General features: G+C 43.1%; 1 protein-coding gene across 1 annotated transcript; it reads left to right on the forward strand.

The window, feature by feature from the left end:
* The first annotated feature begins 17,479 nt into the window (after positions 1-17,479).
* On the forward strand, positions 17,480-78,125 carry LOC123057863 (60S ribosomal protein L35a-1-like). The gene is made up of 4 exons (XM_044480739.1): positions 17,480-17,530; positions 77,641-77,657; positions 77,760-77,988; positions 78,084-78,125. Exons 1-4 carry the CDS (start codon positions 17,480-17,482, stop codon positions 78,123-78,125), a joined length of 339 nt encoding a protein of 112 aa, XP_044336674.1.
* Positions 78,126-144,179: the final 66,054 nt, after the last annotated feature.

The raw sequence follows: 144,179 nt of genomic DNA on the forward strand, positions 1-144,179 counted from the left end.
TTATTGTCACTTCGGGGTTAACGGATCATAACACATAATAGGTGACTATAGACTTGCAAGATAGGATCTAGAACTCTCATATATTGATGAAAACATAATAGGTTCAGATCTAAAATCATGGCACTCGGGCCCTAGTGACAAGCATTAAGCATAGCAAAGTCATAGCAACATCAATATCAGAACATAGTGGATACTAGGGATCAAACCCTAACAAAACTAACTCGATTACATGATAAATCTCATCAATCCATCACCGTCCAGCAAGCCTACGATGGAATTACTCATGCACGGCGGTGAGAATCATGAAATTGGTGTTGGAGGAAGGTTGATGATGACGATGACGACGGATTCCCCTCTCCGGAGCCCCGAACGGAGTCCAGATCAGCCGAGAGAGTTTAGGGCTTGGCGGCGGCTCCATATCGTAAAACGCGATGAATCCTTCTCTCTGATTTTTTTTCTCCCTGAAAGTGAATATATGGAGTCAAGGTTGAGGTCGGTGGAGCGTCAGGGGACCCACGAGGCAGGGGGGTGCACCCAGGGGTAGGGCGCGCCCCCACCCTCATGGACAGGTGGTGGGCCCCCTGACGTGGATCTTTCTTCCAGTATTTTTTATATATTCCAAAATAATTCTCAGTTGATTTTCAGTTCATTCCGAGAACTTTTATTTCTGCACAAAAATAACACCATGGCAATTCTGCTGAAAACAACGTCAGTCCGGGTTAGTTCCATTCAAATCATGCAAGTTAGAGTCCAAAACAAGGGCAAAAGTGTTTGGAAAATTAGATACGGCGGAGACGTATCAACTCCCCCAAGCTTAAACCTTTGCTTGTCCTCAAGCAATTCAGTTGATAAACTGAAAGTGATAAAGAAAAACTTTTACAAACTCTGTTTGCTCTTGTTTTTGTAAATATGTAAAGCCAGCATTCAAGTCTTCAGCAAAGATTATGAACTAACCATATTCAAAATAACACTTAGGTCTCATGTGTACTCATATCAATGGCATAATCAGCTAGCGAGCAATAATAATAAATCTCGGATGACAACACTTTCTCAAAAAAATCATGATATGATATGACAAGATGGTATCTCGCTAGCCCTTTCTAAGACCGCAAAACATAAATGTAGAGCACCTTTAAAGATCAAGGACTGACTAGACGTTGTAATTCATGGTAAAAGAGATCTAGTCAAGTCATACTCAATTTAAACTAATAGTAATGGATGCAAATGACAGCGGTGCTCTCCAACTGGTGCTTTTTAATGAGAGGATGATGACTCAACATAAAAGTAAATGGATAGGCCCTTCGCAGAGGGAAGCAGGGATTTGTAGAGGTGCCAGAGCTCGGTTTTGAAATAGATATGAATAATATTTTGAGCGGTATACTTTCATTATCAACATAACAACCGAGAGATCTCGATATCTTCCATGCTACACACATTATAGGCGGTTCCCAAACAGAATGGTAAAGTTTATACTCCCCCTCCACCAACAAGCATCAATCCATGGCTTGCTCGAAACAACGAGTGCCTCCAACTAACAAGAGTCCCAGGGGAGTTTCGTTTGCAGTTTTTTGATTTGATTTGCATAAAGCATGGGACTGAGCATCCCGGTGACCAGCCATTTTCTCGTGAGTGAGGAGCGGAGTCCACTCCTCTTGAGAATAACCCGCCTAGCATGGAAGATACAGACAACCCTAGTTGATACATGAGCTATTCGAGCATACAAAACAGTATGTTTATTTGATTGTTTAGAGTTTGGCACATACAAATTTACTTGGAACGGCAGGTAGATACCATATATAGATAGGTATGGTGGACTCATATGGAACAACTTTGGGGTTTATGGAATTGGATGCACAAGCAGTATTCCCGCTTAGTACAAGTGAAGGCTAGAAAAAGACTGGGAAGCGACCAACTAGAGAGCAACAACAGTCATGAACATACATTAAAATTAATCAACACTGAATGCAAGCATGAGTAGGATATAATGCACCATGAACATAAATATCGTAGATGCTATGTTGATTTTGTTTCAACTACATGCGTGAACATGTGCCAAGTCAAGCCACTCGAATTGTTCAAAAGAGGATACCACCCTATCATACCACATCACAGCCATTTTAATAGCATGTTGGCACGCAAGGTAAACCATTATAAGCTCCTAGTTAATTAAGCATGACATAAGCAACTACAATCTCTAATTGTCATATCAAACATGTTTCTTTCATATAGGCTGAATCAGGAACGATGAACTAATCATATTTACAAAAACAAGAGAGGTCGAGTTCATACCAGCTTTTCTCATCTCAATAAGTTCGTCATATAATCATCATTATTGCCTTTCACTTGCATGACCGAATAGTGTGGATAATAATAATAGTGCATGTGCATTGGACTAAGCTAGAATCTGCAAGCATTCAATTCAAGAGAGAAGACAAGGTAATATGGGCTCTTTGTTAGATCAACAACAATGCATATAAGAGCCACTCAACATTTTAATCATGGTCTTCTCCTCTCGACCCCGAAAGAACAAGAAAAGAAATAAAACTATTTACACGGGAAAGCTCCCAACAAGCAAAAGAAGAACGAGAAATATTTTTGGGTTTTCTTTTTTATTATTACTACTACAGGCATGGAAAGTAAACTAGCTAAAAGCTTACAACTAATTTTTTTGGTTTTCTAAGGTTTATCAAACACATAAGAAGAAAGCATAAAAAGGAAAATAAACTAGCATGGATATTACAATGAAAGAGTATGAGCACCGACAGCTAGCATGAGTGTGTGAACATGAATGTAATGTCAGTGAGAAATACGTACTCCCCAATCTTAGGCTTTTGGCCTAAGTTGGTCTATGGCCACGCCTGGCCTGGTGGATATCCAAAGTTGTAGTTGGGGTCGTACTGAGACGCAACGGCAATTGCCTGATGAGCTGCAGCTTGGAGGCGAGCTATCTCCGCCCTCCTCTCGTACTCGGTCGCCTCCTCCCTGGTTATAACATATCTCCCTTTGCCTGGAAGTCAAAGAAAGTAGGAGCAGGGAGAGCGACGTGCTAGGTGCGCCGTCTGTCAAAGATTAGTCAGTACTGGAGGAACTGACCGTTCCTCTCAACAAACTGATGACGAACCATAACATCATAATCTAGATAAGAAGGAGGCAACTCAATATCATCTCCATGTATGGGTATCTCAAGAAAGTTAGCTATACGAGTTGCATAAATTCCACCAAAGAAATCTCCACGAATACGATTATTACGCAACCTACATGCAACAATAGCCCTCAAGTTGTATTGTTTATCTCCTAAAACAGCGCTTCTGAGAACGCTAAGATCAGGTACACACATGTGACATGCTTCATCTTTACCGTTTATGCACCTTCCTATGAAGAGAGAAAAATAATGTATAGCAGGAAAATGAATGCTCCCTATGGTGGCTTGTGTTACATCACTACAATAAATATGTCAACTAATGACCTTCTGTCAGTGACCCTGGAGGAATTGGTCATAGATCTATGACCATTTGAGACCAATTGGTCAAAAGCTGTTCGGGGGGCTCCAAACCCTAAACCATTGCGACCATTTTGGTCAGAAAGGTCGTAATTTCCTTACACGAAATGGTCATAAAGCAAACAACGCTGGTCCGCTGCCTTATCTCTAGTTGTTAACGACCAATATAGATGGTCATAGCCTTGTAAAATGTGGTGGGTTGTGATGACTAGGCGTCATCTCATCAGTTTTGCCTATGTGTCATGTCCATGTGTCAATTTTTGCCCTAGGTTGTGAAGCAACCTATATTTCTGTCATTCCCAAAATTCCCCAAAAAATCTCATAAATTCTTTGGGTCATATCTTCGTCAAATATGTAAAAATTCTTCCTTGCCTAGTTCAAAAATAATTCAACAATATTCATTTTCCTATTATGTTCACAACAATACTTTGTGAAGGAAGTGCTATTTATATATTCTTGATTGCCCTCAAAATTTTTGGGCACTCTTTCCTATCCAAATCATTGCCTCAAGAAAAAATTCAGCTCCATTTGCCCAGTAAATCTTCCTCGGCAAATTTCCAAAGTTGTTTTCCACCTAGAAGCATTGTGAAGGAAGTACCATTTTTATATATCCAAATGACATGAAATTTATACAGTTCCTTCATATGCCAAAATTATCACCCTCCTCCAAATTGCAGCTCAGTCAAATCATCTATGTGAACCCAGGTTCAATTTATATTTTATGGCCAGATTGGCACATTGCAAAGCAAGTGTTTTCCAGATCCCTCCTATTACCCTCAAACTTTTTGGGCACTCTTCCATACCCAAGTCATTGCCAAATGATAATATTCAACTCCATTTTCCTGGTAAATATTTCTCAGGAAATTTCCAAAGTTTCTATCTCGAGAGAAGTTTTGTGAAGTAAGTACTAGCTAGGCTTACCCAAATGGTCTGAAAATTTACCAGGGCATGACCATACCTATGTAACTTAGCTACACCAAATTTGAGCTCATTTTATTTATCCAATTTCTCTCACTAATTTTCCCAAGTTTCTGTCCAGGGAATAGCATTGTGAAGGAAGTACCACTTTGGCATGTCCAAATGGTATCAATTTTCTACAGTGCTTTCCTATGCCCAAATAACCACCCCCACCAAATTTCAGCTCAATCCATTCATTATTTTGAGCTCAGCTTCAACATTCATATTTCTGTCCAGTGTGGTACTTTGCAAAGCAAGTACCACCTAGGCTCCTCCTTTTGAGATAAAAAATTGTGAAGACAGTCTTCTTAGTAGATGATCATCCTCAACCAAAACTCACTCCCATTGGCCACGTGCATTTCCCGTATCGCTAATCAAACACTTGGATGCTAATTCATGTTTGAGCATAGTTCGGTCTCCTCGTGAGAATCTTATCTTGTAATTTTATTCCTAGCACCTGCCTGGGGAGTACCCAACCCCCAAGACATGCCTAGGCCGCCTAGAACACATGGCAACGCTGTTGGGGAACATAGTAATTTCAAAAAAATTCCTACGCACATGCAAGATCATGGTGATGCATAGCAACGAGAGGGGAGAGTGTTGTCTACGTACCCTCGTAGACCGGAAGCGGAAGCGTTAGCACAATGCGGTTGATGTAGTCGTACGTCTTCACGGCCCGACTAATCAAGCACTGAAACTACGACACCTCCGAGTTCTAGCACACGTTCAGCTCGATGACGATCCCCGGACTCCGATCCAGCAAAGTGTCAGGGAAGAGTTCCGTCAGCACGACAGCGTGGTGACGATCTTGATGTTCTACCGTCGTAGGGCTTCGCCTAAGCACCGCTATAATATTATCGAGGATTGTGGTGGAGGGGGGCACCGCACACGGCTAAGAGAACGATCACGAAGATCAACTTGTGTGTCTAGAGGTGCCCCCCTGCCCCTGTATATAAAGGAGCAAGGGGGGAGGCCGGCCGGCCCTTGAGGCGCGCCAAGGAGGGGGGGGGAGTGAAGGAAATATGCCCTAGAGGCAATAATAAAGTTATTATTTATTTCCTTATATCATGATAAATGTTTATTATTCATGCTAGAATTGTATTAACCGGAAACATAATATATGTGTGAATACATAGACAAACAGGGTGTCACTAGTATGCCTCTACTTGACTAGCTCGTTAATCAAAGATGGTTATGTTTCCTAACCATGGACAAAAGAGTTGTTATTTGATTAACGAGATCACATCATTAGTTGAATGATCTGATTGACATGACCCATTAGATTAGCACCCGATCGTTTAGTTTGTTGCTATTGCTTTCTTCATGACTTATACATGTTCCTATGACTATGAGATTATGCAACTCCCGTTTGCCGGAGGAACACTTTGTGTGCTACCAAACGTCACAACGTAAATGGGTGATTATAAAGGAGCTCTACAGGTGTCTCCAAAGGTAGATGTTGGGTTGGCGTATTTCGAGATTAGGATTTGTCACTCCGATTATCGGAGAGGTATCTCTGGGCCCTCTCAGTAATGCACGTCACATAAAGCCTTGCAAGCATTGCAACTAATGAGTTAGTTGTGAGATGATGTATTACAGAATGAGTAAAGAGACTTGCCGGTTACGAGATTGAACTAGGTATTGGATACCGATGATCGAATCTCGGGCAAGTAACATACCGACGACAAAGGGAATAACGTATGTTGTTATGCGGTCTGACCGATAAAGATCTTCGTAGAATATGTAGGAGCCAATATGGGCATCCAGGTCCCGCTATTGGTTATTGACCAGAGATTTGTCTCAGTCATGTCTGTATTGTTCTTGAACCCGTAGGGTCCGCACACTTAAGGTTACGATGATAGTTATATTATGAGTTTACATGTTTTGATGTACCGAAGGAGTTCGGAGTCCCGGATGAGATCGGGGACATGACGAGGAGTCTCGAAATGGTCGAGACGTAAAGATTCATATATTGGATGATATGGTTAGGCCAAGGGGTCAAGCCCATGAGACTTTAGGTCGGTGCAAAAAGGAGTTTTGCGGAGGCCAGGGGGCCAAACGCCGGAGACCCTGGCGTCTGGCCCTGGGCCAGACGCCGAGGCCCATGGCGTCTGGGCCAGACACCAAGGATTGTGGCGTTTGGTCCTGGAGTCCGAGTGGGACTCTTGCCTTTCGGGCAAAACCGACTTTGAGGAGGCTTTTGCTCCAAGTTTCGACCCTGGGGCTCAACATATAAATAGAGGGGCAGGGCTAGCACCAAAGAGATAACAAGTTGATCCATGTGATCTATTCCTTAGCCGTGTGCGGTGCCCCCAGCCACCATAATCCTCGATAATACTATAGCGGAGTTTAGGCGAAGCCCTGCTGCTGTAGTACATCAAGATCGTCACCACGCCGTCGTGCTGACGAAACTCTTCCCCGACACTTTGCTGGATCGGAGTCCGGGGATCGTCACCGAGCTGAACGTGTGCTCGAACTCGGAGGTGCCGTAGTTTCGGTGCTTGATCGGTCGGATCGGGAAGACGTACGACTACTTCCTCTATGTTGCGTCAACGCTTCCGCAGTCGGTCTACGTGGGTACGTAGACAACACTCTCCCCTCTTGTTGCTATGCATCACATGATCTTGCGTGTGCGTAGGAATTTTTTTGAAATTACTACGAAACCCAACAGTGGCATCCGAGCCTAGGTTATTTATGTTGATGTTATATGCACGAGTAGAACACAAGTGAGTTGTGGGCGATATAAGTCATACTGCCTACCAGCATGTCATACTTTGGTTCGGTGGCATTGTTAGACGAGATGACCCGGACCAACATTACGCGTACGCTTACGCGAGACCGGTTCCCCCGATGTGCTTTGCACATAGGTGGCTTGCGGGCGACAGTCTCTCCAACTTTAGTTGAACCAAGTATGGCTACGCCCGGTCCTTGCGAAGGTTAAAATGGAGTCTATTTGACACACTATCGTTGTGGTTTTGATGCGTAGGTGAGATTGGTTCTTGCTTAAGCCCGTAGCAGCCACGTAAAACTTGCAACAACAAAGTAGAGGACGTCTAACTTGTTTTTGCAGGGCATGGTGTGATGTGATATGGTCAAGACATGATGCTAAATATTATTGTATGAGATGATCATGTTTTGTAACCGAGTTATCGGCAACTGGCAGGAGCCATATGGTTGTCGCTTTATTGTATGCAATGCAATCGCGATGTAATGCTTTACTTTATCACTAAGCGGTAGCGATAGTCGTGGAAGCATAAGATTGGCGAGACGACAACGATGCTACGATGGAGATCAAGGTGTCGTGCCGGTGACGATGGTGATCACGACGGTGCTTCGGAGATGGAGATCACAAGCACAAGATGATGATGGCCATATCATATCACTTATATTGATTGCATGTGATGTTTATCTTTTATGCATCTTATCTTGCTTTGATTGACGGTAGCATTATAAGATGATCTCACACTAATTATCAAGAAGTGTTCTCCCTGAGTATGCACCGTTGCGAAAGTTCTTCATGCTGAGACACCACGTGATGATCGGGTGTGATAGGCTCTACGTTCAAATACAACGGGTGCAAAACAGTTGCACACGCGGAATACTCAGGTTATACTTGACGAGCCAAGCATATACAGATATGGCCTCGGAACACGGAGACCGAAAGGTCGAGCGTGAATCATATAGTAGATATGATCAACATAACAATGTTCACCATTGAAAACTACTCCATCTCACGTGATGATCGGTTATGGTTTAGTTGATTTGGATCACATAATCACTTAGAGGATTAGAGGGATGTCTATCTAAGTGGGAGTTCTTTAATTAATTTGATTAACTGAACTTAAATTTATCATGAACTTAGTCCTGGTAGTATTAGCATATCTATGTTGTAGATCAATAGCTCGCGTTTGTTGCTTTCATATGTTTATTTTTGATATGTTCCTAGAGAAAATTGTGTTGAAAGATGTTAGTAGCAAAGATGCGGATTGGATCCGTGATCTGAGGTTTATCCTCATTGCTGCACAGAAGAATTATGTCCTTGATGCACCGCTAGGTGACGGGCCTATTGCAAGAGCAGATGCAGACGTTATGAACGTTTGGCTAGCTCAATATGATGACTACTTAATAGTTTAGTGCACCATGCTTAACGGCTTAGAATCGGGACTTCAAAGACGTTTTGAACGTCATGGACCATATGAGATGTTCCAGGAATTGAAGTTAATATTTCAAGCAAATACCCGAGTTGAGAGATATGAAGTCTCCAACAAGTTCTATAGCTAAAAGATGGAGGAGAATCGCTCAACTAGTGAGCATGTGCTCAGATTGTCTGGGTACTACAATCGCTTGAATCAAGTGGGAGTTAATCTTCCAGATAAAATAGTGATTGACAGAATTCTCTAGTCACCATCACCAAGTTAGTAGAACTTCGTGATGAACTATAATATGCAAGGGATGACATAAGTAATTCCCAAGCTCTTCGTGATGCAGAAATCGACGAAGGTAGAAATCAAGAAAAACATCAAGTGTTGATGGTTAACAAGACCACTGGTTTTAGAAAAGGGCAAAGGGAAGAAGGGGAACTTCAAGAAGAACGGCAAGCAAGTTGCTGCTCAAGTGAAGAAGCCCAATTTTGGTCCTAAGCCTGAGACTAAGTGCTTCTACTGCAAAGGGACTGGTCACTAGAAGCGGAACTACCCCAAGTGATTGGTGGATAAGAAGGATGGCAAAGTGAACATAAGTATATTTGATATACATCTTATTGATGTGTACTTTACTAGTGTTTATAGCAACCCCTCAGTATTTGATACTAGTTCAGTTGCTAGGATTAGTAACTAGAAACGGGAGTTGCAAAATAAACAGAGACTAGTTAAGGGTGAAGTGACGATGTGTGTTGGAAGTGGTTCCAAGATTGATATGATCATCATCGCACACTCCCTATACTTTTGGGATTAGTGTTGAACCTAAATAAGTGTTATTTGGTGTTTGCGTTGAGCATGAATATGATTTGATCATGTTTATTGTAATACGGTTATTCATTTAAGTAAGAGAATAAATTGTTGTTCTGTTTATATGAATAAAACCTTATATGGTTACACACCCAATGAAAATAGTTCATTGGATCTCGATCTTAATGATACACATATTCATAATATTGAAACCAAAAGATGCGAAGTTAATAATGATAGTGCAACTTATTTATGGCACTGCCGTTTAGGTCATATTGGTATAAAGCGCATGAAGAAACTCCATGCTGATGGGATTTTGGAATCACTTGATTATGAATCACTTGATGCTTGCGAACCATGCCTCATGGGCAAGATGGGCAAGATGACTAAGACTCTGTTCTTCGGGACAATGGAGCGAGCAACAGATTTGTTGGAAATCGTACATACTGATGTATGTGGTCCGATGAGTATTGAGGCTCGCGACAAGTATCATTATTTTCTGATCTTCACAGATGATTTGAGCAGATATGAGTATATCTACTTGATGAAACATAAGTCTGAAACATTTGAAAAGTTCAAAGAATTTCAGAGTGAAGTGAAAAATCATCGTAACAAGAAAATAAAGTTTCTACGATCTGATCGTAGAGAAGAGTATTTGAGTTACGAGTTTGGCCTTCAGTTAAAAACAATGTGAAATAGTTTCACTACTCATGCCACCTGGAACACCACATTGTAATGGTGTGTCCGAACGTCATAACCGTACTTTATTGGATATAGTGCAATCCATGATGTATCTTACCGATCTACCACTATCGTTTTGGGGTTATGCATTAGAGACAGCTGCATTCATGTTAAATAGGGCACCATCAAAATCCGTTGAGACGACGCCTTATGAACTGTGGTTTGGCAAGAAACCAAAGTTGTCGTTTCTTAAAGGTTGAGGTTGCAATGCTTATGTGAAAAAGTTTCAACCTGATAAGCTCAAACCCAAATCGGAGAAGTGCGTCTTCATAGGATACCCAAAAGAAAAATGTTGGGTACACCTTCTATCACAGATCCGAAGGCAAATTCGTTGCTGAGAATGGATCCTTTCCAGAGAAGGAGTTCCTCTCGAAAGAAGTGAGTGGGAGGAAAGTAGAAAACTTGATAAGGTAATTGTACCTTCTCCCTTATTGGAAAGTAGTTCATCACAGAAATCTGTTCTTGTGACTACTACACCAATTAGTGAGGAAGCTAATGATGATGATCATGTAACTTCAGATCAAGTTACTACTGAATCTCGTAGGTAAACCAGAGTGAGATCCGCACCAGTGTGGTACGGTAATCCTGTTCTGGAAGTCATGTTACTAGACCATGACGAACTTGCGAACTATGAGGAAGCGATGATGAGCCCAGATTCCGCAAAATGGTTTGAGGCCATGAAATCTAAGATATGATCCATATATGAGAACAAAGTTTGGACTTTGGTTGACTTGCCCGTTGGTCGGCAAGCAATTGAAAATAAATGGATCTTCAAGAGGAAGATGGACGCTGATAGTAGTGTTACAATCTATAAAGCTAGAATTGTCGCAAAAAGGTTTTCGACAAGTTCAAGGTGTTGACTACAATGAGAGTTTCTCACTCGTATCTATGCTTGAGTCTGTCCGAATCATGTTAGTAATTGCCACATTTTATGAAATCTGGCAAATGGATAAACAAAACTGCATTCCTTAATGGATTTATTAAAGAAGAGTTGTATATGATGCAACCAGAAGGTTTTGTCAATCCTAAAGGTGCTAACAAAATATGCAAGCTCCAGCGATCCATCTATGGACTGGTGCAAGCATCTCGGAGATGGAATATACACTTTGATAAGTTGATCAAAGCATATAGTTTTATACAGACTTGCGATGAAGACTGTATTTACAAGAAAGTGAGTGGGAGAACTACAGCATTTCTGATAAGTATATGTGAATGACATATTGTTGATCGGAAATAATGTAGAATTATTCTGTAAAGCATAAAGGAGTGTTTGAAAGGAGTTTTTCAAAAGAAAGACTTCGGTGAAGCTGCTTACATATTGAGCTTCAAGATCTATAGAGATAGATCAAGACGCTTGATAAGTTTTTTCAATGAGTACATACCTTGACAAGATTTTGAAGTAGTTCAAGAATGGAGCAGTCAAAGAAAGAGTTCTTGCCTGTATTACAAGGTGTGAAGTTGAGTAAGACTCAAAGCCCGACCACGGCAGAAGATAGAAAGAGAATGAAAGTCATTCCCTATGCCTCAGTCATAGGTTCTATAAAGTATGCCATGCAGTGTACCAGATCTATTGTATACCCTACACTGATTGACATGGGAGTACAATAGTGATCTAGGAGTAGATTACTGGACAGCGGTCAAAATTATCCTTAGTGGAATAAGGATATGTTTCTCGATTATGGAGGTGACAAAAAGGTTCGTCATAAAAAGTTACGTCGATGCAAGTTTTGACACGGATTTGGATGACTCTAAGTCTCGATCTAGATACATATTGAAAGTGGGAGCAATTAGCTAGAGTAGCTCCGTGCAGAGCATTGTAGACATAGAAAATTGCAAAATACATAACGGATCTGAATGTGAAAGACCGTTGACTAAGATTCTCTCACAAGCAAAACATGATCACACCTTAGTACTCTTTGGGTGTTAATCACATAGCGATGTGAACTAGATTACCGAATCTAGTAAACCCTTTGGGTGTTGGTCACATGGCGATGTGAACTATGGGTGTTAATCACATGATGATGTGAACTATCGATGTTAATCACATGATGATGTGATCTAGATTATTGACTCTAGTGCAAGTGGGAGACTGAAGGAAATATGCCCTAGAGGCAATAATAAAGTTATTATTTATTTCCTTATATCATGATAAATGTTTATTATTCATGCTAGAATTGTATTAACTGGAAACATAATACATGTGTGAATACATAGACAAACAGGGTGTCACTAGTATGCCTCTACTTGACTAGCTCGTTAATCAAAGATGGTTATGTTTCCTAACCATGGACAAAAGAGTTGTTATTTGATTAACGAGATCACATCATTAGTTGAATGATCTGATTGACATGACCCATTAGCTTAGCACCCGATCGTTTAGTTTGTTGCTATTGCTTTCTTCATGACTTATACATGTTCCTATGACTATGAGATTATGCAACTCCCATTTGCCGGAGGAACACTTTGTGTGCTACCAAATGTCACAACGTAAATGGGTGATTATAAAGGAGCTCTACAGGTGTCTCCAAAGGTAGATGTTGGGTTGGCGTATTTCGAGATTAGGATTTGTCACTCCAATTATCAGAGAGGTATCTCTGGGCCCTCTCGGTAATGCACGTCACATAAAGCCTTGCAAGCATTGCAACTAATGAGTTAGTTGTGAGATGATGTATTACAGAACAAGTAAAGAGACTTGCCGGTTACAAGATTGAACTAGGTATTGGTACCGACGATCGAATCTCGGGCAAGTAACATACCGACGACAAAGGGAATAACGTATGTTGTTATGCGGTCTGATCGATAAAGATCTTCGTAGAATATGTAGGAGCCAATATGGGCATCCAGGTCCCGCTATTGGTTATTGACCAGAGATTTGTCTCAGTCATGTCTGCATTGTTCTCGAACCCGTAGGGTCCGCACGCTTAAGGTTACGATGACAGTTATATTACGAGTTTACATGTTTTGATGTACCGAAGGAGTTCGGAGTCCTGGATGAGATCAGGGACATGACGAGGAGTCTCGAAATGGTCGAGACGTAAAGATTGATATATTGGATGATATGGTTAGGCGAAGGGGTCAAGCCCATGAGGCTTTAGGTCGGTGCAAAAAGGAGTTTTGCGGAGGCCAGGGGGCCAAACACCGGAGACCCTGGCGTCTGGCCCTGGGCCAGACGCCGAGGCCCATGGCGTCTGAGCCAGACGCCAAGGATTGTGGCGTTTGGTCCTGGAGTCCGAGTGGGACTCTTGCCTTTCGGGCAAAACCGACTTTGAGGAGGCTTTTGCTCCAAGTTTCGACCCCGGGGCTCAACATATAAATAGAGGGGCAGGGCTAGCACCAAAGAGACAACAAGTTGATCCACGTGATCTATTCCTTAGCCGTGTGCGGTGCCCCCAGCCACCATAATCCTCGATAATACTGTAGCGGAGTTTAGGTGAAGCCCTGCTGCTGTAGTACATCAAGATCGTCACCACGCCGTCGTGCTGACGGAACTCTTCCCCGACACTTTGCTGGATCGGAGTCCGGGGATCGTCATCGAGCTAAACGTGTGCTCGAACTCGGAGGTGCCGTAGTTTCGGTGCTTGATCGGTCGGATCGGGAAGACGTACGACTACTTCCTCTATGTTGCGTCAACACTTCCGCAGTCGGTCTGCGTGGGTACGTAGACAACACTCTCCCCTCTCGTTGCTATGCATCACATGATCTTGCGTGTGCGTAGGAAATTTTTTGAAATTACTACGAAACCCAACAGGGAGTCCTCCTCCTAGTAGGAGTAGGACTCCCCTTTCCTAGTCCAACTAGGAAGAGGGAAGGGGGAAGGAAAGAGAGGGAGAGGGAGAGGGAAAGAGGGGCCGCGCCCCCCTCCCCTAGTCCAATTCGGACTCCCCATGGGAGGGGGTGCGCCACCTCCTGGGCTGCTTCCCTCTCTCTCCCCTCAGGCCCACTAAGGCCCAATACTTCCCCTGGGGGTTCCAGTAACCCTTCCGGCACTCCGGTTTTCTCCGAAATCACCCGAAACACTTTCGGTGTCCGAATATAGCTGTCCATTATATCGATCTTTATGTATCGACCATTTCTAGACTCCTCGTCATGTCCGTGATCATATCCGGGACTCCGAACAACCTTCGGTACATCAAAATATATAAACTCATAATGAAACTGTCATCGTAACGTTAAGCGTGCGGACCCTACGGGTTCGAGAACAATGTAGACATGACCGAGACACATCTCCGGTCAATAACCAATAGTGGAACCTGGATGCTCATATTGGCTCCCACATATTCTACGAAGATCTTTTATCGGTCAGACCGCATAACAACATACGTTGTTCCCTTTGTCATCGGTATGTTACATGCCCGAGATTTGATCTTCGGTATCTCAATACCTAGTTCAATCTTGTTACCGGCAAGTCTCTTTACTCGTTCCGTAATACATCATCCCGCAACTAACTTATTAGTTGCAATGCTTGCAAGGCTTATGTGATGTGCATTACCGAGAGGGCCCAGAGATACCTCTCCGACGATCGGAGTGACAAATCCTAATCTCGAAATACGCCAACCCAACAAGTACCTTCGGAGACACCTGTAGAGCACCTTTATAATCACCCAATTACGTTGTGACGTTTGGTAGCACACAAAGTGTTCCTCCGGTAAACGGGAGTTGCATAATCTCATAGTCATAGGAACATGTATAAGTCATGAAGAAAGCAATAGCAACAAACTAAACGATCAAGGGCTAAGCTAACGAAAAGGGTCAAGTCAATCACATCATTCTCCTAATGATGTGATCCTGTTAATCAAATGACAACTCATGTCTATGGTTAGGAAACATAACCATCTTTGATCAACGAGCTAGTCAAGTAGAGGCATACTAGTGACACTCTGTTTGTCTATGTATTCACACATGTATTATGTTTCCGGTTAATACAATTCTAGCATGAATAATAAACATTTATCATGATATAAGGAAATAAATAATAACTTTATTATTGCCTCTAGGGCATATTTCCTTCAAATGCCACAGCCACGCGGTGACCACGCGGCGGGCATGCGAGTTTACGCGCTCTGGAGTTCGGGCCTTCGTCCACCATCCAAACCTCGATGTATCGCCACAAAACCATGTATTTATGATTGAATAGATACTTATTTACCTAGAAATGATTTTTGTAAAAAATAAAGAGCAAACTATAAGGTAGATGCAGTTCAAAATTGATCCACTTCCTACTGAATCGGCAGAAATTTGTCTTTTTCACAAGTGGTGGATCAAAACTTTTGACACCCAAATATTTTTTCAATTATGAATTAAATATGGCCTAATATTTTAGAAAAATGATCTGGTCCAATTTTGCAACAAATATATGGTAGCTCCTTCACACAAAAAACTCATTTTGGGCATTCAAAAAATGGAAAATGAATTTTCCGTGCAATGAAACGAAAATTCCCTTAGGCAACATTGTTTGTAATTCCAAGATGCACCCTTGTGCACAATATGAGATCATTTGAACAAACTATGCCATGAATGTGGCCATAAGATTGATCATTTGGCTTGAAAACCCTGAATCTTCACGCATGATAGCTCATTTCTGAGAATAGTTTTTTAAAATAATTGCCGTATTACAAGTTTATTATTTTTCCTGGAAACTTGGTCACATATAATGACACAATGCGAAGGTTTTGCAATTGTTTGAATTTTTTGAATTTTTTATGCCCGTTTCGAAATGCGATCAAAACGGCGGGTTCGACCGTTCCTAGCTAGTGGTTGAATCTTGGAAAACTTTTGATGTTTCTATGATTAAATATATACTTATGTACCTAGAAATGATTTTTTTTGAAAAAATAAAGAGAAAACTATGAAGCAGCTGCAGTTCAAAATTGACCCGCTTCCTACTGAATCGGCAGAAATTTGTCTTTTTCACAAGTGGTGGATCAATACTTTTGACACCCAAACATTTTGTCAATTATGCATTAAATATGGCCTAATATTTTTGAAAATTGATTTGGTCCAATTTTGCAACAAATATATGGTATCTGCTTCACAAAAAAATATCAATTCGGGCACTCAGAAAATGGAAAATGAATTTTCTGTGCAATGAAAATGAAAAATCCCTTAGGCAACATTGTTTGTAATTCCAAGATGCACCCTTGTGCACAATATGAGATCATTTGAACAAACTATGCCATGAATGTGGCCATAAGATTGATCATTTGGCTTGAAAACCCTGAATCTTCACGCATGATAACTCATTTCTGAGAACACTTTGTTTAATAAATTGACGTATTACAAGTTTATTATTTTTCCTGGAAACTTGGTCACATATAATGACACAATACAAAGATTTTCCAATTTTTTTAAAAAAATTTATGCCCGTTTCGAAATGCAATCAAAACGGCGGGTTTGACCGTTCCTAGCTAGTGGTTGAATCTTGGAAAACTTTTGATGTTTCTCTGATTAAGTAGATACTTATGTACCTAGAAATGATTTTTGGAAAAAATAAAGAGCAAACTATGAGGCAGCTGCAGTTCAAATTTGACCCGCTTCCTACTAAATCGATGGGAATTTGTCTTTTTCACCAGAGGTGGATCAAGGCTTTTGACACCCAACCATTTGATCAATTGTGAATAAAATATGGCCTAGTATTTTAGAAAATTGATTTGGTCCAATTTTGCAACAAATATATGGTAGCTCCTTCACAAAAAACCCGATTATTGCCACTCCGAAAATTGAAAAATGATTTTTTGTGCGAAGAAATAAAACCCCCATGCCAATATACACACATGTACACAATATTGGACCATTTTCACAAAATATGATCCAATTTTCCATCAAAGATTTCACATGTTCTTAAAAAACCATTTTTACACTCAGAAAATAAAATTAAATTCTCATTGGTGGAAAGGTGTGTGCCATGGATCGATGACATGGCACACATCCATCCATCCATCCCACACCACGGTGACCTCCCCCCTCCGCTCCTTCCTCCCAAACCCTAACTCTCACTCCCCCGATTCAGATCGAATCAATGGTGACGCCACACTCCCTTCCACAGCCGCCTCCCCTCTCTGCCACACCTCTCCCCTCACCCCCGCCTCCCTCTCCGCCACCACCTCTCCCCTCGCCGCCGGTCTGCCACATCCGGCAACGTCGAGGCCATTGGGTGCTAGATCCGGCACCGGCGTGGCCCTCCACCAGCAACTGGCAAACCGCCACCCACCTCCTTCTCCCCTCGCCGCCTCGCCTCCGCACCGCCCATCGCCTCCCGCACCCCCACCCCCGACCTTCACCCCCTCCCCTCCCCTCCCGTGTCCCCACTGCGTCGAAACCCTAAGCGACGGCAGCCCCCATGGTGAAGGGACGCACGGGGCAACGCGTCAGGCTCTACATCCGGGGCACCATCACTACAAAAAAAGACACATCCGTGACATTTTGGGCCGAACGAATTTTTTTCCTATCATACATATGACACTTCTATGACGATAATTGTGACAAAACCCGGTATCATCATAGATGTGGTGGGCTCCTACTTCTATGACAAAAAATCATGACAGAAAATGGGCTTTTCGTCCTGGGCGGGCCGGAGACGCAGCTGCATGACATTCTTTGGACCGTCCATGATGGAAAAAACCGTAGTAGAAGCGAGGGCGAGGAAAATTTCGGGGAGTTCCTGGTTACGGTGGGAGGTCGGGGGCCGAGCGATGCGCGTTTCTCTCGTACATGTACACGCGTGTGTGCGAGGCGTTGGCTCTAACTGAACCCGAGGGAGGCATTGGGCTCTAACTAAACCCGAGCGATTGCACCGCAGGCTACGCGTTACTGAACCCGAGCGATCGATCGATGGCTGTTAACTGAACCTGATCGAGCGATTCCTTTGCTACTGCTGCTAACTGAAGCCGATCGATTGGATAAATAGTGAGTGTTGCGGGAGGGGGGGTGGATGAACAGTGAGCAGTGGCGTTGCCTCTGGATGAACAGGACCCCGTGGTGTGGTGGAGGGCTGGATGAACAGTAGACGGTGGAGGGGTGCCTGTGGAGGGGTGGTTGAACATGACCCCGTGGTGTGGAGGGCTGGATGAACAGTAGAGGGTGGAGGGGTGCTCGTGGAGGGGTGGTTGAACAGTAGCCGGTGGAGTAGCGCACGGTGGAGGCTGGATGAATAGGAGCCCGTGGAGGCTGGAGGAGGTCGACGGTAGCCCGTGGAGGCTGGAGGAGGTCGACGGTGGAGATGAACAGTATCCCGTGGAGTCCCATTTTGCGGTACGCCACACCCCTCCCGATGAACAGGACCCCCGTTTCGACCGTAGGAGGTCCGTTTCGTTTGTTTTGCGGTACGCCACACCCCTCCCGATCAACAGGACCCCCGTTTCGACCGTAGGAGGTTCATTTCATCCGTTTTGCGGTACGCCACACCCCTCCCGATCAACAGGACCCCCGTTTCGACCATAGGAGGTCCGTTTCGTCCGCTTTGCGATACGCCAGACCCCTCCCGATGAACAAGATCCCGTTTCGAACGTGGCCGGTCGAACACAAGGCCGTTTCCTCCGTTCTGCGGTACGCCAGGCCTCGTTTCCATCACCTGTTCCGTCCAAGCCCTCCCGATGAACATGACCACGCATTCTGTTCCGACCCAGCCAGTTGGCTCCCACACGTTCCGTTGCCTCCCGATGAACACGGCGCATTCCGTTGCCTCCCCATGAACACGACACATTCCGTTGCCTCCCCATGAACACGACGACGACGTTGTTTCTCCGTTCCGACCCAACCATGTCAACGAGCCCTCGCCGTACGTATGCGCGAGTAGGCGTTCGAGACCCCGCCCGTACGTACACATACGTGGCCATATTTTATTTCTTGCACCCTGGCCGCTGTACTTACGTGTACATGCTACGTGCGTGCCTCTACTACGACACGTGTGCGCCTCTACATCCACCAGTATATATGTACGTACACGTTCGCGACTAGAATGACAACGCTACGTACGCTTCGACCAGGTGGGTCCCGACTGTCAGGCACTTCCTTGCGTGCGGAGATGTAGCTGGTGGGTCCCAGCAGTCAGGGGGGGCGAATCGTTTTGTTTTTTGCCCGGACGCACTTCCTTGCGTGCGAAGGTGTAGTGGTGGGTCCCAGCAGTCAGGGGGAACTTTTTTTCGTGAAATACGGTGGCCCGTCCAGTGGGTCCCCGCTGTCAGGTGGAGGAATAATTATTTTACATGTAATAAGGAGGCACTTCCTTGCTGCGGCCGTGGACCCAGCTGTCAGCGTCTCCACGTACAGTACTCTTCCGATGTAAGTCAGTCGTTGACCACATTGACCACGCCGCGCCGAGAGCACCACGGCGGTGGACGATGGCGAGGCCTAGGAAGGGGACGACACGAAGGTAGGGAAGACTCAACAGTTGTTTCCCACGCGGAGGGGAGTACGACTGTATGAGGGTTTACTGGTTGTCTGCCGTCGCTGGAGAATAACAGTAGGTGTGGGTGAGTAGAGGGATGGCTAGGCCAGCGATGGGAGTACGGTGGGGCGGTGAGGCCGGCGCGGCAGCACGCCAGCCGCGGGGAGGAGGGAGCAGGCAGTCCCGCCAGCGCTTGTTTGAGCGGCTGGAGCAGGAAGAGCAGAGATTGAAGAAGCATGACGGCCGTTGGAAGAACATCCAACAGTCAGTGCTTGTGCGTCAACCTTTTTTTAGGAAAGCCTCAAATATGTGGAAAATAGCATACAACCCATCTGCCATTATTTCTAATAATTTACAGCCCATTTGCTAATTCTTAAGGTTTTTTTGAGCCCATATTCTTTTTGTTAGCATTACAGCCCATATTGTGGCCACAGATAAAAAATTATACGAAATTTTGCATATTTCGGTGCGGTCCGAACTGTTTTTAATCCCGAAATTTCGACTCACATTCAAACTGATTTTAAAAATAAATGTATATCAATATAAAATCCAACAAATTCTCCACGCATAAAAATTAATGTAATTTAAAATCTTGAAATGAAAAAAAGATATTTGAAACTAATTGCCGGTTTGATGTGTTTTAAAAATGTACAACCCATTTCTCATTACTGCTGGGCCATTTTCTCGGCCAGCCGAATGAAAGCTCTCCTCGTCTTGAAAGATTTGTAGCCCAACAGGCCTGACAAAGCGACTTACTTGGCAAATCACAAAAAAACTGGGCTGTGGCCGTGGACCCAGCTGTCAGCCTCTCCACGTACAGTACTCTTCCGATGGAAGTCGTTCCTTGACCATGTTGACCACGCCGCGCGGAGAGCACCACGGCGGTGGACGATGGCGAGGCCTAGGAAGGGGACGACGCAGAGCCGGGGAAGACGCGGCAGTGGAAGCTCGCACGGAGAGGAGTACGAGGGTTCACTGATTCGGCTGCGGTGTGAGGCTGCCGTTGCCGCAAGACCTGGCCAGCGGTGGGAATAGTAGGGGGGTGAGGCCTCTGCGGTAGCACAGCCGGCCACGGGAGGCAGGAGCATGCGACACGACCGGCGCTGCTTTGGGCGGCTGGAGCAAGAAGACCAGAGGTTGAAGAAGCACTATGGCCGTTGGATGGACAGAGTACGGTCACTGGAGCTAGAATCGTTCATATTGACTAAGTTGACAAAGCCCTTCATCCCCGTCAACTTAGTAGGCCCACAAGTCAGCCTCCCACCAAGGTGGGTCCCAGCTAACCGGGGGAGTATTCATTTTTTTGTGCGTAATAAGGAGGCACTTCCGGTGGGTCCGAGCTGGCAGCGGGGAGAATGTTTTTTTCGCGAAATACGGTGGCCCGTTCGGTGGGTCCCAATAGTCAGGGGGAAACGATTTTTTTCGGAAAATACTGGTGGCCCGTCCAGTGGGTCCCCGCTGTCAGGTGGAGGAATAATTATTTTCTGCGTAATAAGGAGGCACTTCCTTGCGGCTGCCGTGGACCCAGCTGTCAGCCTCTCCACGTACAGTACTCTTCCGATGGAAGTCGGTCATTGACCACATTGACCACGCCGTGCCGAGAGCACCAAGGCGGTGGACGACGGCGAGGCCTAGGAAGGGGACGACGCGGAGCCGGGCAAGACGCGGCAGTGGGTGCCCACGCGGAGAGGAGTACGAACGTTCACTGGTTCGGCTGCGGTGTGAGGCTGCCGTCGCCGCAGAATAACAGGGGGTGTGGGTGAGTGGAGGGATGGCCTGGCCAGTGGTGGGAGTAGTATGGGGGCGGTGAGGCCTCCGCGGTAGCACAGCCGGCCACGGGAGGCAGGAGCAGGCGGCACGACCGGCGCTGCTTTGGGCGGCTGGAGCAAGAAGACCAGAGGTTGAAGAAGCACTATGGCCGTTGGATGGACATCATACGGTCACTGGAGTATTGACTAAGTTGACAAAGCCCTCCGTCCCCGTCAACTTAGTAGGCCCACAAGTCAGCCCAACAATATGGTGGGTCCCAGCTAGCAGGGGGTATTCATTTTTTGGGCGTAATAAGGAGGCACTTCCTTGCGTGCGAAGATATAGCTGGTGGGTCCGACCTGTCAGCGGGGGGAACGTTTTTTTCGCGAAATACAGAGGCCCTTCCTGTGGGTCCTAGCTGTCAGGTGGAGGAATCATTATTTTGCGCGTAATAAGGAGGCATTTCCTTGCGTGCGGCCGTGGACCCAGCTGTCAGCCTCTCCACGTACAGTCCACTTCCGATGGATGTCGTTCATTGACCACGTTGACCAGGCCGCGCCGAGAGCACCAGGGCGGTGGACGACGGCGAGGCCTAGGAAGGGAACGACACGGAGCCAGGGAATACTCGGCAGTTGTTTCCCACGCGGAGGAGTACGAGGGTTTACTGGTTCGTCTGCCGTCGCCGGAGAATAACAGCATGTGTGGGTGAGTAGAGGGATGGCTAGGCCAGCGATGGGAGTACGGTGGGGCCGTGAGGCCTGCGCGGCAGCATAGCCGGCCGCGGGAGGAGGGAGCAGGCAGTCCCGCCGGCGCTTGTTTGAGCGGCTGGAGCATGAAGAGCAGAGATTGAAGAAGCACGACAGCCGTTGGATGGACATCCAACAGTCACTGCTCTCGTGTGTTGACTAAGTTGACAGGGCGTTGCGTGTGCGTCAACCTTTTTTTATGAAAGCATACGCGTCAACCTGTAGTAGGCGCACAAGTCAGCCTCAAATCTGTGGAAAACAGCATACAACCCATCTGCCATTATTTCTAATAATGTACAACCCATTTGCTAATTCTTAAGAATTTTTTGGAGCCCATCTTCTTTTTGTTAGCATTACACCCCATATTGTGGCCACGGTTAAAAAGTATACGAAATTTTGCATATTTCGGTGCGGTCAACTGTTTTTAATCCAGAAATATCGATTCACATTCAAACTATTTTGAAAAATAATTTATATAAATATAAAATCCAAATAATTGTCCACGCATAAAAATCAATGGAATTTAAGATCTTGTAATGAAAAAAATTGAAACTAATTCCCGGTTTGATGTGTTTTAAAAATGTACAGCCCATTTCTGGGCAAACCGAATGAAACTCTCCTCGTCTTGAAAGATTTGCAGCCCAGCAGGGCCGATAAAGCAAGTAGGCCTTGTTTGGGTATTTCTTTAAAAAAATAGAACTGGGCTAGCCATTTTCAGCAAGAAAAAAACACAACTGGGCTCATGATGTGGTAAACATAAATAAAACCCTGGCTAGACGGGCCACAGCCCCCGCACAACCCCGTTGTTACCCTGATCCGTCGCTAAAACTAGTATAAATAACAACTGCTTGTTCCTAAAAAAACTGCGTGACTTGCTGGGTCCCTGGTGTCAGCCGCTCGTAGTGTAATTCTCTCGTTTATTGACTACGTTGACAATGGCGTGAGCCCCAGATGTCCAACCATTAGGAGGAACCATATTTTTGGGCTTGTACTATAGAGGCACTTGCTTGCGTACTGCCATGATGCTGGTGGATCCCTACTGTCATCCTCTCCATGTACAGTCATCTCCTTGTTCCTCCCGATTGTTGGCGGCCTTGACAACACAAGAGGGCGGCGCACCGTGCACGGCGAGCGAACCAAGGCCGCAAGGCGGAGGACGACGGCGAGGCCTCGGACGGAACGAACAGGAGCTGTTGAAGATGCGCCGGTCCAGTCGCAGGTGGAGGGGAGTACGAGGGTTGATTGGTTCGGGCACGGGTGCGTGTTGGGGCTGACATCACTAGAGAATAATAGGACGTGTGGGGGAATAGAGGGAGGGACTGGCCAACGTTGGAGGGTACGTACAGTAGGGCGGCGGAGGCGCAACCAGCCATGGGAGGCAGGAGCAGGCGGAGCCGACGAAGTGGTTTGGTTTGGGCGGCTGGAGGAAGAAGAAGACAAGAGATAGAAGATACACGACAGATGTTGGATGTCAATCCAACGGATGGTAGGCAAAATCGTTTGTTGACTGGCTAGTAAGTCGACACCACCTTGGATAGGCTATTTCCTCACGGGTCCCAAATGTCAGAATCCAAATCTGTCATGGTCATGCAGCCTTTCCTATGAAAATTTACAGCCCATTTGATGTGCTAGTTCGAAATAAGTTTGTGGGTGCTAGTGGGGGCTAATCACTTGGCTTCTGTAATGCACAGTGAGCTCAAGCAGCCGGCGAGAGTGATGTTATTTCCCTTGGTTGGGATTTGTTACAATATTTCACTCTAAGTTAAATGAATGGCAAGCCATTTGCCTCGTTTCAAAGAAAATATGACAGTCACAGCCGAGTTGAAAAGGGCAGGAACATCTAACTCCAGCTTACAAACTATCCAAAAGCACGAGGGTTAATTGTTCATCAGGTTTACAAAAAAACCAGATTGAAAAGGGCAACAACATCTAACTCCAGCACTGTTTTCGGCAGTCACAGTCAAATGGATCGGTCCGGTCCATAGAATGAACATCCTGGGTCGTAAAATTTACTGGATTATGACCATAATATGTTGTAAATAGAAGCCCAGCACGTTCAGAAGCTCTTTTGCCCACCTGAAACTCCTTTTTTTTGCTCTTCGACATACCCATCCGTCAATTCAGTAAATATATGGGCTTTTGAATTGATTTTACTATTTACTAGTGTGGATGGGCTGTTTTGTCTTGGGCCCAGAGAAACAATTACTACTAGTACAGTGGAGACACTCTACAGCTACCCAGAAAAACAATTACTACTAGTACAGTGGAGACACTCTACCGCTTCTGGCTCCTCCTAGGTCATTGAAACGTCTCCCTCTACTGAATGCCGTTATACTTTTGTTCACCGACATGTGGGCCCAAATGCCATCCACCAAATTAGAAGGCAGTATGCAGGCGAAGAGTCACCCCGGTCGTAGCGCGGCAGTAACGAGCCGTCGTATCACAAAACCCCACCTCCCCGCAGTCTAAGTTTGACGGACGAAGCAACCATCATTTCACTCTTCGCTGAATCCCCTTCTCCCTCACCGTCTTCAAGAAAGGCAACACTCGCATCTGCCACTGTTCTTCTCTCCGAACGATGGGAAGGTAAGAGGATCCGTGATGTTGGTATATTTTCGTTCAGAGAAAAAAAAGAACTTTTGCAAAGCAGTAACCGATCCTCACTCTCTTTTTGTTTCATTGTCATTGCGATTGTGTTTTCCTTTCAGTGGTCTCCTAGTATTCGTCAGTTTCATGATGGACCAAGGAGAACCAGGCAAAGATCTGCCGATATTGGAGCAGACGCGGGAGGCTGATCCCCACGAGACAGAGAGCTCCAAGAAGATGGAGGCAACCACCGAGCCGACCCCAGATACGCTCACGGCCACTACTGAGATGGTCAATGCCCCGTTTGAGGTTACAGCCCCCGTGGCACTGCAGGAGCAGTTTTCCCCCTTCGAGGATGTGCCCCCCCCGCTGAGCTGCCCAAGGTGATTTCCTTCTTTGCCGATCTCGATTGTGGTTTTTCATCTAAGTATGTGGTGATTTTTTTAGAAAAGGAAGTATGTGGTGATTAATAATGCAAAATTTTATTAGCTTCGATGCCATGCTATACATAGTGGTTTAAATAACTTGTGTTTCTTATACTGAAAAGTAATTCAGAATTTGTTTCTGTTTCAATTAGAGCCCTGATGCAGACAAGGATTGTGTGGTTGTACATGTCACTCGCTATGAGGCGGACGACCTGAATATACGCACTGGGAAAACAGAGTTCTTAGGCTGTTGGATCCTGGAAGCCATTTGCGGTTATACCAATGAAGAGTTGTATTCCAGCCTCACTGTTGTCAGGCGTGTTGTCCAGGGTGTACTGAAGCACAAGAAGTTCAAAGCTACTCCTTCGTTTGTGAGGCATACTGTTCTTGTCAAGCTTACGCAGGAAGATGACGTGGCATGCCTCCACAAACAAGTTTATCAGTGGCAAGGCCACAAGGTGGTCTTCGTGAAGGTTCACAGGATTGAACTGCTGCAGGACGTCCTCGATGATGTTCATGGCAAGGTCCATCTTGTGTCCAGCCCAAATTAGATCGAGGCATGAAATAGTTGTCCCAGCTAGTGTTTAATAGTAGTTTGGATTGTGTCTAATTATCCGAACCTTGCCTGTTATTGACCCCTCTGGGCTAGTACTTTGTTTGAATTCGTCTATGGGAACTGCTGCTACTTTTGTGTGCCCGTGAATCATGTGAGAACCATCGTAATTGTTGCCGAAACAGATGCGTCCTCACTAGTTTTTTCATGAATATGGCATGGTAAGACATAAGTTGTCACTGTTTATCATATGAGCAGTGTGTGTTTTGATGAAATAGAGCACTCGTTCGAGAACCGTGCGCCGACATATACATAAGTACTTGTAAACACTGTTGGTGCTACCCACTTGTAAGCAGTTGTGCAAAACACGGCACATTGGCTCAGCTCGCTTCAACACTAGGCTATCGACCAGCTAACAATCAACAATCTGCTGTCTGACACATAAGCAACTATGTATCTTGTTATAGTGGTTCATGCAGTTAATTGAGGCCACAATGTAATAAATTCCAAACATTCACACACTAGTCCAGCGCTCATGTGGAACACTCACATTAAACTCGTCTTCATAAAAAACTTGAAAAGCATAAGTTAAGCAATTTTATACATCTCAATGATTCATAGAACATAACAAACATATACTAGTTCACAGCAAAAGACAAAGTTGTGAGAAGGTTTACAAATCAGGAAAAAACAAGCAAGGCTTCTCTGAGCAAAGGGCCTCCCGGCAGGCTTAAATTTCCTGGAGTTCACTCTGGTTTTTTCTTGTTGCCACCATCCAGGGTTAGGTTCTCTCATTCCAGAATAACCAATTATAATTGTGGTCTCAGCTGGAATGCTGAACTGAACCATGCAGTGTACTGACCAGCTGAAATGCTTGTGCATTCCACTAAATTTAAGCACCGCTATTTGCAGAAATAAGCAGACCACAATGCCTCTTGTCCGCGCACCTGTCCAAAAAACCGCCGTGCAGCCGTGCCAGCTAGTCCTCGGTCCATGGATGAACTGGTAGAAAGTGCATTCCGGACTAGGATGCAGTTGTTTTCGCTCGTCCCTGCACTGCAATCAGGAAGTAAAACATATGAATCAGCTTCTTTTAGATTGCATTGGTCATTCTACCTTAGTTACTACCAATGTAGGGATACCTTGAAGACGGGAGGTTAGACGACGACAATGAGGGATAGCCATCTCATTTTGCGTAGTTGTACTAAAACTGAGGTGTGTGCTTTTGATTGCACGGATAGAAGCGATACGGAGACAGACATCCCAAAATGATATGGAGAGAGACATCCCTGTTTGCACAAATACGAAATACGGTTATTTAAGCAGTGGCAGATATTACTACTTTCCCCCGTTTCCTCTTAGAACCAAGTCCTAGATTCATGCTACAGCTTTCCCACTTTCTTCCCTGTTTGAACCAACGCTTTGAGTCGACTATATGAACTAGCTTTACTTCTAATAATAGTAGAAGTCTAGGTGGCTTTGGAACAGCGGATGGAAGTAGAAAAGGATCCACACGAAGGGAGTTGGGGTAGTAGAGCAAGGCAGGTTTCGAAGGAATATATACCTGAGGGTCGTCGGCATGTGGCAAAGATGGCGTCGGGAGGCTGCATCTTGGCCACAATACCGTGGGGAGGAAGAAGGGGTCGGAGGCCCTCCCGAGCTGGTGCTCTCTCGGAGAGAACGGCACGGCCGCCGATCGGGACACACGGTCAGCCGTTGGTCTCCTCCCTAACCGCCGACGGCAGCATGAACGATGCACCTACACCCCTGCCCTAGTTGAGGTTGTCCGGCCGGATTTTTGACCAGCCGTGAGCTGAGAGAGAGAGAGAGTGGCCACCTATGTGTTGCTTAGATCTGGAGAGCATGAGAGAGTGAACGAGAGGAACCCTAGTAAAGCAAGCGCTAAGGCTCCTGCTTTTATATATAGTGGAGTGATTTTGTTGTACCAGCTTCAAAAAAATGCGCTCCTATGTGTACCCACGAGTGGGTGTGAGAGAACTAGTGCGTGCATGCGCCGCTTCTCTTCGTGAGAGTACAATATACTATGCCCAAAGAATGTTCGCTGCAAGAGTAATAGTATAAGTGTGTGACGTGTGAGCTAAAATAAAATGTGCGCGCCGTCTTTTGTTTTTTAGAAGTTCTGAGGGTAGGGTGTGTGGGTGCGACATGCGAGTCTGCGAGAGGACTTGGGAGAGTCGGGACTCGTGAGGGTGCGTGTGCGTGAGAGAGAGGGGGGCACGTATCAATGCAATGCATGTGTCCGTAAATCATTATTCGACAAACGTTCGCCACAAGCCTTTTCCTGACGGACGCCGTAAGAACTGTTAGATCGACATCTGACAGTGTCAGTTTTGCCATGTCATTTAACAGAACAGCCACTCCTCCTACACACAAATCTTCCACGTGAGTGTTAGCAACTGCCGTAATGCTCCCTCCGTTCCGAAATGCAGTGCATATAGCTTTATTGAAAATTCGAACCTCGCAAACTTTTACCGAGTTTTCATGTACCAAATTGCACATGTAGAATACCATGTATATATCATTTCATTCATCTTCGAGAGGTAACTATAAAGATGGGTGAGGAGTCTACAAAGAAAGACCATCGTATCACCTGCAACAATTTCAAGCATCCTTTAGTGTCGAGGAATATCATAGGAACTCTATATGATATGGTTTTTATAGGATTTTTTTCTTTAGAGCCAATTGGTTCATAGGAATAGATTCATATACTCCACATTTCAAAGGAAATAAACATGATATCATTTCTATAGCTTTAGAGCCACTTGGTTCATATAATGGATTCCTATACTCCGTTAATTTCAAAGGAAAATAAACATTAGCGTATATTCAATAGAAAAGTTCCTATGATATGAACCAAATTACATCTCTTTTCTAATCCCTCCTCATAGGAATTGAGATACATGTCATCTCTAGATTCAATAGAAAAGTTTGTATGATGTGAACCAAATGACATCTCTTTTCCAATCCCTACTCATAGGAATTGAGATGTTCCATGTCATCTCTTTCCCTACAACTTCCATGTATACATCTTCTATTCCTAAATAGATAGTACAACCCACTAGTAGCTTTTTTCCAAAACATGCAACTATGGCACAAGAACTATATAGTGTGCCAATAACTTTGAAAGATGGTCGCTGGATGAAGCTAACCCGATAGTGCAGAGATAGGCAAATCCGAGCACTACTGGCCGTTGGATATCATCAACATTCCACCAAATCTGCCACATGTACAATTTAGAAGACTCCATGGTTGAACTAAGCATAATGCACAAACCTCAAAACACAAGCACTTCTCCTGGTTCTAGAATCTTCTGTATCATAATTGATTATTTTTTCTAAATGAATTGCCATTATTTGTTTTTTACTTTATGATTTACAATGCACAACCCCATGAATCTTAACATTTTTATAAAACTAATTGATTTTGAATGAGATGAACTATAAGAACTAAACGAACATCTACATCATGCATATATGACTCAAAGCTTTACATGCTATAGTGTGTATTTATTCATAATTTGGTTTCAAAATCTCATGCGTTCAATACATGTGTACCTTACTAGTTTTGAGTAGAGTAGCAAATTTCACGCGGCCCGGGTATATCAAAATGCAGGGCCCATGCATCATTGCCTTTCGGTCGAACCTACGTCCATAATTTTTTGTACGTACTATATCTCCACTGGTCCCCGAACCCAAAATGCTGCCTCGTTCCCGTAAAACCAAGCGGCCCACACATATTTAAGGCGTCGACTCAAACCCGTTTACTATGACGTGGCCCCGAATGCCATAGTACTCCTACAAACCCTACTGCCGCACTCATCATCAGTTTTCTTCAAGAGGTAGAGGGAGGAGCCGATTTGTAGTGGACGCGCTTTTAAAAAAGGATCTGTAGTGGAGACCCCTACCCTAGGGTGCCCTAGGTAGCTACCGCACGCATCATGGTTTTCTCTTTTCTTTATGCTCTTGCGCCTTAGAGTGAAATGATGGTTGCTTCGTCCGTCCAGCTTAATGCGGGAAATGTGGGGCTTTGTGATTTGACCCCTCATCGCTCATTTTCTACTACTGCGGCGCTACGACCGGGGTGCCTCCAATTCCAACTGCTGCTCCGAACTGTAATTTGGTGCATCACACGTGGAACAAGACGGTGGATGAGCCACATGTTGGCCAAAGGGGTCCTGTTAATTGTGTCACCATTTCGAGTGCGAACTGACCCTACTTGAGTTGCTACGCCAACACTTGGTTTTGCTCCTTGGTGAATCCCGACTATATTGATCTAAAAAGATACGTGCTGAACTACCCTCTCTGTCTTGGTTTTTTTATTTTCAGGCGTCTCGGTTTATAGGGCCTGCACGTAGTTCTAGGTCATCCATTTGACTAACTAAATATGAGTTACTATGTCACAAAAAGTATATCATTGGATTCTTAAGCGGATGTAGTTGTATTTAAAAGTCGAGGGCGGGGCTTTTCCTACGCGGTAGGCGGGGCAGTTCCGCCTAGTCGGTTCGACAAAGACGCGAGAATACGAGGGAGTAGGCTGCTGCAAACGTAGGGTTGTGTGATTTGACAGCGAGTTACTGCTGGACAGGTGAGGCCCCGTGATTTGACTTGCTATTATCATTTTAACTACGGCGCTATGACCGGCGTGAGTCTCCCGATTCCTGACCACCTCCATACAGGTGCCTCTCCCAATGCTCCACCATGTAGTAGAGGATGGCTCTTGCATGAGAGCCCACTTCTCCACTTTTTCCTTGCCTCTCTTTCCTCCACATATGCAAAAATGCCATGTAAAGCGCACTATTGTACTTACTTTTACTTGCTCCTACAGGTGCTTAAGCTTGCCACATAGGCATAAAGTCTGATGTGGCAAGTTAATCAAGAAGAGAGAGACTAGTTTGGTGACCCAAGGAAGAAATGGTGCGAAGCGCGTGTACCTAGGTGAAAAGACAATTTTGAGTCTATAGCTAATTAAATGAAGCAAACTTCGCAACACCATTTCATTGGAAGAGGTCACTCCTTGGCAAATGCAATAAATACTAGTACTCCCTGTGTCCCATAATATAAGAACGTTTTTGGCACTACACTAGTGTCAAAAACGTTCTTATATTATGGGACCAAGGGAGTACGAAGAAAGAGATAGAGAGGAGTAAAAAAATACACTTATAGCCAACCTTATAGCCAACCTTGTTGTAGTATGAGTGACTAAGTGATGACTATATATGACATGCCAACATCAGATAGCCTAACGCACCATGTTAAATCTCCAAGGGCGCGACCGCGCGAGCGACGCGATGGTCGTGGTAGGCGCGACCATGATATGGGCTGCTGGCAGCCCTTGGATCTGAGATCAAAAGGTCGCATGCTAAGTTGCTGAAAATTTGTAGAATAACCCTCCAGGATAGGATATTCACCCATAGGTCTAGAATCACGCCATGCAACCGTTCGTACTCAGATCCAAGGGCTCTCGGAAGCCCGTATCATGGGAGAATGGAAAGCCACTACCCTGCCGTTCGCATGCTGGCAGTTCGCTCCTACTCGTCCCCGCACGTCCTTCAATACTATGGCGGTTCGTGATATGTCTCCAACGTATCTATAATTTTTGATTGCTCCATGCTATATTATTTACTGTTTTGGACATTATTGGGCTTTATTATCCACTTTTATATTATTTTTGGGACTAACCTATTAACCGGAGGCCCAACCCAGAATTGCTGCTTTTTTGCCTGTTTTAGGGTTTCGAAAAAAAGGAATATCAAACGGAGTCCAAACGGACTGAAACCTTCGGGAAGGTGATTTTCTCACCGAATACAACTCAGGAGACTTGGACCCTACGTCAAGCCAATTAACAGGAGGCCACGAGGTAGGGGACGTGCCTGCCCCCCCAGGCGCGCCCTCCACCCTCATGGGCCCCCTGTTGCTCCACTGACGTACTTCTTCCTCCTATATATATCCACGTACCCCCAAACGATCAGAGACGGAGCCAAAAACCTAATTCCACAGCTGCAACTTTCTGTATCCACGAGATCCCATCTTGGGGCCTGTTCCGGAGCTCCGCCGGAGGGGGCATCGATCACGGAGGGCTTCTACATCATCATCCAAGCCCCTCCAATGAAGTATGAGTAGTTTACTTCAGACCTACGGGTCCATAGTTAGTAGCTAGATGGCTTATTCTCTCTTTTTGGATCTCAATACAATGTTCTCCCCCCTCTCTCATGGAGATCTATTCGATGTAATCTTCTTTTTGCGGTGTGTTTGTTGAGACCGATGAATTGTGGGTTTATGATCATGTCTATCGATGAATAATATTTGAATCTTCTTTGAATTCTTTTATGTATGATTGGTTATCTTTGCAAGTCTCTTCGAATTATCAGTTTGGTTTGGCCTACTAGATTGGTTTTTCTTGCCATGGGAGAAGTGCTTAGCTTTGGGTTCGATCTTGCGGTGTCCTTTCCCAGTGACAGAAGGGGCAACAAGGCACGTATTGTATCATTGCCATCGAGGATAACAAGATGGATTTTTTTTATCATATTGCATGAAACTATCCCTCTACATCATGTCATCTTGTTTAAGGCGTTTTTCTGTTTTTAACTTAATACTCTAGATCCATGCTGGATAGCGGTCGATGAGTGGAGTAATAGTAGTAGATGCAGGCAGGAGTCGGTCTACTTGTCTCGGACGTGATGCCTATATACATGATCATACCTAGATATTATCATAACTATGCTCAATTCTGTCAATTGCTCAACAGTAATTTGTTCACCCACCGTAGAATACTTATGCTCTTGAGAGAAGCCACTAGTGAAACCTATGGCCCCCGGGTCTCTTTCTCATCATATCAATCTCCATCACTTTATTATTGCTTTGCTTTTTTACTCTGCCTTTTACTTTTCACTTTGCATCTCTATATCAAAAATACCAAAAATATTATTTATCATCTCTATCAGATCTCACTTTCGTAAGTGACCGTGAAGGGATTGACAACCCCTAAGCGCGTTGGTTGCATTGAGCTATTGTTTTTGTGTAGGTACGAGGGACTCTCGCGTAGCCTCCTACTGGATTGATACCTTGGTTCTCAAAAACCGAGGGAAATACTTACGCTACTTTGCTGCATCATCCTCTCCTCTTCGGGGAAATCCAACACAGTGCTCAAGAGGTAGCAAGAAGGATTTCTGGCGCCGTTGCCGGGAGTCTGCGCAAAAGTCAACATACCAAGTACCCATCACAATCCCTATCTCCCGCATTACATTATTTGCCATTTGCCTCTCATTTTCCTCTCCCCCACTTCACCCTTGCCGTTTTATTCGCCCTCTCTCTCTCTCTATCCCCCCTCTCTTTCTCTATTTGCCTCTTTTGCCCGTTTGCTTTTTGTTTGCTCGTGTGTTAGTTTGCTAGCTTGTCGTTATGTCAAGTACTTTACCTTCTGCCTCTATGTCTAAAATTGGGGAAAATTATTGTCGATATGGAAAATAATAATATCATGAAAAATTCTGATGCTCCTGCTAAAGAACCTACCATCTTTCATACAAAAAAAATTCTGTGTTGGTAGTGGTAATATTATTGGAAAAGGAGTTATTCAAGATTTCTTTACTTGTGCCGGTGCTTTACCTTCTATGGGTAGTTCTATCCTTCACAGAACTAGTAGTCTCGCGGACGCTATTTCCATGCTTGTAGTTGAACTTGAAAGACAATTCATGCACATGCATCCTTCCATACAAAGGATTTTCTAATATTGAGCATTCTTCTGTTAAGCGTGCCGCTACTATCTTTTTGGCTCATGAGTTTAGATTCATAATAAAAGAAGCCAAAGAAATCTTTGCGCATTGTAGGGTGGACGCTTGCCGTCCTCCCATAGAGGCTATCCTCTTTGATCAAGAAGAAATAATGCGTTTTCAATCTCTAGACTATGTTGCTTTCAATGAAAATCTTAGAAAAAGGGTTCCTACCAATGTTTTAGTTGATAGAGTTTCTGAACTTATTGATGATTTGGCTATTCGAAATAATGAACTAGGATATTCTCTTGAATATAGGCTCACAAAGTTCTGTCAAAAGAATGCTTATAATGATGAATTGGTTGTGCATTATGAAGAACCAAAGGAGGAACCTATACCCCCCAAGGTTGATCTTGGGGACTTTTGTCCTGTTAAATTTAGCCCTTTTGATTACTTTTGCTTGCCTCAAAGAAAACTTGCTGCCGAACATAGAGAATATGAAATGAATTTTAATAATCTATCGTACTATTATGGCAATACCTAGATCTATTCTTGCTTGTTATGCCTAGCTAGGGGCGTTAATCGATAGCGCTTGTTGGGAGGAAACCCAATTTTATTTTTATTCCTTGCTTTTTGCTCCTGTTTAGTAATAAATAAATTATTTAGCCTCTGTTTTGTTTGTGTTTTTTGTGTGTTTGTGCCAAGTAGAACCGTTGGGAAGACTTGGGGAAAGTCTTGTTGAACTTGTTGTAAAAAACAGAAACTTTAGCGCTCACGAGAACTGCTGTCATTTTTATTTGGAGAGTGCTATTTAGTTAATTCTTTCTGCAGATGATTAATATATAAATTACTCAAGTCCATCAATTTATTTTAGAATTTTTGGGGTTTCAGATCTTGCGCTAGCTACAGATTACTAGAGACTGTTCTGTTTTTGACAGATTCTGTTTTTCGTGTGTTTTTGCTTATTTTGATGAATCTATGGCTAGTAAAATAGTTTATGAACCATAGAGAAGTTGGAATACAGTAGGTTTAACACCAATATAAATAAATAATGAGTTCATTACAGTACCTTGAAGTGGTCTTTTGTTTTCTTTCGCTAACGGAGCTCACGAGATTTTCTACTTTGAGTTTTGTGTTGTGAAGTTTTCAAGTTTTGGGTAAAGATTTGATGGATTATGGAACAAGGAGTGGCAAGATCCTAAGCTTGGGGATGCCCATGGCACCCCAAAAATAATCTAAGGACACCTAAAAGCCAAAGCTTGGGGATGCCCCGGAAGGCATCCCCTCTTTCATCTACTTCTATCGGTAACTTTACTTGGAGCTATATTTTTATTCACCACATGATATGTGTTTTGCTTGGAGTGTCTTTTATGAATTGAGTCTTTGCTTGTTAGTCTACCACAATCATCCTTGCTGTACACACCTTTTGAGAGAGCCATACATAATTTGGAATTTGATAGGATACTCTATGTGCTTCACTTATATCTTTTGAGTTATATAATTTTGCTCTAGTGCTTCGCTTATATCTTTTAAGAGCACGGTGGTGGATTTGTTTTATAGAAACTATTGATCTCTCATGCTTCACTTAGATTATTTTGAGAGTCTTAATATCATGGTAATTTGCTTAATAATAATATGCTTGGTATTCAAGATTTGTAAAACTTTCTTTTGAGTGTGTTGAATACTAAAAAAATTGATGCTTGATAATTGTTTTGAGATATGAGGATGGTGATATAAGAGTCATGCTAGTTGAGTAGTTGTGAATTTGAGAAATGCTTGTGTTAAAGTTTGTGATTCCCGTAGCATGCACGTATGGTGAACCGTTATGTGATGAAGTCGGAGCATGATTTATTTATTGATTGTCTTCCTTATGAGTGGCGGTCGGGGACGAGCGATGGTCTTTTCCTACCAATCTATCCCCCTAGGAGCATGCGCGTAATACTTTGCTTTGATAACTTCTAGATTTTTTGCAATAAGTATATGAGTTCTTTATGACTAATGTTGAGTCCATGGATTATACGAACTTTCATTCCTTCCACCATAATGTTGAGCTATTGTTTTTGTGTAGGTACGAGGGACTCTCGCGTAGCCTCCTAATGGATTGATACCTTGGTTCTCAAAAACCGAGGAAATACTTACGCTACTTTGCTGCATCATCCTCTCCTCTTCGGGGAAATCCAACGCAGTGCTCAAGAGGTAGTAGTTCGCTCCTAGTCGTCCCGTCCATTCACATTACAGTAGTTCCACTAATCCTAACCCTCCTCCCGAATCTATGGTGTCCCAAATCTCCACGATCGGCAGTGAGTACAAGGTTAGAACCATCACCGGCGATGAGTTCTACGTCATCTACACCCGTTCTTCCGCTACGGTGAAAGGATGCCTTTCTCGCTTTAGACGTATGTTCGAAAACTCAGATGATGAGTGGGTCGCTGGGCTAGATGTTGAGTTCTCCACAGTCCTGGGACCAGAGAAGGATCTAAAGGACGAAGAGAGGAAGAAGCCAGCCATGATCCAGGTTTGCATACATAACATTTGCTTGGTCTACCACATATGCCATGCCAACATTGAGTGCTAGGATTTTAAGAGCTTCCTCAAGGACAAAATAGTGAAATTCATTACTGTAGACTTTAAGAACGACAAAGAAGTCCTGGGTTGGATAGGCCTCGTTGTAGGCAACCCCTTTGACCTCCAGAAGAATCGGCTGGTGCCCTGTCGTCAACCTTCAATGCTGACCCTGGCAGGAGCCATGGTTCATCCTTCGTACCGTAAACTGGAGAAACCTCATTACACGTTTCATCGTCATGCATGGCAGCGGAATGTACTAGATATAGACCACATCCACTATGCTGCAATGGATGGCTACCTTTGTTTCAATATCTACAAGGGTTGGATGAAGAGCAACAACCAAGTTTGCGGTTCAAGCAAAGAAGTATCGGCCAAGAGGGAGAGGGACAAGGACGAAGTCGAGGACGTGGACGAGGACTCCGAGTAAGGTGGCAGTGTCATTGCTCATGGTGGTTCTAAACTTCTAATGCAGTGTCTACCGGATTAGTTGCATAGTTTAATTTCAGGTGTGCTTAGTTTAATTTGAGGGGTGTATTGTGCTGAGCCCCCAGCAGAACTATGTTATGTTTCTTCTCGTTACTTTAACTCTTCAGTATGTACATACTACTAGTGTTTCTTTAATAGAATTTAGCACCCCAATTAAGCACGTACTAGCTTTTTTGATAGTACTATATGCATAATTTGGCGACGAGCGCTCTCTATATGTACCACCTTTTTTTTAATTTTAATTTTTGCTCCATGGCGCAATCCATCGATAGTACTACTGTACAAAAGTATACATTTTTTAAAAGGCTAAAGTACTATTCATCACATATATAGCTAGTTAAATTCTCAACCTAGAACGACGTGCATGCCATGTAGTAAACCAATACGGAGGAAGTGTAGTAAAAATGAGGTGATTTTATCGAGCGATCGGCGGGGGAGCATGGCCTGTCATGCGGTCCCACGTGTCATGATGTACCAAGGCGATGCGCGTGTCCCTCTTGAGGCAGAAGCAATACTACGTGGTTTGAGATGATGGCGAACCGAAGTGTGAAATAATGGTTGCTTCGTCCGTCTGGGAAGGTGCGGCATTGTGATTTGACGTCTCATTGCTCATTACTACTACTGGGCCGGTACGAGTGGGGTGCGTCCCCTCTGCTGTTCTGGACTGTTATTTGGTGCTTGACACGTTGACCCGGTTGCTATATGTCCCACATGTCGGCGACAGGAAGTATAGAATTCATGAAAGGGAGCGTCGACGGAGGAGTATACTACAGAATTCATGAAAGGGAGTGACTTAGTTTTGGAAATCTGTTTTTACGGAGTACGTACCCACTAGGGTTTATAAAAAAAAAAAAAAAAACATTCGTTTTCCATTTGATAAGTCTCAATTCTACTATACTAGTAGTAGTACCATTACATGTTGGATTTCGAGGTGCATTAGATCACCCGACGCAAGCAGTGTCAAGAGGAAACTAACCAATGCATGTACTAGTTCATGGAAATTTAGTGGTCATTCATGCATTCGTTCTAATAAATGCCTCGGTAAACATAACTTCTTGAGAAAAATGAGCGTACTAATTACTTGTGCAAACTACGAAATTAATTCGACCACTCACCGTCTACCTTGGTTGGAGAGATTTTGAAATTGAGCCATAAACTGGAAAGGAGGGAGTAGTAACTTTTGTCTCGATTACTATTTGTGGCCTTGTATAGATGCAAAATGTATTTTTTATAGTGGCCTTGTATAAGTAAATGGAGGGAGTACTAACCAAAGTATGTAGTAGGGACGAGGAGTAAACGGAGGGAGTAGTAAAATTTTCTCCTCGTGCTGCGAGCCACCGCGTGCGTGGGCGAGGGAGCGGGCGTAAAGGCGTACAGTAGTAGTAGTAGTAGTAGTAGTACTACTCGTAAGAAAGCTTCACCTCATCCTGCGAGCCACTGCGCCCGTGAGCGAGGGAGACGACGTACTAAGAAAGTTTCTCCTCGTTCTGCGAGTTGATGGGACACATCAAAAGTATTCCAGTGTATAGAGCCTTGCCTCTAAGGTAGGACCCACATGGTTTGCCTCTTTTTTTAATTTAACATAACGCGTCAAGTCGCAATTTGTTTGTTCACCCACGGTAGACGATCCTCCCTCCACCAAGTGGACAACCAGTACACGTGCCAAATTACCACGTGGGCTGCCTTTTTCATACAGAAATGAGCTCCACCGTGTACCCGCGTGGGTGTGGTTGGGAAAGAGACGGGAGTACGTGCGCCGTGCGTGCACCTCTTCTCCTCGTGCACGTCCCCCACCTACGTGGGTGTGTGTGAGAGAGATACAAACCTAGACATAATGGGCCGCCCATCCCCATGCCTCCACCCAGTCTGACCACCAGTCACCACCACGCCCCACTCCTCCTCACCTTATCTCTCATCTTTGTCCCTCCATTTTTATATACAAGGGGCCACTATCAAAATTACAATTTGCAGATATACAAGGCCACTAGCACTAATCGATGCAATATTAATAGTGTTTGCCTCGTGGTACTAGCAAAGGAGGACATTAATTATCCCTTGCATGCATGCGGGAGTTTGTAAAAAAATGCATCTTGATGTTCCGTGCAATGCACGGGCATCTTGCTAGTACATGAAAACAACACATGGCAAAATTCCACGGCGAACAAGGGATTTGAATCTGTTGGGAGGGGCTGTTTGGATCTTGCCCGGGGTAGCCAAAATATTGATGACCCTTTTGTCCACCGGTGCCTTTGCCACCGATGAACGAGGAATGACTCGGGTGCTCATGCTGTCATGCATCCTCCAGCGCGCACGTTGGAGACGAGCTCGCACGAGCTGTGTTTATTTGTCCCACAATGCCGCCCGAGCCACCTGCAGACCGACCGGCGACCCGCAAATTACGCCATCCAACCGTAGCCGCACACATTATGACAGCAACTCAACCAACCGGACGAAATTCACGAAAACACGTAGACAAACTGATATTCATATAAACAACGACAGAAATCATATAAAATACCGGATTTTCATACAAACATGACGGATTTCATTACATTCAAATGAACTATGCGGTGCTAGTTCTGGACAGCACAGGTATATAATACCTGGCCTAAATGGTCGCCTGCCGATTGATTTGTGTTCCTCATGTCCGGCAGCACGATCACCGGACTGTCGGGAGCCCCAGAGGTATATGCTTCAGCGCAAAGGACGGCTCTCTTCCCCACTGCCCAATTGATATCATTGGCTGGTGCCAAAGATGATGGTGGCCGGCACCGGTTCGAGTTCATCACCGGCCACTACTTCGCCATGGCCGGCACCGGCTCGAGTTCATCCTAACATTCCCCTCTTCCGTGGAGCCCATGCGGGGTCGACGAAGGTCCTCGCAACAAAAGGATCCGGCAAGACACCTGCTGTGTACGCTGGCGTCGCCTCCGCGGTGACCAGAAGGAAATATGCCCTAGAGGCAATAATAAAGTTATTATTTATTTCCTTATATCATGATAAATGTTTATTATTCATTCTAGAATTGTATTAACCGGAAACATAATACATGTGTGAATACATAGACAAACAGTATGTCACTAGTGTGCCTCTACTTGACTAGCTCATTGAATCAAAGATGGTTAAGTTTCCTAGCCATAGACATGAGTTGTCATTTGATTAACGGGATCACATCATTAGAGAATGATGTGATTGACTTGACCCATTCTGTTAGCATAGCACTTAATCATTTAGTTTGTTGCTATTGCTTTCTTCATGACTTATACATGTTCCTATGACTATGAGATTATGCAACTCCCGTTTACCGGAGGAACACTTTGTGTGCTACCAAACGTCACAACGTAACTGGGTGATTATAAAGGTGCTCTACAGGTGTCTCCGAAGGTACTTGTTGGGTTGGCGTATTTCGAGATTAGGATTTGTCACTCCGATTGTCGGAGAGGTATCTCTGGGCCCACTCGGTGATGCACATCACTATAAGCCTTGCAAGCATTGCAACAAATGAGTTAGTTGCGGGATGATGTGTTACGGAACGAGTAAAGAGACTTGCCGGTAACGAGATTGAACTAGGTATTGAGATACCGACGATCGAATCTCGGGCAAGTAACATACCGATGACAAAGGGAACAACATATGTTGTTGTGCGGTCTGACCGATAAAGATCTTCGTAGAATATGTAGGAGCCAATATGAGCATCCAGGTTCCGCTATTGGTTATTGACCGGAGACGTGTCTCGGTCATGTCTACATTGTTCTCGAACCCGTAGGGTCCGCACGCTTAACGTTACGATGACAGTTTCATTATGAGTTTATATGTTTTGATGTACCGAAGGTTGTTTGGAGTCCCGGATATGATCACGGACATGACGATGAGTCTTGAAATGGTCTAGACATAAAGATCAATATATTGGACGGCTATATTCGGACACCGAAAGTGTTTCGGGTGATTTTGGAGAAAACCGGAGTGCCGGAAGGGTTACCGGAACCCCCCGGGGAAGTATTGGGCCTTAGTGGGCCTTAGGGGAGAGAGAGGGAAGCAGCCCAGGAGGTGGCGTGCCCCCTCCCATGGGGAGTCCGAATTGGACTAGGGGAGGGGGGCGCAGCCCCTCTTTCCCTCTCCCTCTCCCTCTCTTTCCTTCCTCCTTCTCTCTTCCTAGTTGGACTAGGAAAGGGGAATCCTACTCCTACTAGGAGGAGGACTCCCTCCTCCTTGGCGTACCCCAAGGGCCGGCCGGCCTCCCCCCTTGCTCCTTTATATACGGGGGCAGGGGGGCACCTCTAGACACACAAGTTGATCTTCGTGATCGTTCTCTTAGCCGTGTGCGGTGCCCCCCTCCACCAGAATCCTCGATAATATTGTAGCGGTGCTTAGGCGAAGCCCTGTGACGGTAGAACATCAAGATCGTCACCACGCCGTCGTGCTGATGGAACTCTTCCCCGACACTTTGCTGGATCGGAGTCCAGGGATCGTCATTGAGCTGAACGTGTGCTAGAACTCAGAGGTGCCGTAGTTTCGGTGCTTGATCGGTCGGGCCGTGAAGACGTACGACTACATCAACCGCGTTGTGCTAACGCTTCTGCTTCCGGTCTACGAGGGTACGCAGACAACACCTCCCCTCTCGTTGCTATGCATCACCATGATCTTGCGTGTGCGTAGGAATTTTTTTGAAATTACTACGTTACCCAACAGTGGTATCAGAGCCTAGGTTTTATGTGTTGATGTTATATGCACGAGTAGAACACAAGTGAATTGTGGGTGATATAAGTCATACTGCTTACCAGCATGTCATAATTTGGTTCGGCGGTATTGTTGGATGAAGCGGCCCAGACCAACATTACGCGTACGGTTATGCGAGACTGGTTTTACCGCCGTGCTATGCACATAGGTGACTAGCGGGTGTCAGTTTCTCCAACTTTAGTTGAACCGAGTGTGGCTACGCCCGGTCCTTGAGAAGGTTAAAACAACACCAACTTGACAAACTATCGTTGTGGTTTTGATGCGTAGGTAAGAATGGTTCTTGCTAAGCCCGTAGCAGCCACGTAAAACTTGCAACAACAAAGTAGAGGACGTCTAACTTGTTTTTGCAGGGCATGTTGTGATGTGATATGGTCAAGACGTGATGAGATATAAATTGTTGTATAAGATGATCATGTTTTGTTGAAGTTATCGACAACTGGCAGAAGCCTTATGGCTGTCTCTTTATTGCATAAGATGCAAGCACCAAGTAATTGCTTTACTTTATCGCTATGCAATAGCAATAGTTGCAAGAGCAATAGTTGGCGAGACGACCATGTGACGAGACATTGATATAGATCAAGATGATGGAGATCATGATGTCATGCCGGTGACGATGGAGATCATGAAAGTACTTTGGAGATGGAGATCAAAGGCACAAGATGATCATGGCCATATCATGTCACATATTATGATTGCATATGATGTTTATCTTTTATGCATCTTATTTTGCTTAGTTCGACGGTAGCTTTATAAGATGATCCCTTACTAAAATTTCAAGGTATAAGTGTTCTCCCTGAGTATGCACCATTGCCAAAGTTCGTCGTGCCCAGACACCACGTGATGATCGGGTGTGATAAGCTCTACGTCCATCTACAACGGGTGCAAGCCAGTTTTGCACATGCAGAATACTCAGGTTAAATTGATGAGCCTAGCATATGCAGATATGGCCTCGGAACACTGAGACCGAAAGGTCGAGCATGAATCATATAGTAGATATGATCAACATAGTGATGTTCACCATTGAAAACTACTCCATTTCACGTGATGATCGGTTATGGTTTAGTTGATTTGGATCACGTGATCACTTAGAAGATTAGAGGGATGTCTTTCTAAGTGGGAGTTCTTAAGTAATATGATTAATTGAACTTAAATTTATCATGAACTTAGTCCTGGTAGTATTAGCATATCTATGTTGTAGATCAATAGCTCGCGTTTAGCTCCCCTGTTTTATTTTTGATATGTTCCTAGAGAAAACTAAGTTGAAAAATGTTAGTAGAAATGATACGGATTGGATCCGTGATCTGGGGATTTTCCTCATTTCTGCACAGAAGAATTATGTCCTTAATGCACCGCTAGGTGACAGACCTATTGCAGGAGCAGATGCAGACGTTATGAACGTTTGGCTAGCTCAATATGATGACTACTTGATAGTTTAGTGCACCATGCTTAACGGCTTAGAATCGGGGCTTAAAAGACGTTTTTGAACGCCATGGAGCATATAAGATGTTCCAAGAGTTGAAATTGGTATTTCATACTCATGCCCGTGTCGAGAGGTATGAGACCTCTGATAGTACTTTGCCTACAAGATGGAGGAGAATAGCTCAACCAATGAGCATGTGCTCAGATTGTCTAAGTACTACAATTGCTTGAATCAAGTGGGAGTTAATCTTCCAGATAAGAGAGTAATTGACAAAGTTCTCTAGTCACTATCATCGAGTTACTAGAACTTAGTGATGAACTATAATACGCAAGGGATGACAAAAGTAATTCCCAAGCTCTTCGTGATGCTGAAATCAACGAAGGTAGAAATCAAGAAAAATATCAAGTGTTGATGGTAGACAAGACCACTAGTTTCAAGAAAAGGGCAAAGGGAAGAAGGGGAACTTCAAGAAGAACATCAAGCAAGTTGTTGCTCAAGTTAAGAAGCCCAAGTCTGGTCCTAAGCCTGAGACTAAGTGCTTCTACTGCAAAGGGACTGGTCACTGGAAGCGGAACTGCCCCAAGTATTTGGCGGATAAGAAGGATGGCAAAGTGAACAAAGGTATATTTGATATACAGATTATTGATGTGTATTTTACTAGTGTTCGTAGCAACCCCTTGGTATTTGATACTGGTTCAGTTGCTAAGAGTAGTAACTCAAACGGGAGTTGCAGAATGAACAGAGACTAGTTAAGGGTGAAGTGACGATGTGTGTTGGAAGTGGTTCCAAGATTGATATGATCATCATCGCACACTCCCTATACTTTCGGGATTAGTGTTGAACCTAAATAAGTGTTATTTGGTATTTGCGTTGAGCATGAATATGATTTGATCATGCTTATTGCAATACAGTTATTCATTTAAGTAAGAGAATAAATTGTTGTTCTATTTACATGAATAAAACCTTATATGGTTACACACCCAATGAAAATGGTTCGTTGGATCTCGATCGTAGTGATACACATATTCATAATATTGAAACCAAAAGATGCAAAGTTAATAATGATAGTGCAACTTATTTGTGGCACTACCATTTAGGTCATATTGGTTTAAAGCGCATGAAGAAACTCCATGCTGATGGACTTTTGGAATCACTTGATGCTTGCGAACCATGCCTCATGGGCAAGATGACTAAGACTCCATTCTCCGGAACAATGGAGCGAGCAACAGATTTGTTGGAAATCATACATACTGATGTATGTGGTCCGATGAATATTGAGGCTCGCGGCTAGTATCATTATTTTCTGATCTTCACAGATGATTTGAGCAGATATGAGTATATCTACTTGATGAAACACAAGTCTGAAACATTTGAAACGTTCAAAGAATTTCAGAGTGAAGTGGAGAATCATCATAACAAAAATAAAATTTTCTACGATATGATTGCAGAAGTAAAATATTTGAGCTACGAGTTTGGCCTTTAGTTAAAAACAATGTGAAATAGTTTCACTACTCACGCCACCTGGAACAGCATAGTGTAATGGTGTGTCCGAACATCATAACCGTACTTTATTAGATATGGTGCGATCTATGATGTCTCTTACCGATCTACCACTATCGTTTTGGGGTTATGCATTAGAGACAACTGCATTCACGTTAAATAGGGCACCATCTAAATCCGTTGAGATGACACCGTATGAACTATGGTTTGGCAAGAAACCTAAGCTGTCGTTTCCTAAAGTTTGAGGTTGCAATGCTTATGTGAAAAAGTTTCAACCTGATAAGCTCAAACCCAAATCAGAGAAGTGCGTCTTCATAGGATACCCAAAAGAAAATGTTGGGTACACCTTCTATCACAGATCCGAAGGCAAGATATTCGTTGCTTTGAATGGATCCTTTCTAGAGAAGGAGTTTCTCTCGAAAGAAGTGAGTGGGAGGAAAGTAGAACTTGATGAGGTAACTGTACCTGCTCCCTTATTGGAAAGTAGTTCATCACAAAAATCTGTTCCTTTGACTACTATACCAATTAGTGAGGTAGTTAATGATGATGATCATGAAACTTCAGATCAAGTTATTACTGAACCTCGTAGATCAACCAGAGTAAGATCCACGCCAGAGTGGTACGTTAATCCTATTCTAGAAGTGATGCTACTGGATCATGATGAACCTATGAACTATGAAGAAGTGATGGTGAGCCCAGATTCCGTGAAATGGCTTGAGGCCATGAAATCTGAGATGAGATCCATGTATGAGAACAAAGTATGGACTTTGATTGACTTGCCCAATGATCGGCGAGCCATTGAGATTAAATGGATCTTCAAGAGGAAGACGGACGCTGCTAGTAGTGTTACTATCTACAAAGCTAGAATTGTCACAAAAAGGTTTTCGACAAGTTCAAGGTGTTGACTACGATGAGAGTTTGTCACTCGTACCTATGCTTAAGTCTGTCCGAATCATGTTAGCAATTGCCACATTTTATGAAATCTGGCAAATGGATAAACAAAACTGCATTCCTTAATGGATTTATTAAATAAGAGTTGTATATGATGCATCCAGAAAGGTTTTGTCAATCCTAAAGGTGCTAACAAAATATGCAAGCTCCAGCGATCCATCTATGGACTGGTGCAAGCATCTCGGAGTTGGAATATACGCTTTGATAAGTTGATCAAAGCATATAGTTTTATACAGACTTGCGGTGAAGCCTGTATTTACAAGAAAGTGAGTGGGAGCACTACAACATTTCTGATAAGTATATGTGAATGACATATTTTTGATCGGAGATAATGTAGAATTATTCTACAAAGCATAAAGGAATGTTTGAAAGGAGTTTTTCAAAGAAAGACCTCGGTGAAGCTGCTTACATACTGAGCATCAAGATCTATAGAGATAGATCAAGACGCTTGATAAGTTTTTCAATGAGTACATACCTTGACAAGATTTTGAAGTAGTTCAAAATGGAACAGTCAAAGAAGGAGTTATTGCCTGTGTTACAAGGTGTGAAGTTGAGTAAGACTCAAAACCCGACCACGGCAGAAGATAGAGAGGGAATGAAAGTCATTCCCTATGCCTCAGCCATAGGTTCTATAAAGTATGCCATGTTGTGTACCAGACCTACTGTATACCCTGCCCTGAGTTTGGCAAGGGAGTACAATAGTGATCTAGGAGTAGATAACTGGACATTGGTCAAAATTATCCTTAGTGGAATAAGGATATGTTTCTCGATTATGGAGGTGACAAAAGGTTCGTTGTAAAGGGTTACGTCGATGCAAGTTTTGACACTGATCCAGAAGACTCAAAGTCTCAATCTGGATACATATTGAAAGTGGGAGCAATTAGCTAGAGTAGCTCCGTGCAGAGCATTGTTGACATAGAAATTTGCAAAATACTTATAGATCTAAATGTGGCAGACCCGTTGACTAAACTTCTCTCACAAGCAAAACACGATCACACCTTAGTACTCTTTGGGTGTTAATCACATAGCGATGTGAACTAGATTATTGACTCTAGTAAACCCTTTGGGTGTGGTCACATGTCGATGTGAACTATGGGTGTTAATCACATGGTGATGTGAACTTTTGATGTTAAATCACATGGCGATGTGAACTAGATTATTGACTCTAGTGCAAGTGGGAGACTGAAGGAAATATGCCCTAGAGGCAATAATGAAGTTATTATTTATTTCCATATATCATGATAAATGTTTATTATTCATCCTAGAATTGTATTAACCGGAAACATAATACATGTGTGAATACATAGACAAACAGTATGTCACTAGTATGCTTCTACTTGACTAGCTCGTTGAATCAAGGATGGTTAAGTTTCCTAGCCATAGACATGAGTTGTCATTTGATTAACGGGATCACATCATTAGAGAATGATGTGATTGACTTGACCCATTCCGTTAGCATAGCACTTGATCGTTTAGTTTGTTGTTATTGCTTTCTTCATGACTTATACATGTTCCTATGACTATGAGATTATGTAACTCCTGTTTACCGGAGGAACACTTTGTGTGCTACCAAACGTCACAACGTAACTAGGTGATTATAAAGGTGCTCTACAGGTGTCTCCGAAGGTACTTGTTGGGTTGGCGTATTTCGAGATTAGGATTTGTCACTCCGATTGTCGGAGAGGTATCTCTGGGCCCACTCGGTAATGCACATCACTATAAGCCTTGCAACTACTGAGTTAGTTGCGGGATGATGTGTTACAGAACGAGTAAAGAGACTTGCCAGTAACGAGATTGAACTAGGTATTAAGATACCGACGATCGAATCTCAGGCAAGTAACATACCGATGACAAAGGGAATAACGTATGTTGTTGTGCGGTCTGACCGATAAAGATCTTCGTAGAATATGTAGGAGCCAATATGAGCATCCAGGTTCCGCTATTGGTTATTGAACGGAGACGTGTCTCGGTCAAGTCTACATTGTTCTCGAACCTGTAGGGTCCGCACGCTTAACGTTACGATGACAATTTCATTATGAGTTTATATATTTCGATGTACCGAAGGTTGTTCGGAGTCCCGGATATGATCACGGACATGACGAGGAGTCTCGAAATGGTCGAGACATAAAGATCGATATATTGGACGGCTATATTCGGACACCGGAAGTGTTTCGGGTGATTTCGGAGAAAACCGGAGTACCGGAAGGGTTACCGGAACCCCTCGGGGAAGTATTGGGCCTTAGTGGGCCTGACAGGAGAGAGAGGGCAGCAGCCCAGGAGGTGGCGCGCCCCCTCCCATGAGGAGTCCGAATTGGACTAGGGGAGGGGGGCGCGGCCCCTCTTTCCCTCTCCCTCTCCCTCTCTTTCCTTCCCCCTTCTCTCTTCCTAGTTGGACTAGGAAAGGGGAGTCCTACTCCTACTAGGAGGAGGACTCCCCCCTCCTTGGCGCACCCCAAGGGCCGGCCGGCCTCCCCCCTTGCTCCTTTATATACGGGGGCAGGGGGCACCTCTAGACACACAAGTTGATCTTCGTGATCGTTCTCTTAGCCGTGTGCGGTGCCCCCTCCACCATAATCCTCGATAATATTGTAGCGGTGCTGAGGCGAAGCCCTACGACGGTAGAACATCAAGATCGTCACCACGCCGTCGTGATAACGGAACTCTTCCCCGACACTTTGCTGGATCGGAGTCCGGGGATCGTCATCGAGCTGAAAGTGTGCTAGAACTCGGAGGTGCCATAGTTTCGGTGCTTGATCGGTCGGGCCGTGAAGACGTACGACTACATCAACCGCTTGTGCTAACGCTTTCGCTTCCGGTCTACGAGGGTACGTAGACAACATTCTCCCCTCTCGTTAGTATGCATCACCATGATCTTGCCTGTGCGTAGGAAAATTTTGGAAATTACTACGTTACCCAACATGACCTTCATGGGACCCAAGCGGCGGCAGCCTCCCGTGTTCTACTTCTCCTCGATGACGGCGGCGGACGCGGAGGCGCTGGCCACCGACTCGTCGCTCTCTGCGCACCCGGCTTCTGTCGCTACTTGCATGGCGCGGCCGCCGGCATGGGAGTCTCGGCCACAGAAATGGGAGACGCGGTACGAGGCAGCGGCGTGGACGGCAGCAACGACGCCCGTGCGCTGCTCCTCGTGGAGCTGGCCTAGAGCGGCGAGTTGCTGAACCGCGCGCCGGCTTGGGGCGGCAACTGGCTTCATTGGGCGAGGGGAGGGAGGTGGATCAGCGAGCTGCATAGCTTGTATCCGGCGGGCTACCCAGCTGGCTTGGATGCGGAATAACTACTCTTCGTAAGCCATTGTAAGAGTGGACAAAATGGTGGAGGAGATAGGGGAGCGGCGGAGGTGTGCGATTCTTGGCCGGCGTTTGGCCTCGTTTAAATAGAAGATTAAATAGACGGCGGACGGGTGGAGCTCGGCCAGCGTTGCGTTTAACGTCGGCCCGGTCATGAACGGACGTGTGTCCAGAGTGGGTTTCTCGGCTTCCACACAGGCGAGTTTCATGGAGGCGTTTGAATGCGGCACAGAGGCGTGTTTAGCCGGGCATGCAGCGAGTGGCGCCCTCGACTCTGACCTAGGACACCGCGCCGTTCTTCCACTGACGTGTGGGCTCTTTGGGTGCATGGCCTGCATGTCAGTGACCCCATGCAGGCAGCGCACAACAGAGGAACCTTTGGTGGGCCAGGGCGGTCAGAAGCGGGCATTTCATAAACCATTGATTTTTCATTGAGTGTGACGTCATATTTTTCATGTAGATAAGCCTACTATGTTGATAGCACGTTCGATACGTTGTGATTCATAAAGACCGCTGCAAACATCAATCCATGTCCTTAACAAAGGGTGCATGCACGTATAGGTTGAGCGTGTGTCTTGCGTTGTGTGCTGTGTGCATGCACGCATGCGAGTGTTGCGTGCGTGCAAGGGTACGTTTCAGTGTTGCATGCATGGGTGCATACGTGCGTGTGTTCGTGAGTGCATGTGTACGTGTAAGTGTTGCACGCCAACATGCGTGCGTGTGTACGTGTTAGTGTTGCACGCCTACATGCGTGCGTGTCTTGTGTGCATGCATGTGTACGTGCGGGGTGAGGCTACACGTCAGTCGACTGACTTTTTCATCTCTGGTCATTAGATTTTCTAGCCGTTGGATACGAAATCAAGGGCCTCCAGTTTATCATCAAACTCCACCCCCCTGAGCCGCCAGCCACCACCAGCCGAATCGCCAGCCCCCGCCGCCCGCGGCCTGCTCACCCTCCCCGAAACCACTCCCCACCGCCGGTCCGCCGCCGCACCGGCCATCCCTCTAGCCCCCCCGGCCGAGCTTTTTCTCCGGGGATCCCCACCCCACCGCCCAATGAACGCCCCCAACCGCCGGTGACTGCCAACCAGAGGTCTCACGACTTCGAATACCCACCGACCACTAATTTATTACCATTTCTGTCCTTCATATACGCGCTGACAGGTGGGCCCTATGGTAATGTGCGCTGCTGAATGTGGACCGTTTGACTAGTCAATTGATCGTGTTATCAACAAATTACGGAGCTGTATGGGAGCCAGTGACCGTATGATCACCCTAAAATGTACTCCTATTTTATTAACACAGTACAGACTCAAACTACCATTTCTTTCTTTCATATATGGGCTGACAGGTGGGCCCCATGGTTACGCGCCCCGATGGTGCAACACTAGTTGCGCCACATGGAACGTTTGACTGGTCAATTGATTGTGTCATCAACAAAATACGGGGTTGTACGGGTGAGCTAGTGACCGTATAATCATGATATGTATTTGTTTAACATGGTACAGACGCAAGGGCTCATATATACGCGCAAGCACTCACCGCTATAAGCGCACACACGCGAACCCTACCCCTATGAGCACCTTCGAGAGAGTGGGCCATCATATATGATCTTGATATTTTACGAAGTCACCACAGGTGCCTCGTACTCGAGTGGAACGTCTCCTCCCACTGAACGTACATCGCAGGAAAGTACTTAAATTAACACAAGATAAATGCGAGCACCAGGACTTTAACCTTGGTGGGCTCGAGAAACCACTGTCCTCTAACCATCCAACCACATGTTGGTTAGCATGACAAAATGTATGTGGTGACCATGATGAGCTTATTCTGAAGTCTAGTGACCATATCATGCTTTCGCTTCAAATACAATGATCGTAAGTGTCGTCAACAAAATAGGGAGCACGCATCAAATGCAAAGTCCGTCAGTGTCGTCAACAAAATATGGAGACGTATCGTGAGCTAGATACCATTGTACTATTGTATATTCTTATTTTCTTAGTGACCGATTGAGTGTGTGGTGTGGTGGGCACATCATTTCTAGTTGTGGTGGGTCAACATGAAGACTCATGGGTCGGTTCCATCCTGCGCCACATATAGGTTGGACTGAGACGTGTTGTACGAAGACCCATGTGGAGGACTCGGCTTACAACACGAAGCTACCAGAGTCGCGGAGGACTCTATCCCCACTGGTGATAAGCCGACTATATATGATTTGTAACCCTAGGCCCTTAGTATGTTATACAAGCTTGGGGGCTAGTTCGTCGATAGTATACACACACGCACAATGCCTGATATTCACGTGTACTTTGTACACACCCCTATCACTAATATATAGAGTACCAGGAGTAGGCTCTTTCTTCAACTACAAGGGTCCGATCTGAACTAGGGTAAAACTTTGCCTCGTATTACCATCCAGCCTAACAGCCAGGGATATCCTACCGAATGATATGATGAAATCATATCTGCCAACTACTAAAAGAGAGGTGTGTCGGGGGGGGGGGGCAATGTGTGCGAGAGAGGCCTAAAGATAATGTGTGTGCAGGAGACACGTAGGCACATATATGTGCGTATAGAGGGCTAGTAGAGACCGTGCATGTGTATATATGCATGTGAGAGAAATAGTGTTTTCCAACTGAGATTAGTGAAAAGAGTGGTACATAGTAGTCAGAAAGAGAGAGAGAGAGAAACAGAGAGAGCATGTGCGTGAGACACCCCGACACCCTGAGAGAGATTGTGAGCATGTGTGAAAGAGAAATGCCGATGCATATAAAGTGTGTGCACTTATGCGTTAGATAGAGAGAGAGATAACACGTTTGTGAGAAGGGGGCGAGGCATAGTGCATCTACGTGTAAAAGGCGGTTCTACGCATTAAATTAAAATATAAATGGCATTAATATTTTTGGATGAGATCATGAATTTTTCAAATTGCGTATGGACGAAAATCGGTCTATCAGACACCCATAGTCTACTGAATTCTAGCATGTGCATGTGTTTATTTCATATTATCGATCCATAGAGTGAGAGCGGTTTGAAATACAGGCAATGGATGCTTTTGTAATTCATATATAAACATTAATTAGTGCACTCCATGTTGTTAGTGTGAAGCACTTTATACATTTGTCACTTGCATGGATACATTCCAAATTGCTAGCTACGAAATAGAATACATGTCGAATTCAACATAAAGGGGGTTTCGAAGATTCGAATTCATAGGAAGTGCATTCATCTATTTGAACCCGAGATAATGGCATTTGTAAATCAGATGTAAAAGGGGGCATCAATCTTTGTTGTGAGTTTGAACATGCTATATATATTCATACGCATATCTAACTTTTTTTTTGCAACCAAGGAGATTATATCTGGAACCATGCATGAACTGAGGTAAGTTGCATATTTTTTAATATATACTCGTGTACAATGTATATTCAAATGTACCCCCTCCATTCCAAAATAATCATAGCTTTAGGATTTTCAAGAGTAAAGATTTGTGAAGTGTGACAAATCCTGAAAGTTCAATTCAAGAGAATCGAAAACGTTAATGCTTCTGCTCCCAAATATTGAACGAAGCGCCAAATAGGCCTCTGGTCACCCGAAACCGCGCGAGACTAATGTTTTGGTGGTAGGAAATTACTGTCCTGACTCTGGCCTGTGTAGCCTATCGGCCCGATGTCCAAAGGTCTAAACCAGGGTAGGTTTGTAACTTCACCAAGACGCCAGTCTCAACCGCCTCCGAGAAGCATTCATATGCCGTGGGCGCCTACCCATGCGCTCGGCCGAAATCTATCCCGCCCACATTTGGGACACCTGACATGACTGTACTACCCCCAACCCGCAATATGTCCGGAATTTTAGATGGGGGCAAAGTTTGTAACTTTCCCCAAATTTCAAACAAGCGCGTCTCAAACCGAAACATTGTTCCCCCTTAGTTCCCCGCCTCCCTCCGTTTCCCCATTCATACTCTGTGGGTGCGAAAACGCCGTCTCCACCAGCCGTGAAACCCCAGCCTCCTCCGTCCTCCACCCCATAGCGGCCAATCCACCGCCGCCCTCCTCCATCACGCCGGAGCTGGTACCCCGACGTCGTCGTCCAACGCAGCCGCAACCACAACACCCTCAAGGACTTAGCAGCTGAAGCCGAGGCAGAGCTGCCTCCACGACGCCGACACCGACGTGCGTCGTACCAGAACCACTCCAACTACGCCGTCCTGCACCTCACCGTTGCGGCTCCACTTTCACAACCGTCCACCGCACCGGAGCTGTTCCCGCTATGCCGTCGTTCGCCGCCTCGGATCTGCTTCCCCGTCGCCGATAGACGGCCACCGCACCACACTCAACAACTTGGCCATGGGTTCGTCCAAGGCTGCACCGTGATACGTCTCCAACGTATCTATAATTTTTGATTGCTCCATGCTATATTATCTACTGTTTTGTACTATATTGGGCTTTATTTTCCACTTTTATATTATTTTTGGGACTAACCTATTAACCGGAGGCCCAACCCAGAATTGTTGTTTTTTGCCTATTTCAGTGTTTTGGAGAAAAATATCAAACGGAGTCCAAACGGAATAAAACCTTCGGGAACGTGATTTTCTCACCGAACATGATCCAGGAGACTTTGACCCTACTCCAAGGAGTCAAACAGGAGGTCACGAGGCTGGGGGCGCCCCCTTCTAGGGTGCGCCCCCTGCCTCGTGGGCCCCTCAATGCTCCACCGACGTACTCCTTCCTCCTATATATACCTACGTACCCCCAAATGATCAGAACGGGAGCCAAAAACCTAATTCCACCGCCGCAACTTTCTGTATCCATGAGATCCCATCTTGGGGCCTGTTCCGGAGCTCCGCCGGAAGAGGGCCGTCATCACGGAGGGCTTCTACATCATCATAGCCTCTCCGATGAAGTGTGAGTAGTTTACCTCAGACCTTCGGGTCCATAGTTAGTAGCTAGATGGCTTCTTCTCTCTCTTTGAATCTCAATACAAAGTTCTCCCCCTCTCTCGTGGAGATCTATTCGATGTAATCTTCTTCTTTTTGCGGTGTGTTTGTTGAGACCGATGAATTGTGGGTTTATGATCAAGTCTATCTATGAATAATATTTGAATCTTCTCTGAATTATTTTATGTATGATTGGTTATCTTTGCAAGTCTCTTCGAATTATCCATTTGGTTTGGCCAACTAGATTGGTTGTTCTTGCCATGGGAGAAGTGCTTAGCTTTGGGTTTGATCTTGCGGTGTCCTTTCCAAGTGACAGAAGGGGCAGCAAGGCACGTATTGTATCATTGCCATCGAGGATAACAAGATGGGGTTTATTTCATATTGCATGAATTTATCTCTCTACATCATGTCATCTTGCTTAAAGCGTTACTCTGTTTTTAACTTAATACTCTAGATGCATGCTGGATAGCGGTCGATGAGTGGAGTAATAGTAGTAGATGCAGAATCGTTTCGGTCTACTTGTCACGGACGTGATGCCTATATACATGATCATGCCTAGATATTCTCATAACTATGCTCAATTCTGTCAATTGCTCAACAGTAATTTGTTCACCCACCATAGAATACTTATGCTCTTGAGAGAAGCCACTAGTGAAACCTATGGCCCCCGGGTCTATTCTCATCATATCAATCTCCATCTCTTTAAATCTTGATTTGCTTTTTTCTTTGCTTTTACTTTTTACTTTGCATCTTTATACCAAAACTACCAAAAATATTATATCTATCAGATCTCACTCTCGTCAGTGACCGTGAAGGGATTGACAACCCCTAATCGCGTTGGTTGCGAGTTGCTATCGTTTTGTGCTGGTACGAGGTACTTGAGCGTGGCCTCCTACTGGATTGATACCTTGGTTCTCAAAAACTGAGGGAAATACTTATGCTACTTTGCTGCATCATCCCTTCCTCTTAGGGGAAAACCAACGCAAGAACTAGACGTGGCAAGAAGGATTTCTGGCGCCGCTGCCGGGGAGTCTACGCAAAAAGTCAACATACCAAGTACCCATCATAATCCCTATCTCTCGCATTACATTATTTGCCATTTGCCTCTCGTTTTCCTCTCCCCCACTTCACCCTTGCCGTTTTATTCACCCTCTCTCTCTCTCTCTATCCTCCCTCTCCTTTCCGCTTGCCTCTTGTTTGCTCGTGTGCTAGTTTGTTTGCTTGTCGTCATGGCTAGTCCTCTTTCTGCTCCTTTGTCCCCCGAGTTTGAAGTCCTTCACTTCAAACAAGAGCAAGGAGAAAACTTAAAGGATGCTTGGTTTAGAATGATGGAATCTTATTGTAAATGCACCCTAGAAGTAAATTTCAGAATTTTTCTTCGCAACTTTTATGTTGGGCTTAATATGTCTCATAGACAACTTTTGGATTGTGTTGCCAAAGGCAATTTTATTGAAATTGATCCCAGTATCGCGCATGAAATTATAGAAGGTATAGTAGGAACTTTACCTTAACAAAAGGGGCCCCATCATACCCAAGAGAAAACGCAAGTTTTTGAGAAAATTCGCGAAGTAACTAAGATTTTACAGAAATCTCGTGATCCTCTTAAGAGCGTTAGCGTAAATCTTCACCGCATGAATATGTTGATTACTCTTTGCAATAAGCGGTTGGATTGTTTAGATCTCAAGATCTCTGAATATGAAGGGAAACGTAAGGAACCTCCCGGATTCGAGCATAACATCGCTAAAAGAATTAAGAATCAAGATGACAATACATAGATCTATCCTCGCTTTTATGCCTAGCTAGGGGCGTTAAACGATAGCGCTTGTTGGGAGGCAACCCAATTTTATTTTTATTCCTTACTTTTTGCTCCTGCTTAGTAATAAATAAATTATTTAGCCTCTGTTTTGGTTGTGTTTTTTGTGTTCAATTAGTGTTTGTGCCAAGTAGAACCGTTGGGAAGACTTGGGGAAAGTCTTGTTGAACTTGCTGTAAAAAACAGAAACTTTAGCGCTCACGAGAACTGCTGTCATTTTTATTTGGAGAGTGATATTTAATTAATTATTTTTACAGATGCTTAATAGATAAATTCCTCACTTCCAGCAATTTATTTTAGAATTTCTGGGGTTCCAGATCTTGCGATAGTTACAGAGTACTACAGACTGTTCTGTTTTTGAAAGATTCTGTTTTTCATGTGTTGTTTGCTTATTTTGATGAATCTATGGTAGTAAAATAGTTTATAATCCATAGAGAAGTTGGAATACAGTAGGTTTAACACCAATATAAATAAAGAATGAGTTCATTACAGTACCTTGAAGTGGTCTTTTGTTTTCTTTCGCTAACGGAGCTCACGAGTTTTCTACTTTACGTTTTGTGTTGTGAAGTTTTCAAGTTTTGGGTGAATTCTTTTGATGGATTATGGAACAAGGAGTGGCAAGAGACTAAGCTTGGTGATGCCCATGGCACCCCCAAGATAATACAAGGACACCAAAAAGTCAAAGCTTGGGCATGCCCCGGAAGGCATCCCCTCTTTCGTCCACTTCCATCGGTAATTTACTTGGAGCTATATTTTTATTCACCAACATGATATGTGTTTTTCTTGGAGCGTCTTGTATTATTTGTGTCTTTGTGTTTTAGTATGCCACAATCATCCTTGCTGTACACACCTTTTGAGAGAGCCATACATGAATTAAAATTTGATAGAATACTCTATGTGCTTCACTTATATCTTTTGAGCTAAGTAGTTTTGCTCTATGTGCTTCACTTATATCTTTTGAGCTATTTAGTTTTGCTCTATGTGCTTCACTTATATCTTTTGAGCTAAGTAATTTTGCTCTATGTGCTTCACTTATATCTTTTGAGCATTATAATTTTGCTCTATGTGCTTCACTTAGATCTTTTAGAGCACGGTGGTGGATTTGTTTTAAAGAAACTATTGATCTCTCATGCTTCACTTGAATTATTTTGAGAGTCTTAATAGCATGGTAATTTGCTTAATAATAATATGCTTGGTATTCAAGATTTGTGAAACTTTCTTTTGAGTGTGTTGAATACTAAGAAAAGATTGAAGCATGATAATTGTTTAGAGATATGGAGGTGATAATATTAAAGTTATGCTAGTTGAGTAGTTGTGAATTTAAAGAATACTTGTGTTAAAGTTTGTGATTCCCATAGCATGCACATATGGTGAACCGTTATGTGATGAAGTCGGAGCATGATTTATTTATTGATTGTCTTCCTTATGAGTGGCGGTCGGGGACGGGCAATGGTCTTTTCCTACCAATCTACCCCCCTAGGAGCATGTGTGTAATACTTTGCTTTGATAACTTCTAGATTTTTGCAATAAGTATATGAGTTCTTTATGACTAATGTTGAGTCCATGGATCATACGCACTCTCACCCTTCCACCTTTGCTAGCCTCTCTAATACCGCGCACCTTTCGCCGGTATCATACACCTACCATATACCTTCCTCAAAACAGCCACCATACCTACCTATTATGGCATTTCCATAGCCATTCCGAGATATATTGCCATGCAACTTTCCACCATCTAGTTCATCATGACACATTCATCATTGTCATATTGCTTAGCATGATCATGTAGTTGACATAGTATTTATGGCAAAGCCACCGTTCATAATTTTTTCATACTTGTCACTCTTGATTCATTGCATATCCCGGTACACCGCCGGAGGCATCCATATAGAGTCATACTTTGTTTTAGAATCGAGTTGTAATCATTGAGTTGTAAATAAATAAAAGTGTGATGATCATCATTTAATAGAGCATTGTCCCCAAAAAAAGAGAAAAGAAAGGCCAAGGAAAAAAAGAAGGCCCAAAAAAGAAAATAAATAAAAAGGGGCAATGCTACTATCCTTTTACCACACTTGTGCTTCAAAGTAGCACCATGATCTTCATAGTAGAGAGTCTCTCATGTTATCACTTTCATATACTAGTGGGAATCTTTCATTATAGAACTTGGCTTGTATATTCCAATGATGGGCCTCCTCAAGTGCCCTAGGTCTTCATGAGCAAGCAAGTTGGATGCACACCCACTAGTTTCTTTTGTTGAGCTTTCATACATTTATAGCTCTAGTGCATCCGTTGCATGGCAATCCCTACTCACTCACATTGATATCTATTGATGGGCATCTCCATAGCCCGTTGATACGCCTAGTTGATGTGAGACTATCTTCCCCTGCTTTTTGTCTTCTCCACAACTACCATTCTATTCCACCTATAGTGCTATATCCATGGCTCACGCTCATGTATTGCGTGAAGATTGAAAAAGTTTTGAAAAAGTTAGAGTATGAAACAATTGCTTGGCTTGTCATCGGGGTTGTGCATGATTTAAATACTTTGTGTGGTGAACATGGAGCATAGCCAGACTATATGATTTGTAGGGATAAATTTATTTGGCCATGTTATTTTGAGAAGACATAATTCTTTGTTAGTATGCTTGAAGTATTATTATTTTTATGTCAATATAAACTTTTGTCTTGAATCTTTCGAATCTGAATATTCATATCACAATTAAGAAGATTTGCATTGAAATTATGCCAAGTAGCACTCCACATCAAAAATTCTCTTTTTATCATTTACCTACTCGAGGACGAGCAGGAATTAAGCTTGGGGATACCTGATACGTCTCCAACGTATCTATAATTTTTATTGCTCCATGCTATATTATCTACTGTTTTGGACTATATTGGGCTTTATTTTCCACTTTTATATTATTTTTGGGACTAACCTATTAACCGGAGGACCAGCCCAGAATTGCTGTTTTTTGCCTATTTAAGTGTTTCGGAGAAACAAAATATCAAATGGAATCCAAACAGAATAAAACCTTCGGGAACGTGATTTTCTCACCGAACGTGATCCAGGAGACTTGGACCCTACTCCAAGGAGTCAAAGAGGAGGTCACGAGGGTGGGGGCGCCCCCCCTAGGGTGCGCCCCCTGCCTTGTGGGCCACTTGGTGCTCCACCGACGTACTCCTTCCTCCTATATATACCGACGTACCCCCAAATGATCAGAACGGGAGCCAAAAACCTAATTCCACTGCCGCAACTTTTTGTATCCACGAGATCCCATCTTGGGGCCTGTTCCGGAGCTCCGCCAGAAGAGGGCCGTCATCACGGAGGGCTTCTACATCATCATAGCCTCTCCGATGAAGTGTGAGTAGTTTACCTCAGACCTTCGGGTCCATAGTTAGTAGCTAGAGTGCTTCTTCTCTCTCTTTGAATCTCAATACAAAGTTCTCCCCCTCTCTCGTGGAAATCTATTCGATGTAATCTTCTTCTTTTTGCGGTGTGTTTGTTGAGACCGATGAATTGTGGGTTTATGATCAAGTCTATCTATGAATAATATTTGAATCTTCTCTGAATTCTTTTATGTATGATTGGTTATCTTTGCAAGTCTCTTCAAATTATCCGTTTGGTTTGGCCAACTAGATTGGTAGTTCTTGCCATGGGAGAAGTGCTTAGCTTTGGGTTCGATGTTGCGGTGTCCTTTCCTAGTGACAGAAGGGGCAGCAAGGCACGTATTGTATCGTTGCCATCGAGGATAACAAGATGGGGTTTATTTCATATTGCATGAATTTATCTCTGTACATCATGTCATCTTGCTTAAAGCGTTACTCTGTTTTTAACTTAATACTCTAGATGCATGCTGGATAGCGGTCGATGAGTGGAGTAATAGTAGTAGATGCAGAATCGTTTTGGTCTACTTGTCATGTATGTGATGCCTATATACATGATCATGCCTAGATATTCTCATAACTATGCTCAATTCTGTCAATTGCTCAACAGTAATTTGTTCACCCACCGTAGAATACTTATGCTCTTGAGAGAAGCCACTAGTGAAACCTATGGCCCCCGGGTCTATTCTCATCATATCAATCTCCATCACTTTAAATCTTGATTTGCTTTTTACTTTGCTTTTACTTTTTACTTTGCATCTTTATACCAAAAATACCAAAAATATTATATCTATCAGATCTCACTCTTGTAAGTGACCATGAAGGGATTGACAACCCCTAATCGCGTTGGTTGCGAGTAGCTATCGTTTTGTGCAGGTACGAGGGACTTGAGCGTGGCCTCCTACTGGATTGATACCTTGGTTCTCAAAAACTGAGGGAAATACTTACGCTACTTTGCTGTATCAACCCTTCCTCTTCGAGGAAAACCAATGCAAGCTCAATACGTAGCACACCGTCTTCCACCACTTCCGGTTTCCGGTGAACAACAAGAAGATCATCGGAAAAACAGAAGGAGGACACAACACTGCCAACAGAAAGAGGTACTCTTCCCTTATTCGTGCAAATCTTACGTCTCCGCTCACACCGTATTCATCCCATGAAAGAAACTAGTTGAGCGCTTCTTACTGCATCTTCTTCGTGATACTAAATGCACAAGGTTTCCTCCCTTTTACTATTTCACCTTTGCTAGAGGTCAGTAGCCCGCCTGGCTTTCAATTCAGGGCCAATCGAGCCGCAATTAATTGAAGCAGCACTCGCTTAGGCGCGCGGAGCACCTAGTCCGCCTGTTCCCTGGGGAAGCGACGCATCGGTGTCTATCATAGGGGTGTGGGTGCAGGAGCTGCTTCCGCCTGATCTGGAGGTCGGCGGGGCTTGAATGGATGGCCGGGGGGCAGTGCCAAGCATGGCAGTGCGGTGAGGTCGAGGGGAGGGCGCAGGCAGGGGAGGAATACTGGGCCGGTGGTCGCTGGCGTTTCGAGGAAGATCATCAACACTGACTGGCTGGAGGTAGATGAAGGTGATCTGCCCGTTCTTTATACATCGGACGGTGCAGAAAAAATGGACTGACCTATTTGCTTTCAGTCGACTGTTATTTTCATAGAATCATGTAGTAATTTAGCGTGCCAAGCATGTTGTAGAGCTATCATATGTCTCCTGTCATTTATTTCTCACCGACCTGCTATCTGCTACCTTTACACTGTACTAATTGTGCACACACTTCACCCATACTCACACTATTGTTTTTTATGCATGGGTATTTCAGACTCTGACGCAGTGTTGATGAATGCAGAAAAGAAAAGACAGAAGTCGCTCCAGTGTAATTCAAAGATAAGCACTAAGCGTTTCAGCGCTCTGATGGGTGCAGTGTGAGCAGTTGGAGATAGTAAACGTAGCTCTGCAGTTGATGATCTCAATTGCCACACACAACCATCCCAGGTGCTTGCTTTAACTTTGCGCTGTCAAATGTGGTTGCATGTTGCATATGGTCTCTAGCTTGAAGTGCTTCCAATTTGGTTAAATTGCATCTGCTTACTTTACACATTATACCTTTGATAATGACATGCCTTCCTGTTTTTGATACATACTACATATGTCTATTAACCATGTTCGTACATCAAACTAATGCTCTTTTGTATCCCTCGTCAATCACTTATGATGAGATAGTCACCCGAGTGGGTTACTATGAGACGCCCTACTCGTTTAAAGAGTGCGGTGTCATCCTCCCCACATGATTCTCAACAAACAGCAAGGCTAAATGAAGATAGTCAATGTAGCTCTCTAGTTGATCACCGCAATTCCCCCACACCACCATCGCGGGTGCTTGCTCTTACTTGGCAGTGTGATATGTGGTTGCATGTTGCATATGGTGTCTAACTTGTAATGCTTCTAATTAGGGTAAATTGCATCTGCTTAGTTAACACATTATACATGTGAATATGACATGCCTTCCTATTTTTGGTACATACTACGTCTTTATATTAACCATGTTCTTACATCAAACTACTTTTCTTGTGTATCCCTCATCAATGCTCCTAATTTGTTAAATTGCATCTCCTTAGCTTACACATTATACATGTGAATATGACACGCCTTCCTGTTTTTGGTACATACTACATCTGCCTATCACACCATGTTCTTACATCAAACTACTGTTCTTGTGTATCATGCGTCTATCGCTTATGATGAGACAGTCACGTGCGTGGGTTAATATGAGACACAATACTCTTATAAAGAATGCAATTTCATCCTCTCCACATGATTCTCAAGAAACATCAAGCCTAAACAAAGATATTGAACATAGCTCTGTACCTGAAGACCGCACTTCATCTACACCACCATCACAGGTGCTTGCTCTAACTTCGCAGTGTGATATGTGGTTGCATGTTGCATACGGTGTCTAGCTTGTAATGCTTCTAATTAGGGTAAATTGCATCTGCTAAGTTTACACACTATACCTGTGAATATGACATGCCTTCCTATTTTTGGTACACACTACATCTATGTGTTAACCTTGTTCTTACATGAAACTACCTCTCCTTTGTATCCTGTATCAATCACTTACGATGAGTCACCTTTATTCGTTGCATATTGCATATTATTTCTGGCTTGTTGCCATGTATTGCTTCTAATTTGGTTAAATACATTTGTTAGGGCACCCTTTTAATTTGGGAGAGTGATATTGGTTTCATCTTTCATATGGTTTCTAGCTTGCATCGATTCTAACAAGTTCAAGCACCTTGTGCTTAGTTTACACTTTATGCATCATACATGTCAATATGTCACACCGTCCTGTTTTTCATACATATTCCATCCTCCTATCATGTGTCTGCCTTACATGAAAGTAGTGTTCATCAGTATCATGCATCAATGAGTTCTGAAGAGAAAATTTTATTCCTTTTTCTTATGGGTTTGACTTGACAAGGCAAAATCAAGAAAGAGGAAGGAAAAGAGTAAGAAAGGTGATGATGGTGGTCCTCTGCAGCAATGTTAATGGAGCATCTGTACCAATTCTCCTTGTACTGATAGTGCATTACAAGGTCCAAGTCTCTGCTCCCCTACTCCACCATCCAAGGTGCTTGCTCTAACCTGGCAGTGTGATATCTGGTTGCATGTTGCATATGGTGTCTACCTCGTATTGCTCCTAATTAGTGTAAACTGCACCTGCTTAGCTTACACATGATACATGTGAATATGACACGCTTTCCTATTTTTGGTACATACTATAGCTGTCTATCACACCATGTTCTTACATGAAACTACTCTTCTTGTGTATCCTGCATCAGTCACTTATGATGGGGCACCTTTAAGTTGGCAGTGTGATATTGGTTTGCGTCTTGAATATGATTTCTAGCATGTATTGCTTCTAGTTTGATGAACGCCACCTATGACGAGACAGTCTTAACTTGGCAGAGTGATATTGATTGCACCTTCCATATGGTGTCTTGCAGTGTTTCTAATTTGTTGAAGTGCCTTCTGCTTAGTTACCACATCATAGGTGTGAATATGTCAAGCCATCCATTTTTCGTACATATTCCATCATCGTATCATGACTTTGCCTTTCATCAGAGTAGTGTTCGTTAGTATCATGCATGAATGAGTTCTGAAGAGCGAATGATATTCCTTTTTCTTGTCGGTATGACCTCACAATGCAAAATCAATAAAGCTGAAGGAAATTGGCAAGGCATTGGATGATGGTGGTCCTTCCGAGCAACTGAAACGGAGGTTCTCTACAGATTCTACTCCGCCATCCTCCCAACAAGATTCGCAAGACAACGCAAGGCTAGACAGTCAACGTAGCTGTGTAGATGATGATCACATCTCCGCTACTCCACCATCACAGGTGCTTGCTCTAACTTGGCACTATTATATGTGGTTGCATGTTGCGTATGATGTCTAGCTTGTATTGCTTCTAACTTTGTTGAATTGCATCTGCTTACTTTACAAATAATGCCTGTGAATATGACATGTGTTCCTGTTTCTACATCAGACTAGTATTCTTGCATATCCCGCATCAGTCACTTATGATAAGGCACCTTTAAGTCGCCACTGTGATATTGGTTGTGTCTTGCATATGATTTCTAGCATGCACTACTTCTAATTTGTTGAAATGCCATACAGTTTGAACTTGGCAGAGTGATATTGGTTGCATCTTTCATATGGTGTCTAGCTTGTAGTGCTTCTAATTTGTTGAAATGCCTTCTGCTTAGTTACCACATCATAGGTGTGAATATGTCACACCATCCTGTTTTTCATACATATTCCATCCTCGCATCATGTGTTTGCCTTTCATCCGAGTAGTGTTCGTCAGTATCATGCATGAATGAGTTCTGAAGAGCGAATTTTATTCCTTTTTCTTATCGGTTTGACTTCACAATGCAAAATCATTACAACTGAAGGAAATTAGTCCGGCAGTGGATGATGGTGGTCCTTCGGAGCAACTCAAACAGGGGGTCTCTACAGATTCTACTCTGCCATCCTCCCAACAAGATTCGCAAGACAACACAAGGCTGGACAGTCAACATAGCTGTGTAGATGATGAGCACATCTCCCCTACTCCACCATCACAGGTGCTTGCTCTAACTTGACACTATTATATGTGGTTGCATGTTGCGTATGATGTCTAGCTTGTATTCCTTCTAACTTGAATTGCATCTGCTTACTTTACACATAATGCCTGTGAATATGACACGTGTTCCTGTTTCTAGAACATACGTGTACATGATGAGCATATCTCCCCTACTCCACCATCACAGGTGCTTGCTCTTACTTGGAGCTGTTATACGTGGTTGTGTTTTCCGTATGATGTCTAGTTTGTATTGCTTCGGATTATGTTGAATTGCATATGCGTAGCTTACAACTTATACCTGCAACGATCACTTACCCATAAGACACATTTAACTTGGGACTATGATGTAGGTTGCATCTTGCATTGTCTTCTAGCTTGTACTGCTTCTAATTTCTTGAAATGGCACTTACGACGAGACACTTTTTACCTGATAGAGTGATATTGGTTGCATGTTCATATGGTGCCTAGCTTTCATTTCTTCCAATTTTATTGAAATGCCTTCCACTTATTGTTTTTTCATACATATTCCATCCTCCTATCGTACGTGTGAATATGAAACATTGTCTTTTTTTGTATATATTCCATCCTCCTATCCTGCGCTTGCCTTACATCAAAGTAGTGTTCGTCTGTATCATGCATCAACCAGTTATGCAGAGCTAATTTTATTCATCTTCTTGTGGTTTTGACTTCATAAGGCAATATCAGAAAATAGGAAGGAAAAGAGTAAGTTAGGGAATGTTGGTGGTCCTCCGCACCGACGCAAACAGAGACTCTCTAGATTTGCCACTGCTACTGCTAATGAAGTTGAAGTCCCAAGTCTACATGATGAGTTCATCTCCCGTACTCCACCATCGCAGGTGCTTGCTCTAAGTTGACAGTGTGATAATTGGTTTCATGTTGCATATGTTGTCTAGCATGTATTTCTTCTATTTTGATTAAATTGCACCTGCTGAGTTTATACGTTATACATGTGCATATGACATGGCTTTCTGTGTCTAGAATAAAATGCATCTACCTATCATACCATGTTCTTACATCAAAGTACTGTTGTTGTGTATCCCACATCAGTCACTCATGATTGGACGCTTTTAACATGGCAGTTTGATAGTGGTTGCATCTTGCATTGATTTCTATGTTGTACTGCTTCTAATTTTTCGAATTGCCACTTATGACAAGACACTTTTAACTTGGCAGAGTAATATTGGTTGCATCTTTCATATGGTGTCTAGCTTGCATTACTTCTATTTTCTTGAAAATCCTTCTGGTTAGTTTGCACATCGTAGATGTGAATATGTCATGTCGTCCTGTTTTTTCTTACATATTACATCCTCATACGGTTGTCTTACATCAAAGTATTGCTTGTCTGTATCATGCATCAATGAGTTCTGAAGAGTGATTTTATTCTTTTGTGTTGTGGGTACAGCTTGGCATGGCAAAGACAAAAAAGAGCAAGGAAAATAATATAGTAGGGAGTGCTGTTACTCATCGGGTGAAACGGAAAAGGTTCTGCCGTCAAGATTCTGCTGGTACTTATAGTCCACCGGCTAAATCTACAAACACAGTATCACCTGCTCCACCAGCTGCAGCATCCGCTTCAGCTGTACCAGCATGTCAACCAGTTACTTGTCCGTTTGCTCTGGAACTGGCCAGTTCCCAAGCTACCTTCACACCTAACACTACTTCCGAAGCACTGCTGACACAACAGGACTTGGCAAGATCAGATGAACCTCATGAGCATCAACACCAAAACGGTACCTGACCGAGTCAAGTTGCAGTTGCATGCTCCTTTATATGTACTCTCACAGTTTGATGTACACTAACACTTTCCATATTCGTTGTTGAACTAGCACCACGTCGCAAGAAGAAACAGACATCAGGGATAATGCTTGACAGATTAACAAAATCTAAAGGAGGAAGAATGGAGATCCATTTTGAGGCAGGTTTAAAAAGGCCACGTGATCCTATAGAGTCAGCCAAGTTAGTATTAGAGGCAACCGTTGCCGTTAGGTGTCATGCACGTATCCTCCCAACGTGGATCCAGTACAGAATGAGAAAGACAATACCCAGTTTAACACCTTCCTTGACCATTTATCCGTAAGTAATGTTATTCATCGCAATTAGTAATATTGTCTTGCTCTATCCCATACTTTCTAGCTTCCTCCTAATAAGACTCACATTCTTTTTTCAATAGATGAGGTTCAAGTTGGATCCGAAAGATGATGCAACTAAACAAGCATGCACTCATGTTTTTCAGTCTGCTCTACGACAGTATCGGTACCACCTTAGAAAATCTCACTTTGAAGGCAAGGCTAACAATGAAATTGCCCAAACTTCTCCAGTGGAATATATTACAGATGAAGACTGGACAGCCCTCGTTAAACACTGGTCTGATCCAAAGTATAAGGTAGACTATATGTATTTGATCAGACCACATATTGAACTTGTATTTATGTATGTGCCTTACAAGTGTATCTTCTTCTAGGCTAACTGTTTGAAGAACAAAACCAACCGTTCTAAAGTGAAATTCCAACAGACAACAGGATCTTGTAGCTATATTGCACACTGAGAGGCTCTTGTAAATAGCTGCTACTTCCTTCTTTTTTTGTGCCATATTATTGTATCTATATTGACTTGTTCCAAATACAGAGGAAAGCCCGTGTGGACCAAAAAGAACCTGAACCGAATGCAGTGCAAATCTTCAAGGATTGCCACACCAGCAAGATGAAGGGCATGAGCACACCAGTTCAAGCCGCTATTGTAAGTCCTTACTCCTCCTGCCTTGAACGGATTGGTACTGTGATGTGTTCATTTAACTACTTGGTTTGCAGCCAATGTCAGTTACTCTGTTCACTTTTATTGACAGTTGTCTTAACGTATCATTTCACCTTACATGGTTTAAAAGAGATGAAGGATATTCTTTTGGTCTTGATCTGTAATCTAGTTGTTATGTTCACGTGTGCACACAATGATAAAATAGCATGTTTGTTTTATATCTGTTTGCCCATGATATGAATTATGTCATACTATGTTCATCCTACTTTAAACCATGTATCTTTATCCTTAGATGTCAATGAATGTGAGGAAATAGACAATACAGTAGGCATGCTACATGGACATATGTTCCCAAAGTGATTTTATTATGTAGTTGGCACTACAATACATGCTAATGTATTACAGTAGTTCACCAAAATAAGTTATGTATAAACGTTTAACCTACTTTGTTTGTTTTTATCTCATTAGTAACTTATGTGGTACACTAATCTACAAGTTCAAACTTTCAGGAAGCTATGGAACAAATGATTGAACAACCACAACCACCTGAAGGTGACGAGGCTACTACAGGCACAATGTCACCTCTTGCTGCAGTGCGTCAGTATCTCTCCACTAACAGTGCAAAAAGCACCTTCCTGCGTAATTCTGGGTTGGTTGTCAAGGTAACCTCGTCCAAATCGCCTACTGAACAAAATATTCCTACTAGACAGAGTGATATATCTGTGCTCTAGACACAAGTCCAATCCCTAATGGACGTTGTTTCGGAAACAAGAATAGTGGTTGAGAAATGTCATCAAGATATGAATGGTTTTGAAACCAGACTATCAGACATTCGCTTCGTTGTTCAAGAGCAATGGCGGAAAAAAGGTGGAGATTGCTCTGCTCCATCAGATTCTACAGCCTGAAACATTAGCACTCAGGTCAAATGATCTGTGCTTCTATAATCTGATGGTGCTTTTATCTGGAAGGACTGTAAACTTTATGCCAATAGGCCTTCTGTTGTATGGTTGGAATTTATTTTGTTGTGATACAACATTTATGATGCTGCCTCAGGCTGCAGTAATTACGACGCTATTTTTGTATAGTGTAGGTTTATCTTAGTAATGTATTCGGCCGAAAGCTTTGTAGGAGCCCAACATGCCAACATTCGTCGAGCCCATTCCAATTGGGCTAAAAACGATTATGGGTCGAAATTGGCATGTAGCCCACTAAAAATATCTGGGCCTAAATCAGCATAAGCTTTCATATTTTTCTGGTAGGCCTGTGCCCATAGTGGGCCTCTAACAGGCCTAAACATAATTTGGGCCCTCAGTAAAAATAGGCCGTTTACAGGTGTAAATATCTCGAGCCCATAAAAACATGGGCCTTTAATAGACCGAAAGTGAGATTGGGCCCTGATTGTGCCAAATAACCCACTGGACTTAGCAGGCCGAAATGGTGGCCCATTTATGATGCGGATCTTTGACAGGCCGAAATTCGGACGGACCGTAAATGCGCCTACCCAATGAAGGAAATATGCCCTAGAGCCAATAATAAAGTTATTATTTATTTCCTTATATCATGATAAATGTTTATTATTCATGCTAGAATTGTATTAACCGAAAACATAATACATGTGTGAATACATAGACAAAAACAGAGAGTCACTAGTATGCCTCTACTTGACTAGCTCGTTAATCAAAGATGGTTATGTTTCCTAACCATAGACATGAGTTGTCATTTGATTAATGGGATCACATCATTAGGAAAATGATGTTATTGACTTGACCCATTCCGTTAGCTTAGCACTTGATCGTTTAGTTTGTTGCTATTGCTTTCTTCATAACTTATACATGTTCCTATGACTATGAGATTATGCAACTCCCGTTTACCGGAGGAACAGTTTGTGTGCTACCAAACGTCACAACATAACTGGGTGATTATAAAGGTGCTCTACAGGTATCTCCGAAGGTACCTGTTAGGTTGGCGTATTTTGAGATTAGGATTTGTCACTCCGATTGTCGGAGAAGTATCTCTGGGCCCTCTCGGTAATGCACATCACTCAAGCCTTGCAAGCATTGCAACTAATAAGTTAGTTACAGGATGATGTGTTACAGAAGGAGTAAAGAGACTTGCCGGTAACGAGATTGAACTAGGTATTAAGATACCGACGATCGAATCTCGGGCAAGTAACATACCGATGACAAAGGGAACAACATATGTTGTTATGCGGTCTGACCGATAAAGATCTTCGTAGAATATGTACGAGCCAATATGAGCATCCAGGTTCCTCTATTGGTTATTGACTGGAGACGTGTCTCAGTCATGTCTACATAGTTCTCGAACCCGTAGGGTCCGCGCGCTTAAAGTTCGGTGATGATCGCAATTAGGGGTTTTGTGTTTTGATGTACCGAAGGTTGTTCGGAGTCCCAGATGTGATCACGGACATGACAAGGAGTCTCGAAATGGTCGAGGCATAAAGATTGATATATTGGAAGCCTATATTTGGATATCAGAAACATTCCGGGTGAAATCGGGATTTTACCGGAGTACCGGGGGGTTACCGGAACCCCCCCGAGGGTTGGGCCTACATGGGCCATAAGGGAGAAGAGGAGGGCCGGCCAGGGCAGGCCGCACGCCCCCTCCCCCCTAGTCCGAATAGGACAAGGAAGGGGTGCGGCGCCCCCCTTTCCTCTTTATCCCTTCCTCCTTCCTTTTCCAACAAGGCAAGAGGGGAGAGTCCTACTCCCGGTTGGAGTAGGACTCCTCTAGGCACACCCTTAGGGCTGGCCGCACCTCCCCCTCTCCCTCCTTTATATACTGAGGCAAGGGAGCACCCCATGACACACAAGTTGATCATGGTGATCGTTCCTTAGCCGTGTGCGGTGCCCCCTTCCACCATATTCCACCTCGGTCATATCGTAGCGGTGCTTAGGCAAAGCCCTGCATCGGTAGAACATCATCACCGTCATCACGCCGTCGTGCTGACAAAACTCTCCCTCAACATTTTGCTAGATTGGAACTCGAGGGACTTCACCGAGTTGAACGTGTGCAGAACTCGGAGGTGTCGTACGTTCGGTACTTGGATCGGTCGGATCGGGAAGACGTACGACTACTTCCTCTACATTGTGTCAACACTTCCGTTGCCGGTCTACGAGGGTACGTAGACAACACTCTCCCCTCTCATTGCTATGCATCACCATGATCTTGCGTGTGCATAGGAATTTTTTTGAAATTACTACGTTCCCCAACAGTGGCATCCGAGCCTAGGTTTTATGCGTTGATGTTGTGCACGAGTAGAACACAAGTGAGTTGTGGGCGATATAAGTCATACTGCTTACCATCATGTCATACTTTGGTTCGGCGGTATTGTTGGATGAAGCGGCCCGGACTGACATTACGCGTACGCTTACGCGAGACTGGTTCTACCGACGTGCTTTGCACACAGGTGGCAGGCGGGTGTCAGTTTCTCCAACTTTAGTTGAACCAAGTGTGGCTACGCCCGGTCCTTGCAAAGGTTAAAACAACACCAACTTGACAAACTATCGTTGTGGTTTTGATGCGTAGGTAAGAACGGTTCTTGCTACGCCCGTAGCAGCCACGTAAAAACTTGCAACAACAAAGTAGAGGATGTCTAACTTGTTTTTGCAGGGCATGTTGTGATGTGATATGGTCAAGACATGATGCTAAATTTTATTGTATGAGATGATCATGTTTTGTAACTGAGTTATCGGCAACTGGCAGGAGCCATATGGTTGTCGCTTTATTGTATGCAATGCAATTGCGCTGTAATGCTTTACTTTATCACTAAGCAGTAGCGATATCTTGGAAGCATAAGATTGGCGAGACGACAATGATGCTACGATGGTGATCAAGGTGTCGCGCCGGTGATGATGGTGATCATGAAGGTGCTTCGGAGATGGAGATCACAAGCACAAGATGATGATGGCCATATCATATCACTTATATTGATTGCATGTGATGTTTATCTTTTATGCATCTTATCTTGCTTTGATTGACGGTAGCATTTTAAGATGATCCCCTACTAAATTATCAAAGTACAAGTGTTCTCCCTGAGTATGCACCGTTGCGAAAGTTCTTCGTGCTGAGACACTACGTGAGGATCGGGTGTGATAGGCTCTATGTTCAAATACAACGGGTGCAAAACAGTTGCACACGCGGAATACTCAGGTTTAACTTGACGAGCCTAGCATATAACAGATATGGCCTCGGAACACGGAGACCAAAAGGTCGAGCGTGAATCATATAGTAGATATGATCAACATATTGATGTTCACCATTGATACTACTCCATCTCACGTGGTGATCGGACATGGTTTAGTTGATTTGGATCACGTGATCACATAGAAGATTAGAGGGATATCTTTCTAAGTGGGAGTTCTTAAGTAATATGATTAATTGAACTTAAATTTATCATGAACTTAGTACCTGATAGTATCTTGCTTGTCTATGTTTGATTGTAGATAGATGGCTCGTGCTGTTGTTCCGTTGAATTTTGATGCGTTCCTTGAGAAAGAAAAGTTGAAAGATGATGGTAGCAATTACACGGACTGGGTCCATAACTTGAGGATTACCCTCATTGTTGCACAGAAGAATTACGTCATGGAAGCACCGGTAAGTGCCAAGCCTGCTGTTGGAGCAACACCAGATGTTATGAACGTCTGGCAAAGCAAAGCTGATGACTACTCGATAGTTCAGTGTGCCATGCTTTACGGCTTAGAACCGGGTCTTCAACGACGTTTTGAACGTCATGGAGCATATGAGATGTTCCAGGAGTTGAAGTTAATATTTCAAGCAAATGCCCTGATTGAGAGATATGAAGTCTCCAATAAGTTCTATAGCTGCAAGATGGAGGAGAATAGTTCTGTCAGTGAACATATACTCAAAATGTCTGGGTATCATAATCACTTGACTCAACTGGGGGTTAATCTTCCTGTTGATAGTGTAATTGACAGAGTTCTTCAATCATGCCACCAAGCTACAAAAGCTTCGTGATGAACTATAATATGCAAGGATGAATAAAACTATTCCTGAGCTCTTCGTGATGCTAAAAGCCGCGGAGGTAGAAATCAAGAAGGAGCATGAAGTGTTGATGGTCAATAAGACCACCAGTTTCAAGAAAAAGGGCAAAGGGAAGAAGAAAGGGAACTTCAAGAAGAACTACAAACAAGTTGCTGCTCAGGAGAAGAAAGCCAAGTCTGGACCTAAGCCTGAGACTGAGTGCTTCTACTGCAAGCAGACTGGTCACTGGAAGCGGAACTGCCCCAAGTATTTGGCGGATAAGAAGGATGGCAAAGTAAACAAAGGTATATGTGATATACATGTTATTGATGTGTACCTTACTAATGCTCGCAGTAGCATCTAGGTATTTGATACTGGTTCTGTTTCTAACATTTGCAACTCGAAACAGGGGCTACGGATTAAGCGAAGATTGGCTAAGGACGAGGTGACGATGCGCGTGGGAAATGGTTCCAAAGTCGATGTGATCGCGGTCGGCACGCTACCTCTACATCTACCTTTGGGATTAGTATTAGACCTAAATAATTGTTATTTGGTGCCAGCGTTGAGCATGAACATTATATCTGGATCTTGTTTGATGCGAGACGGTTATTCATTTAAATCAAAGAATAATGGTTGTTCTATTTATATGAGTAATATCTTTTATGGCCATGCACCCTTGAAGAGTGGACTATTTTTGATGAATCTCGATAGTAGTGATACACATATTCATAATGTTGAAATCAAAAGATGCAGAGTTGATAATGATAGTGCAACTTATTTGTGGCACTGCCGTTTAGGTCATATCGGTGTAAAGCGCATGAAGAAACTCCATACTGATGGACTTTTGGAACTACTTGATTATGAATCACTTGGTACTTGCAAACCGTGCCTCATGGGTAAGATGACTAAAACACCGTTCTCCGGTACTATGGAGAGAGCAACGGATTTGTTGGAAATCATACATACAGATGTATGTGGTCCAATGAATGTTGAGGCTCGTGGCGGATATCATTATTTTCTCACCTTCACAGATGATTTAAGCAGATATGGGTATATCTACTTAATGAAACATAAGTTTAAAACATTTGAAAAGTTCAAAGAATTTTAGAGTGAAGTTAAAAATCATTCTAACAAGAAAATAAAGTTTCTACGATCTGATCATGGAGGAGAATATTTGAGTTATGAGTTTGGTCTACATTTGAAACAATGCGGAATAGTTTTGCAACTCACGCCACCCGGAACACCACAGCGTAATGGTGTGTCCGAACATCGTAATCATACTTTATTAGATATGGTGCGATCTATGATGTCTCTTACTGATTTACCGTTATCGTTTTGGGGTTATGCTTTAGACACGGCTGCATTCACATTAAATAAGAGACCATCAAAATCCGTTGAGACGAGGCCTTATGAACTGTGGTTTGGCAAGAAACCAAAGTTGTCGTTTCTGAAAGTTTGGGGCTGCGATGCTTATGTGAAAAAGCTTCAACCTGATAAGCTCGAACCCAAATCGGAGAAATGTGTCTTCATAGGATACCCAAAGGAGACTGTTGGGTACACCTTCTATCACAGATTCGAAGGCAAAACTTTTGTTGCTAAATTCGGAGTTTTTCTAGAGAAGGAGTTTCTCTCGAAAGAAGTGAGTGGGAGGAAAGTAGAACTTGATGAGGTAACTGTACCTGCTCCCTTATTGGAAAGTAGTACATCACAGAAACCGGTTTCTATGACACCTACACCAATTAGTGATGAAGCTAAAGATAATGATCATGAAACTTCAGATCAAGTTACTACCGAACCTCATAGATCAACCAGAGTAAGATCCGCAACAGAGTGGTACGGTAATCCTGTTCTGGAAGTCATGCTACTAGATCATGATGAACCTACGAACTATTAAGAAGCGATGGTGAGCCCAGATTCCGCAAAATGGCTAGAAGCCATGAAATCTGAGATGGGATCCATGTATGAGAACAAAGTGTGGACTTTGGTTGACTTGCCCTTTGATTGGCAAGCAATTGAGAATAAATGGATCTTCAAGAAGAAGACTGACGCTGATGGTAATGTTACTGTCTACAAAGCTCGACTTGTTGCAAAAGGTTTTCGACAAGTTCAAGGGATTGACTACGATGAGACCTTCTCACCCGTAGCGATGCTTAAGTCTGTCCGAATCATGTTAGCAATTACCGCATTTTATGATTATGAAATTTGACAAATGGATGTCAAAACTGCATTCCTGAATGGATTTCTGGAAGAAGAGTTGTATATGATGCAACCAGAAGGTTTTGTCGATCCAAAGGGAGCTAACAAAGTGTGCAAGCTCCAGCGATCCATTTATGGACTGGTTCAAGCCTCTCGGAGTTGGAATAAAGCTTTGATAGTGTAACCAAAGCATTTGGTTTTGTACAGACTTTTGGAGAAGCCTGTATTTACAAGAAAGTGAGTGGGAGCTCTGTAGCATTTCTAATATCATATGTGGATGACATATTATTGATTGGAAATGTTATAGAATTTCTGGATAGCATAAAGGGATACTTGAATAAGAGTTTTTCAATGAAAGACCTCGGTGAAGCTGCTTACATATTGGGCATTAAGATCTATAGAGATAGATCAAGACGCTTAATTGGACTTTCACAAAGCACATACCTTGACAAGGTTTTGAAGAAGTTCAAAATGGATCAAGCAAAGAAAGGGTTCTTGCTTGTGTTACAAGGTGTGAAGTTGAGTAAGACTCAATGTCCGACCGCCGCAGAAGATAGAGAGAAAATGAAAGATGTTCCCTATGCTTTAGCCATAGGCTCTATCATGTATGCAATGCTGTGTACCAGACCTGATGTGTGCCTTGCAATAAGTCTAGCAGGGAGGTACCAAAGTAATCCAGGAGTGGATCACTGGACAGCGGTCAAGAACATCCTGAAATACCTGAAAAGGACTAAGGATATGTTTCTCGTATATGGAGGTGACAAAGAGCTCATCGTAAATGGTTACGTTGATGCAAGCTTTGACACTGATCCGGACGATTCTAAATTGCAAACCGGATATGTGTTTTTACTGAATGGAGGAGCTGTCAGTTGGTGCAGTTCTAAACAAAGCGCCGTGGCGGGATCTACATGTGAAGCGGAGTACATAGCTGCTTCGGAAGCAGCAAATGAAGGAGTCTGGATGAAGGAGTCCATATCCGATCTAGGTGTCATACCTAGTGCATCGGGTCCAATGAAAATCTTTTGTGACAATACTGGTGCAATTGCCTTGGCGAAGAAATCCAGATTTCACAAGAGAACCAAACACATCAAGAGACGCTTCAATTCCATTCGGGATTTAGTCCAAGTGGGAGACATAGAAATTTGCGAGATACATACGGATCTGAATGTTGCAGACCCGCTGACTAAGCCTCTTCCACGAGCAAAACATGATCAACACCAAGGCTCCATGGGTGTTAGAATCATTACTGTGTAATCTAGATTATTGACTCTAGTGCAAGTGGGAGACTGAAGGAAATATGCCCTAGAGGCAATAATAAAGTTATTATTTATTTCCTTATATCATGATAAATGTTTATTATTCATGCTAGAATTGTATTAACCGGAAACATAATACATGTGCGAATACATAGACAAAAACAGAGAGTCACTAGTATGCCTCTACTTGACTAGCTCGTTAATCAAAGATGGTTATGTTTCCTAACCATAGACATGAGTTGTCATTTGATTAACGGGATCACATCATTAGGAGAATGATGTGATTGACTTGACCCATTCCGTTAGCTTAGCACTTGATCATTTAGTTTGTTGCTATTGCTTTCTTCATAACTTATACATGTTCCTATGACTATGAGATTATGCAACTCCCGTTTACCGGAGGAACACTTTGTGTGCTACCAAACATCACAATGTAATTGGGTGATTATAAAGGTGCTCTACAGGTGTCTCCGAAGGTACTTGTTGGGTTGGCGTATTTTGAGATTAGGATTTGTCACTCCGATTGTCGAAGAGGTATCTCTGGGCCCTCTCGGTAATGCACATCACTCAAGCCTTGCAAGCATTGCAATTAATAAGTTAGTTGCAGGATGATGTATTACGGAACGAGTAAAGAGACTTGCCGGTAACGAGATTGAACTAGGTATTGAGATACCGACGATCGAATCTTGGGCAAGTAACATACCGATGACAAAGGGAACAACGTATGTTGTTATGCGGTCTGACCGATAACGATCTTCGTAGAATATGTAGGAGCCAATATGAGCATCCAGGTTCCGCTATTGGTTATTGTCCGGAGACGTGTCTCGGTCATGTCTACATAGTTCTTGAACCCGTAGGGTCCGCACGCTTAAAGTTCGGTGACGATCGTAATTAGGGTTTTTGTGTTTTGATGTACTGAAGGTTGTTCGGAGTCCCAGATGTGATCACGGACATGACGAGGAGTCTCTAAATGGTCGAGAAATAAAGATTGATATATTGGAAGCCTATATTTGGATATCAGAAACGTTCCGGGTGAAATCGGGATTTTACCGGAGTATCGGGGGGTTACCGGAACCCGCCCCCCCGAGGGTTATTGGGCCTACATGGGCCATAAGGGAGAAGAGGAGGGGCGGCCAGGGCAGGCCGCGCCCCCCTCCCCCCTAGTCCGAATAGGACAAGGAAGGGGGGGCGGCGCCCCCCTTTCCTCTTTCTCCCTTCCTTCTTCCTTTTCCAACAAGGCAAGAGGGGAGAGTCCTACTCCCGGTTGGAGTAGGACTCCTCCAGGCGCACCCTTAGGGCCGGCCGCACCTCCCCCTCTCCCTTCTTTATATACTGAGGCAAGGGAGCACCCCATGACACACAAGTTGATCATTGTGATCGTTCCTTAGCCGTGTGCGGTGCCCCCTTCCACCATATTCCACCTCGGTCAAATCGTAGCGGTGCTTAGGCGAAGCCCTGCATCGATAGAACATCATCACCGTCATCACGCCGTCGTGCTAACGAAACTCTCCCTCAACATTTTGCTGGATCGGAACTCGAGGGACATCGCCGAGTTGAACATGTGCAGAACTCGGAGGTGCCATACGTTTGGTACTTGGATCGGTCGGATCGGGAAGACGTACGACTACTTCCTCTATGTTGTGTCAACACTTCCGTTGCCGGTCTACGAGGGTACGTAGACAACACTCTCCCCTCTTGTTGCTATGCATCACCATGATCTTGCATGTGCGTAGGAATTTTTTTGAAATTACTACGTTCCCCAACACCTAATACACGGGCCTTTAATAGGCTGGAACTTCGGTCAGGCACATTATCGTCATTTTTACATGGGCCATTAATGGTCCTGATATGACGTTGGGCCACATATGGCCCATGGTTTACGTCCGGCGTTAACAGGCTGAAAATGACAACAGGCCGAAAGTGGCCCAAAGCTATAGTGGGACTCTAACAGGCCGAATGTCAGACATGGCCGAATATGACCCAAATCCTTCACGGTCGTTTATGGGCCGAAAGTTTTGATGGCCTGTAAATGGGCCCAAAAGAAGTCGGACCTTTAATAGGCCGGAAATACACCGAGCCGTAATTCAGCCCAATTACTTAGCGGACTGTTAACGGGCCGGAAGTGACCATGGGCCGCGTTGATTACAAGTTTAGGACAGGCCGTTGACGGGCTGATTTGACAGAGAATGTTGGGACTTTAGCTGGGCCGGCCCATTATGGTCTACAGAATCTTGTGGGCCTTTAGTTGGGTCAGCCCATTGTGGTCCGCAGAATATTGTGGGCCTTTAGCTGGGCCGGCCCATTATGGTCTGCAAAATCGTGTGGGCCTTTAGCTGGGCCAACCCATTATGGTCCGCTAAATTTTGTGGGCCTTTAGCTGGGCCGGCCCATTATGGTCCGCTAAATCTTATGGGCCTTCGGTTGGGCCGGCCCATTTAAACTTTGTGGGCCACTTTTGGGCCGCTCCATGTGTCAACATATCATAGGCCCATCTCGACCATTGGATGAGTGACACCTGTGCCAACGCGGAGCTGACGCGTCGATCCGTCAGCCAATGAGAATTTTACATGTGGAAAATCGGCATTGGTAGTGGCTATTAATGGGTTATCGGATCCAAAATCTGACCCGGAGTTCTGTTACGGTGGATGCCACATGTCGGTCACCCTTGACGAAAGCACTTCTGTGACGCGCGATTTATTGTCATGGAAGTGGACACTTCCGTGATGATAATTTTGGCAATGTCATGGAACACTTCTACGACAGCACAAGTATGACTATCTTGATTCTGTCATAAATTTGTCATGGATGTACATGCATGACAGAAAATGCGACCTACTGTGACAAACACGTATCATCACGGAAGTGTATTTTTTTGTAGTACATCCTCGGCTTCAAGAGGTGAGCAGCCCCGTTCTTGGCCATGCTCTCGGCGGATCTGGCGATTCATTTCATGGTGAGATTGGCCGGAGCACTGACGGTGATGTGGGGGTTGATCTACAGGTCAACGTCGAACCAGTACGAGAGCACGTCGCTGGTGCAGGTCGAGGGGGTGAACACCAAGGAGGACGTGGCGTGGTACGCCGGGAAGCACCTGGCATACGTGTACAAGGCCAAGACCAAGAGCAACGACACCCACTACCGCTGCCTCTGGGGCAAGATCACCCGCCCTCACAGCAACTCCGGTGTCGTCCGTGCCCAGTTTGAGTCCAACCTCCCCACGGAGTCCATGGTCAGTGCCCGCCCGCCCTTAGTTTTTGATCCGCTGCTTGCTTTCTTGATGGTGCTTTTTTGCTGAGGCTGTTTGTTGCTTTGCGTTGTGTGCAGGGGCGCAAGGTCAGAGTGTTCATGTACCTAAGCAGCATATAAAGTTAGCATCTACTGCACTATCGCTAATGATGTTTGTTTAAGGCTGTTGCTTTGCTCTGTGTGATTTTACTCTAGCATGTGTGTTGCATTTCGTCCTGCGCCTTGAGAATGACTAGGATTTATGTTATAGAATTCCAAGTGTAGATGCAATATATAACATGCCTAAAGTATATGGACTTGTGCAGTGTGTCCATCGAGAGATTGATGATGCTTTAGTTTGGGTCATTCAATCTGGTTGATGTAGGATTCCGTGATCTTGCCATTTTAATCCGTGAAAGATGCATGCTAGGCAATATTGTCATTATGAGTTATCAATCTGTACTTGATCCATTTACATTGTATTAACTTTGTTGTTATCAATCTATACTTTGATCCGTTTACATTGATCCGTTCCTTGCTTTGTCCAATGGAAACAATCGCCGGAAGGGATATGTTGGTCTTGCAAGAGGCAAACACACTTGGAATGTGCAGGAAATGTTGCATTATCTCATTTGGACATGCATATCATCATACTAGATTGCTTGGCCTTTACTCCAGCATGTGCTAGGATATACAAGACTTGGAAATAGAAAATTAAATTGATAGCAAAGTTATTAAACTCAGATGGTTAGTGTGTATTATTAAGTGCAGTTGTGTTGCTTCTGTTTATCTCACCGTGTAGCAAAGGTTGATAAGGGCTTAAATAAGTATTGTAGTTGCACTCAGGCATAGGTTGATAGTAAAGTTATTAATCTCGTAGCGTGTATTATTAAGTTTATTATTACTCAAGCACTTGCACTATCACTGGATTCCTTGTTAAGTTACTTGGGTTGCTTAAGTTTATTGACCTGATAGGTACAAATAATACAGAAACTTCACTAAATTTCTTTTCATCCTCACATGATACCTCCTGTATAATTTATTCCTCATCCACTTTTAAGAAAAAGAACATCAAGTGAAGCATTGGGATATGTTTCTTGCATATACTTGTGAAGCCCAGTGGCTATCATAAAAAATTCTAGTAAAAGGAGCACTTTGATTTGTAGCTGTTATTGCCATATCTACTACTTGTCGTTCCCTCGAATTATCTATATCTGCTATTGTCATATCTCTATTCACATGTAACACTGAGATATAACGCTGTCAATTTGGAAAAATAGCGCAGTCTTAAGAAGCATGCTCTCTTAATTAGAATTGTTTTTCTTAGAAAACAACTGATCCTAGGATGTTAAAGACTTCTGTTATATCATTCTTCTTGAACCATGTGTTGCTCATGGTGATTATTTGATGCATGTACTTGTACTGTGTCTCTAGACTGCTACTTAGCTTGGTTTCCCCAAGTGAAACAAAGTCTTCATGCAGTCATTTTGACATGAAAGAATAGTGTTAAAAATCCTTCACGCTGCTATTGAATACTCCTGCTGCCACACAAGACGACCAAGGTCCACTCTGCTCTGCTGATATCCCTCGCTCTAGCTCCGTTCGTTGCCACACAAGAAAAACAGAGACAAACAAAAACTAATTATCTAAGGTCCTTTTATCATTACCTATATATGACATTGCTACTGGATTGCATAGCGCCCCCTGTTCATGGTGGGCTAAACTTGTATTTGCTCCTGCTGCTGTGTTTTGATGATCATGAGTCTGATGCATTTTAATGATCTCCTTGTACTAGATGAGTCCGTCGAAGAAGCGGTAGCATCTCCTATAGAGGGTGACGGTGGCGGCGGCGCCTGTGTGCGGCTTCGACTACAACCTCCTCTCCGGTGAGTCCATCTCCTACCTAGAGATGGTACACAATTGTTACATATTTTTTGCTGCTGGCTGCTACCTCTTGAGCACTGCGTTGGATTTCCCCGAAGAGGAAAGGATGATGCAGCAAAGTAGCGTAAGTATTTCCCTCGGTTTTTGAGAACCAATGTATCAATCCAGTAGGAGGTTGTGCGCGCGTCCCCTAGTACCTGCACAAAGCAAATAACTCCTCGCAACCAATGCGATAAGGGGTTGTCAATCCCTTCACGGTCATTTACGAGAATGAGATCTGATACATATGATAAGATAATATTTTTGGTATTTTTATGATAAAGATGCAAAGTAAAATAAAAGCAAAGGAAATAACTAAGTATTGGAAGATTAATATGATGAAGATAGACCCGGGGGCCATAGGTTTCACTAGTGGCTTCTCTCAAGAGCATAAGTATTCTACGGTGGGTGAACGAATTACTGTTGAGCAATTGACAGAATTGAGCATAGTTATGAGAATATCTAGTAATGATCATGTATATAGGCATCATGTCCGAGACAAGTAGACCGACTCCTGCCTGCATCTACTACAATTACTCCACTCATCGACCGCTATCCAGCATGCATCTAGTGTATTAAGTTCATGAAAACAGAGTAACGCCTTAAGCAAGATGACATGATGTAGAGGGATAAATTCATGCAATATGATAAAAAAACGCCATCTTGTTATCCTCGATGGCAACAATACAATACGTGCCTTGCTGCCCCTACTGTCACTGGGAAAGGACACTGCAAGATTGAACCGAAAGCTAAGCACATCTCCCATTGCAAGAAAGATCAATCTAGTAGGCCAAAGCATACTGATGATTCGAGGAGACTTGCAAAGATAACCAATCATACATAAAAGAATTCAGAGAAGATTCAAATATTGTTCATAGATAATCTTGATCATAAACCGACAATTCATCAATCTCAACAAACACACCGCAAAAAGAAGATTACATCGAATAGATCTCCACAAGAGAGGGGGAGAACTTTGTATTGAGATCCAAAAAGAGAGAAGAAGCCATCTAGCTAATAACTATGGACCCGAAGGTCTGAGGTAAACTACTCACACTTCATCGGACAGGCTATGGTGTTGATGTAGAAGCCCTCCGTGATGGATACCCCCTCCGGCGGAGCTCCGGAACAGGCCCCAAGATGGGATCTTATGGATACAGAAAGTTGCGGCGGTGGAATTAGGTTTTTGGCTCCGTATCTAATCGATTGGGGGTATGTAGGTATATATAGGAGGAAGGAGTACGTTGGTGGAGCAATAGGGGGGCCACGATGGTGGAGGGGCGCCGGGGGGGGGGGGGGGGGGGGGAGGCGCGCCCCCTACCTCGTGGCCTCCTCCTTTGTTTCTTGACGTGGGGTCCAAGTCTCCTGGATCATATTCGATGAGAACATCACGTTCCCGAAGGTTTCATTCCGTTTGGACTCCGTTTGATATTCCTTTTCTTCGAAACCCTAAAATAGGCAAACAAAACAACAATTTTGTGCTGGGCCTCCGGTTAATAGGTTAGTCCCAAAAATAATATAAAATTGGATAATAAAGCCCAATAATGTCCAAAACAGTACATAATATAGCATGGAGCAATAAAAAATTATAGATACGTTGGAGACGTATCAAGCATCCCCAAGCTTAATTCCTGCTCGTCCTCGAGTAGGTAAATGATAAAAACAGAATTTTTGATGCGGAGTGCTACTTGGCATAATTTTAATGTAATTCTTCTTAATTGTGGTATGAATATTCAGATCCAAAAGATTCAAGATAAAAGTTCATACTGACCTAAAAAGAATAATACTTCAAGCATACTAACAAAGCAATCATATCTTCTCAAAATAACATGGCCAAAGAAAGTTATCCCTACAAAATCATATAGTCTGGCTATGCTCTATCTTCACCACACAAAGTATTTAAATCATGCACAACCCCGATGACAAGCCAAGCAATTGTTTCATACTTTTGACATTCTCAAAACTTTTTCAATCTTCACGCAATACATGAGTGTGAGCCATGGATATAGCACTATAGGTGGAATAGAATGGTGGTTGTGGAGAAGACAAAAAGGGAGAAGATAGTCTCACATCAACTAGGCGTACCAACGGGCTATGAAGATGCCCATCAATAGATATCAATGTGAGTGAGTAGGGATTGCCATGCAACGGATGCACTAGAGCTATGAGTATATGAAAGCTCAAAAAGAAACTAAGTGGGTGTGCATCCAACTTGCTTGCTCATGAAGACCTAGGGCATTTTGAGAAAGCCCATCATTGGAATATACAAGCCAAATTCTATAATGAAAAATTCCCACTAGTATATGAAAGTGAAGAAATGAGAGACTCTCTATCACAAATATCATGGTGCTACTTTGAAGCACAAGTGTGGTAAAAGGATAGTAGCATTGCCCCTTCTATCTTTTTCTCTCATTTTTTTATTTGGGCCTTTTCTCTTTTTTTATGACCTCTTTTCTTTCTTTTCTTTTTTTTGTCCGGAGTCTCATCCCGACTTGTGGGGGAATCATAGTCTCCATCATCCTTTCCTCACTGGGACAATGCTCTAATAATGATGATCATCACACTTTTATTTTCTTACAACTCAACAATTACAACTCGATACATAGAACAAAATATGACTATATGAATGCCTCCGGCGGTGTACCGAGATATGCAATGACTCATGAGTGACATGTATGAAAGAATTAAGAATGGTGGCTTTGCCACAAATACGATGTCGACTACATGATCATGCTAAGCAATATGACAATGATGGAGTGTGTCATAATAAACGGAACGGTGGAAAGTTGCATGGCAATATATCTCGCAATGGCTATGGAAATGCCATAATAGGTAGGTATGGTGGCTGTTTTGAGGAAGGTATATGGTGGGTGTATGATACCGACGAAAGGTGCGCGGTATTAGAGAGGCTAGCAATGGTGGAAGTGTGAGAAAAGTGCGTATAATCCATGGACTCAACATTAGTCATAAAGAACTCATATACTTATTGCAAAAATCTACAAGTTATCAAAGCAAAGTATTATGCGCATGCTCCTAGGGGGATAGATTGGTAGGAAAATACCATTGCTCGTCCCCGACCGCCACTCATAAGGAAGACAATCAATAAATAAATCATGCTCCGACTTCATCACATAACGGTTCACCATACGTGCATGCTACAGGAATCACAAACTTTAACACAAGTATTTCTCAAATTCACAACTACTCAACTAGCACAACTTTAATATCGCCATCTTCATATCTCAAAACAATTATCAAGCATCAAACTTCTCATAGTATTCAACACACTCATAAGAAAGTTTTTACTATTCTTGAATACCAAGCATATTAGGATTATTTAAGAAAATTACCATGCTATTTAAGACTCTCAAAATAATATAAGTGAAGCATGAGATATCAATAGTTTCTATAAAACAAATCCACCACCGTGCTCTAAAAGATATAAGTGAAGTACTAGAGCAAAACTATATAACTCAAAAGATATAAGCGAAGCACATAGAGTATTCAAACAAATTCCAAATCATGTATGGCTCTATCAAAAGGTGTGTACAGCAAGGATGATTGTGGTAAACTAAAAAATAAATACTCAAATAATACAAGACGCTCCAAGCAAAACACATATCATGTGGTGAATAAAAATATAGCTCCAAGTAAAGTTACCGATAGAAGTAGACGAAAGAGGGGATGCCTTCCGGGGCATCCCCAAGCTTTGGCTTTTAGGTGTCCTTAGATTATCTTGGGGGTGCCATGGGCATCCCCAAGCTTAGGCTCTTGCAACTCCTTGTTCCATAATCCATCAAATCTTTACCCAAAACTTGAAAACTTCACAACACAAAACTCAAAGTAGAAAATCTCGTGAACTCCGTTAGCAAAAGAAAACAAAATACCACTTCAAGGTACTGTAATGAACTCATTCTTTATTTATATTGGTGTTAAACCTACTGTATTCCAACTTTTCTATGGTTTATAAACTATTTTACTAGCCATAGATTCATCAAATAAGCAGACAACACACGAAAAACAGAATCTGTTAAAAACAGAATAGTGTGTAGTAATCTGTAGCTAGCGCAAGATCTGGAACCCTAAAAATTCTAAAATAAATTTCTGTACGTGAGGAATTTATCTATTAATCATCTGCAAAAAGATTTAACTAAATATCACTTTCCAAATAAAAATGGCAGCAGATCTCATGAGCGCTAAAGTTTCTGTTTTTTACAGCAAGATATCAAGACTTTCCCCAAGTCTTCCCAACGGTTCTACTTGGAACAAACACTAATTAAACACAAAAAACACAACCAAAACAGAGGCTAGGTAAATTATTTATTACTAAACAGGAGCAAAAATCAAGGAATACAAATAAAATTGGGTTGCCTCCCAACAAGCACTATCGTTTAACGCCCCTAGCTAGGCATAAAAAGCAAGGATAGATCTAGGTATTGCCATAATAGTAAGATTGATCATTAAAACTCATTTCATATTCTCTACATTCGGCAGCAAGTTTTCTTTGAGGCAAGCAAAAATAATCAAAAGGGCTAAATTTAATGGGACAAAAGTCCCCAAGATCAACTTTAGGAGGTATAGGTTCCTCCTTCGGCCCTTCGTATTGCACAACCAATTCATCATTATAAGCATTCTTTTGACAGAACTTTGTGAGCCTATATTCAAGAGAATATCCTAGTTCATTATTTCGAATGGCCAAATCATCATTAAAACGGCAAGGTGAAGTGGGGGAGAGGAAAACGAGAGGCAAATGGCAAATAATGTAATGCAGGAGATAAGGATTGTGATGGGTACTTGGTATGTTGACTCAACAGCGCCAGAAATGGCTTGTTGTCGGGAGTCAAATCTTGACTTGCACGAACCTCCCCGGCAACGGCGCCAGAAATTCTTCTTGCTACCTCTTGAGCACTGCATTGGATTTCCCCAAAGAGGAAAGGATGATGCAGCAAAGTAGCGTAAGTATTTCTCTCAATTTTTGAGAACCGAGGTATCAATCCAGTAGGAGGTTGCGCGCACGTCCCCTAGTACCTGCACAAAGCAAATAACTCCTCACAACCAACGCGATAAGGGGTTGTCAATCCCTTCACGGTCACTTACGAGAGTGAGATCTGATAGATATGATAAGATAATATTTTTGGTATTTTTATGATAAAGATGCAAAGTAAAATAAAAGCAAAATTAAAAGCAAAGGAAATAACTAAGTATTGGAAGATTACTATGATGAAGATAGAACCGGGGGCCATAGGTTTCACTAGTGGCTTCTCTCAAGAGCATAAGTATTCTACAGTGGGTGAACGATTTACTATTGAGCAATTGATAGAATTGAGCATAGTTATGAGAATATCTAGGTATGATCATGTATATAGGCATCCCGTCCGAGACAAGTAGACTGACTCCTGCCTGCATCTACTACTATTACTCCACTCATCGACCGCTATCCAGCATGCATCTAGAGTATTAAGTTCATGAAAACAAAGTAACGCCTTAAGCAAGATGACATGATGTAGAGGGATAAATTCATGCAATATGATAAAAAAACCATCTTGTTATCCTCGATGGCAACAATACAATATGTGCCTTGCTGCCCCTACTGTCACTGGGAAAGGACACCGCAAGATTGAACCCAAAGCTAAGCACTTCTCCCATTGCAAGAAAGATCAATCTAGTAGGCCAAACCAAACTGATAATTCGAAGAGACTTGCAAAGATAACCAATCATACATAAAAGAATTCAGAGGAAGATTCAAATATTGTTCATAGATAATCTTGATCATAAACCCACAATTCATCGGTCTCAACAAACAAACTGCAAAAAGAAGATTACATCGAATAGATCTCCACAAGAGAGGGGGGAGAACTTTGTATTGAGATCCAAAAAGAGAGAAGAAGCCATCTAGCTAATAACTATGGACCCGAACGTCTGAGGTAAACTAGTCACACTTCATCGGAGAGGCTATGGTGTTGATGTAGAAGCCCTCCATGATGGATACCCCCTCCGGCGGAGCTCCGGAACAGGCCCCAAGATGGGATCTCGTGGATACAGAAAGTTGCGGCGATGGAATTAGGTTTTTGGCTCCGTATCTGATCATTTGGGGGTACGTAGGTATATATAGGAGGAAGGAGTACGTCGGTGGAGCAACAGGGGGCCCACGAGGGTGGAGGGCACGCCTGGGGGGGGTAGGCGCGCCCCCTACCTCGTGGCCTCCTCCTTTGTTTCTTGACGTGGGGTCCAAGTCTCCTGGATCATATTCGGTGAGAAAATCACGTTCCCGAAGGTTTCATTCCGTTTGGACTCCGTTTGATATTCCTTTTCTTCGAAACCCTAAAATAGGCAAAAAAAACGGCAATTCTGGGCTGGGCCTCCGGTTAATAGGTTAGTCTCAAAACTAATATAAAAGTGGATAATAAAGCCCAATAATGTCCAAAATAGTAGATAATATATCATGGAGCAATCAAAAATTATAGATATGTTGGAGACATATCACTGGCTAATCAGCTTTAGAGATGGTAACATGGTCCTGCACTCTCAGGATCATTTTATGACACAATCAATTTTTGGTGTGCTCATAATTTTAATTTTAGTGATAAGAAAAGATCCCACCTAGTTTGCTAGCTCTCTCACTTGAGTTGGTTTAACAGTAGTGGCCTCCTGACTTGTAGTTGGGTAGGTAGTTGAGAAGACTCATGGTGCTGTCTGGGAGCAAAAGTTTATATGCATGGATGATGTAGTAGTTCTGTTGTTGTATGGGGATATATGCAATAGCTATGTAACATGTGGGTTCAAAGCCCGCTCTTCCGAGAAAAAAATTATGTCTAATTTGAACACTGTACATGTGCCGTTCTTGTGGAATGGGAATTACTTGAGGGAATAAGAGTGTGCAGGGGCAGGTTATCAAGTGCATGGTTGCTAGTTTGCTTGGTATCTCTGTTCTATGTGTATATGCACATAAATTTGTACATGTGGGTTTTAAAGCATGGTTTTTGTATATCTGATAAGTGCACACATCTGTAACTATTCCTCCTTGTCTGGTATTATAAGGCCATTTGACTGGATGCTTTAAAATATGAGTTGATGCGGTAAATGTATTGCAAAGTCTCACGTGGTTTCAGAAACACATGCATCTGTTTGTCATGCTCCTTTATATTGCTTAAAACTATTCCATAGCTTCACAAACAGCTCTAAATTTTTCCTGGTAACTTTGTCAACACTTAGAGCCCCTGTAGCTTTGCTCAACCCCTAAATTGATGCTGCTGCTGTTTCAAATTGCTCATTATTTGAATTGCTACTGCTATCTCATTTTAACTAGCTAGAGGACAAAAAGCATGGTACTAGCTGAATTTGTGTCATCGTTCTAATCTAAATAACTGTCCTTTTTTGAATGGTCTCTTGGTATTTTGGCTCCAGTTCTTCTAATTCTTCTCTGCTGATCTTTTTAAAGCTAATTCTTCTTTGTTGATACATGTAACAGAGCAACCCTAGAAGGCATATCACCGTTCTGTTAGCCCAGTCCTGATAGGAGCAGGTGCCTAGTTTACGATCGCTATCAAAAGAGCTCCATGCTGAAGAACATAGCTCGTAACCATATCTTGTTATTACACATGTGGAGCTTGTAACCGTGATTGCCATACTTTTAGAGTTTGTAGCTAGTTATTACACTTGTAGAGCTTCTGGTAGAGCTTGTATATGTTGGAGCTTATTACGTGTAGAGCTTGTAGATCTTGTAAAGTATTGTATATGTTATTACCTGTTATTTGTACTTGTACAACAGGAGCTCTGTATTGAATCTGGAGTATTATGTGTGTTTTTTGTTTATGCCAATTTAAATACTAGTTATTTATTTACTGTTAAATTGAAATATGAAGAATATAACCTTGCTAGTTGGGACCCACTTACCAGAACCTGACAACTAGGACCCATTTGACTAGTGGAAAAAACTGAAGCTATTGAGGCGAAAAGACCATGGCCCAGAAATTAAAAAGGCCGAATAGTTGGGCCTGCCCCATATAACTGACCAAAATTAATAAGAAAAAAATATATAAAAGGCTGAATTGTTGGGCTCGGCCCATGTAAAACATCTAATTCGACCGGGCTGAATCTTGTCAGTGACCTTTTCAATTGGTCGCAATTTTGCCACGTCAGATTGCCACGTCGGATCCGACGTGGCCTGGGCAGACAACCAGTGACCAAAACAAAAGGTCATGGGTTCAACAACCTTCTGTTTTGGTCGTAAACGTCTACAACCTTCTCACAGAGAAGGTCGCTAATTTTAGTTTATGACCGCCAGCTTTTGACCTTCTGTTTTTGGTCACAAAAAGGTCGCAAATGAAAAACTATGACCTTTCAGCGGCCAATAGTGAGGGTCATAAGTTGACATATTTCTTGTAGTGCATCTCTAGATTCCCCACTGTAATACTAGCAAGAAAATCTCTAAATTCAGATTTGTGAGGTTCACTAACATTACCCCACTGTGGGAGTTTACAAGCAGTGTTAATATCTTCTAAGTCCATGGTATAAGATTTATCATAAAGATCAAACAGGACAGTTTGAGAATTGCGTGATGATGAAAATTTAAACCTTCTCACAAATGAATCATTTAAATAGAGGTATTGACGACACTTATCTGCCTGAAGCTCTCCAGATCAGCATTACGCACAGATGCATCAAATTCCTCTTTAATTCCTGCTCGGATCATGAAATCCTTTGACGGCCATTCACAAGGCCGTACTGGAGCGTCTCTTGGTCGTTCCTCGTCTGCATCGTGTATTGCGGGCCTGGGTCCTTGCTTCCTTGAAGAACCACCTTGGTACATTTTCCTAAACATATTTCTTCCTCTGAAAAATTTCTGGAATTTTTAGTAACTTCAAAATAAAAGTGAACCAAACTCAACAATATTGATAGCAACTACTCCTACAAGTGCCTAGAGGCAATATCATGCATTAAAACTACTTTTGACCATATAAATTTGACATGCAAGCTCAAGAACAGGGTCACCTAAGCAACAAAAAATTGCAATTAATAAGGCACTAGAATAAAAACTAGTTGGACCATTGGAGGAGTCACATACCAAGGAACAATCCCCCAAAGCAGTTTTGTGAATGGAGCTTTGAGCAACGAGATTGAAAATGGCAGCAAGATAAGCTTGAACTCGGGTTTGAGGTGGTTGCTGATTTTTTTGGGAGGAAGAAGGAGTGTGTGGTAGCTGGAATAAGTGGAGGGGAGCCACTCTGGGCCCACGAGGCAGTTGGCGCGCCCTGGACCCTCGTGGCCAGGTGCTTGCTCCCCCTGGTGTGTTCTCAGTGCCAGATATTCTCAAATATTCTAGAAAAAAATATTTAATTTTCAGGGCATTTGGAGAACTTTTATTTTCAGGGTATTTTTGATTGCATTGATAATTCATAAAACAGACAGAAAAATATTATTTTTGTTTTATTTAATATAAATAACAGAAAGTAAAAAGAGGGTACAGAGAGTTGTGTTTTCTAAATTCATCCATCTCATGCTCATCAAAATGAATCCACTAACAAGGTTGATCAGGTCTTGTTAACAAACTCATTTTAAATAACATGAAACCGGAGAATTTTCAAATAACACTAGGTTACCTTAACGGGGATATGCATGTCCCCAACAATAAGAATATCATATTTCTTCTTGACGGTAGGAAGAGGGAATTCAAAACCTCCAATAGTACTTGTTGAAAAATTTCCAATAGAATTGATACTATGGACTTGAGGTTGTTTCCTCGAAAAGTGTACCAACATGAAAAGTGACATTGCCTTTGGTGCAATCAATAACAGCCCCTCCAGTATTCCAAAAGGGTCTTCCAAGAATAATAGACATACTATCGTCCTCTGGAATATCAAGAATAACAAAGTCTGTTAAAATAGTAACGTTTGCAACCATAACAGGCACATCCTCACAAATACCGACAGGTATAGCGGTTGATTTATCAGCCATTTGCAAAGATATTTCAGTAGGTGGCAACTTATTCAAATCAAGTCTACGATATAAAGAGAGAGGAATAACACTAACACCGGCTCCAAGATCACATAAAGCAGTTTTAACATAGTTTCATTTAATGGAGCATGGTATAGTTGGTACTCCTGGATCTCCAAGTTTCTTTGGTATTCCACCCTTAAAAGTATAATTAGAAAGCATGGTGGAAATTCCAGCTTCCAGAATCTTTCTTTTATTAGTAACAATTTCCTTCATATATTTAGCATAAGGATTCATTTTAAGCATATTGGTCAAACGCATACGCAAAAAGATAGGTCTAATCATTTCAGCAAAGCGCTCAAAATCCAGATCATCCTTTTTCTTGGATGGTTTAGGAGGAAAAGGCATGGGTTTCTGAACCCATGGTTCTCTTTCTTTACCATGCTTCCTAGCAACAAAGTCTCTCTTATCATAACGTTGATTCTTTGATTGTGGGTTATCAAGATCAACAGCAGGTTCAATCTCTACATCATTATCATTACTAGTTTGAGCATCAACATGAACATCATCATTAACATTATCACTAGGTTCATGTTCATTACCAGATTGTGTTTCAGCATCAGAAATAGAAATATCATTGGGATTCTCAGGTGTGTCAATAACAGGTTCACTAGAAGCATGCAAAGTCCTAACATTTTTATTTTTCTTCCTCTTAGAAGGACTAGGTGCATCAATATTAATTCTCTGAGAATCTTGCTCAATTCTCTTAGGGTGGCCCTCAGGATACAAAGGTTCCGGAGTCACTTTACCTCCTCTAGTTGCAACTCTAACAGTAAAGTCATTATTTTTACTATTCAATTCATTGAGAAAATCATTCTGAGCTTTAAGTACTTGTTCTACTTGAGTGGTAACCATAGAAGCATGTTTACTAATAAGTTTAAGTTCACCTTTAACACTGGCCATATAATTACTCAAGTGTTCAATCATACAAGCATTATGTTTCAATTGTCTACCAATGTAAGCATTAAAATCTTCTTGCTTAACCATAAAGTTACCAAATTCATCCAAACATTGGCTAGCAAACTTAGCAGGAGGGATTTCAGCTTTATCATATCTATAGAGAGAATTTACCTTTACTACCTGTGTCGGGTTATCGAGACCATGTGTTTCTTCAATAGGTGATGAATTAAGACCATGTATTTCTTCAATAGGTGGTAAATTCTTAACATCTTCAGCTTTTATACGTTTTTCTTTCATAGATTTATTTGCCTCTTGCATATCTTCGGGACTGAGAAATAGAATACCCCTTTTCTTCGGAGTTGGCTTAGGAGTTGGTTCAGGAAGTGTCCAATTATTTTCCTTGGTCAACATATTATTCAATAGAATTTCATCTTGATCAACAGATCTTTCGCTAAAAACACAATCAGCACAACTATCCAGGTAATCTCTGGAAGCATCGGTTAGTCCATTATAAAAGGTATCAAGTATTTCATTTTTCTTGAGAGGATGATCAGACAAATCATTAAGTAATTGGATAAGCCTCCCCCAAGCTTGTGGGAGACTCTCTTCTTCAATTTGCACAAAATTATATATTTCCCTTAAGGCAGCTTGTTTCTTATGAGCGGGGAAATATTTAGCAGAGAAGTAGTAAATCATATCCTGGGGACTACGCACACAACCAGGATCAAGAGAATTAAACCATATCTTAGCATCACCCTTTAATGAGAGCGGGAATAATTTAAGGATATAATAGTAGCGAGTTTTCTCATCATTAGTGAACAGGGTAGCTATATCATTTAATTTAGTAAGATGTGCCACAACAATTTCAGATTCATAGCCATAGAAAGGATCATATTCAACCAAAGTAATTAACTCAGGATCAACTGAGAAATCATAATCCTTATTAGTAATAAAGATAGGTGAAGTAGCATAAGCAAGATCATGTTTCATTCTAGCATTTAGAGACTTTTCTTTAAGATTAGCTAATAACTTCTTAAGATCACTTCTATCGTTGCAGGCAAAAAAGTCTCGAGCAGTTTCTTCATCCATAACATAACCCTCAAGAACAACAGGCAATTCATATTTAGGGGGAGAATCTTCATCATCACTTTCATCAATATTATCAGTTTCAATAATTTCATTCTCTCTAGCCCTAGCAAGTTGTTCATCAAGAAATTCACCAAGTGGCACAGTAGTATCAAGCATGGAAATAGTTTCATCATAAGTATCATGCATAGAAGAAGTGGCATATCATCAATAACATGCGACATATTAGAATGAATAGGAGAAGCAGGTTTAGGTGTCGCAAGCTTACTCAAAACAGAAGGTGAATCAAGTGCAGAGCTAGATGGCAGTTCCTTACCTCCCCTCATAGTTGAGGGAAAAATCTTGGTTCTTTGATCTTTCAAGTTCTTCATAATGATAAGCAGATATAAATCTCAAGTGACTCAAAGAATAGAGTTATGCTCCCCGGCAACGGCGCCAGAAAATGTTCTTGATAACCCACAAGTGTAGGGGATCGCAACCGTTTTTGAGGGTAGAGTATTCAACCCAAATTTATTGATTCAACACAAGGAGAGCCAAAGAATATTCTCAAGTATTAGCAGCTGAGTTGTCAATTCAACCACACCTAGAAACTTAATATCTGCAACAAGATATTTAGTAGCAAAGTAATATGATAGTAGTGGTAACAGTGGCAAAAGGTAACGGTAGCAAAAGTAATATTTTTGGGTTTTGTAGTAATTGTAATAGTAGCAATGGAAAAGTAAATAAGCAAAGAACAATATAGGAAAAGCTCGTAGGCATTGGATCGGTGATGGAGAATTATGCCGGATGTGATCGATCATGTAACAGTCATAACCTAGGGTGACACAGAACTAGCTCCAGTTCATCAATGTAATGTAGGCATGTATTCCGAATATAGTCATACGTGCTGATGGAAAAGAACTTGCATGTCATCTTTTGTCCTACCCTCCCGTGGCAGCGGGGTCCTATTGGAAACTAAGGGATATTAAGGCCTCCTTTTAATAGAGTACCGGACCAAAGCTTTAACACATAGTGAATACATGAACTCCTCAAACTACGGTAATCACCGGTAAGTATCCTGATTATTGTCACTTCGGGGTTAACGGATCATAACACACAATAGGTGACTATAGACTTGCAAGATAGGACGAAGAACTCTCATATATTGATGAAAACATAATAGGTTCAGATCTGAAATCATGGCACTCAGGCCCTAGTGACAAGCATTAAGCATAGCAAAGTCATAGCAACATCAATCTCACAACATAGTGGATACTAGGGGGAGGGGGCGCCCCCCTGCCTCCTGGCCACCGAGTTGGTTGCTTGACGTCCACTCCAAGTCCTCTAGATCACGGTTGTTCCAAAAATCACGATCCCAAAGATTTCATCCCGTTTGGACTCTGTTTGATATTCCTTTTCTACGAAACACTGAAATAGGCAAAAAACAACAATTTGCACTGGGCCTTGGGTTAATAGGTTAGTCCCCAAAATAATATAAAAGTGTAAAATAAAGCCCATTAACATCCAAAATAGATAATATAATAGCATGGAACAATCAAAAATTATAGATACGTTGGAGACGTATCAGCATCCCCAAGCTTAATTCCTGCTCGTCCACGAGTAGGTAAATGATAAAAACAGAATTTTTGATGTGGAATGCTTCCTAACATATTTCTCAATTTAATTTTTCTTTATTGTGGCATGAATGTTCAGATCCGAAAGATTCAAGATAAAAGTTTATTGTTGACATAAAAATAGTAATAATCCAAGTATGCTAATCAAGCAATTATGTCTTATCAAAGTACCATAGCCAAAGAAAACTTATCCCTACAAAGTCATATAGTTTGGCCATGCTTCATTTTCGTCACACAAAATGCTCTCATCATGCACAACCCCCATGACAAGCCAAGCAATTGTTTCATACTTAGCCTTTTCAAACTCTTTCAACTTTTATGCAATATATGAGCGTGCTACCTCTTGAGCATTGCATTGGTTTTCCCTTGAAGAGGAAAGGGTGATGCAGCAAAGTAGCATAAGTATTTCCCTCAGTTTTTGAGAACCAAGGTATCAATCCAGTAGGAGGTCACGCTCGAGTCCCACGCACCTACACAAACAAATAAGAACCTCGCAACCAACGCGATAAAGGGGTTGTAAAACCCTTCATGGTCACTTATGAGAGTGAGATCTGATAGATATGCTAAGATAATATTTTTGGTATTTTTATGATAAAGCTGCAAAGTAAAATAAAAGGCAAAAGAAATAACTAAGTATTGGAAGATTAATATGATGGAAGATAGACCCTGGGGCCATAGGTTTCACTAGTGGCTTCTCTCAAGAGCATAAGTATTATGCTAGGTAAACGAATTACTTTCGAGCAATTGATAGAATTGAGCATAGTTATGAGAATATCTAGGTATGATCATGTATATAGGCATCACGTCCGAGAAAAGTAGACCAAAACGATTCTGCATCTACTACTATTACTCCACACATCGACCGCTATCCAGCATGCATCTAGAGTATTAAGTTCATAAGAACAGAGTAATGCTTTAAGGAAGATGACATGATGTAGAGGGATAAACTCATGCAATATGATATAAACCCCATATTTTTATCCTCGATGGCAACAATACAATACGTGTCGGTTCCCTTTCTGTCACTGGGATCGAGCACCGCAAGATTGAACCCAAAGCTAAGCACTTCTCCCATTGCAAGAAAGATCAATCTAGTAGGACAAACCAAACTGATAATTCGAAGAGACTTGCAAATATAAACCAATCATACATAAAAGAATTCAGAGGAGAATCAAATATTGTTCATAGATAATCTGGATCATAAACCCACAATTCATCGGATCTCGACAAACACACCGCAAAAAAAGATTACATCGAATAGATCTCCAAGAGAATCTAGGAGAACTTTGTATTGAGATCCAAAGAGAGAGAAGAAGCCATCTGACAGTGTCCTAGACTAGGGGGTACTCATCACGTCGTCTCCCGATCAGTTGGATTGGGCCGAGGACCCCCATGGCCGTATACTCCTGGGCCAGTCCGGACAGCTGCCGCATACAAGGAAGATTCCACAAGACTTGGTGATCAACACAAGGACTCCTCCCCCACCGGCGTATTCGGCTAGGACTCTTGTTATCCTAGGCCTCTGGTGCATTATATAAACCAGGGTCAGGCTAGTCGATAGATCATATATACAACAATCATACCATAGGCTAGCTTCTAGGGTTTAGCCTCTCCGATCTCGTGGTAGATCTACTCTTGTACTACCCATATCATCAATATTAATCAAGTAGGACGTAGGGTTTTACCTCCATCAAGAGGGCCCGAACCTGGGTAAAACTTCGTGTCCCCTGCCTCCTGTTACCATCGATCCTAGACGCATAGTTCGGGATCCCCTACCCGAGATCCGCCGGTTTTGACACCGAAATTGGTGCTTTCATTGAGAGTTCCGCTGTGTGATCGGCAAAAGGATCAATGGCTCGCCCGCAGGTCAACTGCGACGTCGGCATCTTCGTCGCCGGCTCGACTGGTCACCTTGGCTCGACCGAGGATCGTGCTCCATCTGCAATCATCATGTTCGGAGGGGGGCCTTCTTCAACATCAACTCCGATCTCTATCATGATCATAGAGGAGTCATCCATGGAGCTCGAGGACTCAACATCAACATTGCCCTCGGGCGGCCGTGTTGTTTTTATGGACAACAAACTTGTATTCGCTGTCACCACCTCCTCGAGTGTCAGTTTGACGATTACTTTGGTGGAATAGTGTGGGATTACGTCTACAACAGCCATGCAAAATTTTGTCGAGTTCCGATGGAGGAATCTCCGACAATCTACGATATACCGGAGCCCTGTCAAATCTGGTCAGGAATCTAGACGAGTTTAGGGCGTGGCCTCCAGAGCCCAGCTCGGAGGTCCTTTGGAAGATCCAACCGTTCATATACTGCAGAATTCCCATATCTACCACCCCTCCAAATTTCAGCTCGATCCGACGGTTCAAACTCCGGGAACCTTCTGATGAGTGGACCAATTTTCGGATCTGTTTTCTGCGCGAATACGGATCCGACCCGAATTCATGTTTCTTTATGAACGTGATATTGGACAACCTTTTTAGAGGAATTCTCTTCTAGGGTATTGTGCGTTGTTTTTAAACATGTGCCCGTAAATTTTTAAGCCTCCCTTGAGGTCATCTTCATCATCATGCTGCTGTCAAACCTGTCCGGCAATATTGCTCTAAGGCAGCTGACCTGCGCTCGACACGGTGTCACTTTGTTGAGCCGAGCTGAACTTCTTCGGATCATCATCTCGGCAAGCCGAACAAGGGTCCGGCATCACGAAGGATAAATCATCACCAACATCGCCGCCCCACAGATTACACGGAGCGGGCATACCGGCATCGCCGCACGGTCACTTCATCAAGCCGGCATCGACCACGTCACGACCTGCATCGGCAGGGCCGCACTATTGCTTCTTCAAGCTGGTGTCCATCATGCCGACCTACTTCGACTCATCGGCTGACATCGAGGCTTCGACATCTTGGCTGGACCGGGGGCTTTGCCATCTCTTCATCAACCTATACTCCGGAGACTTCGGCGTCACTAGCCGACCAGCTCCGTCACGTTAGCTGGACCGAGGGCTTTGCCTCGGCGAGCCAACCTTTGCCATCAACGCCGTGCCGTCGCTTTATCGCCCGTCAAGCAATGGGTGTGCGGATCGAGTCCCAATTTTGAGAATCACCTTTCTTCGGATTGCTACAACAAATAAACCAGGTGCTATTAATCCTAGTATTTTTTGCTTGTTTGGGTTCATTTTTCCAAGGAATTATTACTCTGGTTTGTCCATCATATGTACGCAGGTCTATCAAATGGTGGCCGCATTAACGACGATCGCATGGTGGTTCGGTCAGTTTCCGTACATAGTGCGGCGAACGCCGCATCCGGAACTCAGACCGACCTGTGAATTCAGGCTTGGCCACGCCTTTACCGCATCACGCTGACGCCCTGCATTGACTTCGGCGCCAGGCCATATTTCTTTTATTACTCACTTTGCCTAAATTATTTATTATGCAACGATTTATTATTATTATTATTACTATTATCTTCGGTTTGCACTATTTTTTGTGCACAGGAAAATGATCCAGCCGGACTATATCCTTTGGCGTCACCTCGGCTGGACGAGGGGCTTCGTCAGCACTTCATTACCCCATGTCGGGGACTTCGGCATCACTCTGCCGGCCTGCATTGACCATGCTATGTCACCACTTCGCAGTGCCGAGCTCTTTGCTCCGCCACCTCGGGACCGACTTGGGGGATGGAACCTTGTCCCACACCAAGCTCGGACCACGTCGTCAATACCGAACACATTAACCAGCTAACACTACTAGGGAAAAGCCTATACACAGAATCTTACCAGCAGCGCGCTATAAAATCAGGCGCTGCTGCTAAGTAGCAGTAGCGCGGGCTGTGGAAACTCACTGCTGAAACAAATTTATCAGTAGCGCGCGCACTCCAAGCGGCGCTACTGCTAAAATTCCCACGACGCCGCCGCGAGGCCAGTTATAGCAGCAGCGCATTAAAATAGACAGCGCTACTGCTACGTAACGTAGCAGCAGCGCATTCAGGCAATAACCGATACTGCTAAATTAACTACAGATCTCACTAGCACGCCTCATCCACAGATCACACTCACACACACTCGATCACGGTCTTCTCCTCACCCCCCGCGCCGCCGGTCCTCCCCCGTCGCCCCTCCCCCGTCGCCCCTCCCCCGATCTGCGCTGCTGTAGCCTCATCCTCCTCGCTGGACTCGGTACTGGCCTCCTCCTCTGTCCTCCCTCCACTCGCCGCTGGCCGCCCCCTCCTCGCTCTGCCTTCCTCCTTGATCCATCCTTCCTCCACTCGCCGCCGGCTGGCCCCTCCTCGCTCCGCCTTCCTCCTCCGTCCTACTATCTTCTCCCTCCTCGAGTCACCCCTCCTTGTCCCTCCTCCCTGATACATTTTGATTTAGTAGGCTTTCATATGTAACATTTTGATTTAGTTGATTTAGTATGCTAGTGGATTTAGTATGCTAGTTGATTTAGTATGCTAGTTGATTTAGTCGATTTAGTTGATATGATTCAGTTGATTTAGTAGGCTAGTTGATTTAGTTGATTTAGAACATTTTGATTTAGTTTATTTAGTAGGCTAGTTGATTTAGTTGATTTAGTAGGCTAGTTTATTTAGAACATTTTGATTTAGTTGATTTAGTAAAATGGCGCCACCACCAGCACCACTATGTCGACTGTGCAAGTCAAGGTGCGCCAGCAGCCTTGCAACTTGCAAGTTGTTCGGCATCTACTTCCATCCGAGTTTTCGTCATGCGGCGGTAAGAAATTAGATGAAATGTAACAACTATTTTATTTTTAGTGTTGGCATTACTGCATTGTGTCATTTTGCTTTTCTTACACAGATCGTCCCATGCAATGTGAGGTTGAAATTCAACAAGCTGACAGGAGACGCTGTGACATTTGAGGCTCCTGGGGGGCCGTACACTATGGAGGTCGAGAAAGGACGCAATATGTTGCAGATTGGAGGAGATGGATGGGCATGTTTCCTCACTCGCATGCGTCTTACTGGTGGTGAGTTGATCAGATTCTCCTTCAGAGCAGAAAGACCCAAGCTGGTTGTCATTTATATCAACCTGGTGGAAGATGATGAAGATGACGAAGATGATGAAGATAATGAGGACCCACTCAATGAAGATGATGAGAACCCACTTCATGAAGCCATCATAGCTCAAAGAATGAGGCTGAGCGAGGAGGAGGTGTGCAACCTATCGGACATAATTCCGCCACGTGATAACTTTGTTGGGGTGCCATTCGTGACCCGCCTGACAAGTACCATGGTCCATCAGCATGAAATGGTATGTTATACGTACTGCATGTAGTAATTTGATGATATATATATGCTTTATTGTTATACTTACAAATGCAAATTATCCGATTATATGCTTAGTGAATCCGAGGATATGCTTAGTGTAGAGTCCAATGATATGCTTTGTGGAATCTAGTCGATGATATACTTTAGTGTAGAGTCTGATCACATGCTTAGGCTATTTATTAATTGATATGTTTTTCTTATTCAGAGATTGCCAAAGAACCTATCTGTGAGTTGTGGTATCGAGCCTGATGAAGAAGGCTCAGTTGGACTACGCCTTACCGCAAGGGGCTCCGTCACCACATGTACTTACCACATGGGCACAGATGGTCGCACACACTTGAACTCGGTTGGGTGGAAGAGATTCCTCGTTGGCAAGAATCTTCGTGCTGGACAGGCCATCCTAATTACTATCAGGAACACCCACCGCCCAGGCTTGAGGATGATGATCGTCGTCGATATCATCTAGAACTACATATGTGTATGTGGCTATATCATCTAGAACTACATATGATGATCATTGTCGATATCATGTAGAACTACATATGATGATCATCATCGATATCATCTAGAACTAAATATGATGATTGTCGTCGATGTCACCTTGTACTGCTTGAGGATGCATGTTGAGTATATATGAAATTGTTATCTAGTACTCCCTCGGTTCCAAATTACTCATCGTGGTTTGAGTTCAAATTTGAACTAAAACCACGATGAGTAATTTCGAACCGAGGGAGTACTACCTAGTACCTATAATGCTTTATGAAATTGATATATAGTAGTACCTAGTATCTGGAAATTGCAGTTTATCGAAGCCGGAATGGGGAAATGGTGAAAGATATAATAGTAGCGCTGGACCGGGAAATCGCTACAGCTAAATAATAGCAGCGCGTTCCTGAAAAGCGCTGCTGCTATAGTCAATAGTGGTAGCGCGGGTACAGGCAGCGCTACTACTAAGAGTTAGCTGTAGCGCCTTATTGGTAGCGTGGGTACCCGCACTGCTGATAGGCCTAAAACCCGCGCTGCTGCTAGCCTTTTCCCTAGTAGTGTAAGTTGCCTTCATGCTCCAAGTTTTAAATTTTTAACTTGTGTTCGGTTTGACCAAGCATTATACCTTTTTTGGAAAAAAGTTGCTTGTAGAAAATTTTCTTGTCCAAACTTTGTTTGTGACACACATATTCAAATACCCCATTTATTTGGGGGCTTCCTTTATGAAGCTTTTCCTCTTTCATATGATTATACTTGTACGGCTTCGTTCCTTATTCGTGTATTATGCCACAATATGCACCATATTGACTTAAGCGATTTGCAAGTTGGGTTGCCTGGCTCCTGTGCTTACCCCTACGTTCCCGATTGTTCGGCTAGGGAGTAAAGGGAGCACCTCTGCGATTGTCACGATCGGGTCCTCCGAGCTCTGACCTAGACTGGGTGAAGCTGGAAGCTAGCGCTCTTATTGTTTTCAATCATGGTCGGCACACAATGGAACTCATGAGTACAAAAAATCTATTGCACAAGTCTCACAGTAATAATGAGCACCGAAGAAAGGTATCGGTGGGGGTACTATTTTCTTCGAAGATACTTCTTACACTTCGTCTGTAATATAGCATAAGTTCCCTGAGCGCGCTTTGTCTATTACAGCCTCATGGCCCGGTTGCCTGGTTATCGGAAACACTGTCGATATTCTCGACAGGTGGAGTACATAACACTTTTCGGTCCTTGACCGAAGAAGGAGAAGCCGATGGTCGGTTAAGATGCGTTTAAAGTTTGGTTGAACAAAGATATGATATTAGTACTTCGGTACATAAAATCATTATACGTAAAATTCTTTTACCCAAGTCACTTGGGGGCTCTTAAATTTATATGAGCCGTTTTATAATAAGTGTTCTTCTTCTTAGTCGTTGGAAAATTTTTATTACTATTATTATTATTTATCACTCCTCTTTTCGACACGAGTGTGTGGTCACTAGCCGGGGAGCCTAATTTCTCTCTCAAAGCCGCTAGAGTTTAGTTTGCTAAACTGACCTAATGAGAAGTAATCCGCCCTCGGGATAGGAGATTGAAGCTATAGGCTGACCCGCTTGAAGTCCTGAGATAGGATGTGTCATGTTAAAGCATGACAGAAGCACTTTTTTTGTAAGGCCAATTTTCGGATTGGCACCAACACTCTTGATCTTGTCCGGACGTCAAGTTTTTACTAACGTTTTTTGGTTTTCCAAGCTTATGGCACTTTTAAACTATTTGTGTGTTTCCAGCACAAGTCTCACAACAATGCCGAACACCTTTATAGATTCGGAAAAAACATTCTCGGATCTGACTATATATGCATTGGTTTCGAATTGTGTCTTCGGTCAATAGTTGGGTTGCCCGGCTCCTGCGCTTGCCTCCTACATTCCGCTTTGTTCGGCTAGGTGTGCAAAGGGAGAACCACTGCGATTGTGCTTCTAGCTCACATGGTTAGGCACCTCAGTGGAGAAAGCCAAAAACTAACTGTCACAATAAGCGTAAACTGGTCAGCAATCCGATGATGGTGTTAAATGACTGGCTATTCATAACATTGGCCGAAGTGTTTATGGCTTGACCTCGACTGTCGCCGAACACTACCGAGGGCTATTAACTGGCCTCCCAAACTAAATCCTCGATATTTTGCTCTTACGTTGGAGCTGAGGTTTCATGATCATGCTTAGCATGACAACCCAAAGAAAGGAACCGATAGCGGGACTATTTTCTTTGGAAGACATTTCTTATGTTAAACAGTAATATAACATATCTCTCTGCGTACCTTTGTTTATAAAACTGTATGGCCAGATTGCCTTGTTTGTCGTAAATCTTTGCCCTCATAACGGTTTTATAAAGTAGGACAAGCACTCCTCGGCTACTGGCCGAGGAGGTGGAAGCTGATGGTCGGTCAACAAAGTTTTGTACAATGCAGATCCGAGCATTAATGATGTGAAGTACTTGGATACATAGAATCATTACACATAATTTGTGATTTTACTCTGGATATTGATCCTTAATTCGGCCACCCGTGCCCGCATTAAGGCTCGGGGGCTACTGGGCTTCATGCTTATCATTTACTAATTTTAAAGGGGCGTATCGATCCCCTGATCTGGTGTTGCCACCCAACCAGTGTCTTGGGGGCTACTGCATTGGCAATCTAGTGCAGAAAATTTAAGTGCAATATAGTTTTCAAGGAGATTATGATCCTCAAGTTGGTCGGCCGCACCCAACCTGAGTCTCGAGGACTCTGCACACTACTTTTTGTGTCCTGCAGTATTCTGCTGAGCTAGGACTTGATCCTCAGGCCGATTTTGCAAATCAACCTGAGTCTCAGCGGCTACTGGGATTAGTGGTCTTACATCATCCTTCAAGTGCATCTCGGGTTTTAAACCGATACACACCTTGAGGGCTACTGACTATATATCTCGGTAGAGAATAAATTACACCAATCAAAAATATTGACAAAAAATCGGCCCACAGTCGGGGTGATGCACCACCTCGGAAGCAGTCTGGCGTAAAGCTCAGGCGCTAGTGGCTAGCTCCATAGAGGGCATTTCCAGCATTAAGCTCGGCTAAACTCCTTTAACTTTTTTGGACCAAGATGATCTATGACATCTTGGATATAGTCCGGTGTTGGAGCTTGGACACAGTCCGGCATTGGAGCTCAGATACATTTCGGCGTTGGAGCTCGGAAGCAGTCCGGCATTGGTGCTCGGCTGCAAAAGATACCTCGAATGCAGTCCGGCGTTAGAGCTCGGACGCGAGAGGACACTGCCTCCCAGGAACAACTTCAAACCTGAGGTGTGGCATAAAAATAACAAGGCATTGATAAAGGCCGGAAACTTAAAGGGGCTCCTCGGATACCCGACGTATAAACTCGTCGAATGCATTTCAGCGATCCTCAAGATCGAAGATGAGAAGATTTGTTGAACCAGTTTTCAAGACTAACGACCGAAGATGAAGAACAGTTCGGAAGAATCGAGGAGCGTCCCTAACTTGAAGACCGGTTCAGGGTGCTACTGACGGTGTCCTAGACTAGGGGGAACTCATCACGTCGTCTCCCGATCAGTTGGATTGGGCCGAGGACCCCCATGGTCGTATACTCCTGGGCCAGTCTGGACAGCTGCCGCATACAAGTAAGATTCCACAAGACTTGGTGATCTAGACAAGGACTCCTCCCCCGCCGGCGTATTCGGCTAGGACTCTTGTTATCCTGGGCCTCTGGTGCATTATATAAACCAGGGCCAGGCTAGTCGATAGATCATATATACAACAATCATACCATAGGCTAGCTTCTAGGGTTTAGCCTCTCCGATCTTGTGGTAGATCTACTCTTGTACTACCCATATCATCAATATTAATCAAGTAGGACGTAGGGTTTTACCTCCATCAAGAGGGCCCGAACCTGGGTAAAACTTCGTGTCCCCTGCCTCTTGTTACCATCGATCCTAGACGCACAGTTCGGGACCCCCTACCCGAGATCCGCCGGTTTTGACACCGACACCATCTAACTAATAACTATGGACCCGTAGGTCTGAAATAAACTACTCACACATCACCGGAGAGGCCCTCCATGATCAATGCCCCCTCCGACGGAGCTACGGAAAAGGCCCCAAGATGGGATCTCTCAGGTACAAAAGGTTGCGGCGATGGAATTAGGTTTTCCTGGTGCTCTGATGACCCACAAGTATAGGGGATCTATCGCAGTCCTTTCGATAAGTAAGAGTGTCGAACCCAACGAGGAGCAGAAGGATATGATAAGCGGTTTTCAGCAAGGTATTCTCTGCAAGCACTGAAATTATAGGTAACAGATAGTTTTGTGATAAGATAATTTGTAACGAGCAACAAGTAACAAAGTAAATAAAGGGCAACAAGGTGGCCCAATCCTTTTTGTAGCAAAGGACAAGCCTGGACAAACTCTTATATAGAGAAAAGCACTCCCGAGGACACATGGTAATATCATCAAGCTAGTTTTCATCACGATCATATGATTCGCGTTCGGTACTTTGATAATTTGGTATGTGGGTGGACCGGTGCTTGGGTACTGACCTTACTTGGACAAGCATCCCACTTATGATTAACCTCTATTGCAAGCATCCACAACTACAACAAAAGTATTAAGGTAAACCTAACCATAGCATGAAACATATGGATCCAAATCAGCCCCTTACGAAGGAACGCATAAACTATGGTTTAAGCTTCTATCACTCTAGCAACCCATCATCTACTTATTACTTCCCAATGCCTTCCTCTAGGCCCAAATAATGGTGAAGTATCATGTAGTCGACGTTCACATAACACCACTAGAGGAGAGACAACATACATCTCATCAAAATATCGAACGAATACCAAATTCACATGACTACTAATAGCAAGACTTCTCCCATGTCCTCAGGAACAAACGTAACTACTCACAAAGCATACTCATGTTCATAATCAGAGGGGTATTAATATGCATATAGGATCTAAACATATGATCTTCCACCTAATAAACCAACTAGCATCAACTACAAGGAGTAATTAACACTACTAGCAACCCACAGGTACCAATCCCGGACTTAAATACAAGAATTGGATACAAGAGATGAACTAGGGTTTGAGAGGAGATGGTGCTGGTGAAGATGTTGATGGAGATTGACCCCCTCCCGATGAGAGGATCGTTGGTGATGACGATGGCGATGATTTCCCCCTCTCGGAGGGAAGTTTCCCCGGCAGAACAGCTCCGCTAGAGCCCTAGATTGGTTCCACCAAGGTTCCGCCTCGTGGCGGCGGAGTCTCGTCCCGAAAGCTGGGTTTTGATTTTTTCCTCATTGAAAGACTCCATATAGCAAAAGATGGGCATCGAAGGGCCACCAGGGGGCCCACGAGGTAGGGGGCACGCCAGGGGGGTAGGGCGCGCCCCCCACCCTCGTGGGCAGGGTGTGGCCCCCCTCCGGAATTTCTTGCGCTCGGTATATTTTATATATTCTAAAAATGACTTCCATGAAGTTTCAGGACTTTTGGAGCTGTGCAGAATAGGTCTCTAATATTTTCTCCTTTTCCAGCCCAGAATCCTAGCTGCCAGCATTCTCCCTCTTTATGTAAACCTTGTAAAATAAGAGAGAATAGGCATAAGTATTGTGACATAATGTGTAATAACAGCCCATAATGCAATAAATATCGATATAAAAGCATGATGCAAAATGGACGTATCAACTCCCCAAGCTTAGACCTCGCTTGTCCTCAAGCGATAGCCAAAATAGAAAAATATGTCCACATGTTTAGAGATAGAGGTGTCGATAAAAATAAAATATGGACATGAGGGCATCATGATCATTCTTAGAGCAGCAACTTATATAATTTTTGTCATATGATCTCTTATGCTAGAGTAACAATTCAATCACAATATCAAGTATGAATCATAAACTTCATTAAAAACTAACAAACTATAATCTCAGTCATTGGAGCAATTGCAATTTATCATAACATAGGAAAGATTCAATATAAGAGCTTTTTAGCAAGTCCACATATTGAACTATCATATAGTCTTCCACAATTGCTAACACTCACGCAATACTTATGGGTATGGAGTTTTAATCGGACACAGAGAAAGATAGGGGCTTATAGGTTTGCCTCCCAATGTTTTACCTCAAGGGTAATGTCAACAATAATAGTTCATGAAAACTCACATCCAATTAGCCATATATACCAGGATCTTTCCAACATGTTGTGCTTGCCAAAAGATAAAATTAAAAAGGGAAGGGTGAAGATCACCATGACTCTTATGCAAGGTAGGAAATAAAAGTAAAAGATAGGCCCTTCGCAGAGGGAAGCAGAGGTTGTCATGCGCTTTTATGGTTGGATGCACAAAATCTTAATGCGAAAGAATGTCACTTTATATTGCTACTTGTGATATGGACCTTTATTATGCAGTCCGTCGCTTTTATTTCTTCCATATCACACGATCGTATAAAGCTTATTTTCTCCCACACTAATAAGTCATACATATTTAGAGAGCAATTTTTATTGCTTGCACCGATGAAAACTTACTTGGAGGATCTTACTCAATCCATAGGTAGGTATGGTGGACTCTCATGGCAAAACTGGTTTAAGGGTGTTTGGAAGCACAAGTAGTATCTCTACTTGGTGCAAAGAATTTGGCTAGCATGAGGGGGAAAGGCAAGCTCAATCATGTTGGATGATCCATGACAATATAATTTATCAGATGTAAGAAAACATAACACATTACGTTGTATTCCTTGTCCAACGTCAACTCTTTAGCATGTCATATTTTAATGAGTGCTCACAATCATAAAAGATGTCCAAGATAGTATATTTATATGTGAAGACCTCGCTTTCTTTATTACTTCCTATTAATTGCAACGATGACCAAAACTATGTTTGTCAACTCTCAACAACTTTTATTCATCATACTTTTTATATGTGAGCTCATTACTCTCCATAAGATCCATATGATCTCTTTTATTTCTCTTTATTCTTATCTCTTTTCTTTTATTCACTCAAGATTATGGCAAAATAATCAAGCCCTTGACTCAACACTAATCTTTATTATATATAGCTCACGGACTCGATTACATAGAAGGATCATAAAGCAAAACTCACAACTAGATCATACTAAAACTTTATTCTACTATATCAAAATATTATCAAAAGGATCGAACTAAGAAAAACAGTAAAGATAAAAGTGATGGTGATACGATATCGGGGCACCTCCCCCAAGCTTGGCAGCTGCCAAGGGGAGTGCCCATACCAGATACTCAGTTCTTCTTTGTTGGTGAAGAAGGTGGAGTTGTTGATAATGGATAGTCGCACATCGAGCGTAAGAGGTCTTCTAACTTGCGGATAATGCCTTTGAGTGCGATGATATGCTCCTTCAACAAAATATTTTCATGTGTGAGATACTTATTTTGTATACGATCTAACTCAATCATCTTGAAAGCTTCGATCTCAGTTGGGTTAAGAAGATTGTGATCAAATTGAAGGATGTCTTCTGTTGCCGGAACTTGGTCCTCCGTGGCCTTCTTGATCCCTTCATCCTTGTTGATCTCCATGGGTTCTTCTCTCTTCAGCTCTATCTTCATTAGCCAAGCATTGTTGCCCTCATTGTTGGAGAAGGAGGGAGACGACATGATGCTTGGCTTTGACAACCTTGGCAGAAAAGAACTCGAAACAAGAACAGGAGATTTTTGCGTGATACGGGAGTCAAAACCTTCGGGAGATTATATAATGAATTTTTACCGACCAAAATACGCAACATGTAAGAGAACGGAGTCCAGAGAGCACACGAGGTGCCCATGAGGTAGGGGGCACACCTAGGGGGGTAGGGCGCACCCTCCACCCTCGTGGAGCCCTCGTGTCCTTCCCGGACTGCTTCTTATTTTTCTATTTTTCTAAATATTCCAAAACGGAAGAAAATTGCCATTAGAACTGTTTTGGAGTCGGTTTACTTACATTACCACATACCTATTCCTTTTAAGAGTCTAAAACATTCCGGAAGGTGTCCCTTATGTATTCTGTTGGAAATATGCCCTAGAGGCAATAATAAAAGGATTATAATTATATTTCCTTGTTCATGATAATTGTCTTTTATTCATGCTATAATTGTGTTATCCGGAAATCGTAATACATGTGTGAATACATAGACACCAACATGTCCCTAGTAAGCCTCTAGTTGACTAGCTCGTTGATCAACAGATAGTCATGGTTTCCTGACTATGGACATTGGATGTCATTGATAACGAGATCACATCATTAGGAGAATGATGTGATGGACAAGACCCAATCCTAAACATAGCACAAGATCGTATAGTTCGTTTGCTAGAGTGTTTCCAATGTCAAGTATCTTTTCCTTAGACCATGAGATCATGTAACTACCGGATACCGTAGGAGTGCTTTGGGTGTACCAAACGTCACAACGTAACTGGGTGACTATAAAGGTATACTACGGGTATCTCCGAAAGTATCTGTTGGGTTGACACGGATCAAGACTGGGATTTGTCACTCCGTATAACGGAGAGGTATCTCTGGGCCCACTCGGTAATGCATCATCATAATGAGCTCAAAGTGACCAAGTGTCTGGTCACGGGATCATGCATTACGGTACGAGTAAAGTGACTTGCCAGCAAAGAGATTGAACGAGGTATTGGGATACCGACGATCGAATCTCGGGCAAGTAATGTACCGATTGACAAAGGGAATTGTATACGGGGTTGCTTGAATCCTCGACATCGTGGTTCATTCGATGAGATCATCGAGGAGCATGTGGGAGCCAACATGGGTATCCAGATCCCGCTATTGGTTATTGACCGGAGAGCCATCTCGGTCATGTCTACATGTCTCCCGAACCAGTAGGGTCTACACACTTAAGGTTCGGTGACGCTAGGGTTGTAGAGATATGAATATGCAGTAACCCGAAAGTTGTTCGTAGTCCCGGATGAGATCCCGGATGTCACGAGGAGTTCCGGAATGGTCCGGAGGTGAAGAATTATATATAGGAAGTGCAGTTTCGGCCATCGGGAGAGTTTCGGGGGTCACCGGTATTGTACCGGGACCACCGGAAGGGTCCCGGGGGTCCACCGGGTGGGGCCACCCATCCTGGAGGGCCCCATAGGCTAAGTGGGGAGGGGAACCAGCCCATAGTGCGCTGGTGCGCCCTCCTTTGGCCCACCCCATGCGCCTAGGGTTGGAAACCCTAGGGTGGGGGGCGCCCCACTTGCCTTGGGGGCTACTCCACCCTTGGCCGCCCCCCCAGGAGATCCCATATCCTAGGGCCGGTGCCCCCCTAGGGGAGCCTATATAAAAGGGGGGAGGGAGGGGCAGCCGCACCCTTGAGTCTTGGCACCTCCCTCTCCCCTGCTACACCTCTCCCTCTCGCAGTAGAACGGAGAAGCCCTGCTGCGGTGACCCCTGCATCCACCACCACACCGTCGTGCTGCTGGATCTTCATCAACCTCTCCTTCCCCCTTGCTGGATCAAGAAGGAGGAGACGTCATGCTGACCATACGTGTGTTGAACACAGAGGTGCTGTCCGTTCGGCGCTAGGATCTCTGGTGATATGGATCACGTCGAGTACAACTTCCTCATCCCCGTTCTTTGAACGCTTCCGCGCGTGATCTACAAAGATATGTAGATGCAATCCTATCACTCGTTGCTAGATGAACTCATAGATGGATCTTGGTGAAACCGTAGGAAAATTTTTGTTTTCTGCAATGTTCCCCAACATATTCCTCCAGGGTTACGGTTTCAATAACATTGGTTCCAACATTTATAGGATTACCTGAGATATAATGTTTAATTCTTTGACCGTTCACCACCTTCGAATTTGTGCCTTCGAAGTTGTTGATTTTTATGGCACCGGAACGATAGACCTCCTCGATAACGTAAGGACCTTCCCATTTAGAGAGAAGTTTTCCTGCAGAAAATCTTAAACGAGAGTTGTATAGCAATACATAATCACCTACATTAAACTCACACTTCTGTATTCTTTTGTCATGCCATCTTTTAACTTTTTCTTTAAATAATTTGGCATTCTCGTAGGCCTGGGTTCTCCATCCATCAAGTGATCTAATGTCAAATAACCTCCTCTCGCCGGCAAGTTTGAAATCATAATTGAGCTCTTTAATAGCCCAATAAGCCTTATGTTCTAGTTTGAGAGGTAAGTGACATGCTTTTCCATAAACCATTTTATACGGAGACTTACCCATAGGATTTTTATATGCAGTTCTATAGGCCCATAATGCATCATCAAGTTTCTTGGACCAATTCTTTCTAGATCTATTGGCAGTCTTTTGCAAAATTAATTTGAGTTCTCTATTGCTCAATTCTACTTGACCACTAGACTGTGGGTGATAAGGAGATGCAATTCTATGATTAACATCATATTTAGCAAGCATTTTACGGAAAGCACCATGAATAAAATGTGAACCACCATCAGTCATTAAATATCTAGGGACTCCAAATCTTGGAAAAAATAACTTCTTTAAGCATTTTAATAGAGGTGTTATGATCAGCACTACTAGTTGGAATAGCTTCTACCCACTTAGTAATGTAATCAACAGCAACTAAAATATGTGTGTATCCATTGGAGGCAGGAAAAGGTCCCATATCCCCAAACATCAAATGGTTCAATAACAAGTGAATAATTCATAGGCATTTCTTGACGTCTACTAATATTACCAATTCTTTGACATTCATCACAAGATACAACAAACTTACGGGCATCCTTGAAGAGAGTAGGCCAATAAATATCGGATTGCAATACCTTATGTGCAGTTCTATCTCCAGCGTGGTGTCCTCCATAAGCTTCGGAGTGACACTTGTGTAGGATCTGTTCATGTTCATGATCAGGTACACAACGTCTAATAACACCATCTACTCCTTCTTTATAAAGATGTGGATCATCCCAGAAGTAATGTCTCAAATCATAGAAAAACTTTTTCTTTTGCTGGTATGTGAAACTAGGTGGTATAAATTTAGCAACAATATAATTAGCATAATCAGCATACCATGGAGCAGTTCGAGAAGCATTTATGACATTTAATTGTTCATCAGGAAAGCTATCATCAATAGGTAGTGGGTCATTAAGAACATTTTCTAACATAGAGAAGTTGTCTGCAACGGGGTTCTCAGCTCCCTTTCTATCAATAATATGTAAATCAAATTCTTGTAGCAAGAGAACCCATCTAATAAGTCTAGGTTTAGCATCTTTCTTTTCCATAAGATATTTAATAGCAACATGATCCGTGTGAATAGTTACCTTAGAATCAACAATATAAGGTCTAAACTTATCACAAGCAAATACAACTGCTAAGAATTCTTTTTCAGTAGTAGCATAATTTCTCTGATCATTGTCTAGAGTTTTACTAGCCTATTGAATAACATTTAATTTCTTATCTACTCTTTGCCCTAGAACAGCACCTACAGCATAATCACTAGCATCACACATAATTTCAAAGGGTAAATTCCGATCAGGTGGCTGAACAATAGGTGCAGAGATCAATGCTTTCTTAAGTATTTCAAATGCTTCTATGCAATCATCATAAAAAACAAATGGTATATCTTTTTGTAATAAATTAGTCATAGGCCGAGAAATTTTTGAGAAGTCCTTAATGAACCTCCTATAAAAACCGGCGTGACCAAGGAAACTTCTTATACCTTTGATGTCCTTGGGACATGGCATCTTTTTAATAGCATCAACCTTAGCTTTATCAACTTCAATACCTCTTTCAGAAACTTTATGCCCCAAGACAATACCTTCATTAACCATAAAGTGGCACTTCTCCCAATTCAAGACAAGGTTAGTTACTTCACATCTCTACAAAATTCGATCAAGGTTTCTTAAGCAATCATCAAAAGAGGATCCATAGACGGAGAAATCGTCCATGAAAACCTCACAAATCTTTTCACAGAAGTCAGAGAATATAGCCATCATGCATCTTTCGAAGGTAGCAGGTGCATTGCATAAACCAAAAGGCATACATCTATAAGCAAAAGTACCGAACGGGCAAGTAAAAGTGGTCTTAGATTGATCATCAGCTGACACAGGTATTTGAGAGAAACCAGAATAACCATCTAGAAAGCAAAAATGTGTATGTTTGGATAATCTTTCTAATATTTGATCAATAAAAGGTAAGGGGTAATGATCTTTTTTAGTAGCCTTATTTAATTTGTGGGAATCAATTACCATCCTATAACCTGTAATAATTATTTGCGGAATCAATTCATCTTTATCATTAGGAACGATAGTAATACCTCCATTTTTAGGGACACAATGGGCAGGACTTACCCATTGACTATCAGCAACGGGATAAATTATACCTGCCTCAAGGAGCTTTAGTATTTCCTTTCTTACCACTTCCTTCATCTTAGGATTCGGTCATCGTTGGTCATCATGAACTGGTTTGGCATCTTTCTCCAAATTTATTTTGTGTTGACATAGTGTGGGACTAATGCCCTTAAGATCATCGAGAGTATATCCAATAGCAACACGGCGCTTCTTCAGAGTTTTCAATAATCTCTCTTCTTCATGCTCTGAAAGGTTAGCACTAATAATAACAGGATATATCTTTTTCTCATCAAGATAAGCATATTTAAGAGTATCAGGTAATGGTTTGAGCTAAAACACGGGATCACCCTTGGGTGGAGGAGGATCCCCTAGGATTTCGACAGGCAAATTGTGTTTCGGGATGGGTTCCTTTTTAAAGAACACTTCATCTATTTCCCTTCTTTCATTCATAAACATATCATTTTCATGGTCTAGCAAATATTGTTCTAAAGGATCACTAGGAGGCACGGCAATAGAAGCAAGACCAATAATTTCATCTTTACTAGGCAATTCCTCTTCACGGTGTTGTCTACGAAATTTAGAGAAATTAAATTCATGAGACATATCACCTAAACCAATAGTAACAACATCCTTTTGCAGTCTATCTTAGCATTAACTGTGTTCAAGAAGGGTCTACCAAATATAATGGGACAAAAGCTATCTTGTGGGGAACCAAGAACAAGAAAATCAGCAGGATATTTAATTTTCCCACACAAGACTTCAACATCTCTAACAATTCCCATTGGTGAAATAGTATCTCCATTGGCAAGTTTAATGGTAACATCAATATCTTCTATCTCAGCAGGTGCAATATCATGCATAATTTCTTTGTATAAGTAAATAGGTATTGCACTAGCACTAGCACCCATATCACATAAGCCATGATAACAATGATCTCCTATTTTAACAGAAATAACAGGCATGCCTACCACGGGTCTATGTTTATCTTTAGCACAGGGTTTAGCAGTTCTAGCAGTCTCATTACAGAAATGAATAACATGCCCATCAATATTATCAGACAAGAGATCTTTAACAATAGCAATATTAGGTTCAAATTTAGCATGATCTTTTATCCTAACAGGAAAAGGTGGTTTCTCAACATACGTAGTAGGAACAATAGGATCATTATAAGTGACAGTCTTTTCTTCAACTTTAATAGGTGCAGCTACTTTTAATTCTATGGTTGGATGATATTTAAACCACTTCTCCCTAGGGAGATCAACATGAGTAGCAAAAGATTCATAGAAAGAAGCTACTATTTCAGAGTCAAGTCCATATTTAGTGCTAAATTTACGAAAAACATCAGTATCCATAAAAGATTTAACACAATCAAACTTAGGTGTCATACCTGACTCCTTACCTTCATCGAGGTCCCAATCTTCAGAGCTGCGTTTAATTCTTTCCAATAAATCCCATTTGAATTCAATAGTCTTCATCATAAAAGAGCCAGCACGAGAAGTATCGAGCATGGTGCGATTATTATCAGAAAGCCGAGCATATAAATTTTGAATAATTATTTCTCTTGGAAGCTCGTGATTGGGGCATGAATATAACATTGATTTAAGCCTCCCCCAAGCTTGAGCGATGCTTTCTCCTTAGCAAGGCCAAAAATTATATATATAATTACGATCACGATGAACAAGATGCATAGGATAAAACTTCTGATGAAATTCGGATACGTGTCCGCCGTATCTACTTTTCCAAACACTTTTGCCCTTGTTTTGGACTCTAACTTGCATGATTTGAATGGAATTAACCCGGACTGACGATGTTTTCAGCAGAATTACCATGGTGTTATTTATGTGCAGAAACAAAAGTTCTCGAAATGACCTGAAACTTCACGGAGCAACTTTTTGGAAAATATAAAAAATACCTGCAAAAGATGAAGGCCAGGGGGGCCACCACCTTTCCACGAGGGTGGGGGCGCGCCTGCCCCCCTAGGGCGTGCCCCCTACCTCGTGGCCCCCCTGGAGCTCCTCCGACTCCAACTCCAACTCTATATATTTTGTTTCGGGGAGAGAAAAAATCAGAGAGAAGGATTCATTGTGTTTTACGATACGGAGCCGCCGCCAAGCCCTAAAACCTCTCGAGAGGGCTGATCTGGAGTCCGTTCAGGGCTCTGGAGAGGGGAATCTGTCGCTATCGTCATCATCAACCATCCTCCATCACCAATTTCATGATGCTCACCGCCATGCATGAGTAATTCCATCGTAGGCTTGCTGGACGGTGATGGGTTGGATGGGATCTATCATGTAATCAAGTTAGTTTTGTTAGGGTTTGATCCCTAGTATCCACTATGTTCTGAGATTGGTGTTGCTATGACTTTGCTATGCTTAATGCTTGTCACTAGGGCCCGAGTGCCATGATTTCAGATCTGAACCTATTATGTTTTCATCAATATATGAGAGTTCTTGATCCTATCTTGCAAGTCTATAGTCACCTCTTATGTGTTATGATCCGTTAACCCCGAAGTGACAATAATCGGGATACTTACCGGTGATGACCGTAGTTTGAGGAGTTCATGTATTCACTATGTGTTAATGCTTTGTTCCGGTACTCTATTAAAAGGAGGCCTTAATATCCCTTAGTTTCCGTAAGGACCCCACTGCCACGGGAGGGTAGGACAAAATATGTCATGCAAGTTCTTTTCCATAAGCATGTATGACTATATTCGGAATACATGCCTACATTACATCAATGAACTGGAGCTAGTTCTGTGTCACCCTAGGTTATGACTGTTACATGATGAACCGCATCCAGCATAATTCTCCATCACTGGTCCATTGCCTATGAGCTTTCCACATATTGTTCTCCGCGTATTTACTTTTCCGTTGCTATTGCTATCATCACTACAAAATACCAAAAACACTACTTTTGCCACTGTTACCTTTTGCTACCGTTACCACTACTATCATATTACTTTTCTACTAAACACCTTGCTGCAGATATTAAGTTTGCTGGTGTGGTTGAATTGACAACTCAGTGGCTAATACTTGAGAATATTCTTTGGCTCCCCTTGTGTCGAATCAATAAATTTGGGTTGAATACTCTACCCTCGAAAACTTTTGCGATCCCCTATACTTGTGGGTTATCAAATTCCAATTTCAATCGTTTGTAGTTCCATGATCTCATATCATCACATAGCATATACCATGTTAATGCATCTCCCTTCAAAGATAAAGGGAAGACCTTCTTCTTAATAATATCATCGGGCACACCTGCAAGCTTAAATAATCCACAAACTTCATCCACATATATTAGGTGCTCATCGCGATGCATTGTTCCGTCTCCTGCAAAAGGATTAGCTAGCAGTTTTTCTATCATACCCGAAGGAATCTCAAAGTAGACATTTTCATTTTCAGTAGGTTCAATAGGTTGAGGAGCAACTCTTTGCTCTTCTAGTCGGGTTGAAGATACCCCGAACAAGCCCCTCAGAGGATTACTTTCCATAGTAACAAGTGACAGTAAATTTCAGCACACTATATAAATTTTTTCCTCACCAAATTCCACCTACCAAAGGCGCTTCACTCCCCGACAATGGCGCCAGAAAAGAGTCTTGATGACCCACAAGTATAGGGGATCTATTGTAGTCCTTTCGATAAGTAAGAGTGTCGAACCCAACAAGGAGCAGAAGGAAATGATAAGCGATTTTCAGCAAGGTATTCCCTGCAAGCACTGAAATTATAGGTAACAGATAGTTTTGTGATAAGATAATTTGTAACGAGCAACAAGTAACAAAGTAAATAAAGCGCAGCAAGGTGGCCCAATCCTTTTTGTAGCAAAGGACAAGCCTGGACAAACTCTTATATAGAGAAAAGCGCTCCCGAGGACACATGGGAATATCATCAAGCTAGTTTTCATCACGATCATATGATTCACGTTTGGTACTTTGATAATTTGGTATGTGGGTGGACCGGTGCTTGGGTACTGCCCTTACTTGGACAAGCATCCCACTTATGATTAACCTCTATTGCAAGCATCTGCAACTAAAACAAAAGTATTAAGGTAAACCTAACCATAGCATGAAACATATGGATCCAAATCAGCCCCTTATGAAGCAATGCATAAACTAGGGTTTAAGCTTCTGTCACTCTAGCAACCCATCATCTACTTATTACTTCCCAATGCCTTCCTCTAGGCCCAAATAATGGTGAAGTGTCATGTAGTCGACGTTCACATAACACCACTAGAGGAGAGACAACATACATGTCATCAAAATATCGAACGAATACCAAATGCACATGACTACTAATAGCAAGACTTCTCCCATGTCCTCAGGAACAAACGTAACTACTCACAAAGCATATTCATGTTCATAATCCAAGGGGTATTAATATGCATATAGGATCTGAACATATGATCTTCCACCAAATAAACCAACTAGCATCAACTACAAGGAGTAATTAACACTACTAGCAACCCACAGGTACCAATCCCGGACTTAAAGACAAGAATTGGATACAAGAGATGAACTAGGGTTTGAGAGGAGATGGTGCTGGTGAAGATGTTAATGGAGATTGACCCCCTCCCGATGAGAGGATCGTTGGTGATGACGATGGCGATGATTTCCCCCTCCCGGAGGGAAGTTTTCCCGGAAGAACAGCTCCGCCAGAGCCCTAGATTGGTTCCACCAAGGTTCCGCCTCGTGGCGGCGGAGTCTCGTCCCGAAAGCTGGCTTATGATTTTTTCCTCATCGAAAGACTCCATATAGCAGAAGATGGGCATTGGAGGGCCACCAGGGGGCCCACGAGGTAGGGGGCGCGCCCAGGGGGTAGGGCGCCCCCCCTCGTGGGCAGGGTGTGTCCCCCCTCTGGTACTTCTTGTGCTCGGTATTTTTTATATATTCTGAAAATGACTTCCGTGAAGTTTCGGGACTTTTGGAGCTGTGCAGAATAGGTCTCTAATATTTGCTCCTTTTCCAGCCCCGAATCCCAGCTGCCGGCATTCTCCCTCTTTATGTAAACCTTGTAAAATAAGAGAGAATAGGCATAAGTATTGTGACATAATGTGTAATAACAGCCCATAATGCAATAAATATTGATATAAAAGCATGATGCAAAATGGACGTATCATGCTCCTGGATGTTTGGGGGGTACGTGGACTTATATAGGAGGAAGAAGTACGTCGGTGGAGCAACGGAGGGCCCACGAGGGTGGAGAGCACGCCTAGGGGGTAGGCACGCCCAGGGGGCAGGCGCGCCCCCTGCCTTGTCCCATCCTCCCTTGTTTCTTGTCGCCCACTCCAAGTCTCCTGGATCACGTTTGTTGATAAAATCACGTTCCCAAAGGTTTCATTCCGTTTGGACTCCGTTTGATATTCCTTTTCAATGAAACCCTAAAATAGGCAAAAAAAACAGCAATTTGGACTGGGCCTCCGGTTAGTAGGTTAGTCCCAAAAATGATATAAAAGTGTACAATAAAGCCCATTGACATCCAAAATAGATAATATAATAGCATGGAGCAATCAAAAATTATAGATACGTTGGAGACGTATCAACCATCCCCAAGCTTAATTCCTGCTCGTCCTCGAGTAGGTAAATGATAAAAGAAGAATTTTTGATGTGGAATGCTTTCTAACATATTTCTCAATGTATTTTTTCTTTATTGTGGTATGATATTCAGATCCGAAAGATTCAAGACAAAAGTTTAATATTGACATAGAAAATAATAATACTTCAAGCATACTAACTAAGCAATTATGTCTTCTCAAAATAGCATGGCCAAAGAAAGTTATCCCTACAAAATCATATAGTCTGGCTATACTCTATCTGCACCACACAAAATATTTAAATCATGCACAACCCCGATGACAAGACAAGCAATTGTTTCATACTTTTGATGTTCTCAAACTTTTTCAATCTTCACGCAATATATGAGCGTGAGCCATGGATATAGCACTATATGTGGAATAGAATGGTGGTTGTGGAGAAGACAAAAAGGAGAAGATAGTCTCACATCAACTAGGCGTATCAACGGGCTATGGAGATGCCCATCAATAGATATCAATGTGAGTGAGTAGGGATTGCCATGCAACGGATGCACTAGAGCTATAAGTATATGAAAGCTCTACAAAAGAAACTAAGTGGGTGTGCATCCAACTTGCTTGCCCATGAAGACCTAGGGCATTTTGAGGAAGCCCATCATTGGAATATACAAGCCAAGTTCTATAATGAAAAATTCCCACTAGTATATGAAAGTGATAACATAGGAGACTCTCTATCTTGAAGATCATGGTGCTACTTTGAAGCACAAGTGTGGAAAAAGGATAGTAGCATTTTCCCTTCTCTCTTTCTCTCTCATTTTTTTATTTGGGCCTTCTTTTTTATTTTCTTTTTGGCCTATTTTCCTTTTTTTATTTTTATTTTCGTCCGGAGTCTCATCCCGACTTGTGGGGGAATCATAGTCTCCATCATCCTTTCCTCACTTGGGACAATGCTCTAATAATGATGATCATCACACTTTATTCACTTACAACTCAATACTTAGAACAAAATATGACTCTATGTGAATGCCTCCGGCGGTGTACCGGGACGTGCAATGATGCATGAGTGACGTGTATGAAAAATTATGAACTATGGCTTTGCCACAAATACGATGTCAACTACATGATCATGCAAGCAATATGACAATGATGAAGCGTGTCATAATAATGAAACGGTGGAAAGTTGCATGGAAATATATCTCGGAATGGCTATGGAAATGCCATAATAGGTAGGTATGGTGGCTGTTTTGAGGAAGGTATATGGTGGGTTTATGGTACCGGCGAAAGTTGCGCGATACTAGAGAGGCTAGCAATGGTGGAAGGGTGAGAGTGCGCATAATCCATGGACTCAACATTAGTCATAAAGAACTCACATACTTATTGCAAAAATATATTAGTTATCGAAACAAAGTATTACGTGCATGCTCCTAGGGGGTAGATTGGTTGGAAAAGACCATCGCTCGTCCCCGACCGCCACTCATAAGGAAGACAATCAATAAATAAATCATGCTCCGACTTCATCACATAACGGTTCACTATACGTGCATGCTACGGGAATCACGAACTTCAACACAAGTATTTCTCAAATTGACAACTACTCAACTAGCATGACTCTAATATCACCATCTCCATATCTCAAAACAATTATCAAGTATCAAACTTCTCATAGTATTCAATGCACTTCTATCAAAGTTTTTATATTATAGCAAATTTACATGTTGTTCTAGAGAACTCTCAAAATAATATAAGTGAAGAATGAGAGAACAATAGTTTCTATAAAACAAATCCACCACCGTGCTCTAAAAGATATAAGTGAAGCACTAGAGCAAAAACTATATAGCTCAAAAGAAATAAGTGAAGCACACAGAGTATTCTAATAAATTTCAAATTATGTGAGTCTCTCTCAAAAGGTGTGTATAGCAAGGATGATTGTGGTTGAGGGAGTCCTGGATTAGGGGGTCTCCGGATAGCCGGACTATCTCCATTGGCCGGACTGTTAGACTATGAAGATACAAGATTGAAGACTTCGTCTCGTGTCCGGATGGGACTCTACTTGGCGTGGAAGGCAAGCTAGGCAATACGGATATGGATATCTCCTCCTTTGTAACCGACCTTGTGTAACCCTAACCCTCTCCGGTGTCTATATAAACCGAAGGGTTTTAGTCCGTAGGACAACAATCACAACATATAATCATACCATAGGATAGCTTCTAGGGTTTAGCCGCTCTGATCTCGTGGTAGATCTACTCTTGTACTACCCATATCATCAATATTAATCAAGCAGGACGTAGGGTTTTACCTCCATCAAGAGGGCCCGGACCTAGGTAAAACATCGTGTCCCCTGCCTCCTGTTACCATACGGCATAGACGCACAGTTCGGGACCCCCTACCCGAGATCCGCCGGTTTTGACACCGACATTGGTGCTTTCATTGAGAGTTCCTCTGTGTCGTTGTCGTTAGGCTTGATGGCTCCTACTATCATCGATAGCGATGTGGTCCTGGGTGAGACTTTTCTCCCCGGACAGATCTTCGTATTCGGCGGCTTTGCACTGCGAGCTAATTCGCTTGGCCTTCTGGAGCAGATTGAAAGCTACGCCCCTGGCCGTCAGGTCAGATTTGGAAGTTTGAACTACACGGCCGACATCCGCGGAGACTTGATATTCGACGGATTCGAGCCACAGCCGGGCGCGCCGCACTGTCACGATGGGTATGACCTAGCTCTGCCGCCGAATAGTACCCCAGAGGCCGCGCCCGCATCAGCTCCGACCCTTAGCTCGGAGCCAACTGTGCCAATAAAGGACGGGTGGTTAGACACCGCCTCAGGGGCTGCAGTCTCAACGACGATCGAGCCGAACACCTGCCTAACCCTCTGCGCAGCCCGTGACTCCAAGGTGTCGGACTCTTTTCCAGACTCCGAACCATCCACGGCCCTGCCAATCGAATCCGATTGGGCGCCGATCATGGAATTCACCGCCGCGGATATCTTTCAGCACTCGCCCTTCGGCGACATTCTGAATTCACTAAGGTCTCTCTCTTTGTCAGGAGAGCCCTGGCCGGACTATGGCCAACAGGATTGGGATGCAGACGACGAAGAAATTCGACGCCCACCCACCACCCACTTTGTAGCCACTGTCAGTGATTTAACCGACATGCTCGGCTTTGACTCTGAAGACATCGACGGTATGGACGATGATGTAGGATACGAACATGAACCAGCGCCTATAGGGCACTGGAAAGCCACCTCGTCATATGACATATACATGGTGGATACACCCAACGAAGGCAATGGCGACAAGATAGCGGAGGATGACCCCTCCAAGAAGCAACCCAAGCACCGACGTCAGCGGCGCCGCTCTAAGTCCCGCCAAAGCAAAAGTGGTGATACCGGCACAGGAGATAATAACACTCCGGATAGTGCCGAAGACAACAACAATCCCCTCCAGCAAGATTTAGAGCATGAGGATGAAGGAGCCAGCTCTCTTGAGAGAGCGGCAGACGGAGAGGAGGAGGATGTCAATTACATGCTCCCCTCCGAAGACGAGGCAAGCCTCGGCGACGGTGAATTCGCCGTACCAGAGGATCCCATCGAACAAGAGCGCTTCAAGCGCCGGCTTATGGCCACGGAAAATAGCCTAAAGGAAAAGCAGTAGCAGCTTCAAGCTGACCAAGATCTGCTAGCTGACAGATGGACTGAAGTCCTCGCGGCTGAGGAATATAAACTCGAGCGCCCCTCTAAGAACTACCCAAAGTGCAGGTTACTACCCCGACTGGAGGAAGAAGCATATGATACGGCTGAGCGGCCACCTCGTGGCCGCGATAGAGACGCATTCCAGCCAAAAGCTCAGCCTCCACCCCGACACCATTCAAATAAAAAGGCACGGGGAGATATGCCAGACCTGCGAGACATATTGGAGGACAAAGCAAAGCAGGCAAGATCGATCTACGGATCACGACGACGCATCACTCTGCGAGACGATAAACGTCACGCCGGATATAGTAAAAGCAAATCCGGCCGGGCCGAACACAACGGGCAAGACCCATTCGAGTTGCGTCGCGATATAGCCCAATACAGAGGCGCCGCACACCCCTTATGCTTCACAGACGAAGTAATGGAACATCAATTCCCAGAAGGTTTCAAACCTGTAAATATTGAATCATACGACGGCACAACAGATCCCGCGGTATGGATTGAGGATTTCCTCCTCCACATCCACATGGCCCGCGGTGATGACTTACACGCCGTCAAATACCTCCCACTAAAGCTCAAAGGACCAGCGCGGCATTGGCTTAACAGCTTGCCAGCGGACTCCATTAGCTGTTGGGAAGATCTGGAAGCCGCATTCCTCGACAACTTTCAGGGCACCTATGTGCGACCACCGGACGCCGATGACTTGAGCCACATAATTCAGCAGCCAGAAGAGTCGGCCAGGCAATTCTGGACTCGGTTTCTTACAAAGAAAAATCAAATTGTCGATTGTCCGGATGCGGAGGCCTTAGAGGCTTTCAAGCACAACATCCGAGACGAGTGGCTAGCCCGGCACCTTGGTCAGGAAAAGACGAAATCTATGGCAGCTCTCACGACGCTCATGACCCGCTTTTGTGCGGGAGAAGACAGCTGGCTGGCTCGCAGTAATAACATATCAAAGAACCATGGTACCTCAGATACCAAGGACGGCAATAGCAGGTCACGTCGCAACAAGCATAAGCGCTGCATTAACAACGAAAATACTGAGGATACGGCAGTCATTGCCGGATTCAAATGCTCTAAACCCGGTCAGCGGAAAAAGCCATTCAAACAAAGTACGCCGGGTCCGTCCAGCTCGGACCGTATACTCGATCGCTCGTGTCAAATACACGGCACCCCAGACAAGCCAGCCAATCACACCAACAGGGATTGTTGGGTGTTCAAGCAGGCCGGCAAGTTAATTGCCGAAAACAAGGACAAGGGGCCGCATAGCGATGACGAGGAGGAGCCCCGGCAGCCGCACACTGGAGGACAGAAGAGGTTTCCCCCGCAAGTGCGGACTGTGAACATGATATACGCAACCCACATCCCCAAGAGGGAGCGGAAGCGTGCGCTCAGGGACGTATATGCGTTGGAGCCAGTCGCCCCAAAATTCAACCATTGGTCCTCCTGTCCGATCACCTTCGATCGCAGGGACCATCCCACTAGTATCCGTCACGGCGGATTCGCCGCACTGGTCCTAGACCCAATTATTGACGGATTTCACCTCACTCGAGTCCTTATGGATGGCGGCAGCAGCCTGAACCTGCTTTATCAGGACACAGTGCGCAAAAGGGGTATAGACCCCTCAAGGATCAAACCCACAAAAACAACCTTTAAGGGCGTCATTCCAGGTGTACAGGCCCATTGCACAGGCTCAGTTACACTGGAAGTGGTCTTCGGATCCCCGGATAATTTCCGAAGCGAAGAGTTAATCTTCGATATAGTCCCGTTCCACAGTGGTTATCTTGCGTTGCTCGGGCGAACCGCATTCGCTAGATTCAATGCGGTACCGCATTATGCATATCTCAAGCTCAAGATGCCAGGACCTCGCGGGGTTATCACAGTCAATGGAAACACAGAGCGCTCTCTCCGAACAGAGGAGCACACCGCGGCCCTCACAGCAGAAGCGTAAAGCAGCCTCTCAAGGCAATCAACCAGTTCAGCGCTTCAAAGCCCGGACACCTTCAAGCGCGCTCGGGGCAATCGGCAACTAGACCGCCTGACGCGATATGAGCTCGCGTAGCAATACGACGGCCACCCCAATCCCAGCCCAGCGCGAAACTCGTGTCGCGCGTACATAATTACGCATTAAAAATACCATGGGCACAGGTGGGGAGGGGGCACAACTGCGGCACGCCCCAAGACGCGGCCTAAACCGCACTAGGGGCTTCCCGTTCGGTTATTTTTCTTTTTCTTTCAGGACCTTAATCTCTGGAAACACTGTCCGGCAGCACTATAACCGAACACATGATGCAACAACCAAGGAGGCAGACAACTACGTTATACCACGGAATTCCCAGGTTGATTACAGTAATGAGTGAAATATTCAATTTAATATCATTCCTCAGCTTGCCCTTGGAAGGGACATAGTCCTACTCTTTGCTTATCACACTATCTGTATCACTCTACTTTAACGCAATTTTTAATAAACAATGCATTACATTATGACTATTATTGCATTCTTGTTATATATATATATGTGTGTGTGTGTGTGTGTTCATTAATGACGCCTTGCAACCATACACTATGGTACGGCCAATACACCAGGGGCTTACGTACCCCACAATATGGTGTGAAAAGTCCGAACACTTTCACAAGTGCGGCACCCCGAACTTATAGCATTATATGCATTAGCTCCGAATCATGTCTTTGGTCAAATGTTGGGTTTGCCCGGCTCCTATGTTTTGGTACCTTACGTTCCGCTCTATCGGCTAAGGTAGCGCTAGGAGAACTACTGCGATTGTGCTCCAGTTCTGTCGGGCTTAGCACCTCAGTAGAGAAAGCTAAAACTGACTGTCATGATAAGGCGAGAGACTGGTCGCTGTTCGGCGAGGTTTTTCGAGTCCCTAAAGACTTATGCCGCTTAGGGCGAGGGGTCGGCCCTGTCCGGCTTACAGGCGTGTATCGCGCCCCGAATTCGGCCTTCCGAATACCAGGGGCTTCACCAAAATTTAAAATTATAGAATTCTATGGCTAAGTGAGAGTGATAAAGCATTATTAGTCCGGTTGCCTTGTTCGTTGTGCTGAGCACCTCCCTTGAAGGACCCAAATATGGGAACAAGAGTGCTCAGGTTTATCCCGAACACCCCAACACTCGTGGCATGGGGGGAGAAGCCAAGGACTAGCCATCTCTCAGATTGGATAAACGGCCAAACTGAAGGTAATATTTTAAATTCACACAAGCGTTGCATAGCGCATATGAAACAAGTTTTCATCATACAGGATCACTCGAGCAAGTTTACTCAAATATTACATCCTTTGAACATTCGTCCGCTACAAGACGGGCACCCTTCAGGACACCCTCATAATAAATTTCGGGGGTGCGATGCTCCTTGCCCTGCGGCGGCCCTTCCTTGATCAGCTTCACAGCGTCTAGCTTGGCCCACTGCACCTTCACACGGGCGAAAGCCCGGTGTGCACCTTCGATGCAGACGGACCGCTTGATGACCTCCAGCCATGGGCAGGCATCCACAAGCCGCCTCACCAGGCCGAAGTAGCTGTTCGGAAGGATGTCGCCAGGCCACAACCGGACTATAAGGCCCTTCAAGGCCTGTTCGGCCGCCTTGTGCAGCTCAACCAGCTGCTTTAGCTGGTCGCTCAGAGGCATTGGGTGTTCGGTCCCAGTATACTGAGACCAGAACAGCTTCTCCGTTGAGCTTCCCTCCTCGGCCTGGTAAAACTGCGCGGCATCCGACACGCTGCGGGGCAAATCTGTGAATGCTCCTGGAGAGCTCCGAATTCGGGTAAGTAATTGGTAATTTACTTTTACATGCTTGCTCTGCATATAGAATGCCTTACCCGCCGCTATCTTCTTCATTGCGTTGATCTCTTGGAGGGCCTTCTGGGCCTTGGCCTTGGCACTCTTTGCGCTCTCAAGGGCCGCAGCAAGCTCAGACTCTCGCGTCTTCGAGTCAAGCTCCAACACCTCGTGCTTCGTCACGAGAGCCTGGAGCTCTTGCTGCACCTCACCCACACGAGCCTCTTGTTTTCCTTGCTCGGTGCGCTCCTTGGCCGCTTTATCTTCGGCCTTGGTTAGCGCTTGCTTCAGGGTCGCCACCTCGGTCGTGGCCCCTGGCAAACATACAATGATCCTGTCATTTTGCAATCGCATCCTTTTTTATATATACATATCTATAGACGGGGTATTACTTACCCTTGTTTTCCTCGAGCTGCCTCTTGGCAAGGCCGAGCTCTTTCCTGGACCCCTCGAGGTCCTGCTTCAATACGGCGACCTCCGCAGTCAGTGCGGCAGACGCCAGTAGCGAAGCCTGCATATGCGTATTGACACACTTATATTAGACTCCTGCGATATTATGTGATCCTCTGTTCGGCTTTTCTCTGTGAACACCGAACAAAGCATCGGGGGCTACTGTCTATGCGGTAATATTTCTACTACATTTTAAAACACTTACCTCAAAGCCTGTTAGAAGGTTGGCACAGGCTTCAGTCAATCCGCTCTTGGCGGACTGAACCTTCTGGATCACCGCACTCATGATAGTGCGGTGCTCCTCGTTGATGGAAGCACTGCGAAGCGCTTCCAACAAGTTATCCGGCGCCTCTGGATGGATAGAGGTTACCGGCACATGCGTCTTGCCCCTTTTAGAAGGAGGTCACCTGCCCGAGCCTGGAACCGCTGGAGGTTCCGGCTTGGTGTTCGGCTGAGGGCCGAACTCGGAGCTCTTGGGGGCCCCGTCCCCGCGGCTCCTGGAGTCCGGAAGGTCGCCTTGAGGCGCCTCCAGGATTGTCTCCCCTGGACCCGGTGCCTCTTGAGACAGCACCTCGGCGTCGTCAGCAGGATGAGGGGAGGTGGCGGTCGGGACTGGATCGCTATCCATGTCCGACGAGCCTAGGGAGCCGTCCGATGATACATCAATGCTGGTTCGCGGCGGCCTGCATAATCATGTTCGGCGTTAGGGAAAGCAGTGCGACAAAGGATTGCTATGAGTTACTCTGGTATCCGAATACTTACGATCTCCCCGGGGGCTTGGCCCGGGGCAACCAATCGTCTTCGCCCTCGTCGACGGCGGTGGAACTGTCCAGAAGGAGAGTCCTCCCCTTCTTGGACCCTTCGGCCTCCCCAGTTGGGGCGGCCTTCCTTTTCTGGTCTCCCCTGCCTGGAGGGGGAGCATCTTCTTCTTCCTCCTCGTCTTCGGGGGAGGAGTGTGCCACAGAGTTATCGCACGATGAGTCCGATAACACCTGGCGCCGGGAACTCTTTCGGGTTCCCTTGGCCTTCTTGGTCTTCTCCGGCACCTTGTAAGGAGCCAGAGTCAGCATCTCCGTCAGGAGAGCGCTCGCAGTGTCTTTGGGCAAAGGGGCCGGACAGTTAATCTGCCCCGACATCTCCACCCAATCCTATCAAAGGCAGGGAGATTAGACCCCGCGCATAATTAAGCTAGGGAAAATAAATGACATACGGGACGTATTGAACTCACCGGACGCGCTAGGCGCTTTGCGCTTAGTCTGTGGTCCTCGCCGAGAGAACGGGGGACCTCGGCGCCCTTGAACAGCACCTTCCAGACATCCTTGTGCGTCGTATTGAAGAGCTTGCTCAGATTCTGGTGCTGGGCCGGGTCGAACTCCCACAAGGTAAAATCCCGTTGTTGACACGGGAGGGTCCGGCGGATGAGCATAACTTGGAATGTGTTGACAAGCTTGAGCTTCTTGCTCGCCATGCTCCGGATACATTTCTGGAGTCCATCCAGCTCCACCGATAAATCCCACGACAAGCCCTTCTCTTTCTAGGAAGTGAGCCGTGTTGGGAATCCGGATCGAAACTCAGGGGCTGCCGCCCATTTGGCGTCGCGCGGCTCGGTGATGTAGAACCACGCCGATTGCCATCCCTTTATTGTCTCCATGAAGGAGCCTTCGAGCCATATGACGTTGGGCATTTTTCCCACCATGGCTCCGCTGCATTCTGCTTGTTGGCCTTGTACTACCTTCGGCTTGATATTGAAGGTCTTTAACCACAGGCCGAAGTGGGGCCAGATGCGGAGGAAAGCCTCACACACGACGATGAACGCCGAAATGTAGAGGATGAAGTTCGGAGCCAGATCATGAAAGTCTAGCCCATAGTAGAACATGAGCCCCCGGACGAATGGATGGAGAGGGAATCCCAGTCCGCGGAGGAAATGGGTGAGGAATACTACCCTCTCATGGGGCCTAGGGGTAGGGATGAGCTGCCCCTCATCCGGGAGCCGGTGCGCGATGTCGTCGGGCAGGTATCCGGCTCTCCTCAGTTTCTTGATGTCTCCCTCCGTGATGGAGGAGACCATCCACCTGCCTCCCGCTCCGGACATGGTTGGAGAAGGTTGAGGTGGGAAGTGTGGACTTGGGCGCTAGAGCTCGAGTGTGCGAAAACGGATGAGCAAAGGAGGAAGAAGGCGTGGATAGAAAGGGGAATCCTTATCCCTTTATATGGGCGGACGAAGCTAAGCGTCCCCACTTGCCTGGTAAAACTCGCTTATCCCCCAAGCGCCGCAATTGATGACGCGGTTGGGTTACCCACGCCCGTATTGATGAGAATCCCGTAATAAGGGGACACGATCTCTGCTTTGACAAGACGTGTTGAAAAACTGCCTCGCGTTATGTGCGGGGCTGGTTAAAGGGAACGGTTCGAATAATCACCGGGCCATGACATAACATCATGCTGCCAAAACAAGCCAGCAAATTAGATCTGCGAAAATATTATTCTCTCTACGGTGGAATGTGGAACTTATTTTGCAGGGTCGGACACTATCCTCGTATTCAAATTCTTCTGTGATGTATTCAGAGAAGGAACCCTCATTCAAAGTTTTTATATTATAGCAAATTTACATGTTGTTCTAGAGAACTCTCAAAATAATATAAGTGAAGAATGAGAGAACAATAGTTTCTATAAAACAAATCCACCACCGTGCTCTAAAAGATATAAGTGAAGCACTAGAGCAAAAACTATATAGCTCAAAAGAAATAAGTGAAGCACACAGAGTATTCTAATAAATTTCAAATTATGTGAGTCTCTCTCAAAAGGTGTGTATAGCAAGGATGATTGTGGTTGAGGGAGTCCTGGATTAGGGGGTCTCCGGATAGCCGGACTATCTCCATTGGCCGGACTGTTAGACTATGAAGATACAAGATTGAAGACTTCGTCTCGTGTCCGGATGGGACTCTACTTGGCGTGGAAGGCAAGCTAGGCAATACGGATATGGATATCTCCTCCTTTGTAACCGACCTTGTGTAACCCTAACCCTCTCCGGTGTCTATATAAACCGAAGGGTTTTAGTCCGTAGGACAACAATCATAACATACAATCATACCATAGGATAGCTTCTAGGGTTTAGCCTCTCTGATCTCGTGGTAGATCTACTCTTGTACTACCCATATCATCAATATTAATCAAGCAGGACGTAGGGTTTTACCTCCATCAAGAGGCCCGAACCTGGGTAAAACATCGTGTCCCCTGCCTCTTGTTACCATCCGGCCTGGACGCACAGTTCGGGACCCCCTACCCGAGATCTGCCGGTTTTGAAACCGACAGTGGTAAACTAGAAAGCAAAGACTCAAATCATACAAGACGCTCCAAGCAAAACACATATCATGTGGTGAATAAAAATATAGCTCCAAGTAAAGTTACCGATAGACGAAGACGAAAGAGGGGATGCCTTCCGGGGCATCCCCAAGCTTAGGCTTTTTGGTGTCATTGAATTTTACCTTGGGGTGCCATGGGCATCCCCAAGTTTAGGCTCTTGCGACTCTTTGTTCCATAATCCATGAAATCTTTACCCAAAACTTAAAAACTTCACAACACAAAACTCAAAATAGAAAATCTCATGAGCTCCGTTAGTGAAAGAAAACAAAACACCACTTCAAGGTACTGTAATGAACTCATTCTTTATTTATATTGGTGTTAAACCTACTGTATTCCAACTTCTCTATGGTTTATAAACTCTTTTACTAGCCATAGATTCATCAAAATAAGCAAACAACACATGAAAAACAGAATCTGTCAAAACAGAACAGTCTGTAGTAACCTGTAGTTAACGCAAACTCTGGAACCCCAAAAATTCTAAAATAAATTTCTGGACGTGAGGAATTTATCTGTTAACCATCTTCAAAAATAATTAACTAAATATAACCTTCCAAATAAAAATGGCAGCAGTTCTCGTGAGCGCTAAAGTTTCTGATTTTTACAGCAAGATCAAAAAGACTTTCCCCAAGTCTTCCCAACGGTTCTACTTGGCACAAACACTAATTAAACACAAAAAAACACAACCAAAACAGAGGCTAGATAAATTATTTATTACTAAACAGGAGCAAAAGGCAAGGAATAAAAATGAAATTGGGTTGCCTCCCAACAAGCGCTATCGTTTAACGCCCCTAGCTAGGCATAAAAGCGAAGATAGATCTAGGTATTGCCATCTTTGGTTTTAGGGAAGAAAAGAGCAAACTTATTATCTATGGCATTAATCTTTCTATTTTGATAAAGCACATGGTTGTTAATGGTAGAAGAAAGATTAATCATTTTACAGAAATTTGCATCTAAGCTAGCTTTCATCTCTTTGATAGATTCATGTTGGTAGGAGAGCAAAAGAGATGTGGATTCAACCTTCTCATTCATGGGGTGCCCAAATATGGTTTTCATCTTTTCATAAGTATCTACGGCATCTCCTTCAAGAAAACCATCTTCAAAAATAGAATCTAGGACATGCTTAAACGAAGAAGGTAGGGCAACATAAAAGCTCCTTAAGTAAATTTCAATTTGGTATTGGGGCACATAGCTGGCCCGGATCCTTAATAGTCTATCCCAAGCATCTTTCAAAGATTCATCGAGTAAATAAATAAAAATTCTGGAATCATCTTCGTCAAAATTATTAAGATTCTCATTGATAACTTCAGTATGTCTTTCCATAGCATCATTTTTTATGAGTTTTGAGAGAATAGAAGGATTGTCAAAAGTACTAAAACTCGGGAGAGAACCCCCAACCCTTTTTGATTCCGACATGGTGAAAGAAAGGAGAGCGGAAAAGAGAGGGCGAATAAAATGGCAAGGGTGAAGTGGGGGAGAGGAAAACAAGAGGCAAATGGCAAATAATGTAATGCGAGGGATAAGAGCTTGTGATGGGTACTTGGTATGTCTTCACTTAGCAACGGCACCTGAAATGACTCATTGTTGGGAGTCAAATCTTGACTTGACTTGGAGCGAATCTCCCCGGCAACGGTGCCAGAAATCCTTCTTGCTACCTCTTGAGCACTGCGTTGGTTTTCCATTAAAGAGGAAAGGGTGGTGCAGCAAAGTAGCGTAAGTATTTCCCTCAGTTTTTGAGAACCAAGTATCAATCCAGTAGGAGATCACGCTCGAGTCCCACGCACCTACACAAACAAATAAGAACCTCACAACCAATGCGATAAAGGGGTTGTCAAGCCCTTCACGGTCACTTACGAGAGTGAGATATGATAAGATAATATTTTTGGTATTTTTATGATAAAGATGCAAAGTAAAATAAAAGGCAAAAGAAATAACTAAGTATTGGAAGATTAATATGATGGAAGATAGACCCGGGGACCATAGGTTTCACTAGTGGCTTCTCTCAAGGGCATAAGTATTACGGTGGGTAAACGAATTACTGTCGAGCAATTGATAGAATTGAGCATAGTTATGAGAATATCTAGGTATGATCATGTATATAGGCATCACGTCCGAGACAAGTAGACCGAAAATATTCTGCATCTACTACTATTACTACACACAGCGACCGCTATCCAGCATGCATCTAGAGTATTAAGTTCATAAGAACAGAGTAATGCTTTAAGGAAGATGACATGATGTAGAGGGATAAACTCATGCAATATGGTATAAACCCCATCTTTTTATCCTTGATGGCAACAATACAATACATGTCGGTTCCCTTTCTGTCACTAGGATCAAGCACCGCAAGATTGAACCCAAAGCTAAGCACTTCTCCCATTGCAAGAAAGATCAATCTAGTAGGCCAAACCAAAATGATAATTCGAAGAGACTTGCAAAGATACACCAATCATACATAAAAGAATTCAGAGGAGAATCAAATATTGTTCATAGGTAATCTGGATCATAAACCCACAATTCATTGGATCTTGACAAACACACTGCAAAAGAAGATTACATCGAATAGATCTCCAAGAGAATCGAGGAGAACTTTGTATTCAGATCCAAAGAGAGAGAAGAAGCCATCTAGCTAATAACTATGGACCCGTAGGTCTGAAATAAACTACTCACACATCACCGGAGAGGCCATGGAGTTGATGTAGAGGCCCTCCGTGATCAATGCCCCCTCTGGCGGAGCTCTGGAAGAGGCCCCAAGATGGGATCTCTCGGGTACAGAAGGTTGCGATGGTGGAATTAGGTTTTAGTGGTGCTCCTGGATGTTTGGGGGGTATGTGGACTTATATAGGAGGAATAAGTACTTTGGTGGAGCAACGGAGGGCCCACGAGGGTGGAGGGCGTGCCCAGGGGGTAGGCGCGCCGCCCTGCCTCATGCCTTCCTCCCTTGCTTCTTGACGCCCACTCCAAGTCTCCTGGATCATGTTTGTTGAGAAAATCACGTTCCCGAAGGTTTCATTCCGTTTGGACTCCGTTTGATATTCCTTTTCGATGAAACCCTAAAATAGGCAAAAAAACAGCAATTTGGGATGGGCCTCCGGTTAGTAGGTTAGTCCCAAAAATGATATATAAGTGTAAAATAAAGCCCATTGACATCCAAAATAGATAATATAATAGCATGGAGCAATCAAAAATTATAGATACGTTGGAGACGTATCAGAGCGCGAGCCATGGACATAGCACTATGGGTGGAATAGAATATGATGATTGAGGTTGTGTGAGAAGACAAAAAGGGAGAAAGTCTCACATTTACGCGGCTAATCAATGGGCTATGGAGATGCCCACCGATTGATGTCAATGCAAGGAGTAGGGATTGACATGCAACGGATGCACTAGAGCTATAAATATATGAAAGCTCATCAAAGAAACTAAATGGGTGTGCATCCAACTCGCTTGCTCACGAAGACCTAGGGCATTTGAGGAAGCCCATCATTGGAATATACAAGCCAAGTTCTACAATGAAAAATTCCCACTAGTATATGAAAGTGACAAAATAAGAGACTCTCTATCATGAAGATCATGGTGCTCCTTTGAAGCACAAGTGTGGAAAAAGGATAGTAACATTGTCCCTTCTCTCTTTTTCTCTCATTGTCTTTTTTTATTTGGGCCTTCTTTTTTTTGGCCTCTTTTTTTCGTCCGGAGTCTCATCCCGACTTGTGGGGGAATCATAGTCTCCATCATCCTTTCCTCACATGGGACAATGCTCTAATGATGATCATCACACTTTTATTTTCTTACAACTCAAGAATTACAACTCTATACTTGGAACAACATATGACTCTATGTGAATGCCTCCGGCGGTGTACCGGGATTGCGATGAATCAAGAGTGACATGTATGAAAAATTAAGCATGGTGGCCTTGCCACAAATACGATGCCAACTACATGATCATGCAAAGCAATATGACAATGATGATGCGTGTCATAATAAATGGAACGGTGGAAAGTTGCATGGCAATATATCTCGGAATGACTATGGAAATGTCATAATAGATAGGTATGGTGGCTGTTTTGAGGAAGATATAAGGAGGCGTATGTGTGATAGAGCGTATCATATCACGGGGTTTGGATGCACCGGCGAAGTTTGCACCAACTCTCAACGTGAGAAAGGGCAATGCACGGTACCGAAGAGGCTAGCAATGATGGAAGGGTGAGAGTGCGTATAATCCATGAACTCAACATTAGTCATAAAGAACTCACATACTTATTGCAAAAATCTACAAGTTATCAAAAACCTCGGCACTACGCGCATGCTCCTAGGGAGATAGATTGGTAGGAAAAGACCATCGCTCGTCCCCGACCGCCACTCCTAAGTAAAGCAATCAAAGCACACCCCATGCTTAAAATTTGTCACATAACATTTACCATACGTGCATGCTATGGGACTTGCCAACTTCAACACAAGTATTCATCAATTTCACAATTACTCAACTAGCACACCTCTAATATTACCACCTTTATATCTCAAAACAATATATCAAGCATCCAACTTCTCTTAGCATTTAAAATTTATAACCAAAGTGAATTACCATGCTGTTCTAAAGGACTATCAAAATGATATAAGTGAAGCATGAGAGATAAATTATTTCTATAAAATAAAACCACCGCCGTGCTCTAAAAGATATAAGCAAAGCACTAGAGCAAAAATTATCCAACTCAAAAAATATAAGTGAAGCACATAGAGTATTCTAATAAATTCCAATTCATGTGTTTCTCTCCCAAAAGGTGTGTACAGAAAGGATGATTGTGGTAAACTAAAAATCAAAGACTCAAATCATAAAATATGCTCCAAGAAAAACACATATCATGTGGCGAATAAAAATATAGCTCCAAGTAAAGTTACCGATGGACGAAGACGAAAGAGGGGAAGCCTTCCGGGGCATCCCCAAGCTTAGGCTTTTGGTTGTCCTTGGATTTTACCTTGGGGTGCCTTGTGCATCCCCAAGCTTAGGCTCTTGCCACTCCTTGTTCCATAATCTATCAAATCTTTACCCAAAACTTGAAAACTTCACAACACAAAACTTAAAAGAAAATCTTTGTGAGCTCTGTTAGTAAAAGAAAACAAACCACCACTTCAAGGTACTGTAATGAACTCATCATTTATTTATATTTGTGTTAAACCTACTGTATTCCAACTTTTCTATGGTTCATAAACTATATTACTAGCCATAGATTCATCAAAATAAGCAAAAGACACACGAAAAACAGAATCTGTCAAAAACAGAACTGTCTGTAGTAATCTGTATGTTTCGAATACTTCTGGAACCCCAAAAATTTAAAAATAAATTTCTGTACGTTAGGCATTTATCTGTTAATCATATTCAAAAAGAATTAACTAAATATCACTCTCCAATAAAAAATGGCAGCAATTCTCGTGAGCGCTAAAGTTTCTGTTTTTTACAGCAAGATCAAAAAGACTTTCTCCAAGTCTTCCCAGCGGTTCTACTTGGCACAAACACTAATTAAACACAAAAAACAACCAAACAGAGGCTAGATAAATTATTTATTACTCAATATGAGGAAAAAGCAAGGAATAATAATAAAATTGGGTTGCCTCCCAACAAGCGCTATCGTTTAACGCCCCTAGCTAGGCATAAAAGCAAAGATAGATCTAGGTATTGCCATCTTTGGTAGGCAATCCATAAGTGGCTCTCATAATTGATTCATATGGTAATTTAATTTTATTTCTAGGGAAGTGTTCCATTCCTTTCCTTAACGGAAATTGGAATCTAATATTCCCTTCCTTCATATCAATAATTGCACCAATCGTTCTAAGTAAAGGTCTACCAAGAATAATAGGACATGAAGGATTGCAATATCAAGAACAACGAAATCTACGGGCACATAATTCCTATTTGCAACAATAAGAACATCATTAATATTTCCCATAGGGTTCTTAGTAGTGGAATCCGCAAGGTGCAAGGTTAAAGAACAATCATCAAATTCAAGGAAACCTAGCAAATCATACAAAGTTTTTGGGATCGTGGAAACACTAGCACCCAAATCACACAAAGCATAGCATTCGTTATCTTTAATTTTTATTTTAATTGTATATTCCCACTCATCATAAAGTTTTCTAGGGATAGAAACTTCCAAGTCAAGTTTTTCTTCGTAAGATTGCATTAAAGCATCAACGATATGTTTAGTAAAAGCTTTATTTTGACTATAAGCGTGAGGAGAATTTAGCACGGATTGCAACAAGGAAATACAATCTATCAAAGAAAAATTATCATAACTATATTCCTTGAAATACAAGATAGTGGGTTTGTTGTTATCTAAAGTTTTAACCTCTTCAATCACACTTTTACTAATTTTTGCATCAAGATCTAAAAACTCCGAATTTTTGGGACGCCTTCTAACTAAAGTTGACTCATATCCAGTCCCATCATTATCAAGATTCATATTGCAAAACAAGGATTTAATAGGGGACACATCAATCACTTTTAGATCTCCATCCTTATTATCATGAAAACTAGAAGAACACGCTTTCACAAAGCAAGCCATTTTTGCATGCATCCTAGCGGTTCTTTCTTTGCACTCATCAATGGAAATTCTCATGGATTTGAGAGACTCATCGATATCATGCTTAGGTGGAATAGATCTAAGTTTCAAAGAATCAACATCAAGATAAATTCTATCCACGTTCCTAGCCAACTCATCAATCTTAAGCAAATTTTCTTCAATCAAAGCATTGAAACTCTTTTGTGAACTAATAAATTCTTTAATACTAGATTCAAAATCAGAGGGCATCTTATTATAATTTCCATAAGAATTGTTGTAAGAATTACCATAATTATTAGAGGAATTACTAGGAAACGGCCTAGAATTAAAATTACCTCTATACTTGTTGTTACCAAAATTGTTCCTACCAACAAAATTCATATCCATGGATTCATTATTATTCTCAATCAAAGTAGACAAAGGCATATCATTAGGATCAGTAGGGGCACTCTTATTAGCAAACAATTTCATAAGTTCATCCATCTTTCCACTCAAAACATTAATCTCTTCAATTGCATGAACTTTTTTACTAGTAGATCTTTCAGTGTGCCATTGAGAATAATTAACCATAATATTATCTAGGAGTTTGGTAGCTTCTCCTAAAGTGATTTCCATAAAAGTGCCTCCCGCGGCCGAATCTAAAAGATTTCTAGAAGCAAAATTCAATCCGGCATAAATTTTTTTGTATAATCATCCATAAATTCTATCCATGTGTAGGGCAATTACGTATCATTAATTTCATCCTCTCCCAAGATTGTGCAACATGCTCATGATCAAGTTTCTTAAAATTCATAATATCATTTCTAAGAGAGATGATCTTAGCGGGAGGAAAATACTTAGAGATAAAAGTATCTTTGCACTTATTCCATGAATCAATACTATTTTTAAGCAAAGACGAAAACCAAGCTTTAGTACGATCTCTAAGCAAAAACGGAAATAGCTTAAGTTTAAAAATATCATTATCCGCATCTTTCTTCTTTTGCATATCACACAAATCAACAAAGTTGTTTTGATGGGTAGCGGCATCTTCACTAGGAAGGCCAAAAAACGGATCTTTCATGACAAGATTCAGCAAAGCAGTATTAATTTCACAAGATTCAACATCGGTAAGAGGAGCAATCAGAGTGCTAATAAAATCATTATTGTTGGTATTGGCAAAGTCACACAATTTAGTATTATCTTGATCCATCGTGACAAGCAAGCAATCCAACACACAAGCAAACAAGCGAAGAAAAAGCGAACTGAAAGAGAGGGCGAAAGGAAAAGAGGGCGAATAAAACGGCAAGGGTGAAGTGGGGGAGAGGAAAACGAGAGGAAAATGGAAAATAATGTAATGTGAAGGATAAGAGTTGTGATGGGTACTTGGTATGTATTGACTTGGCATAGATCTCCCCGGCAACGGCGCTAGAAATCCTTCTTGCTACCTCTTGAGCATGCGTTGGTTTTCCCTTGAAGAGGAAAGGGTGATGCAGCAAAGCAGCGTAAGTATTTCCCTCGGTTTTTGAGAACCAAGGTATCAATCCAGTAGGAGACCACGCGCGAGTCACCTCGTACCTACACAAATAAATAAGAACCTCGCAACCAACGTGGTAAAGGGGTTGTCAATCCCTTCACGGCCACTTGCAAGAGTGAGATCTGATAGAGATAATAATAATAAGATTAATTTTTTTGGTATTTTTATGATATAGATTGAAAGTAAAGATTGCAAAATAAAATAGATTGGAAACTTGTATGATGGAAAATAGACCCGGGGGCCATAGGTTTCACTAGTGGCTTCTCTCAAGTTAGCATAAGTATTACAGTGGGTGAACAAATTATTGTCGAGCAATTGCTAGAATTGAGCATAGTTATGAGAATATCTAGGTATGATCATGTATATAGGCATCATGTCCGTGACAAGTAGACCGACTCCTGCCTGCATCTACTACTATTACTCCACACATCGACCGCTATCCAGCATGCATCTAGAGTATTAAGTTCATAAGAACAGAGTAACGCTTTAAGAAAGATGACATGATGTAGAGGGATAAACTCATGCAATATGATATAAACCCCATCTTTTTATCCTCGATGGCAACAATACAATATGTGTTGTTTCCCTTTCTGTCACTGGGATCGAGCACCGCAAGATTGAACCCAAAGCTAAGCACTTCTCCTATTGCAAGAAAGATCAATCTAGTAGGCCAAACCAAACTGATAATTCGAAGAGACTTGCAAAGATAACCAATCATACATAAAAGAATTCAGAGTAGATTCAAATATTGTTCATAGATAATCTTGATCATAAACCCACAATTCATCGGATCTCGACAAACACACCGCAAAAGAAGATTATATCGAATAGATATCCAAGAAGATCGAGGAGAACTTTGTATTGAGATCCAAAGAGAGAGAAGAAGCCATCTAGCTAATAACTATGGACCCGAAGGTCTGAGGTAAACTACTCACACATCATCGGAGGGGGGCATGGAGTTGATGTAGAGGCCCTCCGTGATCAATGCCCCCTCCGGTGGAGCTCCAGAAAAGGCCCCAAGATGGGATCTCTTGGGTACACAAGGTTGCGACAGTGGAAATAGGGTTTCCTGATGCTCCTGGATGTTTTTGGGGTATGTGAACATATATAGGAGGAAGAAGTAGGTCGGTTGAGCCACGAGGGGCCCATGAGGGGGGAGGGCGCGCCCCCGTACCTTGTGTGGCCACCTCGTTGTTTGCTTGACGTCCACTCCAAGTCCTCTGGATCACGTTTGTTCCAAAAATCATGCTCCCGAAGGTTCCATTCCATTTGGACTCCGTTTGATATTCCTTTTCTGCGAAACACTGAAATAGGCAAAAAACAGCAATTTGCGCTGGGCCTTGGGTTAATAGGTTAGTCCCAAAAATAATATAAAAGTGTAAAATAAAGCCCATTAACATCCAAAACAGATAATATAATAGCATGGAACAATCACAAATTATAGATACATTGGAGACGTATCAGCCATGGAAGTCGAATATTTTAAGAGACAACAAGCTGAAAGCCCGCAATTCTTCTATGCAATAAAAGTGAATAAGGGGACAAATGATGTGGAAGAATTCTTTAGGGTGGATGTGCGAACAAGACCGCTATACCCCAAATACAAGGACTGTGTCTTCTTTGATACAACCTTTTGCACCAACAAATATAACATGCCTTTTGCTCCAATAGTTGGCATCAACAAGCATCTTAAAACTGTTGTCCTAGGTTGTGCATTGCTTCCAAATGAGAAAATTGAAACCTTCAAGTGGGTCTTTCGAAAAAATTTGCTTGCCATGAACAATGAGTACCCAGCAAACCTTATGATCGATCAATGTAAAGCAATGGAAGCTGCAATTTCTAATGTGTTGCCTCACACGGTACACAGGTGTTACAAGTGGCATGTATAGTGCAAGGCCTGTGAGAAACTTGGGAGAATGCTTACCAGGGATTCAATCTTTGTGAAAGTTTTCTATGAGTGCATCAATGGGTCTGAGATAGTGGATGAATTTGAAGAAACATGGCAGCACATGTTGTATTGCTTCGGGTACACAAAGAATAGGCACTTGCAAAACATGTGGGAATGCCATCACACATGGGCTCCTTCATATTCCAAGAATGATTTCTCCCCACTCACGAGTATGACCGGGAGATCAAAGGGGCTAAATTCTTATTTCAAGACATTGGTGCATCCGAAGAACTCGGTTTGGACATCTGTAGGGCAATATGAACTGCTTTAAGAAACGATGCTAGACCGTGAAGAGAATGCTGCTTTCACTGGAGAAAAAATAACAACACCACTTTGTGGGCGGTACATACAATAAAGTACAATCCATCAATCTAATGCATGCTTCCCTTGCAAAAATAACCATAAAAGTAACAAAAAAAACCCACCAAAAATTGTTAAATGCGGGTACAATATAGAGCGTTAAGTTGTTATGTTCTATACACACAACGTTTTTGGCAAGTTCCAAGAGCAAGTGACAACATCAATAGGTCATATAATCCAACCAAGTGCCTAACCTTGAGTAGGAAGGTATGATGTTCGAGCTTTACTCAAGCATGTCCGAGAATCCAAAACTGTACCCGGTCCATGTTGTGATGGAGGATGGGATATACTCATGCAACTTCCATTTCTTTGAGATGAATGGTGTGCTTTGTTCACACATTATAAGGGTGATGATACATATTAATATGCAAGAAATTCCAAGTAGATACATGCTGGAGAGGTGGTTGGAAGCAGCTACAACAAACATGGGCACCTATGGGAGGTTCCTTGACTTTGGACTACCAAAAACAAACACCCTGAAATACAACTCATTGTGCAGAGATATGAATGCACTGGCAACAGGAAGCATGCTCCATTGATCGAGCATATAACTTTCTATCGGATGTAATCAAGTAGCTCTAGCCCATAGTTGCTTTGATGAAAAAAGGAGCAAATGTCGAGGGAAGAGGTGGTACAGCAGCAACAAGCTCCTCAAGCAAGTGCACCCAATGTTGTAACTGGAGCAAACCCACAATCATCAGCTGCCCCCTACAAAATCATGCTCATGTGCCAAAACAAGGTTGGCCATCTGAGCGAGCAAAAGACGGAAGACACTGTTGAAGCAGCGAGAAGACGAGCATAATAAGAAGCTTCAAAAAGAAGCCAAGAAAGAAACCAAAAAAGAATCCAATAAGGAGACAGCAAGCAAGGCTAAACCTAGAAGGAAAGTTACTTGTTCGCTTTGCAGTGAAGAAGATCACACTATCAAACCCGTGAGTCGTTCATTGAATACAAGTCTGTGATGGCTGATAATGTTGAAACAAAATGCCATTACTGCTTCGAGGAATGCCACACAATGCAATCGTGCATTCACTTCAAAGCCGCGACGGCGAAAGTGGAGGTACATGCTCAAAAGAGTTAGGTTATAGTACTGTAGTTGATTATATGGGAATTCATATATCAGTAGCTTGTAGCTAGTTTCGAATAAGATATTGGTACTTTGTAGTTTCTCTGAATTTTCTGTGAAGTTTAACTTAGATTCTGCTTCATACATATCTTAGAAGCATAATAGGTTTTATGGAAAAGTTTATCTCAAAATCTCTCTAGACAAACAAAAAAAATCAAAGAACGTTACTTTAAGCTAATTTCTCCCTTAAACCGTGTATGCTCAGAAGGTGGTATTATACTACTGCTGAAAAGGTGAAATATTTTGCATTTGACAGTGTTGATCTTCAAGTGATATCATCTTTGTACTGAAGTAAGAACATCTTTTTTGAAAAGCATTACACAGTTTCAACACCAACAGTACTCGGGAATCATTGGACAAACCTGTTGTTGCCTTCTTTTTTATCAGCGGTATTAATGAAGCGTTGGACAAAAATTGTGTCACGATACTCAGGAAGCATTGGGAAAATTTGTTCCAGCACTAACAGTACTGAGGAACTCTAAAAAGAACAATTATGTATACAACAAGAATGATATCATATAATTATGTATAAAAGAAGCATTTGATGAACTTGAAAAAGTCTTGCCGGAAAATGGTTTAGCTTCAACATCCAAAAGTACTTGCGTCCAACAAAAGTACTTGTTGCATACCAGGTAATTTTGTTTTCCTTGCTACAAACTACTAAAAATACTTCTCGCCAAACAGATTCAATTTAAAGAAACAAGAAGTTTCATTCGTGGTAAGGGAACACATGACACACGATGGTGTGAGGTTACAAAAGGAAACTCAACTGCAGTAGTTCCTGGCATTGCACTTCCAAATGCAAACTTGCATCTTCAAGCCGCTACAATCGCCTTGTGCACATCAGCGAGATAGACCTTATTTAGTAGATGGAAAAACAACTTCGAAGCAATAGTCTTACGCACATCGAGCATATTTTGCTGCAAAGAAAAAAAAGGAAAAAAAGGCAAACATATATCACACACGCAGCACATAAAAAGGTATACCACACAATGCAACCACCAAAAAAGCATAATTATCTATTTTACCTTCTTAAAATCTTTCATCCTCTTGCCAACAAAATTCTTAAAGTATAGCGTTCCAAAAAAAATCCACAAACAAAGTTGTTTTTCATGCCATTGAAAAAGGAAAAGAAAAAAGTTTCAGGTGGTTATAGAAAAAGGAGATGAAAACATATTATTTGTGGAGGGGCTGAATAAGTAGAGCTTACTAAGTTGCTTGCTGTGGGTAGTTAAGCAGGGGCCAATCTGGTTTCAAAGGGGATAAATCCATAGTGAAGTCTGGTTCTTCTTTAGCAATCCTCTTGAAATTGGTAAACTGACACAAGTAGAAATAATTCATAGATTTTGTCAACACAAAACGTAACGGATAATATGCTACCACCCTAAAGTTCGGAAAACTTCATATTTTCTTTCAAAGATTTTGCAACAAATTCATTAGTAACCTGGATTTTCATTAATGTACAATGGATTTTGCAACAGATTCATTAGTAATCTTGCTCTTAAGCTTCGTCTGGTCCTTGCTCTTCAACTTCTCCTCATCACGGTTGGGACTTGGTTCCCTGCTGCTAACTACAATATATGACTCCTCTTGTGGTTTTGATGGTCCATGTGCAAAAAAAATCAATAAAAAGGAGATCTTTCAAAAAATGTTGCGAGGATAGATTTGTTGGCAAATAAACATGACAGGGCATGCATCCAGTCCCATTTGATAATGGAGACGTGGAGGTTGGTGTGGCATCGAACACATGCAATTTTATAACTTTTGAGTTTGGGCCCTCGTGAGTTACATCAAAAACTACATAACACTTTTTTGTGTAGTAGTGTTGCCATGCCTCGAAGCATTGGAGTTCGCAGCTATGTCTAGGACACTGATCCACCACTCGTATTCCCCAGTGCCCTATTGGAACAGATTCATTGATGGCACATCACTCCAATCTCCAGCTACACTTGGCACAGAGCGATCGTGATGACTGAGTTCATGCCCATGCTCAATATCTTCATAAGTGGACGCTTTATTCTTTGCGTTCTCAAAGTAGAGTGCAAGGTCCTCATTGACAACATCACTAGTTCTTGTGGCCAACTCAACGACGTTGCCTTCATTTGGCTCATGAGCAATGTCACTTGGACGGTTGCTTCGAGCTCCTTCAGTCGGGTCAACCACCTTGTCGGTTGTTGGCTCAACTGGGGCTTTCCTGCTAGAACTTTGTTTGCTACACACGGGATCATCTGCCTTGTCTACAACATTGTTGCGAGGTGGCGGCACATCGAAAGTAACATATCCTTCTTCATGAGTACTTGATGAAGCAACATGAACATCTTTGAGAAGCTGTCCCATTTGCTTGCAATAGATTGCTTGCAACACTTTCTCGTAAGAACTTAGAGCGCCTTTTAACTTTGCAGCATAGAGTTTTGTGTGCTTGTCATAGATAGCAACCAAATGGGATGGGAGCTAAAAATGTATGAAAAAGGGTTGTGGTCGTTGAGGGTGCAACTTACTGTGTGATGGTACTACAAAAGAAACTATAAAGGTATTTGAAAAAAATAAAAAAGAAATAAACACGCAAAAAGAAAATAACCTCACCTCAAGCTCTACAACAAATGGTACTGGGTTTTGAAGCCAAGCATCCAGTGAACCACACACGTCTTCTTCAGCATTTTTGCCATTTTCCACTTGAATGCTACCTGACAAAAGGGTTATCCTTCGCAGCCGCTTCATCTTGGTTATCATTAATGTCCATGTTTGCAGCCCCACCTCTTGAGTGTCAGCACAATCCGACATGTTTGAAACCTGCTCATCCTGAGAAACTTCTCTATTATTTCCTTGGGTAGACGATGATGTGTACGGTGTCTCCGACATAGGGCGAAACTACAAGACACAAAGTAAAAAAACCATGAGCACACAAAACAAAAAAAAGAAAAGAAAAAAATATGTTGCAATGGATAACCACACAGAGACTTACGCGACACTTCCCGAATGTGGCTTTGCCCAGACAAAGATTATTCTTGTCAAAGTCTAACCCAAGATGAAAGTTGGTCCAGTGCACGAAGCAAGCCCTTGGAAGAGAATAATTCAATTGGTGCTCATTGATGGCAGCTTGAGGGAAGATCAAATGATCCTGGTCAAAAGACAAAAAATAATTTATCAGACACACAAAGAATTGTGATTATAAAACACAAAAAATAGAGTCATGAGAGAAAGAAAATTCCAAAAAAGAAAGGTGTATATCGCTAGCATAGGAAAGCAGCCCCCAACCTAGAATGAGGAAGTAGACTATGATTTTATCTTCTCTTGGCACTTCTTGACCTCTTTCATCGCAACACTTAAAAGTTAAAACATGCTCATTCCAAATGAATTCATCAACCTTGTCCATTTCTTCAAGACTTTTGAGGTACTCTAGGGGCACCATGTTGCTAGTGCCTTGGGTTAAAACTGTTGCAAGCGCTAACAAGACCCATGACCTTTTGGTAGTGTCGTTGTTGTCATTCCTTGCTTGATGAAGCACATCCACTATATGCGCAATTGGAGCTCTGTCATTCTTGTGATAAATGTTGCAGAGGTGACAATGCTCATGTCTCTTGAAAAGCTCAACTGGTCTATTGCCTGACGGAATGTTGAAAACCTTCTTCACCATGTCTCTCGTAAACAAAATAATTTATTCCGACTCAACCTGAAACAAAAGAAAAAAATATTGATGGGATGATGTCAACGTGACCTAAAGAGAGTACGTGTTACAGACATGATGCATGAGATAAAAAAAGAAAAAAGGTGGGTGTAATATCTGAGCTCGCATCTGTCTGTATCGATGCTCATTGCTACCCACTCCATTAGATCATGCGGCACTATGAAGGATGAGATGCTCATGAGATCACCGAATCCAGTTTCATTTATGTCACGCCTCTTGCTAGGATTAAGTTTTGTGTTGGCAACATCACGCAAGCGTTTTGCAGCGAGACGTTGGCCGAATACACCATCAGACTCCATTGCTTCTTCGTCTGGTGGATAACTACAAAATTCAAAATATAATAAATTTCTTGGGTACACCACAAAAAATGCATACTATATAATGCTACAAAAAAATGAAAAATCCACATACGAAAAATGTGAAATCTGCCACACTTAATCCACTACTAGTATGTCAAAAACAAAATATGACATGGAAATGGCAAGGACCTACTGAATAAACTATAAAAATAGTTTCTAAACCACCATTAGAGCATGCAACAACAACTACTACTAGAGATGTGGCAGGCATTCAGATTCCAACTTCCTTAACATCTACAAAGTATAATGA

The sequence above is a fragment of the Triticum aestivum genome, chromosome 3A, assembly GCF_018294505.1.
Source record: "Triticum aestivum cultivar Chinese Spring chromosome 3A, IWGSC CS RefSeq v2.1, whole genome shotgun sequence".
NCBI classification, from domain to species: domain Eukaryota; kingdom Viridiplantae; phylum Streptophyta; class Magnoliopsida; order Poales; family Poaceae; genus Triticum; species Triticum aestivum.

What these genes read in the sequence shown, in the direction of transcription:
- LOC123057863 (XM_044480739.1), top strand. Translation starts at nt 17,480, where the DNA reads ATGGTGAAGGGACGCACGGGGCAACGCGTCAGGCTCTACATCCGGGGC. An exon ending in ACCTCCCCACGGAGTCCATG is followed by an intron (nt 77,989 to 78,083) that starts GTCAGTGCCCGC and finishes CGTTGTGTGCAG; the next exon opens with GGGCGCAAGGTCAGAGTGTT.